Source organism: Labeo rohita, chromosome 19 (assembly GCF_022985175.1).
Source record: "Labeo rohita strain BAU-BD-2019 chromosome 19, IGBB_LRoh.1.0, whole genome shotgun sequence".
Lineage (NCBI taxonomy): Eukaryota > Metazoa > Chordata > Actinopteri > Cypriniformes > Cyprinidae > Labeo > Labeo rohita.
In genome coordinates, this window is record NC_066887.1 from 9,907,759 (window position 1) to 10,051,937 (window position 144,179).

The 144,179-nt window shown below is 36.2% G+C and overlaps 6 protein-coding genes across 8 annotated transcripts; 3 read left to right on the forward strand and 3 right to left on the reverse strand.

Moving 5' to 3' along the window:
- Positions 1–5,706: 5,706 nt before the first annotated feature.
- marcksl1b (MARCKS-like 1b) lies at positions 5,707–8,446 on the forward strand. The gene is made up of 2 exons (XM_051137385.1): positions 5,707–6,003; positions 7,144–8,446. Exons 1-2 carry the CDS (start codon positions 5,917–5,919, stop codon positions 7,678–7,680), a joined length of 624 nt encoding a protein of 207 aa, XP_050993342.1. The 5' UTR covers positions 5,707–5,916; the 3' UTR covers positions 7,681–8,446.
- A 6,526-nt stretch (positions 8,447–14,972) lies between these two features.
- Positions 14,973–21,886, forward strand: hdac1 (histone deacetylase 1). 2 transcript variants are annotated; one of them, XM_051137254.1, is made up of 14 exons: positions 14,973–15,113; positions 15,917–16,029; positions 16,141–16,258; positions 16,423–16,497; positions 16,615–16,753; positions 18,075–18,216; positions 18,324–18,416; positions 18,504–18,612; positions 18,691–18,831; positions 18,917–19,025; positions 19,150–19,277; positions 19,440–19,598; positions 19,771–19,819; positions 21,134–21,886. In XM_051137254.1, the coding sequence occupies exons 1-14, from the start codon at positions 15,062–15,064 to the stop codon at positions 21,159–21,161; spliced, it is 1,455 nt and encodes a 484-aa protein (XP_050993211.1). In that variant the 5' UTR covers positions 14,973–15,061; the 3' UTR covers positions 21,162–21,886. The 2 variants fall into 2 exon arrangements, with proteins under 2 accessions (XP_050993211.1, XP_050993212.1); XM_051137255.1 differs by having other exon boundaries at positions 19,440–19,586.
- A 2,405-nt stretch (positions 21,887–24,291) lies between these two features.
- Positions 24,292–30,081, reverse strand: eif3i (eukaryotic translation initiation factor 3, subunit I). The gene is made up of 11 exons (XM_051137628.1): positions 29,933–30,081; positions 29,548–29,640; positions 29,373–29,460; positions 29,143–29,208; positions 27,413–27,562; positions 27,202–27,329; positions 26,757–26,867; positions 26,583–26,672; positions 26,423–26,496; positions 25,865–25,957; positions 24,292–24,579 (listed from the first exon to the last, which is right to left on the reverse strand). The coding sequence occupies exons 1-11, from the start codon at positions 29,933–29,935 to the stop codon at positions 24,498–24,500; spliced, it is 978 nt and encodes a 325-aa protein (XP_050993585.1). The 5' UTR covers positions 29,936–30,081; the 3' UTR covers positions 24,292–24,497.
- A 2,854-nt stretch (positions 30,082–32,935) lies between these two features.
- Positions 32,936–45,818, reverse strand: txlna (taxilin alpha). Of its 2 annotated transcripts, none has more exons than XM_051137022.1 (11): positions 45,695–45,818; positions 45,071–45,231; positions 44,718–44,987; positions 42,676–42,767; positions 40,402–40,572; positions 39,937–40,131; positions 39,507–39,626; positions 39,263–39,337; positions 36,152–36,244; positions 35,877–35,972; positions 32,936–34,651 (listed from the first exon to the last, which is right to left on the reverse strand). In XM_051137022.1, the coding sequence occupies exons 2-11, from the start codon at positions 45,216–45,218 to the stop codon at positions 34,346–34,348; spliced, it is 1,566 nt and encodes a 521-aa protein (XP_050992979.1). In that variant the 5' UTR covers positions 45,219–45,231; positions 45,695–45,818; the 3' UTR covers positions 32,936–34,345. The 2 variants fall into 2 exon arrangements, with proteins under 2 accessions (XP_050992979.1, XP_050992980.1); XM_051137023.1 differs by having other exon boundaries at positions 45,680–45,780.
- A 110-nt stretch (positions 45,819–45,928) lies between these two features.
- On the forward strand, positions 45,929–48,986 carry si:ch73-130a3.4 (uncharacterized protein LOC664763 homolog). Its single transcript, XM_051137024.1, has 4 exons — positions 45,929–46,371; positions 47,947–48,139; positions 48,212–48,313; positions 48,409–48,986. The coding sequence occupies exons 1-4, from the start codon at positions 46,292–46,294 to the stop codon at positions 48,640–48,642; spliced, it is 609 nt and encodes a 202-aa protein (XP_050992981.1). The 5' UTR covers positions 45,929–46,291; the 3' UTR covers positions 48,643–48,986.
- Positions 48,987–54,098: 5,112 nt separating this feature from the next.
- Positions 54,099–70,672, reverse strand: kpna6 (karyopherin alpha 6 (importin alpha 7)). The gene is given in 15 exon segments (XM_051136774.1): positions 54,099–56,362; positions 58,211–58,389; positions 61,433–61,560; positions 61,763–61,888; positions 61,997–62,075; positions 62,557–62,720; positions 63,350–63,449; positions 63,574–63,662; positions 63,763–63,894; positions 63,984–64,078; positions 64,158–64,257; positions 64,466–64,522; positions 64,524–64,562; positions 65,195–65,328; positions 70,504–70,672. Coding segments are annotated over 15 exon segments (1,614 nt in total). The 5' UTR covers positions 70,508–70,672; the 3' UTR covers positions 54,099–56,174.
- Between the last annotated feature and the right edge of the window lie 73,507 nt (positions 70,673–144,179).

Here is a 144,179-nt window from a genome sequence, read left to right on the forward strand (position 1 = left end):
AAGCTTTGTGTAAGGAGCGTACTAAAGTTTAGGAGAAAATCTCATCATTTTCTAACCCTTATGTTGTTCAAACCTGTATAATTTTGCTCTCTTAAACACAAAAAAACTTTGAAAAATGTTTTCCTATTACAATGACAGTCAACAGGGTCTAAAACCATATTAAACTTCACTGACTTTCACAGTATGAACAAAAAACCCCACAATTTCCAAAATGCCTTTTTTTTGCAACGTCATGAGGGTAAATGATAACTGTCTTGTCCACTTCTGCATAATCAAACTTAGCGCATTGCCATTGATTACAAAACTAAAAAAAGATTTTAATCTGCATCAAAACCTGAAGCATGATGAGCAGCACGTAGGGCAACGCATGCTGCAGCTCTCTACACTTTGTTTCCAGACCGCATAGTTTATTATTGTGCCATGCTAGTCAGGCCTTTTGACCCTCCAGCACACTAAGGCTCAAAGCTAAAGTCCAGATTATTTTCTTGCCTTCATCTTTGCCTGAGTTGAACATCTGTCTCTTAAAAAGCGATGCCATATGCTGCCATTGTCTCCGGAGATTCTTATCTCGTCTTACTGATCGATGACGACGGCCAGATTAAAGTAGCAGCCATGTTTTGGATAATAGCAGAGTGCGTTTAATGAGCTAAAAGTCACCTCTGGTGTGGAAACTCATGAAAACCAGAAAAAACAATACGACTGTAGAATGGCACTGTTCTTTTGCAACACAGAAAATGTCACAGCTGGCAAAAGTGTTTAGTCAAATCTTTCAGTTAATAGGAAGATGAAAAAGGGATGTTTGTGTAAAGTTGCCGATGTGTGAAACTGTATTGAGTGAGTAATTTGCGATACATCGATTTATTAAGCAATACAATGTTACATCTCTTTTCTGGCTCCCTCTCTCTCTCTCCCTTCCCTCCCCTCATCCCAGCTTGTGATGCTCATCAGTTGCCTTCTGAATGGAGAACAATAGGGCCTTTTGAGGATATAAATCTCACTCTGTGTTCAGGCATGAAATCTGGGCAACCAAACAAAAAGGGCCATTGAGTGTTGTGAAGAAAAAAACAAGAAAGAGATAAGATGCCCCACGTTGAGTATAGCAGAAACCAGTCAACTGCCCCTAGGCCGTATCTTAGAGAGAGAGATATGCTATTAAGCATCAGAAATAGAGCGAGTTTTGAGTGGGTCACGCACCTCCCCTTGATGCCCTCCCCCGTGCTCTCACTTCTATCGGGGGCGAAGTTTGCTCAGAGGACACCGGAGCAACAACATGTGCTGACTTCTCTTCCAGACAGCTTAGTTTAAAGTTTAAAAGTGCACTCTGTCTCAGAGCTCTCGCCTCTTACACCCGGAGGAGACCCTGAGCGAGGTGTCTTCTGCTGAGTCATTGAGTCTTGCCGTTGGTCCTACACAAAACCTATATAATTATCGTGGCTCGAATCGATCACACACTAGAGCTCACATGCTCCTGAGAGCTTGCTGTTGTTTAGCCAGTGTTTCTTGCGTGGCACACACAGACATTTTTTCGGTTATCTGCCCATCTGTATGGAATGATTCTCTCCACAAGCCTCTTCAAGATCTAAATGAAGATTTTACAAATCCTGAGTGCACAGATAAACAACACCTTTAGCTTAAAGAGGGTCAGTAGGGCGGAATATTTAACATGTATTTGTGATGATGTTGCTTCTAATATTAAATGTATTGAAACTAAATATTTTACTGCATTTTTTGTTTTTTTAGTTTCCTAAAGGCCCTGTCAGTATTAGATTATAGTTTTAGAGTTCTTCCTTGTCTCCTGACTCCAAAGTGTGGGAGGTTGATAAGATGTTTCGGTAGCATCTCAGAATGAAACTTTAGAAGTAAAAACTGTTCAAGTTTGTTTCAATTCTGTGAATCAGCTCAGATCAGTTCTGTTCTATGAATAGATTGCTGATCTGTAACAAATTTTGTCATCACACAGGAACATCGCTTTTCCATGTAACATTATTCATGTTTTAAAGATTTTTGGAAAAAATAAATAAATTTAAAATAAAATAAAATAAAAATATACTAGCAATGTTTGGGGTCAGTAAAACCTTTATTTATTTATCTTTTCATTAACATTATTATATTAACATTATTCATGTTTTAAAGCTTTTTGGTTAATAAAATAAAATAATAAAAATAAAATAAAATAAAATAAATACTACCAATGTTTGGGGCCAGTAAAACATTTATTTATTTATTTATTTATTTATTTATTTATTTATTTATTTACAGTATTATATTAGCATTATTATAAACATTATGAATATTATAACAACATTATTTTAAAGATTTTTGGAAAAATAAAATAAAATAAAATAAAAGCTACCAAGGTTTGGGGTCAGCAAGACATTTTTTTTAACATTATTATATTCATGTTTTTAATTATTTTGGTTTAAGTGTGAGAGGCCATTCTGATGTTTTAGTAACATCTCAGAATAAAAACTTTAAAAGTACAAACTGAAAAAGTTTGTTTCATTTCTGTGAATCAGTTCAGTTCAGTTGTATTCTATGAACAGATTGCTGATCTGTAACAGATTTTGTCATTACTCAGGAACATCGAATTTCCATGTAACATTATTCATGTTTTAAAGATTTTTGGAAAATAAAATAAAATAAAATAAAATAAAATAAAATAAAATAAAATAAAATAAAATAAAATAAAATACTAAAAGCTACCAAGGTTTGGGGTCAGCATTTTTTAAACATTATTATATTCATGTTTTAAATTATTTGGTTAAATAATAATAATAATAATAATAATATAAAATAAATGGTGTATACATCTGTAATGTAACAAACGCTTACTATTCATTTAAATGCAGTTATTTTCTGTTTATGTTTACACAAAAATATTAAGCAGCACAACCATTTTCAACATTAATAATAATAATAATAATAATAATAATAAATGATTCTTGAGCACCAAATCAGCATAATAAAATGATTCCTGAAGTAACATGCTAAAACAAATCTAATAGAAAACAGTTATATTAAATTGTATTCAAAATTTACAATATTATTGTATTACTGTATTTTAATAAAATAAATAAATTCAGCCTTGGTGAGCATAAAAGACTTCCTTCAAAAACACTGAAAAATCTTTCTGAGCCCACATTTTTAATGTAGCTTAATTGCTATTTAATTGTATGTATTGCTCTGTTTGTGCAAATAAAATAAAAAAAAAAATTAAAAGAAGTACCAGTGTGGTAAACAAGCCATGAACGTGTTTTAGTTCTTACATGAAACATGAAACAAAAGGCTGACAAATATTGAGATATCGCCACTGAGATGGGCAGCACGTCAGCTCAGAAGCCTGCTAAAGGCACCAAGGGGGATCTGGGAAACTCAGAGGAATGTGAACTCTGCTTACTTGACCTAAAGGTCACAGTGGTAACCACTGAGCCTCCCCAAAAAACTCTGCTTTGGTTGGGAACAATTCTATGAGTCTTGAATGTGTCATTTATTCTTTCCCTGGCAACTTTCCCCCAGCGTTCCCTGCACTGGACTCTGTAAAGTCAGCATCTAGTTTCAGTTGAGTCCATAATGCTTTAGGGCAACCAACCCCCACATTCACACCATCACCATCCTCCTCTTCTCGCTCCCTGCTGTGGCCTAAACAATCCCAGAGCTCAACGGTGACTGAGAACCAGTTCTCACCTGCCCTGCCCGGTCTGATGGGCCTATCATTGGCATATCAACACACCCATTGACATTCATATGCGAGATGTTGCTCCTGCAGGAGCTATTTGTTGTCTGGCCGTGCATCTCCACAGGGATTGAAACACCAGGGTCAAAGAAGAGCCTCTGCTGGATGGAAGGTGCAAACTGCAGGCCTCACTGTGGAGGATGCCGGCCGTTTACGCTTCCCTCCAACTTTCCGATGATCTGGCGACAATAAAGGCCTTTCAGCTGTTAGGAAAGGGGAAAGCGAGAGTCTGACGCATGGATGATGAGGTGATGTGTCCTGACCCGTCATCAAGAAAATGAACCACATCACAAAAGCTCCGGGCACAAGAAAACTCCCCCTCCTTCTCTTCACTCCATCACACCCAACCCCCTCAACTCTCTCCCCGGAGAAAAAGAGGAGACTGTTTCAATATATGAGCTTATTCATTACATTCTCTCATCTGACACACACAAAAAACACATTCTGCCCCGATCCCCCTCCCTGAGGTTCTGGACATTCTGAGAAAGTGGCGAGATGCAGATGCGGTGAAACATTCTTCATGAACGTTTGCATGCCTCGCATTCCTCCACAAACAGTTTAGACTTTATGTCATTTACAAGGCCGACGAGAAAAAACACAAGAGGGGCACGTGAAGAGGGGAGAACGAGAATGGAATAAAGATTAATATTTTGTATAATAAATCCTTGGTGGCACTTTGAGAAAATCTGGTTAGCAATATGGACAGCAAACGATAAAACTGTGTTTCTCAACTGATAGATCGCAGCCTCAAAATGGGTCACAGACCTGTTCTCATCCTAAATGCAGATCATAAACTGAAATAACCATAAAATGGTTTAAAGACAAGGTCATAAAATAAATCAGGTTATCAACTTTTAAAAGGGAGGAGACGTCGCTTCTCGTATCTTTTCTTGAAAGCCAAAGGTCACGAGTCCTATCAAACTTTATGGTCGTTTGGTGCAGATTCATGTGTTACTTATTAATGTAACACAAAAACATTATTTGATGCAGGATTTATTCCATGTGTCGCACTTGTAAATCACACTTTTGCTGTTGTTTATTCGCATTTATGCAATTCCTTGTAAATAAAAATAATAACAAAATTTATAATTAACTTTATTCATGAAATTTTGCTTCCTAAAATAAAATAAATGTTTTGGGTCAGTAAGACATTTATTTATGTATGTATTATTAACATTTTTCATTTTTATTTATTTAAATTTATTAAAAAATTCAAATAAAATATTATTATTTATTTTTTAAATTTAACATTATTATATTAACTTTATTCATGTTTTAAAATTGCTACCAGTGGTTTGGGGTCAGTAAGACGTTTATTTATTTATTTATTTATTTAACATTATTAAATTAACATTATTCAGGTTTTTTTTTTTTTTTCATAAAATCAAAATAAATTATTTATTTTGTATTTCAATATTTTTTGACATGCTTTGCTTTTGATTTTATCACAGGTATAAATATTATGTGTACTATAAATAGATTATACACAATTTATAATAGAAATTAGTAGAAAAGAAAAGGATATTCTACAGTGTAATCTAACAGTGATATAGTAAACATGTATTCACTATTGACCCTGAGCAGTATAATAACTCATACAGGTTGTTTATCAGAGAAGTGGGTGAAAGTATGCACCGATATCAATGTCTGTCTTGAAGACAGTCACAGCCCAGTATAATAAACCACAGGCACATTCACCAGCCCTAAATGCTTTCGTTTCAGAGTGTAGCTCAATGGGTTCAATTAAACTGAAACCCCATTGCTCTCAGAAACCAGAGAATTCAACAAGTCACCCTGTCGGTTCCATCTTCTTTCCAGTCTGATGCCATTTTTTATTTCTATGGACCTAATGCGAAATCAAAAGAGGTGGGACATGGACTGCTGAATAGTGGGCGGGGCAGCGTTTTCGATTGGTTCACGTTACCGAGGCACGCCCATGGGCGGGGCCTTGGGTTATCTTGAAGCGCTGTACACTAGAACTGGTAGTAGTAGGTCGCCCTCGACGCTCACGGGTGGAAGACGAGAGTGGATCATCTCAAGTTTTCCTTTTAAAGGAAACAAAAAATCACCAACTTTCCTCGCGCCTTTGGATGCACGCTACGCCCGTTGCTCTGGATTAATTTTTTCCCCACCTACCTGAATTTGAGTTCTTTTTCATTTACTTTAAAACCACATTAAGCATAATGGGATCCCAGGCATCAAAGGGAGGAGTGGCTGTGGAGGGGAAAGCCGCCGATGCTGACCCGGCTGCCGCCAAGTCTAACGGACAGGTAATTCATCTCCCATCTGCGACACACCCACATCTGACCAACAAGTGCTTCAGCGAGAGTTGCAAAACCACCGTCAGCGATTTAACCATCACTCCGGGTGTGATGGAAAAGAGAAAAGGCGGTGATTTGCGATGAAAAAGAAAGAAATACCCGTTTATCATTTAGTAATGGTGTGATTTATCATTTCACGTCTTGTGGCACGCGGGAAAACCGAACGATTTTGTTCGAGAGGCATTACGCAAATTGCGTTAGGCTGATCAGACACGGTTTTCTGTCTCGGAATGTTATTTTTCTGCGTGTTCATGATTTATTTCTATCTTTAAACTCCGTTTCTACGGCTTGGAGACGGTCGGTGTTGTTGCCATGCGATCTCTTTTAATGCCCGTGTAGGAGGATGCTGCACGTATTCACTATGCATGGGTTAACAGCAGGGGGTTGCGATCAGTTTTGAAAATTTGATTCGAATTGGAATTTTAGAACATGTATGTTGTTTTTAAACCATTTTCCCGCGTTTCGTTCTTTTTAATAGCATTTCATGAATTCATCTGGACACATTTTTTATGCTTTGTTTAGTTTATTATTTCTTAACTATGTTTTTTATGTTCTCTTAACATTCTAAATATTGGATTTCGTGAATTAATATCAGATTCTGCTTGATTTGTTTTGTAAAACCAGTCTTGATTTGCAGACGCTCGGGCTTTAAAGTCTAGACACTGAGGCGAGAGTCCACACTTGGTCAAGCTTTTGAGGTTTTTTCTTGCTGAAACGTATTCTTATCAATGAGTGTACTTATATTTTGTCTTGCTTTATGAAATCGACGTTTGTAGCTATTCCATCGTCGATGGATAAATAGTGAATGAAGCTCAATGAAATTGGTTCGATCTCAGTCTTTTGTTCCAAAGCTGCCGTCTCGCTTCGCATTGTGTGAGTTGTGTGCGGCTCTATCGCCCTCACTCGGCATTGTGCGGTACTGCAAGGCGTCACCTCGAAGACATGCATTATTTACGTGACGAGTCACTGATGTGTCCGTCGACGATTCAAGGAATGCCCTGCTACATATATAGTAGCCCCGTAGTAAATATTCACCCGTATTGGTTTGTCTTGCATTTTTAAACTGACAATTTCACTTTCTTTTCTCAGGAGAACGGCCACCTTAAGACCAACGGTGACGTCTCTGCCAAAGCAGAGGGAGACGCCGCCACCACCAACGGTTCTGCGGAGGCAGCCAAGGAATCTGAGGCTGGGGCCGGCGATGCCATCGAACCCGCGCCCGCCGCTGAGGGAGAAGCTGCTAAACCCGAGGGCGAGGCCACCAAGGAGACCCCCAAGAAGAAGAAGAAGAAGTTCTCCCTGAAGAACTCCTTCAAATTCAAGGGCATCTCGCTGAAGAAGAACAAGAAGAGCGCCGAGGTGAAGGAAGAGGCGGCCGCCGACGCCGCTCCGGCAGCCGAAGAGAAGCCTGAGGAGAACGGAGCGGCCGCTGAGGAGAAGAAGGAGGAGGAGGCCAAGGCCGAGGAGACACCCGTCCCAGCCGAGACCCCCAAGGCCGAGGAACCCGCCGCCAAGGCTGAGGAACCTGCTGCCCCCAAGGAAGAGCCTGCTGCACCTGCTGCAGAGCCCACGAAACCAACAGAGGAGACCAGCTCAACACCTGCACCATCCGAACAGAAGGAGTGATTGTACTTCACAAAGGACTTTGTGAACTGTTTTTCCAAGAAAAAAATATATATTTATATATATGTGTATATGTATACATATGTATATATACATGGATATATGTATATGTATATATACACATGTATGTGAAAAAAAGACTCCTCGTGCCACTTTCTTCAAGATTAATAACAAATGACAGACTAGATTCACTAGTTCACTTCCCTGATAATGGCTCAAAGATCTGGAATTCCGAGCGAAGGCCGAAACCTCTTGGAAGCGGGATGTCGACGCAAGAGCGAGTTGAGGATGGGATCGAGGAGGAGCAGCTCCAAGCCCACCACCGAATAGATGCGACTATACCGATGAATTGTGCAAGATCAACATCACCACATATAATGACTGTTAAAAAAAAAAAAGGAAATCGAAAAAGACTTGCCAACTTTCTACATTCCTATATTTTAACCCAAATTTAAGTATTTTGTGGTGTATAGAGAACCATTTTAAATATCCAGAAGGCTTTGTCTCGTTTGTTTGAAATCGCATTTTAATTTTCATCTTGGCTTTAAAAAAAAAAACAAAGAAAATAAAAACACATTTGAGCTTGCTATGTTCACATTTGAAGTTTTAAAAGAAGCAGAGTTGTTATGTGTTAAATGTGAGCCTTGATCTGCTTTTTGGTCTCTGTAAATACATTTGACCAATTTTGTTCTTTATTTTGCTAATGTTTAAAGATGTTACTGGTTTTATTGTAAAGTTGATAATGGTAAATAAATGTTGGTTACCTACAGATGCTCACTTTGCGTTTGTCCTTCTTCACAGTGGCTAAAGCCCCCCCCCAGAACATATTCATGTTTGGTCACAAGTCACTTATAAGCCAGTTTAGACATGTTAAATTAATCCAAACATCCCATTCATACTTTACAACATATAGAGTGCAACAAGCCACATTGAAACCTAATCAGTAATGCGGCAGTGTTTACATACAGTAAGCTAGGAAATTTACCTCACTTCAAATAGAAGTGCTTTAATATAAGACTGGGGTATAAAAAAAGCATAATTCCCCTCAGAAATGACTAAAGCTCGCAGTTTACTATACTAGTAAAATACCTAATTAAATAATCAATCGTCTCTTATTTCATTACATGTTTTAGCTTCACATTTCATTCACGGTTCATTAAAGCTCAGACGATTTTTTGGTTTATTGATAATGTCCAGATCAGCTGAATGATTTAAATCGCAATTTTTCGCTTAATAATTATCTTGTGAACAATTTTAAGAAACGTATGGTATCTGAGGCATTTAATGATAGTTCGATTCATGTACGAAAACAGACGTGTGAATTAATGAGTAATTGCTTACTATGCGTTTTTCTTACCCGTCCCTGGATGAATAACCATTACATTTTCAGTAAAAAATAAATAAATAAAGTATTATCGTATTCGTCTTATTTTTCGTCTGTGTCTGGGATGGTAATGGCAACAGATTTGTCGCGGAGGATTGGGGGATCAAATATAAACATATGGCGCCATCACGTGTTGAATTAAAGTATTACAGTCACAATTTTCTTGCTTCACATGAGCAGCACACAGGTGACCTCTGAGCAAAGTGCAAATGTTGTCTTGGCTTTCTGAAAAAGGGTGTTTTCTGACAAACACTCCTGTCATAGCCTATGTGTGTTGAGGCACCATAACTAATAAATGCTAAATGTCATGCTGTTGATAATACAGTCTTTTTTAAGCACTGAATCAAAACATATAACCCCCTTTCTTTATTTTTTGGCACTGTATTCTCTACTATTTATCTTTCTCTATTTTAATAAGGTGACAATATTATAGGCCTATGCATCATCTGTCTGAACTTTCTCTAAAATAATTGGATTATATAAATGGAAAACATATCTGAGAGTATACTGATTTGTCTATGTTTAAATTACTCAAAAAAAATTGATGCTTTTAATGTGATAAATGTTGTGTGTTGCTGGTTTTATTACATTGCTTTTGTTGTTTTATGCGTTTGTTATACTGATTTTGCTATTTTTATCTCTTTGTGTTTACAATGTATTATCATTATTTAAAATTCAGTTGCTTTTAGCTAGATTATACCAAAACAATAACTTTGATAGATAACCTGTCCTAAGATGTATAAATATATCCGATTTATTGTTTTAGGCTAACTTGTTTTTTCTCTTTAAAGCAGTTTACTTATTTACTTAAATGCAAAAGCAACTTATGTATTCCTACTACAACACATAAACAATAATAATAAATAAATAGAGTGTAAAATGTTGATGGAGATCTGCATTAGGCTGATGATACACAGGGCAACAAATTTTTATCTGGATACTTTAGATTGGATATGGGCCCTGTGTTTCACCTGTTTCACCCAGACCTCCCATAAGCATTAAGGGACACCCCATAACACCCAAAAAATATAATTGGGGGGTCCCCTGGTTTTTCAATAAAAATATAATACTTCGAACATAAAACTAGTGAAAATGAAAACGAAATGAAAAGATTCGATTGCTGTATTAAATTTAGACCTGCTCACGTTAAATCATATTTTATTTTTACGCGTTTTTACAGCGTTGCGCATTATAACCACACAAGACTCTGTTGAGTTTAGAATGCAGTGGCCAATCAGAGGCGTTCAGAACAGTCATTGCTGAAACCTGGAGTTCAGTTTTGTTCAGACTCCCTCATTATAAGCAACGAAGTGCAGAGGTACGAACTATGTAAGTAAGAGATTCATTTATCATACACTGTATGGCCAGCTTCACTGATTATAAGAGGAGTTATGAGTGCTTAAACTCTAGCTAGACTGACTGTGCTCATTTAGAGTGCGTTCTTTCAGTGCAGAATGATTCAGTCTAATAAAATGCATTTTTACAAAATTCACGATATGGGGGCACAATTCTTTTTTTTCGCCAACAAAAATCATTCCAAACACAGCCACTGCACTGTTTTGCGTCTCTAAACAACATAACGGTGTTTCGTTCCTGAATGAGTCAGCCGTTTAAATTACCTTTTCATTTTTTTAAATAATTTGAACGTTGAGTATTCAACGTTTTAGGACTAAAGTATTAAAACAGTTTTTATGCATTTGTAACTGCAGGTTAAATGCATTCATGTCCTGCATTAAACAGTGGGTAAATACATCTAAATGCCAATTCAGGTGCAGTGTTTGTGTTTCCTCTATATTAAAAAGATGAATTTTGTTGATAATGATTTTATTTGTGTGATAACAGCCTAAAATATCTTATTATTATAAGTGACTTTATTGATTAAATATAAGAATTTGATGCAAAAGATAATAAAAGATAATGCACACTTTCAGAAAAAATAATGGCTTTATAAAGGTTAAAAAAATGCCCCCAAAATGTAAAAATCACTTCAAACTTGTTTGAAAATATTAATTTCCCTGGCTAGATATTTAATTCTTCTTTGCGTAGTGACTGTTTGGTACACCTAATTCACAGATCGTCGTAAAATAAGCTTTTATCTTAGAATTTTTTTTTTCTCAATAATAACAAGGACAAGATAAAAATATGGATCATATTTGTATAAGGGTTTTTTTTCTGGTTAGGGGGACCCCTCAAGAACTTTGACACAATTCGAACACTGGTGTAATCCACACATGGATGCCAGACCGGCTGCAGTAGTGTAGTAAAGTTATCTTTAATTTTGTGAATTGGTAGTGTATTCTTTTTTTCTGAATACAAATGCACTTTTGTGATAACTTCTTAGACTGTTTACAGAAATATACCAGGTCTGATCTGTATCCACACATGTTACTAAACTAAAACAATGTCCTCATGATATCTTGTGATTCTTCACTAATCACAAAGTCTTTCAAACCTACAGAAAATAAATAAATAAATGCAATAATTGATCAACACATTTGCATAGTCAGAGCTTTCTAATGTCATGGCCACACTGACATGAAGGTGAACAAATAAAATAATTAATCTTTTTTTAGTGTTCAAGTGTTTTTTTATTGATTGTTTTAATTTTAAGCTTTAAGTTTTTTTTTTTTTTTTTAAAGTATATAATATAACAGTCTCCACACTTGGTCCTGGAGGACCAGTGCCAGTGTTTAATCAAACAAAATGAAACCAGTAATATGTGACCCTGGACCACAAAACCAGTCTTAAGTCGCTGGGGTATACTTGTAGCAATAGCCAACAATACACTGTATGGGTCAAAATTATTGATTTTACTTTTATGCCAAAAAACATTAGAAAAATTAAGTAGAGATCATGTTCGATGAAGATATTTAGTAAAATTCCTACTGTAAATATATCAAAACTTAATTTCTGATACTAATATGCATTGCTAAAAACTTAATTTTTTTTATTGTTCTATCCTAACAAACCAAACATCAATTTAAAGCTTATTTAGTCAGCTTTCAGATGATGTATAAATCTCAATTTTGAAAAATTTACCCTTATGACTGGTTTTGTGGTCCAGGGTGACATATATGTTCTGTCTCTTCATGTTTTTATATCAGCATGGTACAAAATTATCCCATTCAAATTTATGTGATAAATGAGGTCAAAGTGAACTAAAAGTAATCAAAAAGTAGTCAGAATACATTACCTAAAATACTCATCTAACAGATTACATTACTAAATGCAGTTTGAAATTAGGTTTGGACTACAATTTGTAATTTATCTACCCACATTGCTGGGTAGTAACTGATTACATGTAAAATGGATTATGCAATCAGATTCCAGATATTTACTTGTAATTAGATTATATTCCTGTTATCACAATTACTTTATTTTATGGATTACATTATTAAAAATTATTCACACAATAGCAGTAAATTATTCATAATCAGTGTCGGGGGTAACGCATTACAAGTAACATAATAATATTACTTTTTTCAAGAAACTAGTAAAGTAACGCATTACTTTTGAATTTCTATTTCTTCTTCAAATAAGTAGCGGCAGTTACTCTTTCCCCATTTATTGATTGACAAGTCTCCTGTTGGGAAATTGGGAGTAAACATGATGTTACTGTATTCTAGACTAAATGTGAACATGCATTAATTCATCTCACTCACAACAAACAGCTTCAGTATTCCTCAAAATGAATAAAAACAGTGAAATGCAAACTCAGAATACGACGCAACCCTGCAATAATTAAACAAATATCCTTTATGTATTTAATCCCATTTTATTAACCAGTGTCTTTGCTGCTGAGCTTCGATGATGCAATTCAGCCATACTAATAAGCAAAAATTACTTTAGATAAACTAACATTCGTGCTTCATTGTTTTTATAGCTGAAGAGTGATCTCCTGCAAATGAACTTTTTTTTTTTTCAGCCTGAGTTGAATTCATTTCACTTTTGGTGTAAAAGGAATTTTACATTAGAATTGTTTTATATTAAAAAAAAAAGCAAGCCCTGCCCAGATTTAAAAAGTAACGCATTACTTTCCATAAAAAAGTAACTAAGTAACATAATTAGTTACTTTTCCAGGGAGTAACACAAAATTGTAATGCATTACTTTTAAAAGTAACTTTCCCCAACACATAATCTATTGATTCTCCCTAACTCTTCTTTTTTCTCTTTTAAAATTTCCTTCTAAAATATTCTACTATGTGTCATATCATTTAGCTTTAAATATTCACAATATAGAACGTCAATGTAAATGTAAATTATATTAATTTGCAATCCATGCTACTGAATTTCAGTACAAAATCACCTCTCAGTCAATCATATCATGCATGAGACAATCATATCATGCATGAGTTACTAAACACTGCTGATGTATAATTGCATATATTTAATACTTGGAAGCAGTGTTGGGGAAAGTTACTTTTAAAAGTAATGCATTACAATATTGCTCTACTCCCTAAAAAAGTAACTTTTTATGGAAAGTAATGCATTACGTTGCTTTTGCATTACTTTCGTGTTACTTTTTAAATCTGGGCATTGCATTGCATTGCATTGCATAGCAAATGTAAAAGCCCTTGCACACCAAAAAGTTAAATTAATAAGTCTCAGGCTGAAGGAAAAATGTAAATTCACGTATGTACAGTAGAACGCAGGAGGAGAACACTCCAACACTCAACACTCTTCAGCAATTAAAAAAAAAACAAAAAAAAAAAAACAATGAAACACAAATGTTGTTTTATCTAAAGTCATTTTTGCTTATTAGTTTGGTTGAACTGGATCATCAAAGGTCAGCAGCAAAGACACTGGGTAATAAAATGGGATTAAATAAAGGATATTTGTGTTATTTGACATTTAATTATTGTCAGTTTGTATCATATTTTGAGTTTTAATTAATTTTAATGAATACTAAATTTGTTTCTATTGCGAGTAAGATGAATTAATGCATGTTCACATTTAGTCTAGAAAAACAATAACATCATATTTACACAGTGCACACAACGTCTCTGTACTTCCGATTTCTCTCCACATGAGGACAGAAGACTTGTCAGTCAATAGATAGGAAAACAAAGTAACTCGCATTACTTATTTGAAAAAGTAACTCAGATATTTTCTCGTAAATTAAAAAGTAAAGCATTACTTTACTAGTTACTTGAAATAAAGTAATCTGATGATGTAACTCGTGTTACTTGTAATGTGTTACCCCCAACATTGCTTGAAAGACTTTGAGCATGTAATTGTTAATTTAATGTTTACTGATTTTTGTTCATGTGATGCAGGGATTCCCAAATTTGTCAGTCAAACCATTTGACCTGAAATATACTTGAAGCCCCCTGAGATTTAAAATTAATATTTCAATAATTTAACACATTTGCAAATTCATAGTTCTCTGATGTTGGTTGATGGTCACACTGACATGCAGGTAAAAACAACAACAAAATAATAATAATAATAATAATTCAGATGTTTCAAATGCATTTCATGATGTATTTATCTTTTTATAACAATATTCCTTTTCTAATCTATAAACAAATTAGGTCAAAAGTAATATAAAGTAATCCAAAAGTAGTTACCTAAAATGAGTCTAGATCACATTACTGGCTACAATTTTCATTATGTAATTTGTAATTTAATTACAGAGCACTGCTGGTACGTTAGATACATTTTATTAGTTATCACAAAGGCTTTGAGTACTTACATTCTCAATCTGTGTCGTTAATAAGAAGATAAGAAAAATGTATAAATAAACTATCAAAAGTATTGCGTGATTGTTGTATTTTTTGTATATTGGCGGACGTTTAAACAGCTGTGAAGTAAATATAACTACACCTAAATACTTGATTAAGACAGCAAGAGAAATGATTGGCGGAGACGCGCAGGAGTAACACCCTCCGTGATGGAATCTGTACTGTGATTGGCTCAAAGCTACCGGAGACAAGTTGCTATTGAAGTTCCTCAGTGCGCAGAAAGCCCGGCAGGCGCAGGCTGTAATTGGAGGGTAAAATGGCGCTGAGTTCTCAAGGAACAAAGAAGAAAGTTTGCTATTATTATGATGGTAAGAATTGCATTTTTACCGGCGAAATATCGAGCTGTTATTATCAGAGAAATAAAACGCGGCGTCTGCTTTGGATAAATTCTGCATAACGCTTAAGTTCCTGAGTGCAGCCTAATTGTTAGCCGGTTTAGCCGCACGGCGCTAATGCTAGTGTTAGCTTAGCGTGCTAGCTGCTCTTCATCCTGTTGTTCTTCTTATTCACTATTAGCATCAAAACCGCAGCATGGAGTTAACACCAGCACAATTCACACTCTTTTTTGCAAGTGCAGTATATCTGCGTACACTTTACTACACGTATTCTTCAAATCCCACATGTAGCGTCGATAAAATTAGCTTAACATTGTGGACCGCAAGAGTTCAGATGAATTGAGCTCGCTGCTTTTATTCATGTCTTCAGTGTTAGCAACAGTATCACTCCGAGCGTGTCTGGATGATGCTCTACTTTCTAGCGAGAGCTGTTTTGTCTTTGTTTTCCCCTGCTTTTTGATCTCTTCTGCCCTTATAGTCACGCATAAACATCATGTTGATGTTTTTGATATATTAATGATCAGCTTGAATTATACACCTGGCTTTGTGTCTAGTTCAAGGCCTGTTGCAAAAAAAAAAAAAAAAATTGATTGGTCCATTAACTCCATAAACAGATTTTTTTTCAAAAGCATATTTTCATTATATTAATTAGGTTTTTAAGAGTTTCTAGTAATATTCAGTTTTTAATTTTTGTTTATATGTGATTTTTAAAATTATTTTTTACTTATTTATAACATCTACCTGGGTTATCTTTTTTTTCCTTACTTGCTTCCCAGGGGATGTTGGGAATTACTACTACGGCCAGGGCCATCCCATGAAACCCCACAGAATCCGCATGACCCACAACCTCCTGCTCAACTATGGGCTGTATAGGAAAATGGAAATTTATGTAAGTAAAGTTAATCATAACTTTTAAAATTTCATTAGTTAACTTAATTTATTGGCTAAGCTGATTTTTATTTTATTTTTATTTATTTTTTTCATTTGTTTGCATGTTTAGCGGCCTCATAAAGCCAATGCTGAAGAAATGACCAAGTATCACAGTGATGATTACATCAAATTCCTCCGTTCCATTCGCCCAGACAACATGTCTGAGTACAGCAAGCAGATGCAGAGATGTAAGTTGCTGGGTTTTTTTTTTTTTTTTTTCTTCTTGCTCAAAATGTTCATGTGTGAGGTCTTAAATAAGACCCCAGTCAAATTTAACTATGATGCAAGTTGCTTTACTATGAAATTCTTTCCGTGTCTTGGATGTAGAGTGAAAATTTTGTTGTCTCTGCAGTTAATGTAGGGGAGGATTGTCCTGTCTTTGACGGCTTATTTGAGTTCTGTCAGCTCTCAACAGGTGGATCTGTTGGTAAGTGTTTTTTTTTTTAAGTGTTTAAGTTTACAAAATCTTTTGACAGTTGTTTTTTTTTTTTTTTTTTTTTTTTTTTTTTTTTTAACCATATATCATAATTATAATTATTTTCAGCTGGGGCTGTGAAACTCAACAAACAGCAGACAGATATTGCCATTAACTGGGCAGGAGGCCTTCATCACGCAAAGAAATCTGAGGCATCTGGGTTTTGCTATGTCAATGACATCGTACTCGCCATTCTGGAGCTGCTCAAGTATGTATGAAAAAAAAGTACAAATAACAATTAGTGCTGTCGAATCGATTAATTGCATTCAAAAAAGCATTGTGTTTACGCAATGTATGTGTGTGTATACATTAATAATACATAATACATACGTGTGTATAATCAAGAAATCATATATACGCGTACGCCCACACTTCTGTTCAGCTGTTCTTGTAGGGACTCTGAATAGGCATAATTTTTTTTTTTTTTTACTGTAAAAAACATATTTTATATTGCCCTACACCAACCGTACACCTAAATGTACCCATCACAGGAAACATTCTGCATTTTTACTTTCTCCAAAAAAAAAAAAAACTCATTCTGTATGATTTATAAGCTTTTGTACCCATGGGGTCCCCAATTCAGGTCCCCACCATGACACAAGTCCCAATGAGTCTGTGTGTACTCAGGTTTAAGTCCCCACCAGTATATGTAAACCAAACCCACTTTATTCACAGACTACTGTCATTTGTGTGATATAAGTCTCTTATGCTTACCAGTGCTGCATATATTTGATCAAAAAAAAACTGTAAAACAGAAATATGTTAACATGTAATTTATACTGACGAAAAGTTGAATTTTCAGCATCTTTACTCCAGTTTTCAGTGTCACATGATCCTTCAGAAATCATTCTAATATGCTGATTTGCTGCTCATGAAAACTGAGTTTGTGCTGCTTAATATTTTTGTGAAACTTTTTCCAGAGTCTAGACAGTTCACTTCCAGAACAAAAATTCACATATAATGTACTCACCCCCCTTGTCATCCAAGATGTTCATGTCTGTCTGTCTGTCTGTCTTTAGTTGTAAAGAAATTGTTTTTTGAGGGAAAACATTTCATGATTTTTCTCCATATAATAGACTGCTATGGTGCCCCGAGTTTGAACTTCCAAAATGCAGTTTAAATGCAGCTTCAAACAATCCCAAATGCGGTTGTAAACAATCCCAGCTGAGGAAGAAAGGTCTTATCTAGTGAAACGATCGGTTATGTTCATAAAAATAATACAATTTATCTACTTTTAAATGTCAAACGACAAATTAACTTCTCCTTTAAGCCAAATACAGTTTTAGAGTTTTTAGTAAAAAACAAATGGCAAAAATCTGACATCATTTAGCCATAATTTTTTTCTTGCCATGAAAATGGCCACAGAAGCTGGCATAGCGTTTAACAAATAATTCAAACTTTTGACTGGTAATGGCTGTATTTTGTAAAATGTGTCAGTGAGCTTAGACAGAGAAACATATGATTACTTAAAACAACAAAACACACACGCACTTGGACGCTTTAATTGAAGTCCTCGTAAATCTTTCTAGGTACCATCAAAGAGTGCTTTACATCGACATTGACATTCATCATGGGGATGGAGTTGAGGAAGCTTTCTACACGACAGACCGTGTCATGACTGTGTCCTTCCACAAGTATGGAGAGTATTTCCCTGGAACTGGAGACCTCAGAGTAAGTTCTTGCAAGTAAAAATAAAAACTTTTTTTTTTTTTTTTTTTTGTTAAAAAGGAACATGAAGCTAAATGTGCACTTTTATTTTTTGCTGCTGCTTTTCACAGGATATTGGTGCGGGGAAGGGAAAATACTATGCAGTGAATTACCCGCTCAGGGATGGTATAGATGATGAGTCCTATGAAGCCATATTCAAACCTGTAAGTCTGTAAACCACCTCAGGTGTAAAAAAAAAGTGTGCTAATCTTAAATTGTGGTGAAATCTCATGTTTCTAAATGTCCTGCAGATCATGGCCAAAGTGATGGAGATGTACCAGCCCAGTGCTGTGGTGCTCCAGTGCGGTGCTGATTCTCTGTCTGGTGATAGATTGGGATGCTTTAACCTCACCATCAAAGGTATCAAACATCAAACCGCATGTGCATCTCTAAAGTGACTGGTATTTGTGTTTAACCAAACCTTTGTGTGTTCCTCAGGTCATGCTAAGTGTGTGGAGTACATGAAGAGCTTTAACCTGCCCCTGCTCATGCTGGGAGGTGGAGGCTACACCATCAGGAACGTGGCCCGCTGCTGGACCTATGAGACGGCTGTAGCGCTGGACAGCACCATTCCCAACGGTGAGACACTCTTTTTTTGTTAGACTGTCACATGTTTTGTTGTCTCCATGGTAAACACCATTTAACTCATTCTTTTGTCTATCAGAGCTCCCGTACAATGACTACTTTGAGTATTTTGGACCTGATTTCAAGCTTCACATTAGCCCCTCCAACATGACCAATCAGAATACAAATGACTACCTGGAAAAGATCAAGTAAGTGGGATGAACAGCCAGTTTTAGTCTAAAATGCGTGTACGTTGTGGGTGTACATTTGAACTGGTTTGATATTTCTCTCTAAGTGTTTTGTATCTGTCTTCTCTCTCGTTTTTCTATACAGACAGCGTCTGTTTGAGAATCTGCGGATGTTGCCTCACGCCCCAGGGGTTCAGATGCAGGCGATCCCAGAGGATGCTGTTCAGGAAGACAGTGGAGATGAGGAGGACGACCCTGACAAACGCATCTCCAGTGAGTACCACCTTTATTCACTTATTCACTTCAGCTCATCACAAACTTCCAAACATGAAAACTCATTGACTGGTCATTGTGGACTCTTTTAATGCTTGCTGATTCTGATGCATATACGTTTAGTTTGAGATCCAAGTTCACAGTTGTTTTTCTCATCTTTAGTCCGTGCCCATGACAAGCGGATAGCCTGCGACGAGGAGTTCTCAGACTCTGAGGACGAAGGACAGGGCGGCAGGAGAAACGCAGCCAATTACAAGAAGCCTAAGCGAGTGAAGACTGAAGAAGAGAAGGATGGAGAAGAGAAGAAAGGTGAGCCAACAGGTACAGCTGGTTTCTTTTATTTCAGGCTCTTTCTTATTAGTAAGAACAGCAGTTACTTCTGTGAGGTTGCATTGAAGAGAGTTTGGGCTGATTGTGTTCACTTATTGTATCAAAGCACTGTACTATAATTAAGAGAAGTGAGATTAAAACAGTGTCTCCCATTTGATACCAGATGTTAAAGAAGAAGAGAAAGCTTCAGAGGAAAAAATGGACACAAAGGGGTAAGCTATCTCTCTTATCATGGATTCCGTAGTAAGAGTAATATATTTACAATACATAATTTCATATTACTGACATATTGTTTAGAACTTAGTGATACTTATTTGCAGTGCTACTTGTGCGCAATGTACATTTCCTAGTATTGAGCCTAAAATGTTTTAATATTACTCTTAATGAAGATTGTATGATCTCTGTATAATGTCAGTCTTTAAATGAAAGATATTTACAGTGTACCTGAAGTATACTTGCAGTAGTTCCACTTAAACACAATCAAATATACTTCAGTATATCTTTAATTGTGCAAAAGTAGTGCTGAATCGCAACTAAAGTTAAGCACAAAAGCACAAAATTAATGATTCCAATTTGAGTTTAATGAATTTCAGTATAGCAGTTTGTTATTAAACAATTTTTTTGTTAGGTACAGAATTATGTTAATGTAAAACCTCACTCTAAATTGCAGGGGTTTCTTTAATTTTTAAAAATGTACTCAATAGGCTTCATTGTGTGTTTTTATATTCATTTATTTATTTTTAAAGGTTGACAATTGACTAAATGTCCTGTTAACACACATACACACATTTTATTTATTTTTATTTTTTTTGGTTCAATTTGATTATTTTTAAAATATGAAATTTCCTTTTTTCGGTACCATTTCTTTTTTTTTTTTTTTTTTTTTTTTTTTTATTTTTTTTTTTTAATATTTTCAAGCATTAATTAAATTATAAAATGTTTTACTGTCACGTTTGATCAGTTTTACAAAATATTTATTTTTCAAATAAATGCTGTTCTTTTGAACTTTCTATTCAAAGGATTATGAAAAATATGGTTTCCACTAAATTATTCAGCATAATTTTTTCTCCTTTATTATCAATGTTTCTTGAGGAGCAAATCAGCATATTAGAATAATTTCTGAAGGATCATGTGACACTGAAAACTGGAGTAATGATCCTGAAAATTCAGCTTTGGCATAATAGGAATAAATTATTTTAAAATGTACCTAAATAGAGGAGTTTTTAATGTTGTAACTTCCTTTTTTTTTTTTTTTTTTTTTTTTTTTTTTTTTTTTTTTTTTTAAATCAGGGGAATCCTTTGAAAAGCAATTAGGCTAGTTTTGAGTAACAGTTGTGTGGGTTTTGCTGTGACAACCTGGCTACCCTGAGCTTTGTGAGCATGAGACTTTTCAAATCACAAAATCTCACCAACCCCATACTTTAACTCTACTGTATATTGCGGTGTTTGTTTGCTTTTCAACATTTGCACCTATTGATCCTTGATTCATCTTTCATGTTTCTAAAACTCCTGGTTTTTATTTACAGGCCAAAAGAAGAATTAAAAACAGTCTGAGGAAAGGACATGTCCTCATGGATGCATGAACTTGTCATACACCGTCATCCTCTCAAACGTCAAACCCACGTACACATGCTAGATGTTAGCTCTAGTCCTGAGCTAAGGACTGTAAATTATTTTGTAAGACTTGTTTTACTATTTGTAATCTAATGAAGCGGTATAAAAGTTTTTACATTTACAAGTGTGAAATGGCAGATATTTTTTTTTTTTTTTTTTTTTTTTTTTTTTTTTCTCTCTCCATTGTACTTTTGAAACCATGTTTGTTTGCCTCCCCCTATTAATCCTTATGTTACTGTTTACCGACGATTGCACCTCAAACAGGACCAGAGATAGCACATCTCTTTTCTCTCCCATCATGGGAATCTCTCCCCTCAAATCATGGATTGACACTTACTGGCCGCTCTTATTTGGTTTTCTCTGTGGATGCCGTTTTGCGTACGGTGTCCTTTACCTCGTTTTTAAGCGTTAAATGTTTGTTTTTATTAAGGTGTCTGTCTTGATGGCTCTGTATTGAACCTTCCCCTTGTCTGTTGGGGCATGGCAAAGGCTTGCTGTATTGCTGTTAGATTCCAGGTTCTTTTCTGTTGTGGTTACGCTAGCACGTCAGTCTCTTGACTGACAGGATATAGCCGTTTGGAGTTCAAGAGTTCAGTGGTTGTGACGATTTACTATTATACTATTATAACAATGACTTTGCTAAATAAAGAGAAATTTTGACATTTTGTGAATTTCATTAATCTTGCACAAACACTATTTCATGTTAACAGCTTGTCTAAAAGCTACTTTATAAGTATGTGTGATTTATCAGTGGCCAAATTAGGTTGTGGCTCTTATACTAAATTAATGTGGTAAGTATAGTTAATATTGCTTTATTCTTGTGTGTGTGCGAGTGTACACAAAAATAATTACAGTATACACTATATACACATTTTATATATGGGTCATTTACATAATTGGTTCAAAATCAGAGTTGAAAACACTGGGGGGGAGCATATTTTTCCACAAATTTTGTATGCATGCATATCGAATAATATCCAAGGTGCACATTTCTAGTAATTGTGCAGTTAGTTCTCATACTGTATTTTCAAGTTTTGGAATATTTGTCCTCTCCACAAATTTGTCGCTACTGAAACAGTAATAATTTAATAAGAAGGGTTATATTCACCTGTTAAGGTTTTGCTTACATCTTCCTTGTAAATAAATATATTTCAAGTGTGATTTGTGAGATTTGTTGTATTTTGAATCCAATTTTTCTTTGCAAAAAGTTGATTGTACTGATTTCAAACTTAAGGAATCATTGGTTTGAATATACATGATAGTCAAACACTGTCAAATATATACATATATAACTTCACTTTATTTCATTTTATTATTTTACAAAACCAAAAATATATTTTTAAAAACAACAATGAAATAAAATTCAAAAAATATTTCAATATAATTTTCATAAGTTAAAATTTATGGGGTTTGGGACTACAACCTCCAAATTGAAATTACCCAATAAATGATGATTTTATGTATATTAAGCTTACTGATATTTTAAATATTACTGTGGATTTCAATAGATACAATAGATTTGAATACTTAAACACTTTTAAAATGTGTTTTTCGTTGTTGTTGTTTGTTTGTGGGACAGCTGTTTTCATTAAAAGAAAAATAAATCAAACTAAAAGTCTTTTTTTCAGGAGACAAAGTTCCAAATTTTAAAGATAATCCTATAAAGTCCAAATAAGACTTACAAATCTTTATCAGAAAGGGTTTAAACAGTATCTTTAATACTTGTTCTGTAAACAAAGTATTCTTGCACACAAACCTGTGAAACAGACACTCACGATTTGCAGGCAGCAGGCAGTTATAATAACTTCTGTTAAAGATACCTTTCTACTGACTGAAAAACACCAGAAGGATGTCCAGGGTTTCTGATCACCTGTGTGAACATGCTATAGTCCTGCTGTAAGGAGGCATGAGGACAGCAGATGTGGCCTGAGCAAAAAACAGCAGTATCTGTAATATGAGATACCTAAGACAGTGTAAACAAGACAGGAAGGACAGCTGATCCTTGCAGCAGAAAACCACGTTTAACCATGTGTCCTCCCATTCAAGAACGTGTTTTGGTGGAAGAGTGAAGTAACATCTTACAATAAAAACTGGCAAATCTGCCTCAGTCCATGAGAATGAGACACACACAGGATACCTTTGATGTCACTCATTATTCCATTTTTGTCAAATGCCTGTTCAGTTTAAGTCTACATCTCTCTCTCTCTCTTCATATATGACTTTTTCTTTTGAGGATCAAAAGTACTTTGAGAATTAATTTATTTTAGGTTTCTAAAACTCCTCTGTAATACATAGGTGAGTTAATGACAGCATTTTCATTTTTTTAGATAAACTAAAAAATTAATGTGCTTAATGAACAATAACAAATTAACGGAAAATTCTGTCATTAATTACTCCCCCTTAATGTCGTTCTAAACCCGTAAGACCTTCGTTCATCTTCAGAACACAAATTAAAATATTTTTGATGAAATCTTAGAACTTTATGACCCTGCATAGAGAGTAATGCAACTAAAATATTCCCAGACCCAGAAACGTAATAAGGACATCAGTGGTTCAACCGTAATTTTACAAAGCTGCAAGAATACATCTTTATTCAACAATTTCTTCTCTTCCCTGTCAGTCTTTTATGATGAACGAAGGGCTTACGTGTAAAAGACTGACAGGGAAGAGAAGAAATTGTTGAATGAAGATGTATTCTCACAGCTTTGTAAAAGTATAGTTGAACCACTGATGTCACATGGACCATTCTAACAATGTTCTTACTACTTTTCTAGGTCTTGAATATGTCAGTTGCATTGTTGTCTCTGCAGGGTCAGAAGGTTCTCAGATTTCATCAAAAATATCTTAATTTGTGCTCCAAAGCTAAACAAAGGTCTTACGGGTTTGAAACGTCATGAGGGTGAGTAATTAATGACAGAACTATCATCTTTGGGTGCTTCCTAAACTTAAATTAATTCTAGGGAAAAAAAAAAAAAAAAAAAATGGGGGAAAAAAAACGAAACATATCAATTACAGTATTTCTACAGTGATGGCACCAATGTGTAAGAAGACAAGCAGTAACAAAACAGGCTGTTTTGTATCTCAATCCCAGTTTATTCAGAATGTTTAATGTATTAAATACACATTGCATGAAATGCTTCAAATGCAATATTTGTATGCAGGTGACCGTATAAAACACAATGTCCATGTTGAGCCTTTTGCAGTCGATCAGGTGTTACTGCTGTGTTCAAATGGTGATCTCTCTTGGATGTTAGGAACGCCGACGGTCACTGGTTATTACACCTCAAGCTCAAAATCAAAATACGAGGGATCGAAGTAATGAATTCTGACATAACCATCCTCTCCTCCACTGCTGTAACTGTGGGTGCAAAAGAATGAAAGCATTCATTAATAAAACAATAAAATATAAATATTGCTGCAAGCAGCATTTACCGGGGTTCAGGCTGTACCCACCTAAATCAATGGTAATTTAATACAGAAATACGATGATTTTTTTAAAACGTTTATGACTGTTATAGCGGCAGCTTTGGTCCGATCCCCTTAAAACTTTGCATGCTTGTTTAGAATCACCCGTCACATGCTCAGCAGGTTTTGTGAAGTTTTGGGTAAATTCGGAAAGGGGCCCCTTTACTAAACGACCCTGTTATAGCTTCCCAAAGGGTAAATTTCAACCTTTTTTGATAATTATTGGCCTAGAGAGTCCAGAGAATTGTACTGCTGTGTTTTTTCCAGAGTTCACAAAAGTAGGTTTTTAAAAAATTAATCCTTTAACAAACAATTTGATTGAAAGCAGTGGTTCTAAAGGCTAAGTTGTCCGGAATGAGGAGTTCTGTTGTATGATATAAATATCACATGTATGTTTGAAAAAAAAAAAAAACGTGTGACGTACAATCGTTTACGCACTTGAAAAACACAATATTCCCCCCCGCCCCAGTTTGGCCGAATTCTTCAAATGTCTCTCAGACCTTTGGGCCGGTGGCTCAAACAGGCCCACAGAGTTTCATTCCGATCAGCCTCCATTAACATTGTCTAGATGATCAAACTTCGCCAGCCAATGGTGCCCACATTTTTTGAGATACGCAAATGCCCTTGTAGACACTTCATGTTGACAGGATAAATGGTTGCTGAGTTATAGCCACTTTTATGTTTTTTTCCCCCTCTTATAGCACCACCAAGGGGCCAGCACTGCGATTTTTTTCCTGTGACCTCAGATTGAGCTCTTACATAAGTGTTCTGAGTTCAGGCAAAAAACCTAGGACTAGTTCACAAAAGTAGCTTTTTTAAAAAAAAAGTGAAATACCTAAAAATTTTGACAGGCTCACGATCGAATCTGACATGTGTCGGGCGTGAGCCAAGGACACTTGAGCCTGCAACTGACAGTTTAGGAGTTATGAGCGATTCCGTACTTTTGTTCGCTGTACCACCCCGTCAGGCCGATTGGGGCGAGGCTTGGTCACGCTGTAGGCGGTGTGAGTACTACCATCCCTCCAAGATTCAGGTCTCTACCACTTACGGTTTGTTCTACAATATCATTTTTACTGATCTGTGACCATTCTAACAATTACAATAGGGTTGCAAGCGCTATGCACTTGAATCCCTAAATATTGCAAACTAATTTTATCAATGTAAATGCAGGAACTAACCTTTTCCCATCTGGGTGGAAGGCCACACAGTTGATGGGGCCGAAGTGTCCCTTCACACGGCCAAACTCCTCTTCATAAGCCGCATGGAAAAACCTAGAAGAGTGTGGCAATACTGGATAAGCATTTTTATTTTAATCAATGCATTTACATGATGTTAAGATTTGTTTTACGAGCGCTGGAATCCAATATAAAAATTCTGGTAACACTTTACAATAAGGTTCATTAGATAACTAAATCAGTTAACATGAACTAAGAACGAACAATGCTTCTACAACATTTATTAATCTTAGTTAATTTCCGCATTTACTAAAGTTAACAAGTTGTGTTTGTTAACATTAGGTAATGCACTGTGAACTAACGCGAACGAACAATGGACGACTGTATTTTTATTAACTAACATTAACAAAGATTAATAAATAGTGTAACAAATGTATTGTTCGTTGTTCGTTCATGTTAGTTAATACGTTAACTAATGTTAACAAATGACACCTTATTGTAAAGTGTTACCAAAAGTCCTAATTATTTTCCATGCAGAATCACAGGTGTAACAGCACCAACCTGGCCTCGAATTTGCCGATCCTAGTAGAGGTGGTTGTGACTTCCATGGCCTCCTGACCACCTCCCATCACCACCTGAGCAACGCAAAACATTACCGTTTTTGCTTGTAGTTAAATTAACTTAAGCATGGAAGACACTACAGCAGATTACATAGACTTACATGGTCCATGATGGGTGAGATAGCAGCCGAGTTAACAGGTCGCTCTGTCTTGAAGGTTCTGATGTGATCAAGGTTTGTGGAGTCAAACATCTGCACAGTGAAGGACGTAATATGAGAGTCAAAGTCAAACCAGCATAATTTCAGACAGTTTTCAATGTGCTTTTCAACACAAACCTTGGCAGTACAGTCTTTGGAGGCACTGATGACCATTGTGAGATCCACAGACGACTGAATGTCGTTGATCTGTTTGGTGTGTTCCTTTGCCTTCTTCAGAATCTCCCCCGACTACAGAATCACACATTAGACAATTAACATCTCTTAAATCTGTAAGGTTTTAAATTGTAATTTATTTCTGTGATGCTAAGCTGAATTTTCAGCATCATTACTTCAGTCTTCAGTATCACATGATGTTTCAGAAATCATTTTAACATGCTGATTTGGTGCTTAACGATCATTTCTATTAACAATGTTGAACCCAGTTGAACTGTTTAATATTTTTGTGGAAACCATGCCAAAAAACTGTTTGATGAACAGAAAGTTCAAAAGAACAGCATTTATTTGAAGTAAAACTGACTCCAAAATTCTGAACAGTAGTGCAAGAGAAACCAAAGGCACAAACCTTAGCACTAAACTGGTTAATTTCTCCATTTTCGTGGCCAGCAATTACAAACTCTCCCAGCGGACCCCACACAGCACTGGTGATCTTTGACTCATTACAGGGCACAGAGAGATAAGGCTGGTTGTCCTCTATGGAGAGAAGCAAAATATCAGATATCTTTAATAGAAAGCATCATCGGTATTGCTTTAAACACAAGTGGTCAAATACTAACCGATTTGTTGCGGGTCTCGCAGGTCGAAATAGTTGAGGAAGCACTGGTAGCCCATTTGCTTGTCTGTGGAAAACATGATGATGTTCCCACTGAAGTCAAAGCCGCACGTCCTCACCGCCGAGCTCGTCTCCAGCAGAGCCAGCTGCTTTCCTGAGGAAGTCAGCACAGAAACATAATTCAAGAAAACAAAGTGTCTGTTTGACATTTCAGAAAATGCTGCTTGTTGACAAAGCATTTAAACTGATATTAAATCTTAGGTCTGTGAAACTTACAACACTGACAAACACATCAAAGATGGATGTTTAATTTCATACAAACAACAACAAAAAAAACACTTTTTCTTTGATTAACATGTATTTATTTATTTATTTAAGTATATTACATTTTTACATTAAACATTTTATATAAAATTGTAGAGATATAATTTTCTAATTTTCTAATTCAAGATTGTATTAAAATATGTAATTATATTAATATTTTTTTAAAATATCAATATTTTAAAATTAATATGCAAATGGTGTGACTGTTTGGATATCATTAAAAAAAGGGTGAAAGTGAGAAAATTAAGATTTATATTAATATTGTAATTGGAAAATGAAAAAAGGGGCTCAAATTATTGAGAAAATTAAGAATAGTTTACAGTTTGATAATAATAATAATAATAATAGGCCTCTGTAATTTAAATTTCAGATATTGATATTTTGAAAACAATATGCAGGGGGTGTGACTGATTGGAAATTGTAAAAACAAAAATAAACAAAAGGCTGAAATTATTAAAAACATTTGATGATGATGATTATATAATGATAAAATAATAAAATGCAAAATGAAATAAATAAATAAAATCAGTTAATAAAAATAACTAAAAGTCTGAAAATAGAGAAAATTAAGAATAGTGTACAGTTTGATAATAACAATAATAATAATAATAATAGGCCTCTGTAATTTACATTTCCGATATTAATATTTTTAAAGCAACTGAAAATTGTAAAATAAATAAATACATACAAGGCTGAAATGATTGAGAAAGTTTTATAATAACAACAACAACAACATTTAATAATAATAATAATAATAATAATAATAATAATAATATAGACCTCTGTAATTTAAATTTAAGATATTAATATTTTAAAAACAATATGCTGTCGAGATTGCAAAAAAAGCTGAAAAGGCTGAAATTATTGAGAAAATTAATAATACTTTATTACTGTTAATTATTATTATTATTATTATTATTATTTAACAATATGTAGATGGGAGCATATGGAGATTTAAAAGAGATTAAAAGGCTAACATTATTAAGAAAATGAAGAGTTTTATTATAATTATATTATTATTATTATATATTTAAAAAAAAACAATAAGGAAATGATGCGAGTGTGACCATCTGAAGACTGAATATTAAATAGATTGTTTGCTAAGAAGAAGAATGGTATGCTTCTGAAGTTTAATTTTAAAGTATTACTATTTTTAATATAACATTATATATTAAAATACTAATATTAATATTTTTAATATAACTTTTTAATAATAAATAATAATATTAAACATCAAAAGTCTAAAATTCTTGACAACATTTAAAATTATGTTTAAATTTAAGTTAATTTCAACTGTATTTAAAAATATAAAAATACATTTATCCTTTTGTTGTATTTTGTTTTCATGCATCAAGAAAAGAACAAAACAGAGAGGTATGTGTGTATTTGATATTGCACTAAACTGCCAACCTGTCTCACAGTCCCAGAGCCTGCAGCTGTTATCAGCAGATCCCGTCAACACGTTTTTAGTGTCCCCTTTGAAACACGTTAAGAAAAACCTTTCCAAAATCAAATGACTCATAATAAAGAACAGTGCAGGTGAAATATTGATCTATGCCCAAATGATTATATTAAAACAAAATGAATGAGACTGATCTAACATTACTCCAACAGTACAGCAGATGTTTTAGAAAGGATACAGTCAACATCCACACACCAGACAGCACCTGTGTGTCCATTGTAAGTGCCGAGCCTTTCTCCATTGACAGAGTACCACACATTCGCAATCTACAATGACAATATAAAACACAATCCCAAAAATGCACTGACAAAACAAGACTTTAATGTTTTCCACTGTAGTTTATCATCACTTACTGGATCCTTGGCTACTGAGAACAAGAGATCTCCTTCTCTGTTGTATTTGATTTGCGTGATGGACCTCTCATGGCCCTGGAGAAGAATAGGTTTCTATGCGAAAAATAAAGCATGAAGTGTGTTAATGTTCATTTAATACATGACAAGCGATTACATCAGTGACTGCAATCACACAAGACTGCATGGATTACTCTCTAAATGTTCTCGCTCTTCCTCGTATCGTCATAATACAGTTACTAATGTCATTTCACAATCATATGAAGGATCTTTTTGGCCAAATTTTAAACTTAGCATCTGTTAGCTAACAAAAAACCACCAGTCAACAGACTTCCGGTGTGTCTGGGATTCATGTAACAGCTCGAATAATACATAGATCTAGGCTTACCATTATCTCCGGTTTTGTATCGACAGAATATAATCGAAATTATATTTAAACCCGCCGAAGAAAAATAACAGTACGCAGTACGCGTGCTCAACTGCGCCCGGTAACAAACGGAAAAGATGGATTTCACTTCCGGTACAGACAAAAACAGCTCCCCGTTGAACAAGAAGTAATTCTAACGGTCCGGTCTTTAATAATAACAAAGAAACATGATAATTTTGCTATCTTTAGTTTTACAACTGAGAACAGAATGTGAGAATGGCCAGTTAATGACAAATATTTTTGTTTGTTTGTTTGTTTGTTCTATTATAATTTGTCTTGAACACTGAGCGCTGTTGACTCGATAGTACAAACAAATTCACACTTACACATACGGAGAATTACTAATAAAATAACAATAAACACTTTATTAATCCTTCACAGGAAATTATATAATTACGATGCCTGCAACAGGCTGCCGCTTCACCGGCGCCACCGGAAATGAACGCTCCTATATACTAACATTAATACTTAATTCACACAATTTGTTTGTACTTTCATAATAATACGTACACGACCAGTCAAAAGTTTTTGAACAGTAAAGAATGCTCTTCTTTTTTAAAGAATTCTCCTCTGCTCACCAAGCCTTTATTTCTTTAGTATAAAATACAGCAAAAGCATTGTGAAATGTTTTTACTTTTTAAAATAACTGTTCATATTTGAATTTTAAAATGTAATTTATTCCTGTGATCAGAGCTACATTTTCAGCAAATTACCCTAGTCTTCAGTAATCCTTCAGAAATCATTCTGATATGCTGATCTGACGTTTTATCATTATTAGTAGTATTTAAAACAGTTGAGTACTTTTTTTTATTTCTTTGATGGATAAAAACATCTGAAAAAAGCTTTTGTAATATTATACACTATACTATTCAAAAGCTTGGAGTCAGTATACATATATACATATATATATACAGTCATGTGAAAAAGTTAGGACACCCTATTGAATTTCATGGTTTTCTGTATCAAGACATAATAAAAAATTATCTGGTCCTTGGCAGGTGATAAACATCATCACATGACATATCACACTGTGTCATTATTTATTTAAGAAAAATACAGCCAAGAGGGAAAGGCCATGTGTGACAAAGTTAGGACACCCTATGAGTCAGTCGCCTGTAGATCCACTTTTGGCAGCAGTAACTTGAAGCATTCATTTTCTGTGTGACTTTATCAGTCTCTCACATCGTTCTGGAGGAATTTGAACCACTCTTCTTTTCAACGTTGCCCCAGTTTATTGAGGTTTGTGGGCATTTGCTGTTGTAGATTTGCTGGTGTGTCATTGCTTGACCCAATTTTGGCCCAACTTTAGATGTCGGACAGATGCCCGCGCATTTGACTGTAGAATACTTTGATATACAGAGGAGTTCATGGCCAACTCAATGACTGTGAGGTGCCCAGGTCCTGTGGCTACAAAACAAGCCCAAAATAATCAGCCCTCCTCCAGCATGCTTGTCTTTTGGTATGAGGTGTTTGTGCTGATATGCTCTTTAGGTTTTCACCAAACTTGGCGCTGTGCTTTATGGCCAAACATCTCCACTTCGGTCTCGTCTGTTCAAAGGACATTATTTTAGAAGACTTGTGTTTTGTTCAGATGCAACTTTGCAGACCTAAACTGTGCTGCAATGTTTTTTTTTTTTTTTTTTTTTTTAGATGGAAGAGGCTTTCTTCTGCCAAGCCTTCCAAACATGCCATTTTTGTCCCATATTTTTCTAATGGTATTGTCATGAACAAATAAATATCATTTAACATGTTAACTGAGGCCTGTAGAGTCTGAGATGTAGCTCTTGGGTTGTCTGCCATTTCTCTGAGCTTTACACGGTCTGATCTTGGGGTGAATTTTCTGGGACGTCCACTCCTGGAAGGAGAGGTGTCTGTTTTAAATGTCTTCCACTTGTGAAAAAACTTCAGATTGTTTGGAAATGGCCGTATTGCTCTTCTCAGATTGATGGCAGCAACAATTGCTTCTCTAAGATGATTGCTGATGTCTTACCTCCTTGGCATTGTGTTAACACACACCTGAAGGCTCCAGACCAGCAAACTGCCAAAGCTTATGCTTTTATAGAGGCGCTCAGACTTGCTGATGATCAGTTAATCAAATGTATTTGATTAGCAGTGCTTGACTGTTATTTACCCTCTTAATTCCAGTGTTAACAGTAAGGGTGTCCTAACTTTATCACACATGGCTTTTCCATTTTGGCTTTATTTTTGTTCAGTAAGTAATGACACAGTGCAATTTGTCATGTGTTGTTGTTTATCTGAGGTTTTATTTTCGAAATTTTAAGACCAGCCAAGGACCAGTTTTTTTTTGTTTTTTTTAATGATGTCCTGATATGGAAAACCATGGAATTCAATAGGGTGTCCTAACTGTTTAACATGACTGTATATATATATATATATATATATATATATATATATATATATATATATATATATATATATATGATTTCTTTTCTTTTTTTTTAACAAGGATGCTTTAAACTGATCAAAACTTATTTATAATGTTACAAAAGATTTCTATTTCAAATAAATGCTGAACTTTCTATTCAAAGAAATCAAAAAAAAAAAAAAAATCTAGTAATAAGAAAATTAGAATGATTTCTGAAGGATCATGTGACTGGAGCAAGTATGCTAAAAATTCAGCTTTGAAATCACAGAGATAAATTATATATTCAAATAAAATAAAAAAAAGAGTTATTTTAAATGGTAAAAAATATTTCAAAATTGTTGTTTTTGCTGTAATTTGGATCAAATATATGCAGGCTTGGTGAGTGAAAAGCCTTCTTTAAAAAAAAGAAAAAATCTTACTGTTCAAAAACATTTTACTGGTAGTGTAGTGTTTGAAAACACTACATTCTTAAGTTCAGAACCATGTTCTCTCAACTCTCTCAACCATGCAGGCAAAGTTAGTAGTTGACGTTATCTGCGTGATATATCAGTCTATCAGCAATGAAAACAGAAATCATATTTTAATTTTCTTAGTATTTTAATTCTCAAATAAATGTATACAGGGTGTGGGGAAAAAAATAACCAACAAAGATCTTTGGTACCTTCTTATATAAAGGGAATGCCAAATTTGAATGACCAGCAAATAAGATAAAAGTATGATTTTCCTCACACATACCAGCTGACAAACGCTGACTGACTGCAATGAAACATGGAGGGGTTTACATGGTCAACCTATGACTTGATGCACTTTAGGCTCAACACTTTACCAATACTTTTTGCACTCCGCTCAGCAGGGTACTGAAGGGGCAAAAAATGCTAAGCTCTCAAAGTATTGGAGGGAACCAAAAAATTCAAGAGTGCTGAAATTTACTGACATCACAAAACTAAGTCACTTTGTGTGGAACGTACATTCACTTCTCAGCATGTCAGTGCTTTGCTCACATGCTCGACACTGAAATGACATAAACAGAGCTAGAATTGCATAGTGTACTTGAATCTTCCCGTTTAATCTGATGCAACTGGGCTTTTACATTTTGAATTTGTTAAACATTTAGTAAGACAAACACATGGTAATGTGATCAGTATCCGAAACAATTTAACAATCACACACTGAATGAGAACTCCTCAATGGTCACGACATCATTTAAGTGCACATTCCGAATTAGAAGTGAATGGAATGTTAAAGGAATGCTAGATATATTAACTTATATTAAAGAAGCTAGTGGTGTAAACTTGAGTTAAAAGATACATGTGACAAATTCAAGTGTTGTGCAAAAGCATAAGAAAATCTGGGTTCAGATTACATGAACCTTAAACTCAAAAAATAATGTTAGTCTTAACTGTATGTCTACAATTCTAAACTCTGAGTAGTGAAGATGAATAAATCATACATTCGTTGTCTGGTGCAAACTATGATTTGCGGGACTTAAACCGAAGGTGGAAAACGTACAAGCAGATTTTACCTGATACCACAACTTAAGGCGAAAAAAATTAAATAAAAACACCTAAAGAAATAGCATCACCTTACAACTGCTGTTTCACGGCAAAAAAAAATTCACCCATTTCAGCAATCCGCCTGTTAAGATTCTTTGTTTTTTCAGCCTAACTGAAAAGAGACAAGCATTTAGTGGACAAACACTGAGCATTCCGACACAGCAGCAACATAGACGCCCCTCTAAATGCAAATATGGAGTTTTCTCGGGAATAGGGTGGGATAAAGCAAGCCACATAAAAACCGAAGAGTATAAACGCAGCATAGGAATCATGTTGAAGGCACAATCTTCCCTGACACAATGAAACCCCCCGATAGCAGCCAAGTCAGCGGGTCTGTTGCAGAGAACAACAGACGCTGACTGCCGACGGAGGGTCGGGGGTCTGGTAGAGGCGGGAAGGATTGTGTGTGTCCTGGCCGCCCAGAAACAGCAAGACTCAATCCTGGGCTGAGCAAACCTCTCTGTGAGTCTCGGCCTCTAGATCTGGAGTGCAGTGGCACGCCGGGCTACAGGCGGTTTGTGGAGTCTCTGGGCTGTTCTGATGGACTGGGCTGCCTTCCTCCGAGTCTGTGGCTTCTGATGGTGACCCCGCCTCTGTTTCTGGCTTACTCTCAACGCCTGTGGAGACGCCCTGAACCTTCTTACTCAGCTCGTTGCGTTCTATCTGTAATGCGCGACAGAGCTTTTCCAGTCGCTGCACCTTCACCTGAAGGCTTTCGAAATCTTTGTCTCGTAGTGTTTTCTACAGTGGAAAAGATATTTCAGATTTTAAGCTGGTGTCTAATACAATAGAGAACAGAATTTCAGGGTTCGTACAGATACTGCTAAATTAAATTTTCAAGCACTCCTTCTTTGATTTTCAAGGACTTCGATCAGAGATCTTTATATATCTCAGATAAATATATAAATAAAAACATACTAATAAAAAAATGGTACAAATAAAGTGAAACATATGCAAAGTATTACTACTAAAGTATTACAAATTAAACTATGTATCATTTTTTTTTGTTTTGTTTTGATAATCTTACTGCCTTAATGGTTTGATATTTTCTGCTGTTTGAGAAAAATATTTGTGAAATCGCTCTGAAATCCTGATCTGATTCGCAATAGGTACTCAGAAGTCCCGAACTGAATCAAATGATTTGCGAATCGTGGTCCGAAGTTCCGATATCAAAGCAAAAGATTTGTGATTCATGCTCCGAAGTTCCGATCTAAATCAAATGATCTGCGATCCATGCACTGAAGCCGATCTGAATAATGATTCCCCATCTTTTTAGATCAGGACTTGGAGCATGGAAAGCAAATCATTTGACTTAGATCGGAACTTAATCCATTGGTCGCAAAATGATTCACTATTTCGAAGCGCTCCAATTGGAACGCGCATCACGAATCATTTGTTTCAGATCAGAACTTCAAATCGCATATCATTTGCTTTAGACCGTAACTTCACATATTGCAAATCATTTGATTTATATTGGGACTTTGGAACATGTATTGTGAATCATTTGATTTACATTGGGACTTGTATTGTGATTCATTGAATCCTTCAATTCACGAAATGATTCTAAATCAAATGATTTGCGATATGCATTCCAAAGTACCGATATGAATCAAATGATTTGCGATATGCGAAGTTCCAATCCAAAGCAAATGATTCGCGATACGAAGTTCTGATCTGAAACAAATGATTCGCAATAGGTGCTCCAAAGTCCTGAATGAATCAAATGATTTGTGATCCGTGTCTTCAGCCATGTTTACACGACATTGTCAGTACTACTACTGGTTTAGCTCGCTAGACATTAACTGAAATAAGTTGTCTTTTAAGAACTCAAGCACCTATTCAGGAATATTGTTATTCTTCAGTTTTCCAGGCCTTAACTTTCAAAAAGTCAAATTCAAGTACTTCAAGCACTTTAAGCACCTTGCACGAACCCTGGAATTTGCAAAGATCTAAATCTAACAATCACCTCCTCTGCCATTTCCAGCAGGGCTTTGTTACTACTTTCCCATCGTGATCTGTACATGGTTGTTTCCTTCTCCAGCTTCTTAATCTTCTTTGTCATCTGCGGCACAATACAAATTCACATACAGGCTTTAGAGATTTATGTTTCATGTTGTGAAATACGTAACAACGCCCAAGGTGACCTACATTCTGTGCATGAAAACAGACCTTGAAGACTAACAGTTTCTTTGTTGGGACATGAAGTCCACAGCATCTAATAATTATTAGACCATCATTTACCTTTTCCATCTCTTGTTTGAATGTTGTGAACACCTCGTTGCTTTTGGAAAGTGTGTTCTGAAACTCTTCAAACTTTTCTGTGTACAATGAGAGCTGTAAAAGACGAAATACAGATGTTTTAGCCTCAAATTTACTCAAGTTAAACATGTAAAACAGTAACACACATTTCTAAAAGCTGCTTGACTGTGCTAGGGAATTTCAATGTAAATCTATGCAATGTGACGACAATTAGCTGTGGGTGATATACTAATAGACATGATTAACCGGTAGAAATTTGTCAACCAGTAGAGATTTTCTTGGTTACATGTGACGGTGCTGTGCTACGTGGTCATGAAAACGTATTGTTTGTACACGTTTTAAGCATTGTGGTTTAAAAACAAGTGATTTTAAGCCACTGAAACACAATCAGCAGTGAAAGAGAAGTTATTTTGCTATATACACACACTGTCAGAGAGGTGCATTCCATGTGAAGATGGTGCTCATAGCACATGAGTATTGCACAGAGTTAATTTTGCTACTTTATAGGCCTTGAACGGTTAAATACACACATCTGTACGTTTCAAAATGCCTGTCTTTGAAAGTATCCTCGTAAACACAAATTTTGCTCTTAAGCGAAAGCAAACAGCTGAGAAAAAAACGTGTAACAGTATACTGGATCCAGGCAGCTCTTAGAATGACAGCAGTTTAATATTCAACTGCAATTCATGTTAATCAAACAGCAAAAGAGAGAAAAATTCTCATTGCTCTTGACTACATCACTTTTGTAACTTTATTAAGAAGAAATACAGGTGCATCTCAAAACATTTGACTATTCTTAAAACTTTCAAATATTCTAGATTCATTACATGTAAAGTAAAATATTTCAGAAGTTTTTTGTTTTAATTCTGATGATTAGAGCTTACAGCTCATGAAAGTAAAAAATCCAGTATCTCAAAATATTAGAATATTTCCTAAGATCAATCAAAAAAAAAAAAAAAAAAAAAAAAGGATGTGCAAAACGGAAAAGTTCAAGTTCTTTAAGTGTGTTCATTTATGCACTCAATACTTGGTCGGGGCTCCTTTAGCACAAATGACAGCATTAGTGAGATGTGGCATGGAAGCGATCAGCCTGTGGCACTGCTGAGGCACTATTGAGCCTTCAGATCATCTGTATATTGTTGGTTTATTTGGTTTCTCATCTTTCTCTTGAAAATATCCCATAAATTCCATATGGGATTCAGACATGCTGGCTGGCCAATTAAGCACAGTAATATCATGCAAACCACAATATTTTAGCACTGTGGGCAGGTGCTTAAGTCCTGCTGGAAAAGTAAACCAGCATCTCCATAAAGCTCGTCAGCAGATGGAATCATCACTGCCTATTACCCTATTCACTGAAACTTTACACTGGACTTCAAGCAGCTTGGATTCTGTGCCTCTCCAGTCTTCCTCCAGACTCTGGGATCATGATTTCAACATGAAATGCAAAATTTACTTTTATCTGAAAAGAGGATTTTGGACCACTGAGCAACAGTCCAGTTCTTTTTGTCCTTAGCCCAGGTAAGATGCTTCTGACGTTGTTTTTGTTTTTTTCTAAAGATGTTTGAGTGTGGTGACTCTTGATTTGCTGACTCTGGCTTCTGTCCACTCCTTGTGAAGCTCTCCCAAGTTTTTGAATCAGCTATGCTTGATAGTTTTCTCAAACTTGCAGTCATGCCTGTTGCTTGTGCACCTTTTCCAACCCAATTTCTTCCTTCCAATCAACTATGCATTTAATACGCTTTGATACAGCACTCTGTAAACAGCCACCCCATTCAGTAATGACTTTCCGTGACTTATCCTCTTTGTGTAGGGTGTCAATGGTCTTCTGAACCATTGCCAAGTCAGCAGTCTTCCCCATTATTGTGGTTTCAAAGAACAAGAGATTTTCACTGGAATTTATACGGTACGGATGGACAGTAAATGAAACTCAAATGTAAATATTCTAATATTCTGGATTTTTGACGTTCATGAGTTTTCAAAATTAAAACAAAAAAAACGTTTGAAATGTTTTACTTTAAATGTAAATGTGTTTTACTTTAAATGTACTTCTGCAGTGCTGTAAGATGATTTTGAAGTGCTTTTTTTTTAACCGATCGTTTAGCTAGATAAGATCCTTCTTCCTTGGCTGGAATCGTTTAGAGCCCTTTGAAGCTGCATTTAAACTGCATTTTGGAAGTTCAACCTTGGGGACACCGTAGAGGTCCACTATGTGGAGAGAAATCCTGAAATGTTTTCCTCAAAAAACAATTTCTTTACGACAGAAGACAGACAGACATGAACATCTTGGATGACGAGGGGGTGAGTAAATTATCTGTAAATTTTTGTTCTGGAAGTGATCTTCTCCTTTAAGGCTAGTATTAGTTTTTTGTAGTATTGACACTGGTGACAAGAATTATAAAATTTCTATGGTATCAAAAACGTTAATATCATAAAGACCTTATTTATAGGAAAAATGACTATATTGTGATATATATGGTTACCCTGAAATAAAATTACTTGTATCTTGATATAAGACTTTGGCCCTAATGCCAAGTGTGATAAACGCACTACTTTTTCTTTTTTTAAAAGTCTGAGGTTGGTAAGATAACCTAATGTTTTTGAAAGAAGTGTTTTTTGCTCAACAAGGCAAGTAAAACAGTAATATTGTGACAGTAATACTGTTTTCTATTTTAATATTTTTAAATGCAATTTATTCCTGTGATGCAAAGCTGAATTTTCAAGCATCATTATTCCAGTCTTCAGTGTCACATGACCCTTCAGAAATCACTATAATATACTGATTTGGTTTTCAAGAAACCAAAGAAACCATTGAATTTTCAATGTTGAAAACAGTTTTGCTGGAAACTGCAACATTTTTCTTTTTTTTTTTTTTTTTTTTTCCAGGATTCTTTGATGAATAGAAATGTCAAAAAACAGCATTTATTGGAATTTTTTATAACATTATAAATGTCTTAACTATTATATTTGATCAATTAAATACATCCTTGCTGATTAAAAGCATTAATTTAATTGAAAAAAAAACAAACAAACAAAAAAAAAAACTAATAAGTGGAGCTGTCCTATAGGTGTGTGATCTATGCGGTTCCTCACCTGCTGTTTCAGATGGACTTCCTGCTGTTTCATGAGCTCATACATCCTCTGGGACTCCGCTGCCTCTTTCAGGAGCTGTGAAAGAAAAAAAAAATGACAAACCATAACAATCATATTAGTGACTGGCAGCTCTTGCCCAAAGATATAAACAAACCAAATGGATATATAGTGCAAGTCTCTTTGTTTCATTAACTTCAGCTGACTGTATGTTTGCAGTAGGAGCATTAAGAATATAGAAACTCACAAAGTCTTTCTCCTTCTGATGCCGATCCTCCGAGTCCTTAAGCAGCCCCTGTGCCTGATGAAGCTTTGCATCTACCAGCTGCTGTTGCAGATCTTTCTGCTTGAACACCTTGTCAATATGCTGAGACAGAAAACGACTCTCTTAAATACAGCGACTCCAAAACAACACAAGTCATACTTAAAAATGTATGTATGGGACTGCAGTGTCATCTGCAAACAAATTATGCTGCCAAATCGTGCTTCTTTTAGTTTTAGTCTTGAACATAAATAACATTAGAAAAGCACAGTAAATTATCTGTTGTTTTATTTAAAGACTAACAAACAGCAGCACGGATGCTGCTGATTTACAGACAACTTCTGTTAAAAGGCATTATACATTTATTTTCCATTCTAGAAGTTCTCTTCTCATCCTTTATTTCCATATCTCTCACCTCCTCTCTGAGCTCGTACTGTTCAATAAGCTTCTTCAGTTTGTCAGCCAGCTCCATGTTCTCCTGCCTTAGGTTTGCATTACGCTCGTTGTGCTGCTCCATCTGAGCTTGGATGTCGTTCAGAGTCACCTGGAAATGTGAGGTCACTTCCTTCCTTTTCTCCTCCTCCAGTCGGGCACGTTGCACACCATCCTCCTGCCGAGCACAGCAAACATCAATCCATTTATCTCATTAAGGAACATATAATGCAACAAGCCTCTGGTTATGTGAAAGTAAGAGTTGGAGCAGACTGATGAAACAATACTTTGAGCAGCAGGGAGGGGAAACTGCTGAGGCAGGACTCTGATCACCTCTGAAATTTAATTTTGCATGAGGCACATGCCACACACAAGATGGATTATGCTAAACCCTCCGAGCGTAAATAACGGAAATCATGTTATTTGCATTCATATCAAGTTAGTGTACCTTAAGTGTGCGATTGTGTCTCTGCAGCTCTCGACAGAGACTCTCCAGCTTGCTGCGTGCCAGGATGGCTTTACTGTGCTCATTTCTTAAGTGGTCCTTCTCCTGGATCAGCTGCGTCTGCTTCTTTTGCAGAGCCCGCATCTGTTTCTGAGCATTACGGTGCTCCTCTAGCTGAATAAAACAAAGCAGGACAGGAGCATTATCATCATTTATGTAAATTAAGGCTGTCATGACAGCAGAATAAAGGTAGTCAATATCATAAGCACAAGCCACTTACTAGGGATGCATGATGCTAATTTCACTAGAATGCCATCTGCCATCTGCCGATAAGCTTATATAATTGATTATATTCAACTGCTATTTTTTAGATATTAAAAAACAAAAAACAAAAAAACAAAAATCATTCTCACTCGAATAAAAACTAAAATGTTCATATACAGTTCAGTTTCACATTTTTATTGAAACATGTCAGAAATTCATACATGTACATTTAATAGTAAATATACTCTAGTGTTTTTTAGTTGACTAATCAACTGTGAACATCTTAAATGCAATGTTGAAAACAAGCTTTTCTGTGATTGAAACACCAACATGATTAGCCAGAGATAGCCATGATTACATGTGGCATAATACATTTCAGTAAGAAACATACTTTCTGATATTCATTCATGTTTATTTCCTGTTATAACTTGTATTAAAGTGTAAGAGGCTCTATGCTGCTGCTTGAACTGAGCCAGATAAAGTAGAGCGATCTGTCAAACCACACTAAAGAGCATTAAAAGCCCCTTTCACACATACGGTCTTTACTGGTAAATTACCAGGAAATTACCGTTAATTGATCATGTGTGAATGGGACCTTTTCAAAAATACCGGCAAATTTACTCTGTGTGAACAGAACGAGTTCAGAACATGACGTCTACTCTGGGCCAATTAGGGCTGGGCCAAAAAAAAAAAAAAAAATTACTTTTTGGGCACATCAGTTGATATCGATAATTATTTAGATAAATGTCAAACTTTTATTTCTTTCAAATTTAAAGGCCAATTTTTACTACAATGTGAACGTTGTAAAAACTAGATGGTTAATTGTGGCTTTAAACTATTCTTTATGGTCAGAACATGAAAAACACTTCATGTTTTTTTAATCATTTACACTTTTTCCAGTAATTTTTCCTTAACAAAATACATATCTTAATAGGAAAAAAATACTTCTTAGTTCTGCAGTTTTAATGAGTAATATTGATTTAAATCAAGAAACAGGTTTGTGTTGCCTGATAATATTAATTTTAGAAATTTGATAGTAGCTTGAGTTAGGATGAAGATGTAGATTTATGTTCATTATCAAAATCACTAATTTTTTTAATTAACCATTGCTCTGCCATAGTATCATTCATAGATCATGATAATAACAGTTCAGTAGATTAAAAATCGTTTTTTGGTTTTCAAAGTTATTTATCGCATGATAATTATCATTATCAACTTATCGGCCAGCCCTAGGGCCAATCATAATATCTGACACAGATGACGCATTTACATTGTTTTGTCATCTATTACGATGTCTCTGGGTCAAAAGTGTTGCATGAATGCAAAAGTTTGACAAAAATGAAATCAACAACAAAAAGACTCACCAATATACCCCTCCATGTTTACAAACACAACACCGGGAGTTGCAGCTGTTTAGAGGTTATTGCCAGGAAATGATGGCACAGAATTTATCGGTATTTTGAAGCTGATGTGTGCTTTACCGGTTAATAGACAAACTGTGTGAACAGTGTATTTGTGCATTTACTGGTAAAATCCTTTTTTTTCCAGCAATTTATTGGTATTACTGTGTGATTGGGGCAAAAATAGCACTTATTGTTTAAATTTAACAGTAGTAATAGCACCGAGATATGATTCTTTATAAATATATCAATTAATGAAACGCATGAAACCCCCATGCATTTTCTGCTATTGTATTCATGTAGACGAGCTGAAGCTGAAATGGCAACCCACTGTCCTGCAAAGGCTGTAGGCAGCAATGATGCCATTAACCCTTAATCAGCTCATCTAATCTGAGTCAGGACACACCGGCAACTTCTCTAGCCCTACATAAAACCAGTTCTCCCTGCAATTAATTTAAAATTAGTCATTTTTTATCCCTGATGTTTTTTTTTTGCATCCACAAAGGCAGATCTTTTCCCACCCTCTCTCTCTCTTTATCCGAGTGATATTTTTTTCTATAAAAAAACACATGATCTGAGATGTTGACATCTTATGATCATCGTCATGTCTTACCAGCTCAGCATACTTCTTACAGAGACCACCCAGCTTCTCCTCTGGAGTGCTCAATGTGTTGAGGGTCTGCATTAGAAGGGTGATTTCCTTGCCTAAAACGCACAAGCAGAATACAGATTTTAGTTAAAGAATAGGGTTGTTGACATGTCACATGTGCTTCAGATCATGATCAGAATTATTTCAGGAACATGTCAGAAAAAAATTTAAATTAAGCAAACTACAAAGGAAACCCTCTCAACTTGGTACACTACTAAAATATTAAAGGTTAAAATTGACAGTGGAGCACAATGGAGATGTCTGGAGAACTCAGACATCTTTAGGTTTCAGCCCCACAGAGAAACATTAGAAGACCTAAAGCTCTCATCGGTTTGATGGTATTTAGGCCACAGGTATCACGAGAGGATAGGCAACGGAATTTGAAATTTATTTTATTACTCAGTGTTCATTTTCTGGTTGTCAAACTCTCATTAAGTTACAATGTTCATCTGCCCAAGCAAAACACAAAAACATCTTGTGCTTCAGCAAAGTATCTCTGGCTAAAACTAGCTAACATTAAAGTTAGTGAGTCTATGGCAGCATACAAACCTAAATAACTAATCTTTTTAATCTTTTATATATCCCTCCGTGACGTTTTTAACTCCCACTTGAATGCTCCTCAAAAAGAGGTTGTCCTCCTGTGTCCAAAATTGATCAAAAATGTCTTGGGACAAGGTTTTCACACTGATATCTGCCATTGAAAGACAGTTAGGAACTCTGTTTGTCTGTCCAAGTAACCAACAGTAACTAAGTGGGCTGGGGCTTACTGATAGGTCAATTCACATTTGAAATTCATTGTTGAAATATAAACAGTCGCTGTCATAAAACCTTTTGAGAGGCAAGCTAAGAATAATGTTTGGTTAATCTTTATTCACGTATCAACTGAAAACAGACTACAAAAATTATCTAGATATTGTTTAAAATGAATATTGAAATGAGGTAATCAATATTTTTAGCCCAGCTCTAATAGTATAAAGTGTAAAAATGGATTAACAACACTAAAGCACAAACTCTTGTTTTAAATACACATTATTGGATGATTTGACATTTTTGGCATGTTATATTTCACAATACTCCATTGTGAATGGAGGTAGAACAACACATTCTGAACATTTACATCAAGTGTGTGGGTTCACTTTGAATTGTACAGAGCCACAGAAAAAGGGCCTTGATATGAACTATCCTTTCCCGATGCCACATTACTACCATAAATTTTAAGATACTGCAGCACCACATGGATTCCTATTCACCATATTTTTCCCGTAAGAGCGGGTGCGTCTTTTTGCAAATTTGATGTGTGTGGTTTCTGGTCGCTATTTTTAGCTGTACAAAAACTGTTTGCTGCTTGGTATTGCAAACTGGTGTGTCTTACCATTATTTTAATGTATTATCTTAATTATGAATACAGTGGTTTGTAGTGCCAACAGGTTAACCGTTTACTGATCTACTTATTTTCCTACAGTGGCTTATGAACTGGAAGTTTTACACATTACCAGAAAACAGCTTACTCTGCACTGAAAAATAAAGTGGATAGGAATGACTGGATTTCATGCACAAAATTTTGCAAAACAACAATGTGACCAAATTGATTTGATCTAAAAATACAGTAAAATCTTCAAAGTTATAAAATATTACAATTTGAAATAACTGTTGTCTATTTTAACATATTGTAAAATGTAATTTATTCCTTTGATGCAAAGCTGAAATTTCAGCAGCCATTACTCCAGTCTTCAGTGTTACATGATCCTTCAGAAATGACTCTAATATGAAGATTTGCTGCACAAGAGACCTCTTATTGTTAATGTTGAAAACTGTTATTTTGCTTAACATTTTTTGGAAACAATTATATATTTTTTCAGGATTCTTTGCTGGAAAGAAAGTTTAAAGAACAGCAATTATGTGAAACAGAAATCCTTTGTATCATTATCAGTGTCCTGTCACTGTTTAACCGTGCCATATAATGAAAAGAGCATGTGTTGCAAGTTCAGGCAAACACACAGACTCACCCAGTCCCTTTATTTTCTTCTTCTCCTGCAGCTTTTTCTGGTCCTTCTCCGTGCATCCATTGCCATTAAGTTTGGGCTCCTCCTGCTTGCTATCCTCCTTCTCAGACAGCCCATTCACTTCCACACCGTCAGGCTGGCCGTTGGTCACCGCCGCATCCTCGCTGCCAACACCACCATCCTCATGACAATAGGTGCTGAGGATGTCCTCCAGCTGTCTGCTCAGCTCCTCAGCCATGTCACAGGAAGCAGAAGGCGCTCCAGCCTCTGCCACTAAACACAAGAAGCATAGAAGATTGGAAGATGAGTAAGAAGAAATGCAATGAACAAGTAGTGTTTTAGGCATTTACAGCCACCTTCTGCCTGAGAATTGCTGGTTGGTGTGCCGTCCGGCTGCGTTACAGTTTCTTTAGGGCTGGTGGTCATTTCAGATGCGGCAGTGCTCTCCTCTGTATCATCTGCACTGCTATCAGCTACTGGATCCTCCATCTCACTCCTCTGCATTGCTGCTCAAATACTAAAAGACACAACAGCACACAGATAAATGATTGCAAGACATCATATTGCATCGAATGGCTTGAAAAGTTTCGGTTTCATTTCACTTGCACATTTACAACGAATCTGCTGTGTAAGAGACTGCCAAAACAAACGAAGATGACTGGTTAACTTGCTATACACGCTAATTACTAAACAGATCAGATCAGAACATTCAGTCGATTATCAATCATAAATGTCAATAACAGCTGACAGACGTCCAAAACAAACAACACGTGTTACTCTTAACTGGCTGTTTATAACTGTAGATAAACACAGAAGTTTAAACGAGAGCTATAGCTGTGTAACATCTCGCTCGACTAGTTTAGCAGTCATGGCTAACCAAACGCTCAGTTAAACATCTGCTAACTGACTCGACGCGCTCTACCGTTTTACAATTTCTTAAAACAAAAACATTTGTCAGGTAATACCGTTTAAATCAATACCAGTAATTTAGTTTGGTCCAAGAAACCACTTCTGATGTGTGTCACCAGTCTTTACCCTTCCCACCGCTGCTTCCAACTGACACAGGAAATGCCAGGGAAACACTCGAATATGATTGGTCGAACCTTTGGAACTTCCGGTGTATTATTATTGTCACGGTTATTTATTTATTTATTTCGTTGTTTTTATGTTAGCTTTGAATTAATGTTTCTCAAAAATATTTCTTAACAACGCCGAATTTGGCGCTAGTGCTGGGAAAGCGGAAGCTTTTTGAAGCTTTGAATCAACTGAACCAATTCCTCCGCAAAATGATTCACGAAGCGTTTGAAAAACAGCAAACTAGTTGAACCTGCTAGTCAAAATGTTTAAAAAAAGCGTAACGGGAATAACGTCTAAACACGAGATTGTAAGTTTTAAAATGTTAAGAAAACAAAGGCTTATTTTGGAAAATCACAAGTTCCGAGCCACTGATTCAGAACAAAAGATTCGAACAAAATGTTTCGAAGCTTCATGTTTCGAAAGCGCATATCATCGTGGGTCTGCGTCGCCGCCATATTGGACCGGGCAGCTCTTTGTCAGAAGATTGGTCTGGTGAAAATATGCCTGATTCTTGTGCTGCTTGGGGCTGTAAAAACCGCCGCACCATCCAAAGCAAATACCGCGGAGTTACTTTTCACAAGTAAGACTGAGCAGTTCATTCTGGTTGGTCATTTTAACATTATGTTAGCAGAGCCAGACTTTAATCACTAACGATATCAATCGCTAACTATGAAAGCTGAGACTGTATAAGAAATCTTGAAGGTAAAGTTCATATAATGTCGCAGGCTGTTTATATATGGATTAATTATAGTGGTCCAGTCAGCTCGACGCATCTTGACTTTAACAGCGCATCTCACTGTTTTGAGCAGCGCCACCAAGCCACCTAGCTGTGTAACATTACCTGAATCTTTCACTAAATTGTAAAAAGTTAAACTTTGTGTATGTCTGATATGACAAAATAAAACATATTCTGAATTTAGAAAATTTACTGGATTGCAGTCATCTCTATCAACAGATTGCTCTGATATTTTCATTTTCATTAGTGCATTTGAGTTTTTAACTCCGTGTACATTAGAATAATCTACATACCGGTCAAAAGGTTTTTTTTAATGCTTTTAAAGAAGTTTCTTCTGCTCACCAAGCCTGCATTTATTTAATCCAAAGTACAGCAAAAAACAGTAAACATTTAAAATATGCTTTCTATTTGATTATATTTAAAAATGTAATTTATTCCTGTGGGGGGGGGGAAAAAAATATAATAAAAAAAAAAGTTAAATGCTGATCTTTGGATCTTTCTATTCATCAAAGAATCCTGAAAAAAATGTACTCAACTGTTTTAAATATTGATAATAATAATAACAAATGTTTCTTGACCAGAAAATCTGCATATTAGAATGCTTTCTGAAGGATCGTGTGGCACTGAAGACTGGAGTAATGATGCTGAAAATTCAGCTTTGAAATCACACGAATAAATTACATTTTAAAATATATTGAAATAGAAAACAGTTATTTTAAATAGTAAAAATATTTTAGAATTTTACTATTTTTGTGATATATTGGATCAAATAAATGCAGGCTTGGTGAGCAGAAAGGACTTCTTAAAAAAAAAAAAAAAAAAAAAACATTAAAAATCTGTTCAAAAACTTTTGACTGGTAGTGTAGTTGTGTACCTAAATCTTTCACTAAATTGTGCAAAGTGAAACTTTGCATTTGCTGATAAAAGTGTATTGGATTGCTTTAATCTATCTTGAAAATAACAGATATCTGATATTTTCATATGCATTAGTGCATTAAAGTCATTAACTATATATATTAGAGTATTGGAGTATATTGGAGAAAAATTAGTAGGAAAATAGAACAAAATACTACAAATACAAAACACTATTCATAGTTTTCATGTAACATCACATTCTTTTAAAAAGGATAAAAGGCTTTTGTTTCATCAAGGTGACTGAAAACTTTCAAATGTCTAATACTTTTTCTTAAAAAAAATGTTTTCATAGCTGTAGTGTAATACTGACACTATGCAAATCATTACTGTCTGGACATTTGTTAGGAATAACTACAGAATCAGCCTCCTAGAACCTGAAGTATCACTGGTTTAAATTTTAAACCAAATTGTCCATAATTAATTTCTTTAAACTGATTTTTATGACAAGCAACTTGTTCCAGGTGAGTGACTGACAGTTTGTGAAACTTTTTTCACACTTTGAAGGTTTCCTAGGGAGAAAGCATTAAGGAGGCAGTGGGAACTAGCTACAAGAAGGAAAGGTTTTTCCGCCAGTGACTGCTCTGTGCTATGCAGTGAACACTTCAAACCACAGGACGTTGATAGGACAGGTCAAATAGTCAGAATTCGAGATGGAGCTAAACCATCTGTCTTCAATTTCCCAACTCATCTAAAAAAAGTAGGTTTGCCATTATATGTATGTTTTTGATAGTCATTAGGCTCAGTTATAAATTTTATTCTTCAACTTCAGCCAGTGGCACCCAGGAAAACAAGAACATCAAGGAAAGCTGAAGAGAGCCTGCCAGTGGACTGTTCTCGGCAGCTGGACGAGACTAAACCTCTGTCTAATCTAGTGAGTATTTGTATGGATTATGTACTAAACAGCTATGGCTGTGAGTGATGTAATATAAACATTATAATATAAACATTTTCAACCTTTTTCTCTAGGACCACTCCTATGCATTGCCTGCAGATCCCACTGATCTAAAGACCAGACTCAGTGAAGCCTTGGCTAGAGTGGAGAGTCTGGAGCGAGACATGAGAAACGTGAAGAAGCGAGAACAGAGGGCAAAGAACATGGTGCTTGCTCTTCTAGAAGACTTGGATGGAAAAAACCTCATAAATGAAGAGTTGAAACACAAGCTCAATTTCTACTCGGGGAAAATGAAAATAAAAAGTTGAACTTTATGGCAGATGAGTTCCAAGCCTGGCCTTAAAATGATGTTAGATATGTTGATATGTATATATGATTTGTCTATAGTTCCAGTGCAGTGGTTTGGTGGGAAAAGACTTTAGCCTTCAGTGTCGTGCGAATTAATTTATTTTGTTACATTATTTGTCTGCCATTGTCATGCATTTTTTTTGTGTATGTGTATTTGTAATTACTGTATGTACAGGAATGGATAAATACGAAAAAAAAAAAATATATTGTAAATAAATATTGCAATAATATTTTTAATAAGAAATATTTAAGATGTGCAGTAAATTTAACCTCCCCCCCTCAAACATACTGTTTTTCTAAATGCATTACTATAATACAGGTGACATTAAACTAAAATTCAGAAACATTTGTTAAAAATAGTTACATGGGTCTTCGGTGCATTTGATGGCTTTTTGAGTTTAGATATGGTGGGTATCATTTTGTTGTTTTGAGAAATGTTTCAGAAATGTGTTTTTGCAATCTCAAAAAACTGCAGTACTTTATATGCCATAACAAAGCAATGGAAAACGTGTTAATAACATACATTTACAACTATTAGAAACTATTTTATATTCAGTGCCCTCCACTAATATTGGCACCCTTCATTAATATGAGAAAGGGCAGCTTTTAAAATAAATCTGGAAGCAGGAAAAATTGGCAAGTGAGAAGATCCAAGTGATTTGATAAGGGCCAAATAGTGGTGGCTTGACAACTGGTTCAAAAGATCTCCAAAACACTAAGTTGTGTATTGTGGTGTTTATGTGGGGAAGAGGTGGCAGCAGATGCACTATGGGAAGACTGCAGTCCAATAGAGACAGTGTCATGCTCTGGCCAATGTTCTGCTGGATAACCTTCAGTTCTGGCATCCATGTGGATGTAACTTTGACACATACCACCTACCTAAAAACTGTTGCAGATCAACAGATCCGATCCAAGCAGCCCCCACCTTGGAATTTGTAGGAATCACAGCATGGGTGTCAAATTCTGCTCCTGGAGGGCCAACGTACTGCAGAGTTCAGCTTCACCTAGCTTCAGTGTTACCAAGTCCACAGTTTTCCCGCGGAATCGGGCTACTTTAACACCGTTGCCATTTTTTTTATGTCCGCAAGTTGAACCGACCCCTATAACGTGATATTTAGCCCCTGGAATGCAAATTTTACCAGGTGAACCCCACCAAAAAACATGTATTTTACCCCCCAGAATGCAATTTTTAACAGGGGACCTCCCCTCGAAACACAATTAGACTTTTGAGCAGCAATTGGGCAGGTTTTGTTGTGAAAATCTGGCAATGCTGACCAGCTTCAAAACACTTGCCTGGAAGTTTCTGTCTCTGAAGACCTTGATTAGATGATTTAGGTGTTTAATTAGGGTTGGAGCTAAACACTCGCTGGACAACAATGATCTAGAAAGGATCTGCTGCTTGAGTCTTGGTGCCAGAGACTGCATGCCCATTCATGGACATTTTAAAGAATCAAACTTTGATTGTCAGCATTCTGTTTTTTAGCAGTTTAAGCTACAGTAGCTCTTCTGTGTTATTAGACCAGGCCTTTGCTCCCCATGTGCAGTAGTGAGCCTTGGGCACCCATGACCCTGATTCCGGTTCAGCGGTTGTCCTTCCTTGCACCACTTTATGTAACTAAACACTGCATGCCAGGAACCCCCACAAGACTTACCATTTTGGACACGTTCTTCTGAAGACATAATCACATTCCATATTCAACATGGAAACATTGTTAATAAATGAATAGAACATGAATCTTATTCAACTCAGATTTTCAGTAAGCATTTTAGAAGTTTATCACAGCTCATGCCCTTGCATTGTATTTCATAAGAAACTAGTAATTTTTTATTTATTTATTTTTTGTAATATCATTAGACCAATAAAGCCAGTTAAAAGTAGCTTAAAATGTAGTAATAAACCTTTTCAAAGTAGCATTCCATCAATCACCAGCAATGTATTTTGAACTAAATGACATCTCGTTGTCTTGAAAGGGATAGTTCACCCAAAAATGAAAATTTGAAGGGATGGTGGTACTCACAACATCTATAAAGTCACCTAGGCTCACCCAATCAGCCTGAGGGTGGCACTACTGCAAACTAAAGTATGAAATCACTCATAACTCATAAACCATCAGTCATAGGCTCAAGTGGCTTCTATTGTTGGCTTGGCTCACAACGGACAAAACATATGCCTCGGATTCAACCGTCACCTTGGGAACATTTTCAAATATTTTTTGAAAAACCTACTTTTGTGAACTAGTCCTAGGTTCTTCCACCTGATAAAAACCAAACCAGTGCAGAAAGATTCGCTGGAGAAGGATTAATATTTATCATTAGTGTTGCGATGAGACGCCAAAAAAGTTCATAAGGGGCAGAGCAGCTTTTACTAAAACACCAAGAACTCTTCAATGGAAAGAGATATTTTTGCCAAACTCAGAACAAGTATGTAAGAGAAAAACCTGCTATAACTATATTTGTGTCCACACCAGTGAAGGATAACTGTTTGTTTTTTTGTTGCATGTACATGACTTCAACCAGTAGAGGAATTCAATGTTTCGAGCGTAAACTATATGATCTCAAAGGTAGTCAATGTTGTCCAAACCAGCATTAAATTCCTGAGGTATTTTTATGCTTTATGTTAGTCTGTTTGTTGTGCAATGTCACCTGCCATTTCAAATGCGCAAGCCCTTTAAATCTGAATAAAGTTTGATTAACAGTCAGTGTTCTATCATTCAAATAAAAAAACTAATTCTGAAAGTGATCCCAACGATATCATTTACCTGTATCGTTATCGTTATAGTTAAGGTGTAAACTTTGCTATTCTCTTACATTTGAAACTATTTTTAAAATGTTATCATATTATCGTTCTTGGCGTGAACAGGCCTTAACGGAAGCTGATCAGAACGAAACTTTGTGGGTATGTTCAATTCATTGCCCTAAAAGGTCTGCAGGAACTTTTAAAGAAATCAGCCACTTAGTGGCACTAACAAGTTTTATGGCTCCAAAATCACATGGAGTTTCACACATCCACACAACACTCATATAATTTGATAGACCTTCTCATAATGAGCAACTTTGCCTCAAGAACAACAGCTGTCAATCAAATTGTTTATTATTATGTAAAATAATATCAGATTATGTAAAAAACCTACTTTTGCAAACTAGTCCTAGGTTTTTCGCTTGACCTCAGTATAAGCACCGCAGCACGATTCTCTGGACTCTCTAGATCAGGGGTGCCCAACCCTGTTCCTGGAGATCTACCTTCTTGCAGAGTTTAGTTCCAACCCTGATCAAACACACCTGTCTCAAGTGCTCCTTCAGGTTCAGGTGTGTTTGATCAGGGTTGGAGCTGAACTCTGCAGGAAGGTAGATCTCCAGGAACAGGAGCACCCCTGCTCTAGATGAATAATTATCTAAAAAAAAAAAAATAAAATAAAATAAAATGTTAAACTTAACCCTTTGGGTAGCTATAACAGGATCGTTTTGAAAGGGGTGTGTCCATCCCCAAAAGCCTATAAATTCTAAACAAAAACTCAAAACCTCACGAAACTAGGCAAACACGTGTGACAGATGATCCTAAACAAGCATGCAAAGTTTTATGGAGATCGGACCATAGGACAGAATTGCCAAAAATACTCTTTTTAATAATTGATTTAGCTGGTTACGTGCTTAAATGTCATAAATCTCACTTAAATCTCAAAGCCGCAGTTACCACTTTTTTTGTAGTGCCCGTGTTATTAAAAGGGTCACTGGATGTCCATTTTCCACATGTTGATACGATTCTTTAGGGTCTTAATGAAAAGTCTGTAATATACTTTAGCGGCCTCTGGCGGTGTGACACCACACCAACAGGCATTGGAGAATGGCTCAATTTGAAAAAGGGGATATTATTTTTACAGATTCATTAAAAACCACTGCATAGACTTTTATCATTATAGGGTAGATTTGTACATATACTGCCAACACACATTAATGTTCAAACAACATGTAAAAGTGAACTTTGCATCCGATGACCCCTTTAAACATGCTTCCTTCATTCTTGCACAGCTGTATTCATCATCCTTATATTGACTTCACAGAAATCCATTTACAAACAAGGAGGTGTTTTTATCATTTTATTTGTATCTGGACAAAAAAAGAAAGACAAAAAAAAAAAAAAAAAAAAAAAACTCAAACATTTGTTCAGAATTGTTCATGTATATGTTTGTGTGACATGTTCAGTTTGTGTGTCCGTCACTCATTCATATCGTCGGTAAAGTCAAGTCAGTCACAGTACGGGCAATTGTAGGCAGAGGAGGAGGAAAGAGAAAAAAAAAAAGATTTAAATATAAATACATTTAAAAGGAAAGAAATTACCAAACCAGGATACAACATCCACCTGGGCAAGTCTTAATATTGTGTATGAAAAGTACTTAAACATGTAGCATTGTAAACACAGGTGAATCAGCATTACTAGACACAGCCATATGCATCGGCTCCAGGTTTGGAAGAGACAAAAAGTCTCCAAATGTCAACATCTACAAGATCTAGGACGGAAGACCATAAAGACCCAATTTCACTTATTTGTGGCCTTTTGTAAATCTCTCACTGTTTTCCGCACTTCTCAGAAGTTATTTTAACGAGTAAAGAGCAGTGCAAGGACTGCAACTTTAAATTGTGCCAATATAACAATATAACCGTTAAATTTCTGGTTTAACATGGATCATATGACACCCAGTTTTGTTTTGTTTAAAAAAAAAAAAAAAAAAAAAAGTCTTTTGGCTTCTTAAAGCGAATGTCCTTAAATGAGAACAAAACATTTGCGAAAGAGGCCTGGATTGATTTGGATTTTCTATAATTGTGCTACGGTTAGTTACACAGGGAAATTAGACTTGAAACAACAGAGTTGGGTCTACATGGTCAACTAGTGCGCTCATAAACAGGACACAAACACACACACACACACAAAAAAAAAAAAAAAAAAAAAAAAAATATACTCAACGAGGGCAAGAAAAGAATTTACAGAGTTTCTCCTTCAATCGTTTGCATCTTTCTCACTATGCCAACAGAACTACGTTCAAAAGAAACACAAGCTAAGCAAACAGTACACACTGAGACAGTATTTCAACATTGCATTGGCCTTGGTTAAAAGTATTCATTAATCCAGCACAATAAATTATGCAGTTTTATTTTTATACCTTTGAGTTTACCAATTTGGTGTACAAATAGCAGACCATCACATCTCTAATGAAACTGTGGCAGACAATGTAACCTCTAATTTGTAAGATAAGAAAATAGAGCAGCAATATTTGCACAACGCATGTGCACATTCAAGTAAATAAAAAAGGAAAAACAAAATCAAAGACAGATTGATACGCATCAGCCTCGTCTTTGTTGGTCTGATTGGCACTTTAGTGAATAGGAGTGCATTTCCATTAAGAGATAATTTCTTTGCCTCTTCTTCTTTTTTTTTTTTTTTTTTTTTTTTTTTTTTTTTTTTTTTTTTTTAAATCAACATATGAACCCACCCAGTGGTCTTGTAGACCTTTAGATATATTTTAACAAGCATAGTTTACTTCCCGCCCATGATCTCAGTCTTACTTTTCCTATTTCTCTAATGTGGATCTGGATGATCACAGCATCCTCATTCTAAATCAGCTTCCTGCAAATGTCATCAGAACTAGGATTTGAACCGATTTAAAAGAAAACCCTGTTGTTAAAGTACATCAGATTGCGGAGAGGTATTTTTAAAGAGTTCAACTCAAGTCTCACTTTCAAATTAGTATGGAAACCTCCTTACGGTTATCAGTTCTGATCGGGAATCGCATCAGATTGACATTTATAGAAGGAAAAGGCTTCTATGAAACAAGATGCTGCTCTATTAAGAACAGATGCTGATTACTTCCTTTCACATCAGAATCCGTCAGTCATCATCCGCTATGTTTTGAGAGACACATGCCCGTTCTAAATCAAAAGACCCCTAGCATTCACTCAGAGAAGCACCCTTCGGTCAGTGTATTATGGAGGTAGAGGAAAAATGCTTCCATAATGATGTGAAAAGTTTACTCACAGTTTTAAAGCAAACCACAGTAAGCTTCATACGGGAGGTTAATTAATTTCATTCCCTCCGTTTGAAATCCACAGCAGTCCAACATCAAACTCAGGTGTGTTTAACTTAGTGCATCAACTCAAAAAGTGCCAAAAGGCGGAGCAATATGAACGTACTTGCTTACGCAGAAAAAAAGATGTTTGGAGATTATGGAAGTCATTTCCCCTCAGTTTTATGCTGTGTATATGTTTATGAAGTGTATGCTGGTCTTGTATGCATGTGTGCAAGGTGTGTGCAAATAGAACATAATATCTATATATATTTATATATATATATTTTTTGCCCATACATATCATTGTTTAAATAAGTATTCCTTGCCATACCGACAGCACCGGCAAAAGTACAGAAACCGGAACTACTTCATCTAATGAGCGCGAGCTAATTGTTGAATGAGGATCTGGCAAGGGATACAAAATGATACCAACAGAACACCATGCAAAACCCCAACATGCACATACTGAGGGCTGCGCTGAACAAACCACCCAGATTTCCTATGCTCTAAGTAATGACGAGAAAAACCGAGCAGAATTAAGACTCCATCACGTGCATCACTCCGGCCCTCAGATAAGTGCGGATTTCCCACAGATCGCATTTCAAAGTTAAAGCCTTTTGATCAAAAGTTATTCATAACACTGCACACCACGAACATCCTACAGCTAGATATTTCACCGCTGACTTGTTAAGAAAAAACAAAACAAAAAAAGGAAACTGGGCATTATCTTTACTAAACGGGCTTTTTGGGGCCCCAGTCATTTTCTGTTAACAGTAATGACTTTTGTTAGGATACTCTTTTACTAAAATACCTGGATTATTTCAACACCACCCACCACCATCACGTCAAATAGACTCTACGTGAACTCCACACCCAGCATGGTCTGAAATGATGAATACTAATACTAAGAAAAACAAAACGGCTTCGGAAAAAGCCTTTGAAGAGTGCTTAAATCTTTATGAAACGCATCTGCTGATATCAAACACAACCAGGCTTGTTTAATATCCAGGATATGAATAATGAACAAAAAAATGCAAAATGATGAAAAACAAACCAGGATCAAAATGATGAGGATTATTTCTGATTTCAGTGAAAGGGGAAAACATACCTGTAGCATACCTCCCCTTAAAAAGAAAGAAAGAAAAGACACGGCGCCACGATTTCTACCTGAGGGGGATGATTATTTAGCTGCATCACTGAGGGGGAGAATGAAAGAAACTAAAATCCATCTCTCTCGGGGCAGTGGATATGTTCCCCTCTGTGAAACACACCTCAGTGTCTAAATTAATCAGTCTGGGTCGTGGATTGAAATTTGGTTTACTCAGATATCAGTGGTTGCGCTCTGAGTGTTTCCGACGTATGTTTTAGTACCGGTATGGGGTGCAGGGATGGGTGTAAAGGTAAGGGGCGGCCAGGAAGAGTCTGAAGGCTGGTTATAGCTGGAAGCCCTCCATGGGGGCCTCCTGCTGCGGGAAAAGAAACTGCTGCTGGTTCTCATCCACCTGGGGTGCCAGATTGGCATCCTCTTCCTCTACTCCAAAGTAGTGCTCGATGAGGTCAAAGGCTTTCTGGTAGATCTCCTGATTTTCATGACTCTGTAGGAACTCGATTTTGTCCAACCCTGGCAGAGAGAGAGAGAGAAAGAGAGAGAGAGAGAGAGTGTTTACAAAGATTTCTTTGAAAGATTTTTTTTTTTTAATTCAGCAAGGACACATTAAATTGATTAAAAGTCCCAGTAAAGACTAATATTGATAAATGAAAAGCTCAAACGAACATTTCCCCCTTCAAACTCTTAATTACTTATTTATTAGTAATAGTAGCATATATATAATAATAGCATATATACATATATTAAGGTCAAGCAATTATTATTTTTTTTTTACACTGATTATGTAATCAATATTCTATTTAGTTAGTGTTTTTAAGCATTTTACATTTATTCCAACATAACTCAAGGCAGTAACAATTTAAAACAATATATTTTATTTGTGAACTTATGTTCAGCTATTATTTTTAATAGCTAACTTTTAACTATTTTCTAATTTTTCTGGGTCATCAATCATCAAAGCTCAGTAAATACTGGTCACAGACATGGACATTTACTTAAAATTTCACCAAGCTACTCACTAAAATTCATAACAGATCATGTTTTCAGGCAATTTTAAGTTATTTTGACAAAGTGGTTATATTTAAGTTTGCGAGTTGTTTACTTTTTTAAATTAGTCTTCTGACTGATTCAGAATTTGAATGATTCGTACTAGATCTTGCAACAATCCTATTCAATTTGCGGCGTTTATAAGTTTATAAGTAAACTTTACAAGTTTATTTGCTTTGCGGTCTGAGCTGATAAACTGCCCACTCTGTACAGTTCAAACATAGCGCTGTTTTGTTTGCCATTTGATGTTTCACATATGCAGCAGAAATGGCAGCGCTTATGAGTTGAACAATGCGGTGGTCGAACCAGTGCGACCGATTACAAAATTTAATCACACCGACCGAAAATATGGTTGCAAAATTCAACCTTTTGGTTGCAGTCTGGAGCCCTCAATTACCTCCTCTCACATGACTTTCCCCTATTCATTCATTACCCCCCACCAAACTCATGGCACGCTTTAGGGGGTCTGTTAAAACTCATTGGGCTCAAGGGAGGCGTGAGAGATGCAGACTCCCGCTGTAACTTTACTTGCTGGTGTCACTGCTGGACAATGTTTCTTTAGAAAAATGAGTCAGTTTTATACATTTTAATTATATATTTTGTAATACTTGCATTGTTTTATTTTTGTTCGACAAATCTTTTCATCGTCCAATTTTTTGAGGAGGCACTGCCTCCTCAAAGAAAACTTTTATAGTGTAGATTTAAAGGATCCAGACTACAGAATAAGGCATTAATATGTGACCCTGGACCACAAAACCAGTCTTTTAATTACCATAAATTTTTTTTTTTATGGCAAAAATCATTAGGATATTAAGTAAAGATCATGTTCCATTAAGATATTTTGTAAATTTCCTACCGCGAATATATCAAAACCTAATTTTTTATTAGTAATATGCATTGCTAAGAACTTCATTTAGACAACTTAAGGCGATGTTCTCATTATTTTGATTTGCAGATTGCAGATTTTCAAATAGTTGCATCTCTGCCAAATATTGTCCTATCTTAACAAACCATATATTAATGGAAAGCTTATTTATTCAGCTTTGATATGCATAAATTTCAATAAAAAAAAACACATCACATGTGTGCTTTATAAGTACTTATAAACAGTCAATATGCTGGTAATTGCATGCAAATTAACAAGTATTTAATAGCAAATAGTGCTCTCTAATTTTTTTTTTTTTTTAAATCATCTGGAAAAGCAAATAATTTGGCGTTTTGTATCGTATTTTTGGTATGATGTCTCCCAAACAACACACATGCAATTGTAGCGTAATACGGATGTAAATGGTGGTGTGGTGGAAATAATGTTACCGTAGGCTTCTTCTATGAGACTGCAGTAAGGGTTGAGGCCGCTGCCGTTCTGTTTGGCCTCCTGTTCGCCCAGTCTGAGAATGTTCTCCAGACCATTCAAAGCCACCAGTACGATCTTGGAGTCCATCACAGTCAGCAGATCACAGAGGGGTTTAATGCAGCCCAAATTCACCAGATACCTACAGAAAAGAAACAGATAACACAATAATAAGCAACAGCATGTGTGCCATCCTATTCTGTTTTAATTCAATAGGAAATACAATCCAAATGACACTGCGCTTGGAATAAAGCCCTTGAAATAAAGTCCAATAACAGATTTATTTTTGGCACAGAATACCATGTATTCCCCCTTCTGCTGCTTTGTGTAATTTGTGGAATGAATCAATTTGTAAAACTAGACATGCGCCAGTACGGCTGGGACAATATTTGTCCTTCAGTACTTAATTTCTCAGAAAATAAACATCATAATTTAATTTCCCACAATACAAATAAGTGAAGATAAGGGATTTTATATTTGGCAAGCCATGCCCGTCAAATCACTGTGCGAAACAGAATCTGCATTTCAGATTTAGTCACACAATGATGCCATGTGCACGAGCCAAACATCCCAAGGTCAGCAAGTGAACATCAACAACATCAGGCTAGCAACTGGCCCCAGTTTCCTTTTTTGTTCTAGAAAACATTTAAGCAATGTGGAACCTGGAAGGACATTAAAGCAAAATCAATTTTTATTATAGCCAAAACTATCTTTCAGACTAAGATTTTAAATAAAAGATAAAGTAAAATTCCTTGAACACAATCCAAAAGTAAAACATCAATAATAACAACATCAAATCATAACACCATCATGTAACACTCCCGCTAAAAACATGTCTCGTACATTCTAAATGTGATTATACATGACCTTAGATGGTAAGTTGTTGCTACACTTATGCCAAAGGAAGCACTCTGTAAGTACACATTATAGGCTGATACATTTAATGAAGCACTGTTTTGGCTGTGGCAAAATTCCATAAGTGCATGTCTGATAAATACTGATGCCATTTGCTGTAAGTAATAAACACTTTAAGCACACTGCTGCTTCCAGACTGTGTGATCTCACTAGACGGCATGAAAACCACACTGCAATTCAATCTGGATAAACACATCACAAGTGCTCCCTGGTGATCAAGGCAACCTCTCCAATATTAGCGCTTGTGCTATGCCATGCTAATAGCCTTCTGAGAAGGCCCAACTTGGCCAGATGAAGATTGTGGGAACACTTTAAATGACTCTCATTCTAAACTTCTAAACAACTATCTTGAGAGTTAATTTGCAAGGTCTGCTCTAACTTGATTATATCTTGATGACTGTGGAGCATTATTTTCCATTAACCCGTCTCGGTCTCAAAAAGCCAGACATATTGATTATCAGCAGATTATGTGAGCATTGTTGCTTACTGACCATGAATCGCCCACACAGACAGAGAGGCTGTCTGACATACATGTAAAGACGGTAAATATTAGAGACGCACCAGTCAACCGGCCAACCAACGTCGGAACCAGATTTTTTTTTTTTTTTTTTTTTTTGCCCCCAAACACGCACCTGATTTTTATTTTATTTCGTCTCTGTTTTGGACTTGCACATAAACAGCACTGCAATCATTTCCCAGAGTTTGTAATAGAAATATTGCAAAGTCTGTAAACAGGATGTTAAACAGGCCAGAGACAAGATGCACTGAAAATGAACTCAAAGATGAGAGCACGGACACGCCAGCACAGAAAATCCTGTACCAGTCAGAAAATTCTAAAGGTAACATATGAAAATCAGCACCGAAAAAATGGCAATGGTGTACCAGTTCTAACATCATGGTCAAAGTTTAAGCAAAACATGCTAACTGTTTTCTCGTTGGCTGCAGAGAAGACTATTTAGAGTCCGAGTCTCAGAGGAGACAAGAGAGCAGTGGATTTATTTATTTTTTTACTCTAAATTACGCTGTTGCCACACAGATCTTTAGCACTCGCACGCTGTGTAACAACCGCTTTCTGTGCACGTTCTTTAGATGTGTGCGCTCAAAAAACTGTATATCAGAAGTTTAAACTAATATGGTTTAAAACAGAGTGTGATAGACATGATAATCATAACCAAACAGATGTTTTGTGGAAGAATATCAGAGTTACGAGCTGTAAAGGCACAGCCCTATTCTGGAAAAGCAGCAGTTCATTTGCATTTAAAGAGACATACACGTTTTTCTGCTTCCACTCAAAATAGGCATTTTTAAAATGATAAAATAAATGATCTGTGGGGTATTTTGAGCTTAAACGTCACAGACACACTCTGGGGACACCTGAGACTTATATTACATCTTGTAAAAAGGGGCATAATAGGTCTCTTTAAATACTGAATTGTGGTGGAAGTTTATATGAATGCATGTCTGAAGGGAAATGAATGTCCAGAAAATTTTTAAATGGCATTTTCTTGTATTGTTTCTATTCCATAAACAGCATCTACTGTCAGAGAGTGAATTTACATGTTTATTCAGCCCTTCGGCTGTTTATTTATTTATTTGTGCTGTTCTTTTCTGTAGCATAATTTCACAAAGCAAAAATCATACTATACAGTAGGGTTGTGTCGTGTATTGACGATAGTCAGAAATATCACTTGTTGCTGATGCCTTTGACAATAACAAGACAAGTGGCCGCGATCTGCTACGGTGGCCATGTCAGAGCCATAATGCGCCACAGACGAATGTGGTGTGGTAAGAGATTTATTCATCATACAGTGCAGATAGCTTCACATGTAACAAAAAACAAAAGTGATATTTATTTAGTTTTATTTTTGGGGGTGGGGGGGTGGTTTGTCTTTGCTGTATGTCGGCACGCTGCCCACAAGGCTATCAGCGTCAACGCGAGTGTTTTTTTAAATGCATTCAAACTCGCACTTCTTTGATAATGTTAAATGTTCTTTTCTCGTTTTCTGTTTCATTGCTATCAGCCAACTTAAGATAACCAAAGTTATGGCTATGCTCAAGCTATGAACAAAACCTTGGCACACAGTCATAAGGGTCTGCAGTGATGATACGAGTTCCTATCTTGTTATTAGATCTGCATGTTTTGGTGTGTAGCTTGCCAAAAATGAACTCCATAATAATGACCTGATTCAAGCATTGACAAATGGTATGCCAGGTTTGGCAGCAAGTTTTTAGTGTGAATGCTCAAGATTCAGCGCACATTCAAAGCTCACCTGATCTGCTCGGGTGTGCCACCTGACGTGGCATTAGTGATCGCCCACGCCGCCTCCTTCCTAGTGCGGAATTCTGCTTTCTGTAGGATATCTATCAAGACTGGGAAGATGTTTGCATCTATTACGGCCTGTAGAAGATGATGATGATGGGTGAGAAAAAGAACAGAGGATTAAAGTCATCCTTAAGTCCAAAAATAAATCCCAAGTAGAAACTACAAACACAATCAGTCCTATGAAGATTTAAGGGTGCAGCCGTAACCCTGCCGCACATGATAAACAAGCTGAGCCCTGCCTCTGTGCAGCAGATGTGGAGTATGGGTCAGGGTGTACCTGAATCTGCGCTCTGTTTCCCGCTGTGATGTTGGAGATGGTCCAGCACGCCTCCTTCCTGATGGATTCCTTGGCGCTACTAAGCAGGTGCAGGAGGCAGGGGAGAGCCGAGCAGTTCAACACCACCTAGGGCAGAGAGAATAGGAGCATAAGGAGACCATCCATCTCCTGTTGGAAACCAGAGATAATCATACATGAAGACGAATAAACACATCTGCTTGCACACAAACACACCTGTGTCTGAATGTCATCTCCTGTAACAATGTTTCCAACGGCCCTCAGCGCAGGAGAGGCCACCTTGTAATCAGTGTGCCTGCAAGAGGAGGAAACAGGTCATTTATCAAGACCAGTACTTTTCAACCTTTATGACTCCTTGTTGTCCAACACAATATTTGAAAAACTCCATAAAAGAGTTGTTAAAATTGTGATTTTATACAGTGCATGCCACTGTAAATACTGCAAGTCTAACCCTTACATGCTCATTTTCATTCAATTTAAATGAATGAAATGTAACCCAAGATATTTTCTGTACTGCTGCCATTTTAAGACTTATTAACAAACTGAGAGGAATGACATATACAATTAATTAACTCACATTGGGATTTTAGCAGTTTCAGTACATTTTAAAAACATCTACGTATGAGTTTACCAGAAGTAGTCTTGTCATAGCCCACATCCTTTGTTATGTCCTGTTGAAAATTCAGTTTCACTGAAGTATGTCATTATGAAACTTTAAAGTGTAGCAGTTTCAGTATGACCTAGAAATGACAATGTTGTCATAACAGTTGACTCACATGAGCAGCTCCACCAGCCTCCTGCAGACCCCGGAATCAATAACTGCCTGGATCTTCTCATTGGGCCCATCGGAGAGATAGGACAAAGCCCAACAGGCATCGGCTAGCAGGTCTGAATCACTGCTAAACAACAGACGGGACAGCACAGGCAGGCATGGAGACACCTGCAAAAGCAAAAGACAGCTTTCAATATGTATTATGCATTTATACATAATATTTGAGATATTACATAAATGCACACTACTGTTTAAAAGGCTTGGAGTTGGAGCAAATCTCGAAAGTGAAAGTAAAAAATTATTGTGTATTCAGAAGCAGTTTTAATGCCCCGCATAAAAGGGATAGTTCACTAAAAAATGAAAATTTGATGTTTATCTGTCTACCCCCAGGGCATCCATGATGTAGGTGACTTTGTTTCCTCAGTAGAACACAAACAAAGATTTTTAACTCAAACTGTTGCAGTCTGTTACTCATATAATGATAGTCAATGGGATGCACAGCTTTGAGAGTCAAAAAAAAAACCAAACATACAAAGACAAAACCAAATGAAACCCTAATTTTTTGTCTGTGTATGTTTTTTTGACTCCCAAAGCCGTGGATCCCATTGACTGTCGTTATATGCAACTGTTTGAGTTAAAAATCTTTGTTTCTGTTCTACTGAAGAAACAAAGTCACCTACATCTTGGATGCCCTGGGGGTAAGCAGATAAATATCAATTTTTTATTTGTGGGTGAACTATCCCTTTAAACATAATGAAAATAAGACTGTTGCCAAGGGACAGCTAAGCAGTACAGACCTTCTCAAAGTCTGGGGGTGGACTTTTGCCTCTGCAGAGGTTGGACAAGGCCCACACAGCATTCCTGGTCATTGTGAGACGAGTTGATTTGGTCAGCAGCCTGGGGAAAAAAGTATCATTAAGGAAACAATCAATCCTTTTCTTAAGCAAAAAATGTTTGTTTCTTCCGCAGACGATGCTAAATTCATTGCCATGTCAGATAAGTAGAAAAAACGAGCACTCACATTAGTAGAGGAGGAAGGATATTACAGTTTAGCACATAATCTCTGCAAACAGCGCTGTCTCCCGCAATGTTCCCCAAAGCCCAAACAGCCTGTGACACGAAGATTCATTAACATACCCACATGGGATTTATACTCGTTCAGCACAAACAAAACAAGGTGACTTATCCCTTGCAGCTTTATAACTTGTACCTGCTCCTGCACGTCTTCAAACTCAGAGTTGAGAAGCTCGATGAAGACAGGTACGGCACCGGCCTCGATCACAAACTTTGTCTGCTGAGATGTTCCAGACGCAATGTTGGTCAATGCCCAAGCGGCTTCAAACTGAAAAAGGAAAAAAGCACATGCTCAAGGAACTGACTTTAGAACTTTAAATGGAGAAACTAGATTAGTTTTATTTCACTGAATCTCACCTGTAATGTGCAATTTGTACTTTTCTGAAGGAACTCAACGAATCTAGTCACAACTCCCTGTGTGCTTATCACCTCATCAATAGGTGGGTTTGGTTCTGCACAACACAGTTTAAATTATTATTAAAACTTAGACATGGTTTTATGTAACTCCAGACATGTGTTTGTGTCAGATACCTTTGGAAAGTAGTTTTCTGAACCTCTGTGTTGTGACCAGTTGTAGTTCAGGATCTTCTGAGAAGAGCATTTCAACCATGTCTCTTGTAATTACTCCATCCTAAAAAAAAACACATAGGACAAACTCGGTCTAGATCAATGACCGTAATTTGTTTTCGGCCCAGGTTTACACCTCTGAGAAGTTCAAATCAATAGTGCTTATTGAATTAAGGGGTCATAATGCACTACTAACAACAGTCCCAGAGTTACCTCACCCTGTAAGTGACATAATGGGAGAAAGCAAACTGTGCATTTGAGTTTGAACTCACTGGTGCTGTGGTGGAGGAGACGTAGGAATCCATAAGTGGACTGTCAAACATCCCCCCCTTCTTCACCCAGCAGCTCCACATTTCTCCTCTTAAACAGCTGCCAAGAGAAAAGGAGAGAATCAATGGTGCAAATTGCATCAATTGATGTGACAAGTTAACATGAAACGGCATTCACAGACCATTTAACTTCTGTAACAGGATAGTCAATGTGAAAAAGATGTATAGGATAATGTTACAAAATATTCTTAATCCAAATAAATGCTGTTCTTTTGAACTTCCTATTCATCAAACAATTCTGACCAAAAAAAAAAAATAATATCACAGTTTTCATAAAATATTAAGCAACAAGAACTGTTTCAAGCATTAACAAGAAATGTTTTTTAAGCAGCAAAATCAGCATATCAGGATGATTTCTGAAGAATCATGTGACACTCAAGACTAGAGTAATGATGCAACATCACATAAACAAGTTACGGTTTAAAATGCATTCAAATAGAAAATTTACTATAAATTGCAATAATATTTTACAATATTACAAACCCCAAAGTTCTGAATGGTAGTGTACGTCATTAAGAGTGGATGATTATGATATTTTTTTTTTTGCACAATAAACTCAAAAACACAAATGAAATGGGGTTCCTTATATTTTTTAGGTTTCCTTTAAAGGAGAGACCATGTAGGGAACATGAAAAGAATGAAACAAAGAAAGAAAAGCAAGTGAAGAGTCACCTGTTGCTCTCGTTTCTGTTTCCTCAGCTGAATGCCTTCCTCCTCCCTTCTCCGACGCATCTCCTCCAGGTTGAGGGCTTTGTTCTTGTAGCGGTTCATCCTAAAATTATCCTTTGCAGGACTTCCTGAAGGCTCTGCAGAATGGAACAGTTAACAGGTTATAGATATCTCCAAAAACACAAATAACAGTTAATGGTGTGCTTTGATCCAAGATAAACCATAAAAAAATGAACCTCGCAAACACCCTCTAGCTGCATACCATCTATCCTAAATAATATAGTTAGATTACCATTAGCATTTCAAATCTCGGGTCTCACTGATAAAACACAAGCAGTACAATCCAATGGTACAACATTATACACACTACCAGTCAAAAGTTTTTGAACATTAAGATTTGTAATGTTTTTTTTAAAGAATTCTCTTCTGTTCACCAAGCCTGCATTTATTTGATCAAAAATACAGCAAAAACAATAAAATTTAGAAATATTTTATTGTAAAAAACATACTCTACTTGAATATATTTTAAATTATAAAAATATATTATAGAAATTCTAGGATTCTAGAAATTAAATGAGAACTCCACTTTCAGAATAACAATTTACAAATAATTTACTCACCCCCTTGACATTCAGGATGTTCATGTCTTTCTTTCTTCAGTCGTAAAGAAATTGAGGTAAGCATTTCAGGAAGAAGGCTCTTTCGCTAGATAAGAGATAATTTCTTCACGACTGAAGACAGAAAGACATGAACATCATGGATGAAAAGGGGGTGAGTAAATTATTTGTAAATCGTTGTTCTGGAAGTTAAGTTCTCCTTTAAGACTTTTATTTAGCAAGGATGCTTTATATTGATCAAATGATGATAAAGACATTTATAATGTTACAAAAGATTTCTATGCTGTTCTTCTGAGCAGCAAATCAGAATATTAGAATCATGTGACTGGAGTAATGATGCCAAAAATTCAGCTTTGAAATCATATGAATAAATTACATTTTAATATATATTCAAATAGAGAACAGTTATTTTAAATAAAAAAAATATTTCTAAACTGTACTGTTTTTACTGTACTTTGGACTGATCTTCTAACTTTTGACTGATCTTGTAAGAAAAAAGATCTTGATTTGAAGTCTGTCAATTTGGATGCAGAGTTTCTTTTCAAACAGTCAATAAAAATGGCAAAGTACATTTTTCTGTCAATGAGTTGCTAGTGAGGAAACTAAGAGCACAAGACCTGCGCAAACTGTCCGTGGTGGACACACATACTTGTGTATTTGAGCATCTTGACAGGAAAAACAAAACAGCTGTGACATTTTCAATTGGTGTACCATCTGCAAGAGCGCACATGTCGTCAGTAACGAGACGAAAATGAATGTGGAAGTGCACAGCTTATTAAACCCAACCCTTCAAAACATAACAATGAACGTTGGAGAAATTGTTCAGCAATCTCAGCAGCTATCTCCACCTTCATTACTCACTTTGGTCTGTTTGTGCTGAGCACAACACACTTGAACAGAGCCACCCGGCGTCAGTGAGCAAAACCACTTTTAGTGAGGGTGTCTAAACGCTGTTTGCATGAGCAAGCAGCTAAAGCAGCCTGTCTCAGCATTTGTGCGGCACTGAGAGCAGAGGAGGCTACGAATGATGACTGGCTAATGCTACCGAAAGCACATCAGGGCACTAACAAACAAAGCGCCTGAGGGTACAGTTTCTGATCTTGGATCGGCTCCCATCCTTTCTGTATGATCTTATTGTACAGTGTCTCAAAGGAGAAAAATAACCCCTAATCAGCACTGGCACCATGTGAAGGCCTCCATAACCTTCAGCCAGTAAAGATCTGCAGTTCTGGAGCAGAGAACTTCTACAAGTTTCAGCTTGGCTCCTGCTGTTAGAAATCAGGCTTCCTGACGGGTGAGGTTTTGGGTGAGGCCTTCTTCCCAACATATGGAAGGTTACATTCTAATTTAGCTGCTCATGAGCAATATAGGCCATGGCCTAAAGGAATAGTTCACCCAAAAATGACATTTGACATAATTTACTATTGTTCCAAACCCATATGAGAAGGACTTCTGAATAATCCACACTGACAATTACAAGTTTGAGGCTGGTAATTGGTGAGGCTGGTTATTAATATTTTCAAAATAAGTCTTATATGCTCACCAATGCTGCATTTATGTGACCAAAAATACAGGAAAATCAGTAATATTGTGAAATATTATTACAGTTTAAAATAACTGTTTTTCTATTTGAATACATTTTAAAATGTATTTCATTCCTGTGACGGAAAGCTGAATTTTCAGTATCATTACTACAGTCTTCAGTGTCACATCCTTCAGAAATCATTCTAACATTAGGGCCCTATGAAACCCATTTATTTTTTCCCTAATTCTGTTTGTTTCATTTTAATTTTTATCAGCTCCTTTTTAGCGGTTAAATTAAAATGTATTAATCAAAGACCATGCCGAATTAATTAAAATCATGAAACTTATACACTTTCACATCAATTTAATAAAGGTTTAACAAAAATTATGTTTAGGGACCTATGAAATGTTTTATTTCTCTCACCATATGTTTTATTATTATCAAATTCTGTGTTTTAGCATTTCTAATTATTTGAATGCATAATTAATTTATTCAATTTATTTATTTATTTGGCAAAAAAGGGGAATTTACTATTAAAATTAAAACATGGAAGAAATGTTGTGTGATTATATCCTAAAAAATAATGTTTGTTTCATTTTAGTAGTAGTAGTAGTAGTAGTAATAGTAATAGTTAGGGCTGTCAACGATTAATCACGATTAATCGCATACAAAATAAAAGTTTACGTTTGCCTAATATATGTGTGTGTACTGTGTGTAATTCTTATGTATATATAAATACAAACACATTCATGTATATATTTAAGAAATATTTTCAAGCATATATATTTATTATAATTTTTATAATTTGATATTATATATAAATAAAATAATTTTGTATATTAATAACGTATTTCTCATATATATACACATTAATTTGTGTGTATTTATATATACATAATAATTGCACACAGTACACACACATATATTAGGCAAACTTAAACTTTTATTTTGTAAGCGATTAATCGCGATTAATCGCTGACAGCCCTAGTAATAGTAGTAATACATTTCTGGCACAATGTCTTCAAGTTAAACTGGACTTTTATTTTGACAGGTTGCCGTGTCTACCTTTACATTTCTGTGTATATATGACATGATGCTAGTTTTCCTAAAATGGAACGGTCAAATGCTGAAATCACTGCGAGCGTCATATCATATTTTTAAATCATGAGCTAAACTTGAGAATTTGTAAATACTGAAACATTCAGACCAAATCATTAAAAAAGATAAACCATTCATAAATCAGAAACAGAAATGTTAAGTAAAACAATGACAGATGTCAAGATTTTCAATGAACAACTTATTCATCCGTTTCTCACAAGAACCAAATGCATGCTTTTTGGGGGGGTTAATCTGAAGTTTGACAGCCCTAGTTCACTTTCATTACATTAGGTTAAGTTCTCCATCCAAGAAAGGATCTGGAGCAACAAGAAGATATTGCGTAAAATGTTTGTTTTTGGATGAACTATTCCTTTAAGACGAGAAACAACATCGTAATGACTCTGTTCTACAAATTTAGATGGGATGACAAGCTAGCTGTGGCTCAACCCGACTCAAGCGCTCCATTACATAGTTGCCCATCACATGGGCCTCACAAATAGCAGCGTGGGCTGGGCCCCTGTCGCAGAACTATTTTAAAGAACTGTGTTTGCTATGGCTTAAAGACGGAGCACTGGGGACAAACAGCAGACGGGATCAGGGCGTAGACTATCCAAAGTTCAACCTGCAAATCACTCACTGCTGTTCACTAAACAACTTTGTAGCTTTAAGGATCTGTCTACATTTATCTTAGACAATACAATGCAGTGTTTTTACATTTAATTTGATTACATTTCTGTAGTATTTTTCACCTGAATACTACTATAATATGTACCATTGTGTGCATCTGTTTGTAATTTGCTTATTTGCTCTTATTTCATTGCTGAGTGTTTACTTGTCTTATATAATGTTGAACTTTTTATTAGCTAAGCTAGTAGTTTTGCTGTGGTTGTGAAATTTACATTCAAGAAATTCACTATAAACTACAATTTTTGTTGTTGTAACAACCTTATTTATTAAGTGTTACATAGGTCAAAAACAACAATTATCACTTTTTTTGTGATTTTCTTGGAGAAGCAAATAAAAATCCCAAGAAAATTCCTTAGCACTAAGCCTAGAGCACAAGAAAATGATCATTTCCGTTTCAAATTTGCACCATGGACAGCAAAGAGAAGCCTAACTTGTGACCTAAAATGACCTGCTGGTTTTAGTGTACTCAAATTGCAAAATGAAACACCACAGTGTGTGAAAACCTCTAAATTGTCATGGAAAAGCTGTCAGATATCACATTATTATCCACTGTGATGATTCATTGAAATAGTAACTTATAAGACCGGAAAAACCAAGTCAGCAGCAGTCAGATTCTGACACCCTATCTGACCGTCCTGTCTGTATCGTTCCTGTCCCAACCTCTTCCTTCCTCCAAACAACCCATTCACTAGTACACTCTAAAGCTGAGGATCCAAGTAATATTTAACAGACATATATCATGAGTGAGGTTTTATTGCTCCTAACATGACTAAGGGGTTTCAAAAGGAAACAGCCCAACTCTATTTGGTGTAGTAAATTTTGAGCTGATAAATGGATTTAAAACAGAAACTATCAGCTATCAGGGTTGGTCACATGTTACAGCTGACCGGTGAACTCACTGACATTGGAAGCAAGTAATTGTTAAATCCAGTAAGGTGCCTAACTAAACAGCATTTATAGCCATCGTTTATGTGAACTATGACAGTTTACCGAGCTCTTTAACGTGTAATGTCAGAGCATTTCCTCTTCATAAACTGTGTAGACTCAAACATGAGACGATTTCACAATCTCTGACTGAACATGCCGAACATGACCAAGCGTTTACACCGGCAAAGACTCAAAACCTCCTTCCACCTCAGTCAAATCCTAAGAAATCTCACAAGCGCCTGTTATAAACGCGTTTTAGCCTCAAATACCTGTTTTCAGACTCACTGGTAAACACATATGTCGAGTACAGCAATGTGCTAAGCTAACTGGCCCTTTACACTCATGCTGTAACTGACATGATGTAGCTTCTCTCGGGTTTTTTAGCTGAAGAAATGGTCCCCAAAGACCGCACATAACAGAACTAACGCGTCAAAAAGCAGTATAGGTTGGATACTTACCCATCGTGCTTTCTTTACTGATATACGCTTTGATTACTAGTTATATCAACGCTGTAATCTTAACACTCTCCTTGTCTTCCAGAATTTGCTCCCCACAAACAATATGTCGGTGATCTACGGAGAGCCGAAGGAGACAAACTTAATGACAGCGTTTCCAATTTGTGTTCTGCGAAACGCTGAGCAATCGAGCAAAATGAGAGCGTATCGTCATCAGGATGTGTCAGACGTTAAACGGACACAATATTATATCACTGTTGTATCGTATATAATATTATTATTCTCTAACGTCTGATTCAGTATAATTACAAATTACATAACCTACACGATAAATATAGGCTACTAGGATAACATTTCTCCCTAAATTCTAAATAGGCTTGTCAGGATACACAATATACTGTCAACAAAATTTGTCTGAAGCAAATATTGTTTTTATTATTTTGTGCGTCTGTTAATCGAAGCAACAGGAGAAATGTTCAATTACTAAATAATCAGAACATAAACATAAAAAGGTGCATAAGGAAGTAGCCTATAAGGAAAACGCCTCAGTAATTTCTCAGTATGATATTTAATAGCCTAGGTTAATATTGGTTTAAAGTCATATTAAACATTGTATGTAGGCTATATTTCCCCAGTAATGTTACTTTATATAATTATTATAGCTATTGATAATTAGGCCTATGTCACAAAAACAGCATATGCTGGTAGGTATGTTTTGATGCTGGGATGCTGGTTAGGTAGGTTTTGATGCTGGTTTAAGATGGTCCTTTTTGCTGGTCATGTTGCTGGTCAAGGACCAGCATAAACCAGCTAAGGACCAGCATAAACCAGCAAAGGACCAGCTTAAACCAGCATCAAAACATACATACCAGCATATGCTGTTTTTTTCACCAGGGCAAAACTGCAGGTTAATATCTATAATAAATCTATGTAATCTATAGCCCATGTGTCAGAAGTTAAACGGACGCAATATTATATCACTGCTTTGTCATTATAATATGTTTATTCTGTAAGGTATTTCTGAGTGATTTACTACATAATTACAAATTAGGAAAATAAAATCTGTTAAAAAACATTTCTCCCTAAAACAGTCCATGGTCTATTTTGCTAAATACACTTGTCAGTACACATACTGTCAATGAAAACCGAAATATATTGTTTTTATTATTTTGTGCATATTAACACAAACAATACCAAGAGAAATGTCCAATTAGGCTACTAAATACTAAGAAAACGTAAGCAAAAAAAGAGAATAAGGAAGTAGTCTATAATAAGTAACAATTAAAAAAAAAAAAAAAAAACACATTTTGTTGAGTCAGCTTAAAATAATTTGTTACCCTGCTGCCTTAAAAGTTTAAGTTCAGTCAACTAAAATAAGTTTATTCAACTTGAAATGTTAAGTTGTACTAAGTAACAACTTAGTACACAATATTTGTGTTTGCTAAACTTAACAGATGGGTAAGTAACCCAGCTGCCTTAACATTTTAAGTTGATTCAACTCAAATATCCAAGTTGTCACTTAGTATAATTTAACATTTCAAGTTGAATAAACTGTTTTTGAGTTGACTGAACTTAAAATTTTAAGGCAGCCAGGTTACAAATTATTTTAAGTTGACTCAACAAATTGTTTTTTACAGTGTATCTCGGTGTGATATTTAATAGCCTAATATATTTGTTTAAAGTCATATTAAACGTCTAATTTTATGTAGGCTACTTGGAATTATCCTAGAAAATATAAAAAATTACTTTACTATTATTATGGTCATTGAAACATAATTATATCATGTCTTCCCATATGCAAAAGAGCAGAACCTTGCAATGTATTAATGATGAAAAATTCATCATTTAGCTGTTCTTCAAGTTTTACAACTCCAAATTATGAAAAGTGTTTCTTTTAATTAAATTAAGTTTGGACAATAAATTATGCACCATGCTTTCTGTTACAAAATGATATTGATAAAATATTGCATACAAAATAGGCCTGATTCAACAGGCCTAATTACTTTATAATTAGATTTGACACAAAATTAGCGGATAATACAATATTTTTGAGAAGGATATGGCCTATATTAGAATTTATATAACTATTTCTTTCTATATTTCTTCCTGACCCTGTAAATTTACTCTGCCCTGAATGTGGCAATATGGAGCTCACAGTGGATTGTCTTTGCAGCCTTGCGACTCCATTAATGCGCTTGGCTCGGCACAAATTGAATGTGACCCAATAACAGAGTGTGCGGCACCTGCACTCAATTCTCTGCGAGCAGGTAGCGATAAATTATCGTACAGCTCCAGCGTTTGGGCCCCTGATGGCATTGCTTTAAATGAACACTTGGGGGCAACGTTGGATTAACTCAGCGAGGGCCCCAAAGGAGACGCGCCACACAGAGAGATTTTCATCACGTTTCTGAGACACTGTGTGGTGTGTTTACATTTACATGCATAGAAAAATAGCTGGGTTTAGTGTGATGTGAAATAATGAAATGCATGAGGTCTTCACATCTGCAACCCTAGCACTGCTGATGTCAGTTTTCCTGCATGTGGTGGTTTACAGTTTTCCAGCAATTCCTAATTTAAGGACCATCAAACCTGATCTTGTGTAGCTAGGCAGTTTAAAAGAATGGGAAAATAATACAGGACCATTTATCAGTGCCAAGTTTCAAAAGGTAAGCCGTGACCCCAAGAATTTCCTATATTTGGCATAAGCAATATGTTTCAGTAACAATGCGGCCACACAGCTCTTATTGTTTACATAAAAATGAGTTTTTCTGTACTTATCGGACCCTGTAGTTGCCGTTTCTACGAATAGAAAGTAATTTACATTTTGAAAGATTTAAATCTGATAAAAATTTGCATTCCTGTCCTAGCAGTGAATTCTCAGAGCCATAAAGTCAGACAAAGGAAGGAAGGCTTGCTATAGGAATATTTATAGAAATATGAATTGTTCTCCTGCATATTTATTTAGGCCTGCCAACGCTCTCGTACATCTAATCAATAACCAGTCCTACATAATTGTGGCTATACACTTGACAGTACTACAGTGGCTTGGAGCATTAGAGAGGCAACTAGTAATTAAGATTAAATACAGATTAAGCTCCCTTTAGACTTCATTTAATTATACCATGCCGGCTGTTCTCATTTTCTATTGTATACGCATGTTTGTTGATGAAAAGCAACCTCGTAGACCACGTAGTTTGCTTGTTAATTTTGGCTAATCAAGCCTTCAATGTATCATTTGCGAAATAACAAGATAACCATCGAAAGCACTTTGGAAGGCACGTCAGTGAATGCGGTTTCTAATTTGCTGATTCAATTATACAGCATATGCTAATGACCAGCCGCTAACGTACTCCAGAATGAGAGCTGACTGCTTGTCACACAGACGTCTATCTTTGGATCCCCTGCAAGCAGGGCTTTGTGTCTTCCTAATAAAGAGAGATCCAGATAGCAGAAGAGGGAGGTGCAGCTACTCAACAGAGGTGTGTGGGCACAGAGAAAGTGATACGTCTTTATTAATAAACCATAAAATTAAATTCACACCGTTCCTCGCTCCCCACCTCCCTCTTTATCTGTCTCTCTTCATGTGGAGCCAGCAAGGTGGCACAAGAGATAGCACACTGTAAGCGTAGAGTTGAGAAATATGACAGAGAGAGAGACCGTCCAGCTGTGCCGGATATCACAGAAGCAGGCTGCTAGTTTTGCTAGTTATGAGAGGCACTCACAACCACCGGGCACCCAGATATGACAACGTGAGCCGTCATTTTGAGTGACAGACTTTGATACTATAATTGGGTGTTTTTAGATGAACTTCCAGGGCTTGGATTTAAAGGGATAGTTCACCCAAACAAACTGGATGTTTTTTTCATGCTGTTCTAAAACTGTGTGTTGTTGTTTTGTTTCTGTGAAACTTCACACAAAAGGTGGAATGTTGAAGAATCTTAAACACTTTTACATGTAAGGACAGTTCACACAGAGACCATGTCTTTCAAGACGTTTGGTTTTGAAAAATAAGTACACTTTGGCATACTTTTAAAAAGATTTCCTTACTACAGAAATGATATATTTTAGAAGAATATACAAATGCAAACTGAATGGAATGTTTTTGGATTAACTGCACATTAATTGCAAATAAATGAGAATGTATTAGGTTAAATTTATATTAAATGCAATTATCTGAACTTTTGAGCTTTTTTGACTTTTTTTTTTTTACTTTTATTTTGACTTCATTAATATATTTTATATATACATTATCTTTGAAATATGGTTAAATGGCACTGCTAAAAATTGTCCATGAATTTAATGGTAAAGGACCGTAAAAAATCCTACAATCAAAATCTGTTAAACGATTAACAGTAAGTTCCTCTACTATATACGGTGAAAAACTGTATTGGACATTGCATGTAATTTTACGGTAGTCTATCGTTTTTGGAAGTGAAAAAGAATGCAACATTTACAGTGACTAACCGTAAATTGACATTCCCAAAATTCCCTGCATTAATTTTTTTATATTTGTTTTTTTTTTTTTTTTTTTTTTTTTTTTTTTTAAATAACTGTTTCTTCTTATTTTTCTCATCAGATTTGTACATTAAGGGTTGTATGTTCTTGTTTTTAAATTGATGTTTATTGCATTATTTCAGTTTCATGTGTGGTATTACAAAGGCACAAAACAGATTTCAGAACTTCAGTAGGTTGGTACATTAACATAATATCAGTTAATGAAATTACGGTATTTAAATGTAAATTTAAGTTAAAACCATAAAACCTAAAGAATTGCTACCATATTTTTAACAGTAAAATTCTGGGAACCACAACTGCTGTTTTTTTTTTTTTACCGTAAACTTTACAGATTTGTTTTAGTTTAGATCCTTATTTGTTTAGTTAATGCATTGCGAACTAACATGAGCTAACGGTGAACTATACTATATTTTTATTAACTAACATTAACAAAGATTAATAAATGTATTGTTCATTCATGTTAGTTAATACAATGTTAACAAATAACACCTTAATGTAAAGTGTTACCCTTTTCTACACATTTCTACACTAAAAACATGGCATAGAAACAATTTTCACTCAGAAATAATTGCTAGTAGATTTTACAACGCAACTTATTAATTACAAAGAAACAGCAAGTACCACACTGAATTAACTTTGCCATTTTGAAGTAGAAAAACTAAAATAGCATTTTCTTGTCAAACCTACTATATAATGCTCCTTATTTGATTTACCACTTATTTATGGTGTATTGAAACTTGTCATGTATTTAAATTTATTTGTCATTACACATTTTAATCAAATACTTTATCAAGTACTTTAGTATGTTGACCAAAATAATTCACTTCTTTAAAACACAACATAAGATTATGAAAACATAGGCCCGGTTTCACAGACAGGGCTTAGACTAAACCAGATTTAGCCCATAGTTCAATTAGGACATTTATAAGTAATTTTTATAAACATGCTTAGTAAAATTACTGGTGTGCATCTTGAGACAAAACAAAGACACTGATGTATATTTTAGATCAGTCAGTGCAAGTTTCTTTCAGTTGAAACAGTTCAGACTTTTTTTAGTCTAGGACTAGGCTTAAGCCTTGTCTGTGAAACTGGGGAATAATGATTTAAAATGTACTATAAAGTAAATCTTTTAATTTGACATTATTACAAAGTGCACTTTTTAAAAGTGTACTTAAGTGTGTTAAGAAACATAGTCATGAAAGTGTGTTTTTATTTCATACATATTATATATTACCTGCAAGTACAATTTTTCAAAAACACACTTTGAAGATTTAAAGTACTACAAATGCAATTTCAGTACAATTAAGTGTGATTATTTTTCACAAGGGCTATACAATATAAAACACTACAGACGGGGCTTGGCTTAAGACAGCTAAATTAAGATATTTAAGCAGCTTTTATAAAAATGCCTTAGTAGAAAATGTTAGATGTGCATCTTGAGACAGAACAATGGACCTGATGTATCTTAAGATATGTCAGAGCGATTTTTTTTTTAGTTCAGACAGCTCAAACATGCATTTTAGTCTGGGACTAGCCTTCAGCCTTGTCTGTGAAACCGGGGGTACAAATAATACAACTTGTGTGTTACATCTCACAAGTTGCATGAGAACTTTATATGAGGAACAGACTGAAATGTAAGTTATTATTAACTGATAATCTTCCCAAGTTCTGATCGTCATTTCAGGTTTTGAGTGATAAACAACTCAAGTCATGCATATCAAATGTGACCCTGAACTACAAAACCAGTCATAAGGGTCAGTTTTTCAAAACTGAGCTTTATACATCATCTGAAAGCTGAATATACAAGCTTTCCATGGATAGGACAATATTTGGCAGAGATACAACTTTTGAATATCTGGAATCTGAGGGTGCAAAAAAATCAAAATATTGAGAAAATCACCTTTAAAGTTGTTCAAATGAAGCTCTTACTGATGCATATTACTAATCAAAAATTAAGTTTTGATATATTTACAGTAGGAATTTTATAAAATATCTTTATGAAACATGATCTTAATTTAATTTCCCAATGATTTTTGGCATAAAAGAAAAATCAATAATTTTGACCCATACAATGAATTTTTGGCTATTGCTACAAATATACCCCAGCGACTTAAGCGACTTTTTGGTCCAGGGTCACAAATCATAGGATTTAAAATATAGTGCATACTATAATTTAAAGAGCTTTTCTGCCCTTTCTACAATTTTTTTTTTTTTTTTTTTTGTTCAAAGAGTCCAGGGACTTGAAAAATGCAGAGATGTAAATATGTTGCTGAAGTGTTGTGTATCTTTAAGAAGCTGTTAAAAACTGAACGTTTACAAAAAATCATCAGCTGTATATAAATATGTAAGGCATATTTTCTTTTGCCAAGAAAAGAAGCATTGATTTTCACTTTCACAGATTTTATTGCCATGATTAAAATGCACAGTGAAAGAAAACTTTCTCCTCAGGCTATACTGTCTAAGCTCACAGCTGTAAATAGCACTTTATGCAGCAGGATGCAACAAAGTGAGGGGTTTACATTGGAAAACACTTAGCTATGTTAACTGTCTCGGATCAATGCAGCCCAATTATTGTACACAAATGAAAATTGATAAAGATACTTAAGAAAGTGTCACCACTTTGCAGGCGTCTACAACGTTATTATACAAGGACCAGGCAAATTCAATAAATCACAATTTATCAAATTACAGTTTATATTTCCTCTCATAAAAACTGAGAATATGTATTAATTTGAAAGAAACTCAGCCAATATGACATTACTTATTGATAAAATGAGGAATAAACACTGAGATGCATAAACTTGGAGAGCATTGACTGAAAGAATAAAGCGAGTGCGTATCAGAGGACTGGCTTTAGGCTAGAAACATGCTAATTTGTCAAGAGTTTGAGAATCTATTTGGAGGACCGCTCAAGCCAAACACATAGAAAGAGAGATGTGTGTAAAGAGAAGAGTGCTAGCTGCGGCCCCTGAAGGTGATCTCATTATTACACTGAGCTGCACTAGTCAGGCGGCTGTGCACATAAATCCTCATAGTTATCCTGGATCAGTGGACATGAGAGACCAGGAGGCCTGGGGCCAACATCTCCTTCTCCCTCACTAAATCAGTCTTGCCCTGGACCAAACCCTGGTCCTGCCTGATCACTAGATCCTTAGAGACTGGCCAGTTCTCATAAATCCATGCTGAGAATCCTTTCTCACAAGTTGCAGGGCTTTTTCAACATTGTGAATCTTCTAATATGAGACTCTGTGAGCCTGAGGATCAATGGGACTATAAATACTAATACTGTCAAAGTAAAAGGTCTTCTGATACCATAAACAAATACCCGGGGAGCCCTAGTGTGGAGGTTATTTATAGTTAAAGGGATCATGCGGACAAAAATGAAGATTGTGTCATTATTTATTCTCTGTCTATGAAAAAGAAAAGGAGACGTTTTGAAGAATGTGCTGGTTGCTTTATTATATGCATTTACAGTGAATGGGAGCTTTCAAGCTTTAAAGAGGACCCAGAAGCACCCTAAAAGTAGTTCATAGGACTCATGCGCTATATTTCAAGTCCATTTTCTAGTCAAGTTGATTTAGTCCATAAAACCAGTCATTAATCAGAATGATTCATATTATAACTGATCAACTCTACTTCCAGAACAACCTAATAATTTACTCACCCTCTTGTCATCCAAGATGTTCATGTCTTTCTGTCTTCAGTGTAAAGAAATTATGGTTTTTGAGGAAAACATTTCAGGATTTTTCTTCATATAATGGACTTGATTGGTGCCCCGATTTTGAACTTCCAAAATGTAGTTTAAATGCAGCTTCAAAGGGCTCTAAACGATACCATCCGAGGAAGAAGGGTCTTATCTAGTGAAACGATTGGTCATTTTTTTGGAAAATATTTTTTTTGTACTTTTTAAGCACAAAAGCTCGTGTAGCACAGGCTCTGGGATGCGCGTTCATGACACGTACTATTGAATCACGTCGAAAGGAACGTAGTCGGAACTACATACCCAGTGTTTACAAAGTGAACGCACAAAGACTAAGAAAGTGCAAGTAAGTTTGTAAACACAAACAAAAACGTACAACAATGTCCTCCTTTTAAGTTGTAGGAGAAAATAAGATGGAGTTTTTCACCATGCTCAGTACACAGACGATGAACTTACTCGTGATTCGTAGTGGTGATGGAAAGTTCGGATCATTTTACAGACTCTGACCTTTGAGTCTCGTTCAGAAAAATTAACAAATCTTTTTTTGAGTCATTTCGTTCATTTTAGCAAAATATAATTAAAATGTTACGTGTTAATTCCCTAATACATCTACTGCTTACACAAACGTTAATCACACTACAAACAAGACAAACCTATAATGCTATAAGAAACAGAAAAGATTAAGAGAAAAACGTATTGCGCCATGGTACAACAGTAATACCCATTCTCTCAAGAAAGAAACTCGCAATCTTGAGCGCAAATGGAGAAAAACTAACTTGGAAGTTTTTAGAATTGCATGGAAAAAAACGGTATGTCCAGATATAGACAGGCTTTAAAAGCTGCTAGGGCCGAGCATATCCGCAAACTCATAGAAAATAACCAAAACAATCCAAGGTTTTTATTTAGCACAGTGGCTAGATTAACAAATAACCAGACGCCACCTGATCTAAATATTCCTTTACAGTTTAATAGTAATGACTTTATGAATTTCTTCACTGATAAAATAGATAACATCAGAAATACAATAACCAATGTAGATTATACTGCGTCTAATATGTCAACTTCTTTCGTCACACCCAAAGAAAAACTGCAGTACTTTACCGCTATAGGACAGGAAGAGTTAAACTCATCACTGTGTCTAAACCAACAACATGCCTATTAGATCCCGTACCCACTAAATTACTAAAAGAATTGTTACCTGTGGCAGAAGAACTGCTACTCAATATTATCAACTCATCGTTATCGTTAGGTCACGTCCCTAAACCATTCAAGCTGGCGGTTATAAAGCCTCTTATTAAGAAACCACAACTAGACCCTAGTGAACTGGCAAACTACAGACCCATTTCTAATCTTCCATTTATGTCTAAAATTTTAGAGAAAGTTGTATCTGCTCAACTGTGCTCATTCTTGCAAAAAAATGATATCTATGAAGAATTTCAGTCAGGTTTCAGGCCCCATCACAGCACAGAAACTGCACTTGTTAAAATCACTAATGACTTGCTTCTTGCGTCAGATCAAGGCTGCATCTCATTGCTGCATCTCATTGCTAGTTTTACTTGATCTTAGTGCTGCGTTCGACACTATAGATCATGACATACTAATAGATCGACTACAAAATTATGCAGGTATCCAAGGGCAGGCTTTAAGATGGTTTAGATTCTACCTGTCCGATCGCTACCACTTTGTTTATTTAAATGGGGAGTCATCTCAGTTATCACCAGTAAAGTATGGAGTGCCACAAGGATCTGTTCTAGGTCCTCTACTATTTTCAATATACATGCTGCCCCTTGGTAATATTATTAGAAAACACGGGATTAGTTTCCATTGTTATGCTGATGATACTCAACTATATATCTCAACAAGACCAGATGAAACTTCTGAATTATCGAAGTTAACAGAGTGTGTTAAAAATGTAAAAGATTGGATGACCAATAATTTTCTGCTATTAAATTCAGATAAGACAGAGATATTACTTATTGGACCTAAAAACAATACACAGAATCTTTTGACTTACAATTTACAACTAGACGGATGTACTGTTACTTCCACTACAGTCAAAAGCCTGGGTGTTATATTAGACAGCAGCTTGTCTTTTGAAAATCATATTTCTCATGTTACAAAAACAGCATTCTTCCATCTTAGAAACATTGCCAAGCTGCGAAACGTTACCTGTTTCTGATGCAGAAAAGCTAGTTCACGCATTCATGACCTCTAGACTGGACTATTGTAATGCACTACTAGGTGGTTGTCCTGCATCTTCAATAAACAAGCTACAGATAGTCCAAAATGCAGCTGCTAGAGTCCTTACCAGGTCAAGAAAATATGATCATATTACCCCAATTTTAAAGTCTCTGCACTGGCTACCTATTAGGTTCCGCATCAGCTACAAAATAGCACTTCTTACCTATAAGGCACTTAACGGTTTAGCTCCTGCGTACCTAACTAGTATTCTACCACGCTACAATCCATCACGCTCCCTAAGGTCGCAAAACTCTGGACTGTTGGTAGTACCTAGGATAGCAAAGTCCACTAAAGGAGGTAGAGCTTTTTCACATTTGGCACCCAAACTCTGGAACAGCCTTCCTGATAACGTTCGGGGTTCAGACACACTGTCTCTGTTTAAATCTAGATTAAAGACACATCTTTTTAGCCAAGCATTCAAATAATGCATCTCATAAACTTTTCCTGCAGCTATATCTGATCAAATGTTCATTATTAATCTTTTAACTCTGGTTTAACAAACCTTCCTTTTCTTAGTTTGAACAGCAGCTACGCTAATTATGTTCCTATTTGTTCTCTGTTTTTGCCATGGGATTGACATCCCATGGTAACTAGGAATTCACAAGCTCCAGTGTGGATCCAGAACACTTAAGAAGAAATGATGCCAACCGCACAGAGTCCTCACAGAGGACTTCAGATGATGCCAACCCTGAAAACATACAGCACTACCGAATTCTGCTACTAATTTATAGTGTTCTTTGTCTGTTTGATTACGTCATTAATTGATCTTTACCACACATCTCTGCCATATGTACAACATATGGCGACTGAACAAATCACTCCCTGAGATGACTCGTTGTTCTCGAGTCAGTTTGAAGATTCGTCCAAAATGAAAGAATCGTTCAAGAACGACCCATTACTAATTTGTAGCATCGTGGATGCGCATCCCAGAGCCTGTGCTACACAAGCTTTTGTGCTTAAAAAATATACAAATTTTTATTTTTCGAAAAAAATGACCTATCGTTTCGCTAGATAAGACCCTTCTTCCTCGGCTGGGATCGTTTAGAGCCCTTTGAAGCTGCATTTAAACTACATTTTGGAAGTTCAAAATCGAGGCACCAATGAAGTCCATTATATGAAGAAAAATCCTGAAATGCTTTCCTCAAAAACCATAATTTCTTTACGACTGAAGACAGAAAGACATGAACATCTTGGATGAAAAGAGGGTGAGTAAATTATTCTCCTTTAAATTTAAGTCTGTTTCTCACCCAAACCTGAATACATTTTGAGGGAGAAACAGACTGATGACTGCGGAAGTATGACTGTGGAAGATTTGTAATATAGTGAACAAGTTTCATATGGACCACTTTTCGAATGATTTTGTAATGATTTAGTGTCCCTTCAGACGCCTGAAAGCATCAGTCTCCATTTATTGTATTTTGATGGAAGAGTGTGATGAGGACATTCTTAAAAATCAGTTTTTGTTCCAGGGGGGAAAAAAGTGATTATTCAGGCGAAAATGAAAAAGTGTATTATTATTTATTCTCCATCCTGCAGAAGACCATTTCCACCACTGAATAAAAAAGAAAAAAAAGGTAATTGCAACTTTTTATCTCGCATTTATCACTTTTTTTCTCAGAATTCCGTGATAAAAATTCGCAATTGCTAGTTATAAAGCCAGGATTGCAAGATATAAAGTCAAAATTTGGGGATGTAAACTCGCAATTTAGACTTTTTTTCTCAGAACTGCGTGATATAAACTCACAATAGCAAACTAAAACTCAGAATGGTGAGATTTAAGCTTGCAATTCTAATATAACAAAAGAATTTAAAAGAAAGAAAAAAAGAAAGCAGTTTTTTCTCCAAACTGCCTGATTTAAACACAATAGTAAAACTCAGAATTGCGAAATAAAAACTCAGTTCTGAGAAATAAAGTTGCAATCCTGAGAAATAAAGTCAGAACTGCAAGGTATAAACTCACAACTATGACTTTTTTCCTAAGAACAACACAATATAAACTCACAATAGCAAAGTAAAACTCAGAATTGCAACTTGTCATTTTGTCTTTACATTGTAAAGAAAAAATCAGAATTGTGAGGTGTAAACTTGCGATTGTCAGAAAAAAGTTGATAAAAAAAATCGCAATTCCCTTTTTTTTCTTTTTTTTTTTTTTTTTTTTTTTTTTTTTCACTGGCAGAAACTGGCTTCCATACCATTCTGTTGTTCTAAACTGTACGATTTTTCAGATGACTCACACATATTTCAAAATCATATAATTGGTTTGTGTGATGAACAGACCTAATTTTAAGTTTTGTAATCATGGAATAAGTCATCTAAAAGTGATTCAATTCCTTAAACCAGTCTTATGTAATAATGATTCGTATACAAATCAAACTAATCCAGTGAGTTTAATTCTCTCATTAAATGATCTGGTTGCAGTGGTTTGTTGAATAATGGCTAAATTTCAGTGTGTTTTTTCAACTTATTATATGAGCTCAGAAAAAGAACTATATGTGTAATAAAGTAAAAAAAAAAAAAAAAAGTCATATATGGACCACTTTTATAATAGTTTTATAATGCTTTTATGTCCTGAAAGCTTCAGTCCTCATTTATTGTACTTGGAAGGAAAAGAGCAATGAGGATATTCTTCACAATCTCTTTTTTTCTTGCTCCACAGAGCACAGAAAATCAGGTTTGGAACAAAAAGGTGAGTCAGTTATTACAAACTGTTTGTTTTTGGGTGAACTGTCCCTTTAAATGTCATTCTTGTTCATGTGGTTTGTAGTATTGTGATATCCCAGGTTCCTTTTATGTTACGTTAAAATGTTAGAAGGCTTTTCTTCATTTCCCTCCAGTTTCCTTCAAACAACCTTGGTTGTGCTTCACTCAACCAATTTATTATGTTTAATTGACAAACTAGATCAAATTGCTTTGGAAAAAAAAACCTAGTGTAAATTCCTCTTCTAATGAATCTCACTAAACAAATATTTCAATACCTGTGAGGTTTTCCGCACTGTTCTGTTCAGTATTTATCTTCATCTGACTTTTAATTGTTTTTCATCTTCTCGACTCCCTGCAGATTCTCTCACCGTGTGCAATCTGTGCCGAGGTTTTTAATCATTAAAAGGTCTCTTTTTTTACATGTTCCTGTCATAATGGTTTTGAAACAGTCATAATGTTCTTGAGAGACAGTTTTGTTGTGACAAAGACAACAGGTTTGTTTTGACAAAGAAAACAGACTGTTGATATTTACATAAGTTCAAATAACTCGCGTTCTGAAGTCACTGAACATCAACTCATTTGCATTAATTATTGTAGAACATAATACAAAATAAATTAGTGTTTGATTAGCATTTTAAGCATCCTGATGTGTCAGAATAGTTATTATATGCAAAACTGATGGATGTCATCACAGCCAGAAAATATTTCTCAAAAACAGTTTATACTTTCCACCCAAGTTTATATTCAGTTTGCGCACAAGTCTGCACATACGAGAAGAGAAAACTGCTTAAAAGTAAAGATAATCACTTCTTGGAAATATTATAAAAGTTAAAAAAGAAGAAATAAACCCTAGATTACTTGAAAAGCCCACAGTCAGGTATATTCACTGTAATTACTGTGGAGTTTGAATATCTTTTCAGCTTACTGCTTTCTATTGCTGCTGACTCCGCATTGTAAGTGAGTGGGTGTATTTGTGTGTGCATTTCTTCGTGTGTGTGTGTGCGTGTGCGTGTGTGCATACCCAGGTATTAGAGGACTAAAACACAGTCCTCTCGTCCTCTTAAACACAGCGCAGTGATGGATTATGGGATGTGTGAATGATGAGTTTCTTGTGCTGGGCTGTTTGTCTCTTTCCGCTGTGGGGTGAGTGAATGCAGCTTCCCTACCAGCACCCGGCCCTGCATGAGTCCCAGACACTGTCTCAGCCCAATGTCTGCCAGACACCTCCAAAAACAGTCACACCTCAGGTTAGGCTCAGCAAGACACACGGAGAAAGCAAGGATATCACACTGAGCTGAAAAATAACACCCTTCAATATTTCCTATCTCTGACTGTATAGTTCACAGATAAACAAAAACAAAAAGATACATATGAATGTACATTTAGACATCACATGTGCTGTGAATCCACACTGACAGCATGTTATTTTATGAATCAATCTGAAAAACAAGAATCGTACTAACTGTACAGATATCGCAAAAACAATATAAATACTTAATTTGTTTTCTGAAACATCTCATTACTTAACATTTGAAGGAATATTAGCTGTAAGTATATCTCTACTAACATGTCTGACAAAATAACCAGAGAATTTAAACTAAAAAAACATTGTGTTTTTGGGTAACTCTTTAGAATATACATCCGTCATCATTGAATAACTACACAGGAACAAATGACTAATACACTAATTACATTCTAGTAACTACTACTGACTAACAAGAAATTCTGATTAACGAATCAGTATTAGTAATAGTGCTCAGTTGAAAGTAGTAATTCACTATTAGCTAAACAGTAACTACTACTTTTAGTACTATTTCCCAAAGAACTACTAAGAACTGCTATCCACAGGTTCATAATTAATGTAAATGATGCCAAATGTATAATTAATTCTGAAGTAAAGAGCATGGTAACCCACTAGTGTGACTCACTATGACTCAGGTAATACTAAATACTTTAATTTTTTGGATCCGTTTTCTAAAGTGAAGATCATGATAACACTCTAATAATGACTGAAATCATTGTAAGCTATTGAGGTATAGACCAATTTTGAGTAGACGTCACAGTGACGTCACTTGCAGCTGCGCGCGCATAGTGGTTGCAGAAAAACACTCAGCAAGGTAAACGTGTAAACTCCATGGAATAAGAGAAAAAAATATATTTTTGTGCCAAAATCGGAATGCAAATAATTTTTATACAATACTGTAGTCAAAGACGCCATTTAAAGCTAAACGCAGACGTTTAAACGGACATACTATGGATGAAAACTGCTATGATTACTCTACTTTTAAAGCATAAATTTGATTTAAATAATAGGTCTAAATAATATTCACATATGCTGTTCATAGGGGATTTACTGTATTAGGTTAATTACTATTAACCTTTTACCGAACATTTTTTTTTTATTTTATCTCACAGTTCTGACTTTCTTATATATTTTTTAGGTTTATATCTACTAATTCGGACTTTATAACTCGATTTAACAGAACTAATGAGTTGTTGAGAGAATGATGAGTTGTTTTTCCTCTAGATTTGTGGGATATAATCTTGGAATTGCAAAAATAAAGTCAGGATTTTGAAATATAAAATCAAATTTACCTTTTTTATTCTTTTATTCCATGGCTCCATAGACTGCCAATTGAACCGCCCATAAAAACGTCATCCCGGTTTCGGATCTGTAAGACTATCCCACTATCTAACGCCAATTTCGTTGAATAACATTGCTTATTGCTGGGTGACAAGCTCTTGTAATATGCGAATAACATTTTGAAAATGACATCTAATCAATATAATCTATACTCTTTTTAAATCTAAGTACTTTGTGCCGTATCCTTGTAATTCTCTAGCCGTAAAGGCTATCTCTCCCGGGTTTTCTGCAACCATGCTGTGCGCGCATCCCGAATGTTTACAAACAGATAATTGGTCTATATGTGAGGTTTTGGATAGTAATGACTCAAGTGTTACTACATACTTCAGAAGGAATTACTAATCATTTGGATCCATATTCTAAAATGAAGATCTTGGTAACCCACTAGTAACAACTCAAGTGTTATCAAAGCCATCAGAAGTATAAGGAGAACCTTACAAAAACCTCAATAGTTTTAATGTCGTTATTCATTGCTAAGGAGTTATCCTGATCTTCACTTTAGAATTAATTATACATTTTGCATTATTTACATTAATTATTTTATATCTAAACAATTAGATATGAAAAAAATAGTAGTTACTGATTAGCTAATAGAGAACTACCATGTTCAACTGAGCACTATTACTTACTGATTCGAGTTTCTTATTAGTTAATAGTAGTTACTAGATAGTGCATTAGTCATTTGTTCCTGTGTAGTTATTAGTCATTTGTTCCTGTGTAGTTATTTACTAATGACGGATCTGTATTTTAAAGTGTTACCTGTTTTTGTTTCAGTGTTACAGCTGTCAGAAATTAGTAGGAAGCGTAGAGACCCTTGCTTTGACTTCAGCGCATCTGTGGCTGCAGGACATCACTAGTTTCTCACACTGCACTGGTGTGATCTTGTGCCATTCTTCTTCCATGATCTTCCATAGTTTGGTATGAATGAATGAATGATCGCATTTATATAGCGCTTTCATTGTGTATTGCTATACACCCAAAGCGCTTTACAATCATATGGGGGGATCTCTCCTCAACCACCACCAGTGTGCAGCATCCACTTGGATGATGCGACGGCAGCCACAGGACAACGGCGCCAGTGCGCTCACCACACACCAGCTACAGGTGTGGAGGAGAGAGAGTGATAGAGCCAATTCAGTGAAAGGGGATTATTAGGAGGCCATGATTGACAAAGGCCAGAGGAGGGAATTTGGCCAGGACACCGGGGATACTCCCCTACTCTTTACGAGAAGTGCCATGGGATTTTTAATGACCACAAAGAGTCAGGACCTCGGTTTAACGTCTCATCCGAATGACGGTGCTTTTTTTTTTTTTTTTACAGTATAGTGTCCCCATCACTACACTGGGGCATTAAGACCCACATAGACCACAGGGTGAGCACCCCCTGCTGACCTCACCAACACCTCTTCCAACAGCAACCTAGTTTTCCCAGGTGGTCTCCCATCCAGGTACTGACCAGGCTCAGCCCTGCTTAGCTTCAGTGGGTAGCCAGTCTTGGGCTACAGGGTGAAATGGCTGTGGCATGTGGTAGCTCTAGTGGGTTTCTTAGCCATAAATTTGTAGCCAAGGATTTTCCAGAGTTGGGTTTAAATCAGGCCTCTGGGCCGGCCATTTCGTTATTTCAGTGTTCTTAGGTTCAAGTTTTGCAGTGTGATGAGGGAATTGTCCTGCATGAAATTGCAGGCTGATTGGGAGATGCTTGCAAGGAAAAGGAACTGCATGTTGCTGAAGCAGGTTAACAGACTGTTGAGTAAGAAACAGCCTGATAAACATTTGCATTCACCCTGCCATGTAGCTGTATAAGAGACTCAACTCCTGCTGCAGAAATCATCCCTCAAACCATGACACTTCCTCCTCTTGGGCTTCAGTCTTTCCTCAGTTTGATGCCGAACATAATGTTTCCCATCGGACCCAAATAAATTAAACTTGCTCTCATCACTAAAGTGAATTTTGGGCAAGTTTTTCTCTCTACACACAACATGCTTCTCAGCAAAGATGAGCTAAGACTTTTGATTCTTTCTGCTGATGAGAGGCTTGGTCACTGCAGAGTGCACTTTCAGTCCGACTTCTCTAAAACATGCCAAGCCAGATCTGTTTTAGAGAAAGGACCGCAGGCATAGTTCTCGCTCTGGAACATGGGTCAGAACGTAGGACAGCAGGCAGGAATCAGTTTTAACAGTTTACTGAGTTTCTTCTGCAGCACAGACATACATTAGACAGCATAGTAACTGCAGTATGGTGGGTCTACGTGCTATAGCGTAGGTGTATGTGGCTGCAAACAGACAAAATACCAAATGTCACATAGCTGACACCATTATTTAAATGGTTTTGTCAGTTGAACATAATATCTAACACAACACAATATCCTAACGGGCAAATTATAAGTTATAAATCACTATTCTTTACCTATGAATTTGTACAGAACACATAATGAATTATCTGTTTCAAAGATACATGAACAAGCACTCAAATCACCTACAAACATCATGTATTGTCATTCCGTATGACGATCATTGTTTGCTAACGACAAGCCATGACTCATCATTTCTTTTGAGTGCATTTACAAACCAGTCACTCGACTATGTCTAAATCTACACATATACACGCAATCTCAAACAAGTAAGGCATGTTTTAAACTCACTTTTTTCTAATGGACACACACAGTTCGTAATAATCACCACCAACTCTGCGTCACCACTTCTGGCACCATCTTCTGATGAAGTGCAACTGTTTGTCATGAACATTTCACGTGCGCAGTTATTACCATCAGGTACACCAATGGCCACTAGGAGGCGCCATTGCACTACCTTTGTAACAAGATCCTTACCCTAAACTGGCTAGCAATTCCAGCTGCTGTGTTGAACCGATTCCCTAATGAGAGTCTCTGCATTGTCCTGTCTTCAGTCACCTTACAGTGGCCCGCCATCTTGCAATCTCAGTGAAAACTGGAAGAATGCTACTAGTTAAATAGGGTTTGTCATATAATTAAGGAAAATAGCACCAGGTGCCAGATTAAAACCAATAACATGGAGGCATCTGTAAGTGTTGTCTAATTTTGATCAGAGTTCTTTTTCAAATGCCTAATTTAAATTTTTATAGTGTGCTTCAGAACACAATTTATGAAATATGCTTAAAAACGGCCCTTCTATTCCTGTTAAGATAACTTCAAATAGGACTAAGCAGTGACCTTAAATTGTAAGAAATTATAGGTTGTTGATTTCCACTGTAACAGGCCACCACACTATATGATTTTTTATCTTTTTTTATTGTGATGTTGTCAACTCTGCAATACATACATATACACAACCCCAATTCCAGAAAAGTTGGGACGTTTCGTGAAATGCCATAAAATCAAGAATATGTAATATGTTCATTCTCTTTAACCTTTATTTAATTGACTAAAGCACAAAGAAAAAATTCCCAATGTTTTCACTGGCCAACTTAAAATTTTATTTTGTAAATATAAACAAATCTAGATTTTGATGGCAACAATGCACTCCAAAAAAGTTGGGACAGAGGCAAAATAAAAGTGAAAAGAACTGTTCACAGTAAGCAGGTGAAATTATAATATCATGTTTTGGTATAAAAGGAGCATTTCAGTCATCCCAAGCAAAATTCATCACTTTGTGCCAAATTTCATGAACAAATCAAAAATCACATTTCTCAATAGAAAATCAAAAAGAATTTATGTCTTTCACCAACTACCTCACATAATATTGTGAAAAGATTTAGGGAATCCAGAGAAATGTCAGTCTGTGTAGGGCAAGGCAGGACACCTCAGGTGAATGTGCATGACCTTTGAGCCCTCAGATGGCATTGCGTAAGAAGCCGTCATGCTGTGGTGTTATATATAGCCACATGGGCTCATGAGCTCATCTCAGACAGTCAAAAAAGACAATGGAAATGTGTGCTGTGGTCACAAGTTTATTATCAAGCCAGATTGGACAACAATTTTGCTTGCAAAACTTGATGTATTAGTATCCTCAATTACCAAACAATTAAACATTGTAATTAAAAGGAAAGTTGATGTGGCACAGTGTTAAGCATGCATCTGTCTCAACTTTTTTGGAGTGTGTTGCAGCCATGAAAACCAAAATTTGTTTATATTTACAAAATAAAATTAAAAGTTGGCCAGTGAAAACATTGGAAATTTTTCTTCATATTTTAGTCAATTAAATAAAGGTTAAAGAGAATGAACAGATAACATATTCTTGATTTTATAGCATTTCACAAAACCCAGTTTTTGTGGAATTGGGGTTGTACATACATACATACCAGTGCTGGACAAGTTATTTGCAGCAATCATGGAAAAGTCTTTTCAGGGTTGATCGATTGATCAACTTTCCTCAAATGTAATTTCAGTGGTTATTTTTGAGAAGGATGTGGAAGAATTGTCTGGAAAACAGCATTAGGAAGTGCCACTGATAAAATAAAAGCCAAGTAAAACAAACAAACACAAAACCAGAGCTAATAACCTCAGATTGTATCTCTTCAAAGTACATTTTTAAAAATAGCTAGCTCGGTCTGTGTCCACAGTAATGGACTGTGCATGCAGGCCATCCAGTTAAAACCCTAAAGGCTTTTCTGAGAGGTCTGATATGCCACATCAGAGATTTTATTATGGTCATGTGTGTGTGACTGCACATGCTGAGTTTCCCCCCGCCATCCCATACACGCTCTGAGGGCAATGGCAAATTAAATATTATGCTCTTCAGAGGCAACATGAGTGAGTTCTATAGAATGGAGAAAAACCGCCTCCCGCAGCAAGATCCGCCTGAGTGAAAGAGTGGTTCACTCTTTGATGGCTTACATTTTTGAACTGTTTATGTGCGTTTGAGTGCGGATTATCTGCAGCATCTGTCAGTAGTTTTTCTTTCTGCTTTCTTTGCTTTAGCAGGCTTCGCTCTGAAGCATGGGGCAGGGGTGTGGACATGCACTTCAAGCTACTTTACTCAAAAATAAACTGCTTATATGACTAAGTTTTTCTAAGAAGAGCTTTGAACAGCTCACTTATATACACAACCAAAGTTGTCTTTGCACGTTAGCGACTGTAAGACTGTAAGAAATGTAAGAGCTCTGTGGCGACATTTTCGAAGTGGAATGTCCAGGGAATGGCAATAAAAGTGTGTTCAGTTTTACCTGAAACAGATGAATGTGAATCTAGCAACGTTTTATTATGTTAGCTGTTGTATGTATCGCGGCAGTTCAGAAATCAAATACCTGGTAATGCTTATGAAGGGGAAGTTTATTCAAGTGTGCTATTAGTATACTTCTTTTAAACTAAAAATAGCAAAGTATACATTCAGTCTACTTTTCAAGTACTTCTCAGAAATGTGCTTTATGTACTTGACATTTAAGTATACTTGACTTATACTTAGAAAAAGGCTAAATATATTTAAGCTACACTATACTAAGCTCTGAGAATCCATGTTTTCATTGTTATATGGTACACGTCTTCTGTACAGAATTTCCAAAACACAAGCGAAGAAGAAACTGAAACAACAGATGCTTCGCATGTAAACTAACACGATCATCAGGCATAAAAAAAACATCAAAACTGTGTAACGTTATGGAATAAAATGTCGACCCATGAAGAGGTAATAATGACTGTCAAGCTTTGGGGTGTTGATTGATTCCATCTATATTTTTATTATCATTCTGAATCCAGTTCAAACTTTTTTTAGCGTTTTGTTCAGAATATTGTTTATTTCTTTATTTATGAAACTTACCCACATTCAAGTGTTTAAAAAGAATGTATGAAGCTAGAATAAAATGTTTTTGTTAACAAGCAGATACCCTGTTCTTTCTTGATGTTTTGTATGTTCCGATATTCATATAGCAAAAATATAGACAAAAATAATACCTAAATAGGAACATAAGAGTATACCTGCAGCATGAAACTACTAAACTAGTGGTTTACTGAGACTATACTTCAAAGTGTACTAAAAATGCTACAAGTGCTTAATTAGTGAACTATCAGTAAGTTCAATAAGTTCACTTTTAGTATGCATGCAGTACAAACCAAAACTCAAAATTTACTACTGATATATTTGAAGTATACTTAAAAGCATACTTTTATATACTAGAAAGTGGGCCAATTTAGTCCCAAGGAATACTGAAATAGTACACTTACAGGTATACTACTAGTACACTGATATTTGTATACTTACTACATAAAATATACTTGAACTTTACTTAAGTATACTTAACAAAATAAACTTGAAATATACTACATTTTGGTAAGTAACGCTAGAAAGATAATGCTCTATTATGTTTGAAAGTAACATACCACCTACACTAAACTGCAAACAAAACCAAATCTGAGATAAAAACGTATTTTCTGAAAATCAGATAAAAAGTTACCAGGTGCGCTACAGAGCAAGTTTACTACCTTAGAAAGACTATACATATGGAGCTGGTTATGTGATACAAATGTCAAACCATGGTAAAAGTGTTTTGAAGTCAAAACATAGTGTTGTGCAAAAAAAAGTGTGAATTTTTTTTTTGAATGAATGAATGAATGAAATTGTTTTACTGTCATTTCATCTGCACTGCAGTGAATTGTATATATTGTACTTTTTTGACATTTTGCACACTTTTCCAAAAAGCCTGTGTTGATATTAATCTAGGAAAGAAGAAAATATTTAACATCAGAAAAAAAAAGTTGTGTCGTGAAGTAATGATCTCCTGGCAAATGATTCTGGGTCATTGCAAAGATGAATTGTTTCCTATCTGACTTTCACAATGTATTCCATTCAGCTGGAACATTCATTCATTTGGACCATCACTCTGAGAGACAGCGTAAGTGTACAAAAAAGGAGGTCAAAAGGAGAACCGAGGACGAAAGAGAAAGACTGAGTGACACTGAGAGATGGAGGGAGAAAGAGAACATCATCCTGCAGGGCATTTCCATTCTTTTCTTTAAGAGGAACACTGTGCTTTTTCTCGAACAAAGCTTCTGGCAAAAAGAAACAGTCAGGACATGCACACCCAGACCTTGTGACATGTGTCTGTTCTCCTTGAGTCTCAATCTTCGACTGAAGGGTGGAAAAATGGGAGGTTAGAGTGCTTTCGGCACACTGTTCCCCTCTTGTGTGTGTGTCTCTGGCAGTCTGAGCTCTGGTCTGGAGGGGTGGGAGCAGATGCGGGGCTGTGTGGAGGGCAGGTGCACTCTGCTCTGCACCAGTGGCCACCAGAGAAACCCAGCGGCTATTGCTACTGCTGCTGCAGTAAAAAAAGGCAGCCCCAGGAGGAGAGCTTTTTATAGCAGATATCTAGCCTGAGATCAGAGATAACACAGAGGACACTGATGTAGTTATGGGCATCACAAAGAACGTAATGATTCTGTCTCTGATTACAATTCGATGCAACGTTTCCTGGTCTTCTGCGATTCCATTAATGAATCGATTCTAATTTTTGAGAGAGAAATATCTGCATGTAGTTAACGCGCTTGTTGCCAAATTAGATAATTTTAGGTTTCAACAGTTCTACATGAAACAAATCAGAATTGACAATTATTCTTGCAAAAAAAAAAAAAAAAGGTTACTACATTTACTGTATCACATTTTTTTTTTTTTTAAAAAAAAAAAATCACAATTCTGAATTTTTTTCTTGCAATTGCAAGTTTACATCTTATAATTTAGACTTTTTTTCTCAGAACTGCATAACACAGACTCACAATTCTGACATTTTTTTCTTCAGAATTGTGAAAAATAAACTCACAACTGCAAGTTATAAAGTAAGAATTGTGAGATATAAAATCACACTTCTGAGAAATGAAGTCAGAATTGTATATAATTGTATATAATTGACATAAACTTGCAATTGCGAGTTATAAAATCAGAATTGCAAGACATAAACTCACAACTCTTTTTTCTTCAGATTTACAACTTTATATCTCACAATTGTGATGCAATTGCGAGTTATTAAGTCAGAATTCTGAAATATAAGCTCGCAATTCTGAGAACAAATTAACCTTTTTCCCCCTCAGAATTGGACTTTATAACTTGCAATTGCTCACAATCTTGAGTTTATATCTTGCAATTCTGACTTTATAACTTGCAATTGCATGTTTATATCAAACAATTCTGGGGGAGGGGGTGGGGGAGAAGAGTCAGAATTGTGATATAAAAAAATTGCAATTTTAATTTTTATTCACTGGCGAAAACGGGTTTCCATAAATAATGTGTGATGGTAGTGCCTAAAAAAAATTAAAAATAAATAAAAGCAGCACAACTTTTTAGTACTTTTTGCTGTCAGTTAACTTGTGCGATTTAAATCTATGAAAATAAATAATTAAATAAATAAGTCTTTTATTCTCACCAAATGATTTCATGTGAAAATGTAATTTATTCCTGCGATGCAAAGCTGTATTTTCAGCATCATTACTCCAGTCTTCAGTGTCACATGTTCCTTCAGAAACCATTCTAATATGCTGATTTGATGCTCAAGAAACATTACACTTTTAAAAATGTTGAGTGAAATGACTGAGCCACAAGATCAAAATTAAAGTTTCTTTAAAAATTAGCATTTCTAAACTAGGGGGGAAAAAGTAGAAAGAAAAAAAAAAATAAATAAATATGCAAATCAAACTGGTGTCAAAACCTTGACCAGTATTTAATCCTTGACTCAGAAAATCAAAATGAAAAAAGAATTTTGATTGTAACCTTTATGGTTGTGGAGCAAAACGTAAAAGTATTTATTGTAGCAGCACCTATGGTCTGACTGAAGTGCGTGTGTGTGTACCTGAGTAGTCGGGGAGATTTGGGACCATCCTGCCAAATTTGGTGTTTCTAGGACTTACAGCTTTGGCTGGCCAGCCACTTTTAGGTAAAAAAATAATAATTATAAGAAGAAAATCTGTACAAATACAATTGAGTTCTGGCACCTTCAGTGCTTGGACCCCTAATAATAATGAGGAGAGAGAGAAAAAAATACAATAAAGATGTCACAGTCTATCCATTAGGCACTTAAAATCCCATAAATACTGCAGTTCTTATTCCTCTATTTTTCTCTACATTTCCAGGGTGCTGAGGGAGAGTGGCTTCCATTTTTTAGTAGCTAATAGGCTTTAATTTCATCATTACAATCAAAAACCATGATTTGCTAGACATATTCAGGTGGTATTAACATTGTCCTTCTAGAGGGCATTCAACTGGACAATAATCTACTTAGTGCAACATGAGTCATCAGTAGTGCTGTTCAGTAGATTTCGTTATGTGAGAATGTTAGAAGACAGTATCATTCATGCTACACTTTAAAGGATTAGTTCACTTCCAGAATAAAAATTTCCTTATAATTTAGTTTATACTGATCTTTTGCTAAGGACCAGCATAAACCAGCAAAGGACCAGCTTAAACCAGCATCAAAACATACCTAGCCAGCATCCCAGCATCAAAACATACCTACCAGGATATGCTGTTTTTTTCACCAGGGATATTGGACTTCAATGGTACCCAATGGTTTGAACTTCCAAACTGCAGTTTCAATGCAGCTTTAAAGGGCTCTACACATTCCCAGCTGAGGAATAAGAGTCTTATGTAGTGAAACGATCAGTCATTTTCTAAGAAAAGTACAAATTTATACTTTTTAATCACAAATGCTCATCTTGCACAAGCTTTGCGATGCGCATGCGCGTCTTTATGAAAATTGCGTAATCACTTTGTAAGTCATGCATGGTTAGTTCTTTGCCTGTGTACTTCAGTTAAAAAGGCAGCGTATCTCATTTTCTACTCTAACTTCAAAATCATCCAACATCGTTGTTTTACCAAATGTTGTTTGACTTTCTTTGCACATTCGCTTTGTAAAAAGTGGTTAAAAAGTATATCAATTTGTAGAGTCCTTTGACAACACGTTCTCACTCCCAACTCCCAACACTCCCACATATTGACGCTTGATCAGGACCCTTGGGCGTCACTTCTTGACGTTTATGGTACCCCTTTAGTGTCGTTTTTTGACGTGCAGGGTCTTCCAGTGCTTTAAATAAGAAATCCTTGGCGTCAATGTCCTGACATGAAAGACACTGGGAATTTTATCGCCATGATTAAATGATATATTGGGTAATAATATTGCTATTATTGCATATATGTTGGGGTGTGATTTTTTCAATGCAATTAGTCACAACAGTTTTATTTATATTACATTATTTACACATTTAACCCAACCTCTGCCCCTAAACCTAACCATTTGTCAATAAAACACAAGATATAACAGGCAGATACAACTATATTCATAATTTATTCAAAAAGTATTACTATTCCAAGTGTTCCAAGGCAAAACGGTTGATTTGTGAGAAGAATAGATGCAATCCCCATCTCTGTCCTGACCAAGTGTCAATATGTGACGAGTTGGGAGTGAGAATGTGTTGCCTGTGAAGCTTCGCTGAAACTGCAGTTTGGAAGTTCAAGCCGTTGGGAATCATGTAAGTGCATTATACAGAGAAAAATCCTGGACTGTTTTCCTCAAAAAACTTAATTTCTTTGCGCCCGAAGAAAGAAAGACATAAACATCTTGGATGACATGGGGGTGAGTAAAATATCAGGAAATTTGTATTCTGGAAGTGAACCCTTTAAGATCATCCTCAACAGTGCCAGAAGTCTATATTTATATCAGGTTCTATACCAATCGCAGAATGAAAAACAAGGTAAACATTGGTTCAGCTACGGTTCATGGTCGAATAATTTGTGTCTCAGTGGTACTCTCTCTGAACTGCACAGGTTTATACTGTGTGTTCAGGAATTACTGTATCTCTTTTTCCCACAGGCGAGGAAAAACAACTACAGCAGTGGGAGTGTATCGAGACACATATCCACACATGTACATTCCCTTCACTTCCTGTGCCCAGAGTGGAACGACACTGCAGCTAATTAAGTGTGGCACTGTCTAGAAGCAGTGGGCATCCAGGTCATCACTTCTCATTGCCTACTGGAAGTCCTCAGAAAAGACTCCTGCTGGGAGAACCAAAGTCTAAGACTAGATTTGCTGACCCAGTAAAAAAAGTGAGAAATATGTAAATAAAGTTATCCCTGTCTTGCAGCCTCACACTGCATGTGTTAATTCACTATATATGGATTCGTCTATAATGAACAGGTCAGTGCAACCTTGCACTCACTGGATGCTTAAATGGTCCCGTTATTGCCAGCGATTTGGGATTCACTGAAGTTCACTGGCCCTGAAGTGTCGTCTGCTGAAAGAGCTTGGTTTGACATCTAGACTATCGTGTGAAATAGTGTTCTTGCGATAATGGCGTCTCACTTAAAGGCTTAGCTTTTTCGAGACCGCCGGCAACATTTGCTTGAAGTGGCCTTGAGATTGAGCGTCTAAAGTGCTTGTGGGAAAATTAATTTGCATATTTAGAATTCTAAAACATCAGGAATGTTCGTGCTTGCGTGGTTATGAATAAACATGACTATAGCGCTTATCTGTCTGTTCTGGCAAAAGTACTCAGTGGAGATGTGAGAAGCCAATCTTAATCAAAGGGTTGCAGATGCAATGGTGGGATGGCAGTCAATGGTTGAAGCTTCACAATAAGAAAAGACTGACATTTTAGAATCCTCTCGGCTATGGAGGTAGTGACCGGAGAAGTTTTTTATAGACACACACTCACACATGTGTAATTCCTGGTTGTAAACTAGCCTGAAGCCATGCACAATCTGTCTAAAATAATTTGACCTATTTATACCCTGAAGTCCAGTGGCCCAAAGGCAGTTTTGAGTTCTTGTTTGACATAAATAATCTGGAACCTGATTCTGGAAGAGGCTTTAACCCTCTAAAGCTCAAATCATAGCAGATATGGAATCATATATATATATACATACATACATACATACATATATATATATATATCACATGATTAGATCCTTTGACTTTGATGGATAAATTCACTGGGAAAGAAATGTAGAGGGCAAAAAACTCTGTGCTTAAAATATCATACTTCTTGGAGGGACACTAATTGGGTCTTTGGGGGAAAAATGTGAGACACAGTGGATGCATTTTGCTACAGCAATATCTTGTTGATACTTGCCATCTCAAGTATACAAGCTCAGTGTCCAATAAAAATCTGAGGCAAACGTTAAGGCAGTCATAAGGGATACATTGCTGTAGCAATTTTTTATACTGCACTATAATAATGTTACTTTTGTGACATTCTCAACATTCTCATAATAAATATTATTGTATTATAATAAATATTACATTATATACCATTCAAATGTTTGAGGTTGGTATGATTTTTAAGCCTCTTGCTCACTAAATTTGTATTTTTTAATAAAAAAAATACAGTAAAAGCAGCAAAATATTATTGCAATTAAAAATACTATTTCCTATTTGAATATATTTTAAAGTGTATATTTTACAGTGACATGATTATAAGAAAAATATCCAACATCCATTTAAAACCGTAATATCTAGCTTCTGTTAACTGTCGTATGCATATTCACGAGAGAGTGGCGTTCCAGCGGATGACTTGGGCGTAGCATAAGCTCCAATGAAAATATGCTAGTCTGCCAGTCTTGCAAGAACCAAGTTTTGTTTACAGGAGCAAAAGAAGCCAATTTTTTTCTTTCTTTCTTTCTTTCTTTGTTTTATTTTTTTGCTCTCTCTTCGGTTACGCTAAGCCTATGTCCTAGGCCATCCGCTGGAACGCAACTCAATCAGCGGAAGCTAAAGCTTACAGTTTATGAAGTTCTAAATTTAGATATTTTACTTAAACACATCAGTTCACTTCAGAATGCCTTTACTAACCCCCTGGAGCCATGTGGAGTACTTTTTATGATGGATGGATGCATTTTAGTGGACTTTAACATCTCAACAGCCATTCACTGCCATTATAAAGCAGCCAAGACAATTTTTTAATATAATTCTGATTGTATTCATCTGAAATAAGAAATTCATATACCTAGGATGGCTTGAGAGTGAGTGATCATAGGTTGATATTAATTTTTGGGTAAACTAACCCTTTAATGCATCCTCACTGAATATATATATATATATATATATATATATATATATAAGAGAAGTAAAAAATTATGTCTACAATACTGTTCAAAAAAAAAAAAAAAAAAAAAATTATATATATATATATATATATATATATTTTTTTTTTTTTTTTTTAACAGTATTGTAGACATAATTTTTTACTTCTCTTTCTAACCTTGCTTATAAAAAAGGTACTGTAGTACTACCATGGTACATTTATGGTATCTAATGTAATGCCAAGTTACTTCGATATATCATATTGAAATTTATATTGGTATTTACAGTGTATGGTATTTCAAGAGTACACCTTGGATGTGGATGTTTTGGATGTTGGTTTTGGAACAACATGAGGGTGATTAATGACTTATTTTTCATTGTACCCCAAAAATGCTTTAGGTAAAGTAATCATCCAAAAAATATGAATGCTGAATATTGAATGCACCATCAGAGTGACATTTTAGTGATGCAGGATAAGAGTTGGTGCACTCTCAGAAAAAAAGATACCAAATTTACCCCTAAAAGGTACATATTAGTACCTTAAAAGTACATATTACACTGACCAAAATTATAAACGCAACACTTTAGTTTTTGCCCCCAATTTTCATGACCTGAGCTCAAAGATCTAAGACTTTTTCTGTGTACACAAAAGGCCTATTTCTCTCAAATATTGCTCACAAATCTGAATAAATCTGTGTTAGTGAGCACTTCTCCTTTGCCGAGATAATCCATCCACCTCACAGGTGTGGCATATTAAGATGCTGATTAGACAGCATGATTATTGCACAGGTGTGCCTTAGGCTGGCCACAATAAAAGGCCACTCTAAAATGTGCAGTTTTATCACACAGCACAATGCCACAGATGTCGCAAATTTTGAGGGAGCGTGCAATGGGCATTCTGACTGCAGGAATGTCCACCAGAGCTGTTGCCCGTGAATTGAATGTTCATTTCTCTACCATAAGCCATCTCCAAAGGGGTTTCAGAGGCATTTCACGAGCCCAGGACCTCCACATCCGGCATCTTTACCTCCAAGATCTTCTGAGACCAGCCACCCGGACAGCTGCTGCAACAATCGGTTTGCATAACCAAAGAATTTCAGCACAAACTGTCAGAAACCACCTCAAGTCATCTACATGCTCGTCGTCCTTTTCGGGGTCTCGACCTGACCTGACCTGTGGGAAAATGCTCACATTCGGTGGCGTCTGGCACTTTGGAGAGGTGTTCTTTTCACGGATGAATCCTGGTTTTCGATGTACAGGACAGATGGCAGACATTGTGTATGGCGTTGTGTGGGTGAGCGGTTTGCTGATGTCAACGTTGTGGATCGAGTGGCCCATGGTGGCGGTGGGGTTATGGCATGGGCAGGCATATGTTATGGACAACGAACACAGGTGCATTTTATTGATGGCGTTTTGAATGCACAGAGATACCGTGACGAGATCCTGAGGCCCATTGTTGTGCCATTCATCCACGACCATCACCTCATGTTGCAGCATGATAATGCACGGCCCCATGTTGCAAGGATCTGTACACAATTCCTGGAAGCTGAAAACATCCCAGTTCTTGCATGGCCAGCATACTCACCGGATATGTCATCCATTGAGCATGTTTGGGACACTCTGGATTGGCATATACAACAGTGTGTTCCAGTTCCTGCCAGTATCCAGCAACTTCGCACAGCCATTGAAAAAGAGTGAACCAACATTCCAAAGGCCACAATCAACAACCAGATCAACTCTATGCGAAGGAGATGTGTTGCACTCCATGAGGCAAATGGTCGTCACACCAGATACTGTCTGGTTTTCGAACCCCCCCGGACCATACAGTAAAACTGCACATTTTAGAGTGGCCTTTTATTGCGGCCAGCCTAAGGCACACCTGTGCAATAATTATGCTGTCTAATCAGCATCTTGATATGCCACACCTGTGAGGTGGATGGATTATCTCGGCAAAGGAGTAGTGCTCATTAACAAAGATTTAGACAGTGAACAATGTTCAAGAGAAATAGGCCTTTTGTGTACATAGAAAAAGTCTTAGATCTTTGAGTTCAGCTCATGAAAAATGGGGGCAAAAACAAAAGTGTTGTGTTTATAATTTTGGTCAGTGTAGTTCTTTAAAAGTACATATTAGTACCTTTTGAAAGGATACCGCCCCAGTGACAGTTTACACCCTTTTTTTTCCTGAGAGTGTAGTGTGATGTGTCCTTATGAGAGTCTGTCTCCTTGGCTTCACATGTCAAGATGCATGTCCTTCTGTGGCTTGATTCTGCAGTTTCTCTCCAGTACTTCCCTCCCTCACGCATCACTGACAGAGCTGATAAATGGCAGGTGCAGCTGGATTATCTGTGAATGTGCTGAAAAACCGTCAGGGAGACAAGAGGGCTTCATTTCTGAGCATAGCCTGTGGGCCGCCTGGTGACTCCTCACAATGACAACACCTTTCAGAACCGATGGACAGCAGCCTGTGTCCCCAAAGAATCTGATGTAGCCCAGAAAATTAAGTTTATTGGCCCTAATTACATTTAGATATGCTTTTTAAAAGTTAATAGAAACTTACAAAGTAGTATGCCTACACTATACATGCAGGACAATGTGAACCTTGCCAAAACTGCCCATAAAAAATCTTCATCTATAGCCTGCTTGCTAAATACAGTTTAATGCTAAAGTCTGGGAACCCCTTGCAGAATCAGTGAAAATGTGAATGATTTTAACAAAAGAAGAGAGATCATACAAAATACATATTATTTTTTATTTAGTAGTGTCCTGAGTGAGATATTTTACATAAAAGTTGTTACATATTGTTGTTACATATATTCCACAAGACCCAAAAACAGCCAAAATAACCCTTTTCAAAAGTTTGGGAACCCTTGGTTCTCCAAACTGTGTGTGGTAAGCTGGATGATCTATGGCTGTTTTTTTGTTTTGTGATAGTTGTTTGAGTCAATTGTTTGTCACGAACAGTTAAACTGCCGCTCTTCAGCAAAATCCTCCAGGTCCTGCAGATTCTTCAGTTTTTCTGCATCTTTTGCATATTTGAACCCTTTCCAGCAGTGCCTGTATGATTTTGAGATCCAGCTTTTCACACTGAGCCCCCCGACTCTTAATGCATTGTGTTTACTTCTGGAGCATCAGTGAATGTTTGAACTTTTTTTAATAGTTGTGTAACTTGTTCTGAGTGTGAAAAGATGGATCTCAAAGTCATACAATCACTGCTGGAAAGGGTTCAAATATGCAAAAGATGCTAGAAAACTGAAGAATCTGCAGGACCTCGAGGATTTTTTCAGAAGAACAGTGTTCAGTTTAACTGAACAAACAAGGGACACAGATCATCCAGGTAATCACACACAGTATGATTACCAACCAAGCTTTTGAAAGGGGTTATTTTAATAATTTCAGCTATTTTTTGGTCTTGTGGATGTTGTAAACATATTTTATGTAAAATATCTTATTCAGGACACAAATAACATGCATTTTGTATGATCTCTCTTATTTTGTTAAAATTATTCACATTTTCACAGATTCTGCAAGGGATTCCCAAACTTTTGCATGTAACTCTAAACCACCAGTCCACACTCTTAAAGGGGTCATCGGATGCCCATTTTCCACAAGTTGATATGATTCTTCAGGGTCTTAATGAAAAGTCTATAATATACTTTGGTTAAAAATTCTCAATGGTTGTGTAAAACAGCACCCTTTTTACCTTGCCAAAATCAGCTCTGCAAAAATCATCTCATTCTGGTCGAGGCTGCTTTAAATGCAGATGAGCTCTGCTTGCCCCACCCCTCTCTTCTCTCTGTGGAGAGACGAGTCTGTTTACTTTAGCCGTGTTTAGCTGCTAAACTTGCTAACTAGCACTTTATTAGGAAAGGCGATCGCAAAGATTCATAAAAAAACCTTTATACTCACTTCTGCTGTAAGTGAAGCTGGATCACGAACGATTTGCGCAAACATAGATGGATATATGTTGATCGTGAGGCGCATTCCCTTCTCAAACAAATGTAATCCACTGCATCTTCAGTGGCTCAGATGTCGGGAGTAAATGACGACCACTACGTTCATTATTACATCCAGCAAAAACAACACCTCAATCGCTCAATCTGAGATATTCTTGTCTAATTTACATCCCTGCTCCGGCATCGAAACAAAGAGGGTGGACTCTGACAGCTGATCTGAGGTAAAGCACTCATGTCAATCAACTATCGTGGGAGCGGCCTCTGTCAGTGTGACGCCACAACGAGCCACAAAGGGAAGATTATTTTTACAGATTAACCACTGCATGGAATTTTATCATTGTAGGGTAGATGTGTACATACACTGCCAACACACATTAATGTTCAAACAACATGTAAAAGTGAACCACTGTCACATGGACTATTTTAATGCTGTCCTTACTACCTTTCTGGATCTTAAACTTGTCAGTTGCATTGCTGTCTATGCAGGGTCAGAAAGCTCTCGGATTTCATCAAAAATATCTTAATTTGTGTTCTGAAGATGAACGAAGATCATACAGGTTTGGAATGAAATAAGGGTGAGCAGTTAATGACAGAATGACAGTATATAGTATACACAGTACATTGTTTTTTATAACATGGTTATTTTAACATGGTATCATGATAGTGGTATATTCCTGAAAGTAGCGTACCTTTATTTTGCAATGAATTTCAGTGGTGAATTGATCACATTGTGCTGGAGAATTGTGCTGCCTCAGTTCTTTTTTGTAACTGTAATAATGGATCTCTCCTAGGAATGTTAAAATCTGGGGTGGGTAAAAAGGAGAAAAGGAGACTTAGAGGTTGTTGTCAAATGAAAAATTGTATTTTATATATAACAGTTCTGCAGTCTCTAATGCACTGTAGAGCGTGAAAAGCTGGATCTTCCAAGAAGAAGCCTTTGAAAAGTTAATGCTAATGCTGAAGTATTTTAGCTGGATGACTGCATGTTTATTTTTGACTGTGACTGAACAGCACTAGCAGACAGTGCTCTGGGATACCTGGGAAAACCCATGAGTTTCTCTGATGATTCTTTTCAGACCACACCCTTACTCTTGCATGGCGTTTAAAAATGCAAGCGACCAAAACATTAAAGTGACTCAGTGGCTCCTCTCCCTCGAGTACAGAATGTTTTACTGGTTTTAGCTGTCAGAGTAAAAGGCTTGTATTTTTTGGCAGCTGTGCTCTCAATATTCATATAGACCTGCAAAGGTAATAACATTTAGTACATTAGATTCATTTTTTTTACTGCCAGTATACACTCTGATAAATAAAGTTTCATAGATGAGAAAAACAGATTTTACAGCCTCATATCAGAGAAGCTTCCACAAAGAGCTTCTTATTATTTAGTTTGCTAGAAAAGCATCTGTGTACTAGTACTTCAAAACTAAACTGATTTGAAGAACCAACATTAATAACTTTTTAAACTCCAAAGAATCATGAAGCAAATCCAGAACCCTATAGTGAAAATGCGTCCTGATAATACTACAAAAGACAACTGAAGAAGCTTTATTTTTTAAAAGTGAAATATGGGCTTACTAAAATGAGTTTATCAATTCACTATATGAATTTATCATTTAAACAGCATCTTACAGAATTACATAAATTTTTGTGTAAATAAATAAAGATTAAATATCAAAGGACACGGGAAGCTGAGCAACTGAATGCATAAAAAGAAAAACATCTGCTTATCTCAAGAAATTTAAGCTTATTGATGTCTCCAACCCAAATATGGGTTATATTTAATTTATTTTAGCCCTTTGTAGTGTTTTGATGTCTTTTGAAGTTCATTAAAATGCGAGATGTTAATTGTTTTGTTCAAATAAGATTATTTCATATTCAACTTGAAAGATGAGAAAAATAAAAGAGAAATTATAATTTGAGAATAGTGGTCAAAAAAGTTAATTAATTTATGACCATTATTCATCTTTGAAAACTAAACTACTAAGATGTGAAGAACAAAATAAAATACTTTTGAACATGTATTGTAACACAAAATATATGCACTGCTACAGGGCTTCAGTCTTAAAGTGATAGCTCATCCAAAAATGAAAATATTTAAAATATATCATAATTTATTCACTCTCATGTCAAAACAGAAGATACTACGGCTACAATGGAAATCAATACTAAGCAAAAGTTTTGGCTACTGGTCTTCTTTAAAATATAATATTTTGTGTTCCACAGAAAAAAGAAACTCATGCAAGTTTGAAACGACACGAGGGTGAATAAAAGATGACAGAATTTCATTTTTAGGTGAAATATCCCTTTAAGGTACAGGCCTCACAGCTACTGAGATTGAATTATAGGTTCTCGACTCTGCAAACAAAATGTGCTGTATTAGATTTTAGGAGTTGCAAATAAAGTATAAAATGAAGAAGATAAAGTCAAGAGTGTATGAAGTAAACAAGTTCTAACAAGGAAATTACAGTCTGCAGATGACTTCACAAACAACCTAATCACAGAAAACAAACACATGCATGTGCACATCCGCAACAACACATTTGTTCACATAACAGGCACATGCATTTATCTTGGTCCGCCTCCTATGTGTACACACACACATATGGAGGTGTGTTCTGGGTGGCAGTTGGCTGCAGTGAAGGGTGCACACACAGATAATGGGAGCGCACAAGGCCATAAATAATGCAACAGCGACAGCATTCAGTGAAAACTCTGCCCTCTCAGCACACCTCCCATACCTCCACAGGGACGGTAAAAAAACTGTTTTAATCTCCTTCCCTCTGCACCTTCATCCCTCACTCACAACACAAAAAAGGGAGGGAGAGGGAAGAGGAGAAATCATCTTCAGAGGGAATAAATAAGTCACACTTTCACCACAGCTCCCACAAAGGACACATCCGACTGAATTAGTGTTCGAGTTTTCCTCTCGGTACATTTGTGCAGATTCCGTAGCCGTGTGAAGGTGTGTCTGGCCCATAATTCATTTCTGAAACAAAGGCGGAATAAAAAAATCATTTATGGATGTGAAATCGTAAGATGGGGAGGTGCAATATTCTTGCAGAAAAGTCAAGAAAAGATAAGCAGTTTTACAGTGAATGGCAATCTTTTAAAGTTGAAAGTATGAAATTGAAATGTATTTACTCTTTTAAATGTTCTTGGTTCGTGGTCTGTTTATTTGTGCATGTTATTTTAAACAAACAAAAATATCACGCAAAAACAGTTCAGCCTATCAAAAAGCTTGGCTAAACACAACTTTTAGCTAGCTGCTAGTGTTCTTACCAGGTCAACAAATATGCATTTTACAATCTCTGGCTAACACTGGCTACCAATTAAAATCTGTACATATTACAAAGTGTTCCTGCGTATTTACAAGGCCTAGATGGTTTGGTTCCCATGTATTTAACATATCTTTTATCATACTACAACCCACCAATCTCTTTAGAGTCACAAAAGATATTTGAGAGTACCTAGGCATTGATGGGTAATAACTGAATATAGGCAATCCAAAATAAATAAATAAATAAATAAAGTATTCGTAATCAGACTGCATTACATTTTAAAATGCTCATATTAAATTACAGTTACTTTTATGGATTACCTGATTACATATCATTTACACAATGGCAGTGCATTATTCATAATTTACTGATTCTCCCTAATTTTTGTATTTTTCTTTCTTAAAATGAAAACGAAAATTATGTTTTTCAGAATTTTTTTGCCACAGTAATAGACTCCAACCCTTTGACAGCTTTATTTGTGGTTCTTCCAGAAAATTTTAAACTGACAGCTTTAGTGATGGAAAATAGTGCACTGTGCACATTGTTTGCTAGACGACTTGCTAGACACTAATTAATTGGAAACTTCCATCTCCTTCAGCCTATCATCAGTGGGGTTTTGCCCTACTTTTTGCGCTCAGACTTGAAAAGATTAAATTCTGAGTCAGAATGAAACTTGATCTTTTTTTAAAATCTTGGAGCCCCTTTTTAGATTACTTTACAGAGGCTCTGGGTTTTTTTTTCCTTGTTTATTTTGATGTTTATATTTGTATGCATATTGCTGTGGTTATATGTTTGCACAGTACTCACAAAAAGTTAGGGATATTTGACTTTCGGGTGAAATTTATGGAAAATGTAAAAAGCTCATGCTACAGCGATAATATATCATGAAAGTATGGCATTTAAGTAGAAGCATGTAATGGTGATTTCTTCATCTCAAACAATTTATTAAAACAAAAGCTAACAACAGTAGTGGGTATACCACAACAAAAATGTCAATGTCTCAGTAACTTGTCATGTGTCCTTAGCATCAATTACAGCTTGACAACAACGTCTCATGCTATTCACAAGTCGACATATTGACTGCTGAGGCATGGCATCCTACTCTTCTTGAAGGGCTGTCCTCAGGTTCTAGGGTGCAGGGTTATGACCCTTTACTAGACTCAACTGCCCAGACTGTCACACCACCACCTCCAAAAACTCATCTACTGACAGTAGTGGCTGATGCATAGCTTCTCCTTGACATCTCCAACAGCATTGGTGGCCATCATTTCTGCTCAGAGAACAGCACTGGTTCCTCGTCCAGCGCAAATACAGTACACACTGGCCCATGCAGGTCTCCCTGGCCATTACATTCTGGGCAGGTGTGTCTATTCAATACAAAACTGCCCTACACCTTGTGAATGGCACTGTGACAAGCTAATACTACCTAAATAACATCAATAATCCAGTCATTGTACCTCTGCATGTGCAACACAGCCCTGATTTCATCTTCATGGACAGCAATGCCCTAGTCCCATGAGGTTGCATCTTCAGGGAACGGCTGCTGGAGACTGGGGTACCTCAGATGGAGTGGCCTGCACTTTCTCTGGACATCAGTCCTATAGAAAACCTATGGGATCAGCTGAGTTGTCATGTAGAGGGTCATAACCCAGCACCCCAGAACATTGATGCCATGCCTCAGCAGACAATAAGTTGACTTGTGAACAGCATGAGACATTGTTTACAAGCTGTAATTGATGCTCAAGAACGCACAACAAGTTATTAAGACATTGGCATACTTTGTTGTGGTATACCCAACCACTGTTGTTAGCTTTTGTTTCAATAAATTGTTTGAGATGAAGAAATTGCCATTACATGCTTCTACTTAATGATATAATATTGCTGTAGCATGAACTTTTTACATTCTCCACAAATTTCACCCGAAAGTTGAATATCCCTAACTTTTTATGAGTAGTGTATATATGCATGCATTTATTATTCATGAATCATGTCATGACATTCCATAAAATGGGTTGTGAATTCTAATTTAGTTAGGAAAGAAGATCTGTAAACTTTATCCTCAAACTCATGAATATTAATTAGGTAAGGTAAGTAGGCACTACTCATTACACATCTGTTCCAAAAAGGTCTCAAAAGCAATTCGTGTAGTCCACTGTTGATGCTAGATGAGTTTTCTAGCTGTGTTTTATAAGGCCATCTACACATTTTTATAATTATTATAAGATTCATGGGGTGAAAACTAAAGCCTTTGAATTTATTGATTAATTTATGTCATCGTGTCCTAACCAGATGCGACGCAACAAGATTCCAGCGACAAGCAATTTGTCTGTCCACATCAGCTGCGACAACAACACAACATGACAGACTCACTCACGTATCACAGCCATTCGGCACAGAAGCACACTGCACTCCAAACGAAACGGACAAGTTTATAATCTAATTCACGAGTTCGCCCTACAGACAATAATGAGGAATAAAAGTATGCGTATTTGTTATTTATTTATTTATTTTTTTTTTAACCATTGTTAAAAGTACATACTAAGAGACTGATACCATCTTCGTCATGGAAAAACTTCTTGGTTTGTGTTAAAACATGTAATAACATGTATATAGTTGAGGTTAAAAGTTTACATACACCTTGCAGAATCTGCAAAATGTTAATTTTACCAAAATAAGATGGATCATACAAAATACATGTTATTTTTTATTTAGTACTGCCCTGAATAATATATTTCACATAAAAGACGTATAGGCCACAAGAGAAAATAATATTATAAAAAAATGACCCTTGACACTGTATGCACTTGATTCTGAATACTGTTGTTACCTGAATGATTCACAGCTGTTTTTTTTTTTGTTTTTTTTTTTGTTGTTGTTGTTGTTGTTGTAGTTGCTCGTGAGTCCCTTGTTTGTCCTGAACAGTAAAACTGCCCGCTGTTCTTCATAAAAAATCCTTCAAGTCCCACAAATTCTTTGGTTTTTCAGCAGATTTGTGTATTTGAACCATTTCCAACACTGACAGAATGATTTTGAGATCCATCTTTTGACACTGAGGGACTCATTTGCACTTATTACAGAAGTTTCAAACACTTACTGATGCTTCAGAAGGAGAAACAATGTATTAAGAACCAGGGGTGTAAACTTTTGAACAAAATGAAGATGTGTACATTTTTCTTATTTTGCCTAAATATCTTTTTTTTTTTTTTTTTTTTTTTCATTTAGTACTGGCCTTCAGATGACACTTGTTTCCCCGAAAACAAAATAAATTAAATGTACCCTGATCTTCAAATTCCAAAAGTTTTCACCCCCTGGCTCTTAATGCATCGTTTCCTTCTGGAGCATTAGTAAGCATATGAACCTTCTGTAATAGTTGCATATGAATCCCTCAGTTGTCCTCAGCGTCAAAAAATGGCTCTAAAAACCATACGGTCATTGTTGGAAAGGATTCAAATACACAAAAATGCTGAAAAACCAAAGAATTTGTGGGACCTGAAGGATTTTTCTGCAGAACAGCAGGCAGTTTAACTGTTAAGGACAAACAAGGGAGTCATGAACAACTATCACTAAACAAAACAAACAAACAAACAAAAACGCTGTGGATCTTCCATTTAACGACACAGTTTTAGGAATCAAGTGTATATAAACTTTCAAACTGGTATTTTTTTTTTTATAAATTAAACTGTTATTTTCTCTTGTGGTCTATATGTAAACATCTTTTATGTGAAATACCTTATTCAGGTCAGCACTAAATAAAAATGAACAAGCATTTTGTACGATCTGTCTTATTTTAGCAAAATAATTAAAGATTTTGCAGATTCTGCGAGGTGTATTTAAACTTTTGACCTCAACTGCATGTTTAATTTATTTTCAGGATCTGAGGAAAACTATCTGTTGTTGTAACACAGTATGAAATCTGAACTCACATTAGACACTTTTAATAAGGAATAAAGCACATAATCAGTACTTGAGACAATCATTGTCATAATTTGTATGTTGTTCTTCCAGCCGCAACGTTGCAGAGTGGGTTAGGACAAAAATTCTGATAACATGGAAAAGGTACCTTTTATCGCGTGTTGTGTCACATGTAGATAGGACACGATGAAAGTGTGAAGTGAATTTAGGGAGACAGCTGTAATGGTAACAGCATGCCTGCAGATCGTATCCCTATAAAACCAAGCAAAAAGAGCAGAGTAAAGCAGTGCTAAACCACCAAATGATTTCTCTGCTTAACATAAAACCAATTCACTGTGCAAACACCAGGAAACCCCAGAAGAAGAAGAAGGAGAAAAAAAAAAAAAACTTTTATAGTTTCCCTGCAGCACCAAATAACATTAGACTACAAAAATATGTATGCGTGTAAACTTCTAACATTCGCCTCGCAATGAATGCCTGAGAGCAATGGGTACTTTTGCGTTATGCTTACGAAGCAATAACGCGAGTAGCAATTTCATTCAGCGCAAGGTAAAGGTGAGGGTCACCAATCCCTGCTCTTTTTCTCTTTCAGTCAGACCTGTCACTGTAGAGACAGAAATATACCGGCCACAGTCGCCTGTTTCTCTTGATAAGCCACTCACTCAAACACCTTTCACACAGCCAAGTGTGCAGAAAGCAGAGGAAGGAAAGAACCCCGGTGCCAGATTAATCTGCAGAGATATATTTAGAGATGCAAACCTTTGACAGCTGAGCTTCACTTTCACGTGTGTTCAATAGATTTCTGTAGAATGGCTGCACATTCAGCATTGTGGAAAGAGGCCAAAAAGACAAGATTTTCTTGGGGGAGTTTTCAGAGGCCTGGGCTCAGTGCTGCCTCATTTATCTTTCTCATCTAACTTTGATCAAACCACACTGTGATTTTTCATCGCGTCTGCACTTATTCTGCCACTTTCTCCAAGGAGTGAATTGGATACCATTCATAATTATGTTGTTGAAAAATGTCACGATGGTGAATTGCACTATAGTCCTTCCCGAACTTACATATGCTTGTTACATTGACAACAAAGGAACGGTAAAGCCATTAAAACTACAGACAAAAAATGCTCTGACAGGGTCACGTATTTGTGATTCAGCTTACTTTTGTTAACTAAAAGCAAAATGTCCATTCATTCACCTGACAGATGAAGTGGACTGATGGATGCATTTACATTTCCTGCCTTACAGGAAGGCTATTATTACAAAAACTGCTGGTGTCTGCATATAAAGATCTGCAAGTACAAAGTTGTGTAATATAGTTTCTCTTACTTTATATTATTATTAGGGGCCCTATTGGATTTGCTCAGTTTCTTCTTCTTCTTCTCCTCTAAAATGAATCACATTTTTGAGGACCTAAACATGCTCAAAAATTTGTACACATTCCAAAAGTGATGAAAATTTACATCTGATATGGGTTTCAGACATGTCTGTTAAAATGACTTGATAGCGCCACCTATAAAATGTCAACAAAGTGCCCCTCAAGCTACATTTCATGTACATGTATGAAATTCGGTAGACACATGTAAAACACCAATACTTACAAAAAAGTCCCTCGGTACGAAGTCCGAAACCCAACAGGAAGTCTGCTATTTTTAATTTTCTCAGTGTTGTAGCGTTTTTGCCATTTTCAGGCGTTGTATTTAAACAAACTCCTCCTAGAGATTTAAACAGATCAACACCAAATTTGGTCAATGTAATCTAAAGCCCTTTGTGACGTTAAATTGTGAAGATCTTGAGTTTTCGTTAAAGGGTGTGTCTGTGGCGCCCTGACAAAGTTCGATGTTTCACCATGTGAAAGGAAGTTGATATAACTCAGCCATACAATATCCGATCTGGTTTTGAAGACATATACATGTGAATATTCAGTTATAGTTATAGTGCCACCAGAAGTTTGGCACATATGAATGACACTGACATATTCCTCCTATATTTACTGCATTTAAATGCATGTTGCTCACCGTTCACTGTTTTCGTCAAGTCACCCTAGGTGTATATGACTTTCTTCTTTCAGACAAATGCAGTCAGAGTTACATTAAACAATGCCCTGGCGCTTCCAAGTTTTATAATGGCAGTGGGTAGCCAGATTTTTGAAGCAAAATAAAAAACATCCATTCATCATAACAAGTACTCCAAACGTTATTAATTCATTCCAAAACCATATGCTATGCAACATCGCACAAGCAAGAGTGCTGTGGTTTCGACCAACTGCATGGTTGCTAGTTTAATAAAATATTAATACTGTGTAATTTCCATTTTAGACACAATATTTTAAGTTAACAATGGAGATTTTTGAAAATAAATAAAGAATCTTGCAGCTCTGAATCTTGTAGACGATAAGTTTTGCTACAGATTTTTACACAGATGAAAACGAGGCCTTGAGGGATAGACTACAGTTTTTTCCAAGGTTATATAGTCTGTGAAGGTATTAGATCACGTTATTTTCGAAACTCACAGCTTTCATGGAGCTTTTTTTTTTCAGCTGTACAATTGGCCGTTTGTTCAACAGTACAATCCACTGAACACATTGTACTTCTATCCCTCACAGTCTCGTTTTCATTCCTGTTAAACAATACCTGCGGCAAAAAAATTATCATAAGAGCTCAGAAGACTTAAAATATGACATATTTAAAAGTTACACAGGCTACAGCTCAACAGATGTGGATTTTATACTTCTTTATTCTCCTCCTTTTAGGTTTCATGCGGTAAAATAACAGAATACGAGATTGGCACAACATGAAGCTGAGTAAATACAGCAAGAATTTTCATTTATGCTTGAACTATCCCTTTAAATTGACAGTTTATGACTGTGTCAGAAGCCTGGGAAACTGATTGTTAAAGAAGGTTGGAGAAAAAAGTTTGTTTACCAACTTCATTCCATTTCCAGCAGCAAAATGCTGGAAAATAATGTCTAATAGGGCCATTCGCATGACGGAGGCATAGCCTTGGGGGGAGAGAGCACTTACATTAGCATTTTCCTTAAGAATACACAAAAACAGTGCCAAAAATGATTGACTGCATTGTTCATTCTCATGTATGAAAATCACAGGGGAATGCGGTTTCACAAAACAGCAAAAAACAGCCTTTCTTCAACATTCAGTCACATGGAGTTCTAATAAAGAGGAACAACCACAGACAAATATATGTTAAATCGCAGATTCGAAATGAGAAACAGCAAATGTTTTATTTGACAATGACCTTCAGTATTTGTTAGTTTTGTGACTTGCAGTCATAATAGAGGGGGAGGTGATGTGTTTTTGGAGATGTTTTGATGAAGTATGGACATCAGTGATGTTTCCCTGTGTAATTAAATGTCGCTGCCACTTTTACTGTCTCTCATCATTCACAAGAGCTGAAACGAGCAGACGGGTTCACAGCGCAATTCATCATGGTTAATCATTCAGGCCAGGCTGCAAAGAAATCACTGCTGCATAGAGCCTATTCAACAGATTAATTAAAACTGTACAAAGTCTGGTCAAGTGGGGACTACTTCAGTTGTTTAGAAATATAATTTGATTTCAGCATAGTCATTAACTAATTACAATCAGCATAAAATATTCAAATTTGCGATCCATTGTGATGATTCAAAGCGAGAGTCTCTCAACCTTATACTCTGGCCTGGCGGCTCAAATTATACAGAAAATACTTTCGACAGCACTTGAAAAAAAAGCAGCGATGGTTATTGCAGTTATTGTGATATGTTAGTGCTGGAGCATTGAGCTAGACTGCACAATGACCCAACAAACAAGCCTCAAGAGGCCTTTGGCAAATTTTCAAAATAAAATAATGAGCAGACAAACACTCTATCAGAGGTCAGACGTGTTTACATCTGCAAACACATCCATTCAGCAGACTAAATCAATCAAACACTCTTTGCACTCTTCACCATCAGAGAAAAATGAAGCAATAAGCTCGAGGCCATGTATTACAGAGATTTTACCATGGGTAAGTGCTACTACAATATATACTTGTGCTACAAAACACCCCTTCTTCTAGTGAGTTAAAGAACAGAGTGCACACATATTGTGTAATATATCATTTTGTGAGTATGCTTTGCGAAGACATGCGAACAAATGCCTTTTTTATGTCTCTCAAAAGTAGTTAAGTGTTTAGTTGAATATACTCTTTGTTTGTTACGTCAGCTTATCTATAATGAGTAAACACAGCTATAACCTCTATTAATTATTCAGCTTATTGAACTTATGGCTTCTCCCCAGGCATATGCATGGACACATTTTTCTTTTCTTACTTACTTTAATTGACATGCAAAAGTCCAAAACACACTCTATTATTTACTGTATAACAAAATCAATCAATTATTTAGTGAAATTACAAACTTAATGACAGTTACTGAGCAAAATCTAATAACACAAAACATACTTATGGCTAAGTTTTATTATATTATTATGTATTTTTTGTGAAGTTCTTAAACTTCCCTTAAAGTTCCTATGTAGTATTTAAAGAAATAGTTCACCCAAAAATGAAAATTCTGTTATTAATTACTCACCCTGATGTCGCTCCAAACCCGTAAGTCCTTCGTTCATCTTCGGAACACAAATTTTGATATTTTTGATGAAATCCTTACTATCTTTATGGGCCTTGAACGTGGTAGTTGTATTGCTGTCTATTAAAGGTCAGAAAGCTACTGAATTTCATCAAAAGTATCTTTGTTTGTGCTCAGAAGATGAACAAAAGTCTTACGGGTTTGGAACAACATGAGGATGAGTAATTCATGACAGAATTTAAATTTTTGAGTGAACTATCACTTTAAATACTTCATTTTCACCACAGGGTATCTTTAACAGCGGTATCGCTGTAAAGGGCCATTCACACAGAACGAGTCTTTGCATCTAAAAACGTGAGACACAACGCTCAGGAATGGTTTTAAAAAAGCGCAGTGTACAACACGAGGGTCTCAAGACGCGCTTTTGAGACGTGATGCAATAACGACAATATTCAGTGACAGAGATATTTCTGGGATATTTTTATAAGGAACAAGTTGTGATAATCGCTTGAAGAAAGGTTACATAATTCAGGGTATCCGAACACAGCCAGTCAAACACTATGAGCACCTCCTCCGCCACGTTGCCGTCAAATAAAACAGTTGTCATGCCAACTTACTACTGTAAACATAAGCTTGCAACACTTGCCCTGCCTCTGAGTTCTTCTGATTGATCCACTGCTTTGGAACTGACATTATTCGTTTGTTAAAGGAGAAGTCCAGAACAACAATTTACAGATAATCTACTCACCTCCTTGTCATCCAAGATGTTCATATCTTTCTTTCTTCAGTCATAAAGAAATTATGTTTTTGAAGAAAGCATTTCAGGATTTTTCTCCATATAATGGACTGCTATGGTGCCCCGAGTTTGAACTTCCAAAATGCAGTTTAAATGTGGCTTCAAACGATCCCAAATGCGGTTGTAAATGATCCCAGCTGAGGAAGAAGGGTCTTATCTAGTGAAACCATCAGTTATTTTCATAAAGATAATATAATTTATATACTTTTTAATGGCAAACGCGCGTCTTGTCTTGCTCTCCCTGAACTCTGTGTATTCTGGCTCAAGACAGTTAGGGTATGTTGAAAAACTCCAATCGTATTTTCTCCCTCAACTTCAAAATTGTCCTATAACGCTGTTTTATCGCTGCAAAGACTGGGTCGTAACTTCTGCAACGATGTAGGATGATTTTGAAATGATTTTTGTAGTTGAGGGAGAAAATATAATTGGAGTTTTTCGACATACCCTAACTGTCTTGAGCCAGAATACACAGAGTACAGGGAGAGCAAGACAAGATGATCGTTTGAGGTTAAAAAGTATTTAAATTGTATTTTTTTATGAAAATAACGGATTGTTTCGCTAGATAAGACCCTTATTCCTCGGCTGAGATCTTTGACAAGCGCATTTGGGATCGGCTGAAGACACATTTAAACTGCATTTTGGAAATTCAAACTCGGGGCACCATATCAGTCCATTATATGGAGAAAAATCCTGAAAGGTTTCCTCAAAAAACATAATTTATTTACGACTGAAGAAAGAAAGATATGAACATCTTGGACGACAAGGGGGTGAGTACATCTGTAAATTGTTGTTCTGGAAGTGGACTTCTCCTTTAAGTCTGACGCCAAGCGTCACTTCTTCCATGACTTCCGGATCCAAACATTCTATCAGATTTTACCGTTACGGTGCGTTTCCACTACCACGCTGGCCACGCTACAATGCCACTGCTTTGGGGAGTGTGAAATTTAGAGCAGAGGATGCCTTTGAAGACAATGTTTACACCCTTTTTGCGTTTCATCTCCTCTTTTTAACGGCGGTTCGCAAAATAAACACTTTATTATTTCATCTGGGGTGCCATAGCATATAATGAAAGCATGCAAAGTGCATTTGCTTTTGCATGACTTTTTTAATTATGTGATTTCTGCTCAGTAATCAACCAGTTCCGCAAACAGTAAGAAACATACGTCAGAATCCTTGCCTACTTTTCACAGCAATTGGTTGTCACCCAGGATTTTTCGCTAGTGATTTGCAAAAAGTTGAGGAATGCCCAACCTTTTTGATGCTCAACGCTTTCTCCGCTCCGCTTTCAATTCCATAATGCACCACGCGAGTGTTTAAGTTCAACTTCCCTAGGAATGAATGGAAAACGCTCACTTTGCCCTGCTCGCTATGGTTGTTGATTTTATATGTTATAATATATGTGGCAAAAGACACCAATGTGCAAAGCAATTATTTTAACAAATAATACAGTTAATCAGTTGGTAGGCTGTTTACAGTCTCCAAGTAACATAGCAATTGTTTGCATCAATATAGAATGACTCTAAAGAACCTGTTTGAAGACAGTATTTTTACAGTTTTTTTGATGACTGAAGCAGGTGTAGAAATGACTGTTTCCTCATTTTTTCGTTCTTTTTTTTTTGTCCACTCCTTCATAAAGCAGACACCAGTAAATAAACCTTTATACACAATAAAAAAAAGGCAATCTAAGCTGCTGTTCAGAGCAACTTTTTTTAGCCTCCAGGGACACCGTATACACAATATATATAAATATAGCACCCCTTGAGCACAGCATACTTATATTACCACCTTGCTATCACCTTTATTAATGTGAGGAGAGCAGGTCTGATGCTTGGCACCATAAAGATTAGAGAGTTTCCAGACCTTTATGCATCCCAGAGTAACCAGGCTACATTAATAATGAAAGACAAAACAGACCAATGTTATTAGCTTTTTTAAACACTGAAGGGATTCAAAAGAACATCCAGAAACAAAGGACAGAAGAAATTTCCCTAGTGCCAAACAAAAGGCACCAAAAGCTCAATAGTCAAGTATTGCAATCGCATTCAGCAATTTAAGATATTGATTTGCTTTATTAAGACAGCCTGCGAAAATAAATTCAATTCCCATGTAATTATCATGAAAAATGTAGCCTAGAAACACAACAACATTTAATCCCATTTCGAATTCCACCCTGTTTTATTGCAGTGGTTCATTTGCAACACGACATTGTCATGAAGTTGATAAGCACTCCCTTGTGCAGCCACCACAAGAAAAAAGATCATCAGGCAAATATACTTTGAAATACAATTTTTTATACAACAGCCGTAATATATCCCAGTTGCATCTGCAATGTATTTTCCTGATGGCCTGGCAGATTGCAATTAGAGCCGGTCCACTTTTCTGTGTTTTGTGCAGAAAGGTGGATTAGTTCTATAGGTGATCGTTTCACCGGTCTGCCCGACAAAGTGGTGACAGTGCGCTGATTGCTTTCTGAGTTCATCTGTTTCAAACGTTCCCTCCACCGCCCGACATGCACCATCCGATTGGAAAGGTGGGAGCGATCAATCTGAAAGCCTGTGAGATGTGCTGGACAGCTTCCTTCTTAAATCTGTTTGTGCTAGCCAAGAGCACATGGGGGAATGCTGTTTCATAAGGTCCTTTTCATGATCATGTAAAAGCAGGCTGGGCGTTCAAAGCAGTGATGAATTGCTTTCAAATGCATTATCAGTTTGATGTTGTTCTTTCTTTCAACTTGCTTACTAAACAAGTCTTAAAGGAATAGTTAACCAAAAAGAAAAAAAAAAAAGAAGAAGAAGAAGAAGAAGAAGAAAAGTAACTTGATGCATTACTTTTTAATTTACAGTAAAATATCAGTTACTTTTTAAAAAAAGTAATGTCAGTTACTTTGTTTTCCCATTGACTGACAGCTCTCCTGTCCCCATGTTGAGAGAAAGGAGTAGGTGCAGAGGCGTTGTATGCGCTGTGTAAACATGATGTTACTGTACCTCTAGATTAAATGTCAACACGCATTTACTCACCTCACTTGCACAAAAACAGATTTAGGATTCCTCAAAATCAACAAAACCGGTGAAATGTAAACTCAGAAAATTATACAAACCTGCAAAGTTAATAATTGAATTCACATTTCTTTCAGCCTACATTTCTTTTCACTTTTGGTGTGAAAGAGCTTTTACATATGCCCAAAATATAGAAAAATACAAGAAAGACCAGCACAGATGAGAAAAAGTATATGCAAAAGTAGAGAAACACATTACGTTCCATAAAAAGTAACTAAGCAATTTGGGATTTGAACTTGGGACGCCTGTAATGCAGTGACGATGTCGGCACTATGCCCACAAGACTATCAAATAAATAATGCTTTTTTTTTAACACAAAAACTTGGAATTTAGAATGTTTTTTCAAGGGTTAAGACCCTTGACCAAACATTTTAACTGCATGGAAAACAGTGAATGGCACATTTCTTTAAAATCCTCCTTCAGTGTTCAAAGAAAGAAAGGTCAAATCAAGTTTTGAGCAACATAACTGATTCTCCTTTTCATTTCATGTTTTGTGTAAGCAGTTTGACCTGCCTTTGAAAGTAGCTTTTTCCCTTTTTTCCTAAGCAGCGTGCATGAACGGTTTGCTTAGTACAAGACAATCTTACCATATGCTCATTTTATTCTGTCCAAATGTGCTCGATAAGCTGGGTAGAGACAGGTGACAGAAGCCCATTAATTAAGGATTTATAAAAATATCCATTCGCCCATGATCTGCACCGTAGCAGATTACATAGATGAAAGTACATGTGGTGAGAAAACACGAGACCTTCACGCTTAGGCTTACAGGGAACATTAAACATGATGACAGCAGCAGAGCATCTCTGAAGAGGCGGTCTGCTTTTATTAATAGCATTTCACATCCGGAATAAAGCAATCTGAGGAGATACATCGACAAATGTCAAACACGGATAAATGGATTAATAATATCCTTAAATATCCCCTCTTAATGCCTCTTTTCTTCTTTTTTCAGCTCCTCCACTCCCTCTCTTTCTTACATTCTCTCCTCGTAACGTTAGAGCAGAGCTGGGTGATAAGAACCAATCTGCCAGACAAAAAACTCTCCATAGAATTTAATCTCTTTCTGCTTTTTCTGTCTTCTCAGACAGCCTGCTGCCGCCGCAGCGGCTGAGGCCTTCATTACTGCAGTCTCAGAACACAATCAGCACAAAATTATGGACTATATTGGTTTTCTGTATCCTCAGACTGCCATACAGTGAGATGGCTTAAGTGCTAACGATTCTCTGGCTGTCTTTCTTTGTTGCTGACAGGTTGTTGCATTATCTCTACACAAACCTTTTTCATTAAAATGTTACAGTTTTTGATTTGGATTATTTTCTCTTAAATCTGGAAATAAACAGAAACATTAAATTAGATTCCCCCTCCAGAAAGTTTTAGGATTTAATATTTTTAAAAAATGAAAAATTTACCCACCAGTCACTGCTTATCATTGTGAGTGTGAATAAAAGAAATGCAGGAAAAAGAAGCTGAGCCTTCAGTTTAATTAATACCAGGTGTGGTTTGTACACAGTTGTTTGTGAGTACAAAATATGCATGAAGCCACAGTCTAATTATCATAATTATAGGTTAAATATGCTAAAAAAAAAACACATTTAATATATCCAAAAAATATGTATATATATTTTTTCAGACATTTAGGGGCGTTTTCTCCGAGGAGGCAAGGGCAGTGTCTCCTCAAAATATTGGATGAGAAAAAAATTAGTAATACAAAAATAAAACAATGCCAGTATTACAAAATATAACATTAAAAAGTGTATAAACCACTAGTTTTTCTAAAGAAACATTGTCCAACAGTGACACCAGCAGGTAAAGTTACAGCAGGAGTCCCTGTCTCTCTCACCTTACCTGAGACCATTGAATTTGAAGGGGTCATCGGATGCTAAGTTCACTTTTACATGCTGTTTGAACATTAATGTGTGTTGGCAGTGTATGTACAAATCTACCCTATAATGATAAAAATCCATGCAGTGGTTTTTAATTAATTTGTAAAAATAATATTCCCTTTTTCAAATCGAGCCATTCTCAGATGCCTGTGGGTGTGACGTCACACCAACAGAGGCTGCTCCCACGATAGTTGATTGACATAAGTGTCTTACCTCAGACCTGCCTAAATCAGCTGTCACAGTCCGACCTCCATTGTTTCGATACCGGAGCAGGGATGTAAGTTAGACAAGAATATCTCCGATTGAGGTGTTGTGTTGCTGGATGTAACAATGAACATAGTGGTCATCATTTACACCCCAAATATGAGCCGCTGAAGATGCAGTAGATTACGTTTGTTTGTGAATGGAACGTGCCTCCCGATCTACATATATCCGTCTATGTTTGTGTGAATCATTCATGATCCAGCTTCACTTACAGCAGAAGTGACTATAAGGTTTTTTTATGAATCTTTGCGATCGCCTTTCCTAATACCGTGCTAGTTAGCAAGTTTAGCGGCTAAATGCGGCTAAAGTAAACAGGCTCGTCACTTCACAAAGAGAAGAGGGGGTGGGGCGAGCAGAGCTCATTAACATTTAAAGCAAGACCAGACCAGGATGATTTTTGCATGGTGTATGCCAGGGGTCTGCAACCTTCAACGTCAAAAAAGCTATTTTGGCCCCTTTCCCTCCATGGAGCCACAAAATATTTGATCATTGAATATTTGAGATATTTGTTCATTGTCTTCACGTTTCATCAGTTAATGTTTATGCTTGTTATTCAGCTTAGCTACAGTGATAGTGGGATGCCTTTGTCCGTATTAAGGTTTCCTGGCACGTCAAAAGTTATTACTTCTATCATATGAGTCCGTTTTGGATATTCTGCGCAAGAGCGCCCTCGGGTGTCGAGTATGAATGAAACATACACTGCATGAGACTGTTCAGCGCTCCGTGATGTTCACATCATTTTGGATAAGAATAAAACGTATCCCAAACGACGGGACTATCTTGTTTCTTTCGATTTAAATCTAGATTTATTCACATTGGCCCTTGAAAATCTCTTTGTGAACATACTTGCCCAAGAAAATTTGCAGGGGAAGAGTTTAGGCTTTATTAAAAGTCGGGGTCCACCCAGGCTACAGGGAGCCACCGCAGAGGGATGAAAGAGCCGCATGCAGCTTGGGAGCCGCAGGTTGCCGACCTCTGGTTTTTGTGTGCGTTCCACGTTTGTGAAGCAGTCTGAATGATAAATATAATGGCTTTAATGGGGAGACTAATTTAAAAAAGTAAGTAAACAACTCACACTGTTAGATATAAACACTAAAATAAGACTTAAAATGGCATGAAAACATGATCTGGGGGAGTTTTTAGTGAGTAATCAGCTTGGTGAAATTTAAATTAAATCTCCATATCTGTGATCAATATTTACAGAGCTTTGATGAAATAAAATATATTGTTTAAATTGTTACTCCTTAGAGTTATTATTTTGGAATAAATGTAAAATGTTTAAAAACGATAACTTGATGAGATTCATACTTGGCTTTAATAAATAGAATTTTGATTACAGGTAAAAACATAAATATAAAAAATATATAAATAAATGTAATCTATTGTAATACAACTCATGTGTTGTCTGTGTTTGATGATGGAAAAAAGTTGTTTGATGATGTGAAAAAATTAATTAAAGTGATGTGAACTGAACTGAGTTCAAATGATTTATATTCAGTGCTTAATGTCAGTGAATATGAAGCAGTGAACACTACACAAGAACCTGGGAAGATTACAAAATTAACTGAAATTAATATTTCATGTCAACATATTTTTAGTCGGTGATTAGCCTTGTAATAAGCGAGACAATGAGTTGGTCATTATTCCTTGCATGCTATATTTTGTAATGAAGATGCGTCTAATTAGATTAATTAGAAAAATGCTAAATACAGACTTTTGGAACCCACTGTACATCAACCACAATTCCCTAACCAGAATTCACAAACAAGCTTCAACAAGCTGTCTAGCAATGACAAATTTTTGCAATATTAATCAAATAAGTGGTAAAATCTGCATATTGTGCCTGTAGCATTCAAGAAAAAGATTCCTTCCCCCATGTGTGCTCAGAAAAAGATTTAATTGTGCCCGCTGGTGGATCTAATTAAATTAATACTACCATATACAGTGTGACAGCTCACTCATTGCCAAGAGGGTCTTACCCAAAGGGGGGAAATGTAGAGAGGAAAAAGCATGGGGATTGTACAATGTCATGTCTTTATTAGCCAGAACTACTTACTCATGTTAACCATTGTAAAGTTTAAAAACTCTGAGGGAAACGCATGTGTGCGATTTATAAAGTCTTAACTGCATTTAGGACATTCAGGTATACAAAAATGTGTTTGGTCAAACATGCCAAAAATGTACTAGGAATTTTTCAGTGAATATTTCCCTACCCACTTATTATTACCAAGCACACAGAGGCATTTACTTCAAAGGTCACAGTTTCCTCTTCATTTCCAGGGGAAAACTTTGTCTCTTAAGATTTTATAATTGCAGAAATAGGTCTGAGTGTACAGTACACACAACATATATCAAATCTATGAATAATACAAGCTTTGGAAAGCTGAACCAATATTATCTATGATGTTTATTTTCTATTCCCTCTCTCTAAAAATGTATGTGATTTAAGTGTGCTATTGTAAGCTGTGCAGAAATTCTATGTGAAAAGTGGTAGAAATGGTCCATTTATGTCTTTGATATTACCTCAAAGTGTGTGGCTGCTGTGCAAAACCTTAAAATATTTCATAGTGTTGGTTTGTGTTTTGTTGTGCATTGAGAAACTCTACTTTTAATAGATTTTATAAAGCACTAGTGAATGACAGGCTGCATTCCTATAACACCACTGCAGAACTGACAAAGACAGACTTTAACAGCGCTTGACTCTGGTTTGTTTTATTATGTTTGAGGCCTCAAATATACCTGAGGGGGCATGTGGTTCACCGTTATTGTTTGCCTTCTCTTGTTAGCCATGGCTAATGAAGAAAGATGGTTGTGCTCCTCTAGTAATGGTGGTTGTTACCCGGCCGTTATTGTTGTCTGAATTAGACTCCTGTAATGAGAATAGATGGCTGCTGAGCACACCAGGTGTAGTTACACTTTATGACGGAGTGACAAGAAACTCACCTGTAAGTAGGGCAACTTTTTAAAGTTTCAAACCAGGACATGAAGCAGTGAAGTGTATCCCATTCAGTTTCATCAGAAGTGCCATCCACGCTTGACTAAAATAATTATGTAAATAATGCCAAAAGAAGCTGTTTTCTGACAAAACAATGACGATCTCTTACAGTGTAGTTGGTGCATATCATATTTTTATGATATTTTTGGTTTAACCCTTTATTGTCTTCAGTTCATCTATGATATTAAATAAAGAATGTCAAAATACACTACAAATAGCACATAGATTTTGGTATTAAAACTGGAATTTGTGACAAATGCATAAATATAAATTGTTCAAAATTTTTATCAATTGTTGATATAGCATTTTACTACAAATCCAAAATGTCTGACACCCAAAAAGGCAGACATAGGAAATTTTCAATTTGGAATGCCATTCCGAATCTAACGAGGTCAGTCTTACGATTTTTGGCCAAACTGGTCAAAATGCAAAAATGTCATTTTTTAAAAATATTTTTGACCAGTGGGTGCTGCTGTCTCAAAACTACTCACGTACCCTTAGGTCTTGCTTGTCATAACGCATACCAAGTTTGGTCAGAAACATGGCTAAGGTACAGGGCCGTTGCACTAGGAATCCCGACTCGAGAACCTTTCCTGATCCCACCCCTTATATTTTCCCCACTTTGATTCCTGTTCATTCTGAAGTGTCCTATCATAATAAAGGCTAAAAAAAAAGAATTCATGGCAGAGATATTGCCTCATGACCACAAGCTTTGTCATATTCGTTAACATGCTTTAGGAAAATGGTTTGGTATTTCAAAAAGCTTTTGATTACCTTTTTGCTATAATGCTCTGAAGGTGAAAATTGGGTAAACGGTCTATGACATGATTTTTCTGAAAAAACAAAGTCCTGAATCAAAATCTTGACCTATATAAATTTAAATTATTGCAATTTGATATGCATTCGATGTATGAACTAAGGAATCAAGAGGAAAACAAATTATACTCCAGATTAAAAGTTAAGAGGTTAAAAGTTATTAGCAGAAACATGAGTGCAGATTTTGCCTGTTGGTGTTGCTAAAGATTTTGAGTTAGAGAGTCCAAATTAGCTGCGGTTAATGATGAAACTTTCCTCTATCTGTGTGCCAAATTGTGTAACTTTGTTGCAAGTCGTTCTATAAGAGTTTTGGTCAAACTGTTCAGAAATTATAAATAAAAATGTAATTTTTTATATATATTTTGACCAGTAGGTGGCACTGAGCCGAAACTGCTCATGTGCCCTTAGGTCATGCTTGGTATAACACATACCAAGTTCGCTCAGAATCCACTAAAGCATTGCAAAGTTATAGCCTTATGTCCACTTTTTTGCTCCAATTTTGTCAAATTTATTAACACACTTTAGGAGAACAGTTTGGTTTATCAGGAATCTCTATCGAAAAAAGTAAATTTTTCGCAAAGCTGCAGAATATCTTGACCCATACAAATTAAAATTTTGGTATGCATTCGACCTAGCATGAGCAAAATTTTGTTTCTAGACCTTATGGTTCAAAACTTATTAGCAGAAATATGAGTGCAAATTTGGCCTGTTGGTGGCGCTAAAGAGTTTGAGATTAGAGATTCCAATTTGCTATGGTTAATACTGAGGCTGTCCTCTATCTCTGTGCCAAATTTCATAACTTTCCCACAAGTGGTTTTATAAGACTCATAAAATTCATAATACGCTAAAGTGTTTGTACAGCATTTTACTACAAAATTCTAAAGAGTTGATGTTCAAACTGGCTGACATAGAAAAATTGGATAATGTTTAGTTCGATATGCCGCTCTGAATCTAACAAGCTCAAGATTAAGCTCAATTTTATCTTTTGACCAGTAGGTGGCTCTATGCCGAAACTACTCATGTGCCTTCAGGCCATGCTTGGTATAACAGGTACCAGGTTTGGTCAGAATCCACTAAACATTGCAAAGATATAGCCTCATGTCATTGCTTCTAGACCTTACAGTTCAAAAGTTTTTAGCAGAAATATGAGTGCAAATTTGGCCTATTGGTGGCGGTAGAGAGTTTGAGATAGAGACCCCAAATTTTCTATGGTTAATATTGAGGCTGTCCTCTATCTGTGTGCCAAATTTTATAACTTTGTTGCAAGCAGTTCTGTAAGACTTATGCTAAAATAAATAAAATATGCAAAAATGTTATACAGCATTTAACTACAAAATTTGACATGGTCCATGCTCAAAATGGCTGGCATAAGAAAATTGGGTATTGCTAGCAAGATGAATCTTATGATTTCGGTCAAACTGTTCAGAAATTCTAAATAAAAATGTCATTTTTATATATATTTTGACCAGCAGGTGGCACTGAGCTGAAACTATTCATGTGCCCTCAGGTCATGCTTGTTATAACACAGACCACAAACATTGCAAAGATATAGCCTCATGTCCATTTTTTTTTTTTTTTGCACCAATTTCGTCAAATGTGTTAACACGCTTTATGAGAACAGTTTGGTCTTTCAGAAATCTTTTGATAATTTTTTGACAGCATTATCTTAAAATGATCTAAGCCAGTTTTGGTGAAAATCACACAAAAACTATCTAGAGCGAATTCAAAAAAGTAAATTTTTCGCAAAATTGCGAAATGTCTTGACCCAAAGAAATTAAAGTTTTGGTATGCATTCGACTCAGCATGAGCAAAATTTTGCTTCCTAGACCTTATGGTTCAAAAGTTATTAGCAGAAATATGAGTGCAAATTTGGCCTGTTGGTGGCGCTCCAAATTTGCTATGCTTAATATTGAGGCTGTCCTATGTGTGCCAAATTTCATGACTTTCCCACAAGTGGTTCTATAAGACTCATAAAATTCATAATACGCTAAAGTGTTTGTACAGCATTTTACTACTAAATTCAAACTAGTTGATGCTCAAAATGGCTCACATAGAAAATTTGGATAATGTTTGATTCGATATGCCACTCTGAATCTAACAAGATCAATCAAGATCAATGACCAGTAGGTGGCACTGTGCCAAAACTACTCATGTGGCTTCAGGCCATGCTTGGTATAACATGTACAAAGTTTGGTCAGAATCCACTAAAGCGCTGTGAAGATATAGCCTCATATTATTGCTTCTAGAACTTCTAACGGTTCAAAAGTTATTAGCAGAAATATGAGTGCAAATTTGGCCTGTTGGTGGCGCTAGAAAGTTTGAGATAGAGACTCCAAATTTGCTATGGTTAATATTGAGACTGTTCTCTATCTTTTCTGCAAGTGGTTCTATGGGCTGCCACAGACTCCCAGAGTGGAAGAAGAAGAAAGAATATATAATGGATACAATAGGTGCCTAAGCACTTTTTATGCTTGACCCCTAATAATTTTTTTTTTTTTCTTTTTAACAAACCATGTTTTCATAAAAGCTTAATTTATGGTATTTGTAGGTCTAATATTAGAACTACAATTTGTGACAAGAATATATATATCTCCAGCACAAGCATGTTATAATTTATAAACCATGTTAATCGATTATTCTTTAAATTTGAGCCTTATTTGAACACCCACTTGTGGCCTTTCAGCATGTTATTTAAAAAAAGTGAAAACTGCCCTGCAAAGCATGCCTCTCAGAAAACCATTGAAGCAGCATTACATCTCTGACTTCACTTTATATCACTCTATCAGTATGTAGCTATCAGCTGAGTTTGCTAAATGTGATATGCAATGTCCGTTTTAGTTCTGTAGCTTATGGAAAATACATTTACAGTGACAGCAAAACACCTCCTTTACATTTTCACATGAAGTGCCAAAAAAAAAGGAATCATCTTTTTCAGCTTGTGGTTGAAATGACATTTTTGTTAGCTGGCTAACCTCATAAGCTGCTTGCACAGCCAGAACAAAAAGCAGACAAAAGCAAACGCATGAAGCTGTAATGCCAGTTACATTACAGGCCACCGAACCGTACCTTGTGTAAACGTCTGGTCAGATTAGATATAAACTACATACTGTACTTCTTCTGATCCCCTCATGCACTGGTTAATCATAGACAGCATGGCAGGTGATAGAAATACAAAAACATGTGGTGCGGTTTAACCTTGACGCCGAAATTATCTCAAACAAAGGCAAAAAATACCCAAGAGCACCCATAAGCATCTGCTTACAGCAACTCTCCACAGAATTCTAGGAAGTTACCAAGAGTAAAACCTGCGTCTAAGTGGGATCAAGTAGGAGGAGGGCACACGAGTGTAAAGAGTTCATAAACCACCGAAGATATTTAAATGAGTGCTAAACGCTATAAATGGCTTGAATTACAGCCACGGGAAATAATGAGGAGTAGTCTCAAGGTCATATAAAGCGTGCAAAGTGGGCTACAGTTTTTCTGAAAGTCCTGTTATGACTCTTGGTGTGAGAATTATGTAAATGCTACCCTGTTTAAACCCTCCCTTTCCAAAGGTCAGCGCGTTCCCCTCTGGGTGAGCTGATTTTTGTAGATCGTTCTTGGAACAGGCAACACACAGCGCACTTGCCGGAGTTCAGATTTTGCCTGCCAAGGTCACCATGGTAACCGGAGGGGGAAAAGTGACAATTAAAAGAGTGAGAAAAAACATAAAAGGTTAACAGTGTCTATATGCCAAGTGGTCATTAACTGCGACAAACTGCCTGACCCATTCCGGCCGGACCCTAGACTAATGACTTAGAGGCACCTGAGGACAGATAAGACAATATACAACCTTCCAACTAGAGGTTTAGACCAGCATTCGTTCTTATGCTGTCATATTTTGAGCATTAAAAATGCGCCAAGAGTGCCAAGCCAAGCTGGGAATGTCAATTTAATGCAGATACACGCGGTGAAATGGTATCGGTCACAATTACATAAAGCTATTTGGTTTGTATGCGGCCCATGCGAGAGGAGCATCAATATTCTATCACCGCTCTCACCCTTCTCTGCAGGCTCAGATGTACAAGATGGAGTTTGTCAGCGGCTTGCAGCTGCAGATATGCCTCCTAGAAAGTTAGAGGTTTGAAATTCTGAGCCATGCATTCTTTGGAGTATATATTTGCAGTTCTCTGCACAAAAGAAAGAGCGTGAAGAAGATGTTTAAAGACAAAAAAAAAAAAAAAAATCAGTCATTATGTGCTCACCCTCATGCTATTTTGAACCTGAGTTTCTTCTGTAGAACACATGAGGAGCTTTAAAAAAATACACAAAAGTAATTCTTTGAAAATATGTATTTGTAATCTATTCCACTTTATCTAACATAATCTTACAGAAACTTGAGAAATGGAACAATGGAAACATTGCTGTGTTGCCATATAACAACTCAATGCAATTATGCTAATGCATTTTGTCATTAGGAACTTCTATAGATAGTGGCATCAATTATATTATTACATTTATTTGGTATAATTTTTCAGAACAAAAAAAGCACAAAACAGCTTGTCACTGATGCAGTAGACTCAAAAGACATTTTTTCCCCCTAAAAGGTTCATAGTATTACCTTAAAGGTACAAATTACTACTCTAAGGTAATAATATGAACCTTTTAGGGGTAAGGTACAAAGTGGTCCTTTTAAGAGTTCCTTCCCATGTACTGGCAATTTTTTGTACCTTATTTTTTTGCAGATGTTTTGGCACATTTTTGCATGACAGTGAAATATATTGAAAAAACCCATGATAACCATTCACTCAATCAAGTTTGTAATAGTTCCTAGGGTTGATACATCGATCAATTAAACAACATGAATGAATGAATTATAATATTTCAGAAAAAAATAGCTATTACGTGACAACTCTCTGAGAGTTTGGCAATGTAATTTACATGGCAATGTTAATGTGTTTGGTCTTGGTGAAATAGATCTACTATGCTGCTGCTGCTGCGGCAGAGCAAGTACCGAGACTTGCACAATGCATCCATAGACTGCTGCTGCACACAAAACATATATGAAATAACCCCAATACATAACATACATAAAAATCACCCTGTAGCAGATCTATACAGGTGGAGCTGGGGAAGTGGAGGGTTTCAGAAGCGTGCTGCAATTGCTACAGCAAGCACTAGCCAAGTGTTTGAATGTTGAGCAGCAAGTTCATTGGCTGCTGATGTGAAAAGAAACCAATAAGCTGCACCATGATGTGAATATGTCAGATTGAGAACTCTGAGATCGGCCTGTGCCATATAGGTACGCCATATTTCTCTCATGATAACATTCATGATAAGTTTAGCATGGTAATATACATGCCAATTTTAATGTGTTTGGTTTTGGCAGAATAGATCTGGTATGTTGCTACTGCAAGAGCAAGTATTAAGGCTTGCTACTGCTAATAGATCCACAGACAGGCTGCTGTGAGCATATAAGAAATACTGCTGCTGCAGATATACAGTTGCATGTGAAAGTTTGGGAACCCCTTGCATAATCTGAGAAAATGTAACTAATTTTAACAAAATAAGAGCGATCACACAAAATGTCCTGAGTCTGATATTTTACATAAAAGATGTTTACATATAGTCTACAAGACCAAAAAATAGCTGAAATTATTAAAACAACCCCCTTCAAAATTTTGGGAACCCTTGGTACCTGGATGATCTATGACTGCTTTTTTGTTTTGTGATGGTTGTTCATGAGATTTTCTTGGTCGATATGGCTAGGAACTATCCTCTCATTTAATAATCAAGGAACTTTGCTGCCGTACCATGGGTGCAGGAGGCGCAATGATATTACGCTGCCGCCAACTGTGCCAGCTGCAACTCTGCATCTACACAAACTTAGGACCGGTCACTTTCAGGCGCTGTGTAATATCATTGCGCCTGCTGCACCCATGGTACGGCAGCAAAGCTCCTTGATTATTACACTGGAATGGGAGTATAGTTCCTAGCCATATCAGCCTAGAAAATCGCAACTTTTCCTTTTCTGTCAGTCTTTGTACACAATGTAACTACAGAAGAGTCAAGTTTTAAATAGGAAAAATATCGTCATTATATATGGTCATTTTTGAGCGAGATGCTAAAGGTCTAATCAGATTCAATGGTCTATGCTAAGCTATGCTAAAAGTGCTACCGCCAGACCCGGAGATCGGCTGAATGGATTTGAAAACGGTAAAACTAAATTGTTTAACTCTGGGGAGTTGGACAGTGAGCCTATTTTCAAAAAAAGTGGAGTGTTCCTTTAAGAGCCAGGGGGTGAAAACTTTTGAACAGGATGAAGATGTCCATATTTTTCTTATTTTTTCTTATTTTATCAATATACCTTGATCTTAAAATTCAAAAAGTTTTCACCCCCTGGCTCTTAATGCATCGTGTTTCCCTTCTGAAACTGATCGTAGACCATCCAGGTAACCACACACAGTATTAAGAACCAAGGGTTCCCAAACTTTTGAAGGGGGTTATTTTAACAATTTTAGCTATTTTTTGGTCTTGTGGATTATATGTAAACATCTTTTACGTAAAATATCTTACTCAGGACAGTACTAAATAAAAAATAACATGCATTTTGTATGATCTCTCTTATTTCATTAAAATTTATATTTTCAGAGATTCTGCAAGGGGTTCCCAAAATTTTGCGTGCAACTGTATATGTGCAGCAGCAGTATTTCCTACATGCTCACAGCAGCCTGTCTGCGGATGTATTGGCAGTAGTAAGTCTCAGTACTTGCTCTGCTGCAGTAGCAGCATAGCAGATCTATTCTGCCAAAACCAAACACATCGACATTGCCATGTATATTACCATGCCAAACTCTGAGAGAATTACAAAATTCTGTGATGAAACTGTAGATGGCACAGGTCGTTCTCATTCTGATATAATCACATCATTATTCACATAGCGCAGTTGATTGTTTTTTTTTTCACATCAGCAGCCAATGAGCTTGTTGCTCAACATTTAAATACATTACTGGGTGTATGTATGAAATAACCCCCATATCATACATGAAATCACCCTGTAGCAGATCTATACAGGTGGAGCTGGAGAACTGCTACAGCAAGCACTAGCCAAGTATTTGAAAGTTAAGCAGCAAGTTCATTGGCTGCTGATGTGAAAAGAAACCAATCAGCTGTGCAATGAAAATAATGATGTGATTATATCACATTGAGATAGAACCTATCAGCATGTGCATCTAGAGTTTATTGACAGAATGCTGTATTCTTTGCATCTTTCTTTTTTTGGTTTGTTTTTTTGAGCTATTTAATATTTAAAAAATGCAGCATAAAATGACACACATCACCTTTAAAATATGCTGAAAACATTGTCACATTAGTAATTTATGTGAAAATATATCTGGTTGTGATAAAACATTGCAGAAACTTTTGTGCAACAAGCTAAAATCAAGTTTTTCTCCTGTCAAATACACAGTATGACATTGACTGGTGCAGGAGTTTTATTTCATTCAGAGTTGTCATAGTCGTTTCAGCATCAGACACCAGCTTCAGCAGAAGCGTGAACCCCTGCTGCAGATGTTGTATACAGAAAACTTATTGACATAGAGTGTATTGGCTGTTGACGATGTTTATTTCTCCACTTGTTAATGTTCACCTTGATCATGCAGGCTGAAAGTCAAAGGCCACGATTCGGCAAATGCAACTATAAGGGCTGAATGACAGTAATTGAGGAACTGTGGTGACAGTCAGAACTGGGAGTGTTCTTTTTTTTTCAGCAGCTCCCGTGATTCATGGGAGGTAATTTCACATCTCATAGCCACACCAGCACCAACACAGCAGGTGAAACAAACGTGATAAGAGCATTAATTAAATTTCATCATGTTTGCCTTTCCTCCTCCGCTCTCCACCCCTCCTCCATGCCTCACAAGTAATAAATCAGATAGTTCATTTCTCTTTGCTCGGAGTGCATCAAAGTTGGAGCGCACAGCAATTCCCCCCAGAGTTCAATGACAAGCACAAAACAAAAGACCTAAATGAAATCTACCACCTTTTCTTTGCAGCAGATACCTCCATGATGAAAAGAAATGACTCCGGTAGCTCGTTCTCCACTTTTTTCCCCCCCATCAACATGCCCTTTTATTATTTCTGCCTGAGTCTCTCTCCAGTGTTACAATGCTTTATTGGTAATAACCTCCATCCATTAAATTGGTTTTTGGCACATGATTATTATTATTTTTTTTCCCACCTAGATATTTCTTTCTAATCCAAGGTGGTGAGAATTATATTGCTGCATTTTTCCTTCATCAAAAAAGCCCTTACAATCGCCATCCTTCCATCTGGTAAAGCTGGATTTAGTGGACAGATGCTTTGCCGACAAAAAAGAGCTTTTTTTTGTGTTTCTTTTTTTGTTTCTTTTGTAGTGAGCATTGCGTATTCCACACACAGAGGCTCTGTACCACCTAGATGAGATGAGATGAGAATAGGCTTTTTATTCAGGTTACACTTAACAATTCTGGTTCTTTAACAAATGAGTTACTACTTTTGATGACTATCTTTTAAACTAAAAAAACATTAAAAAATATGTTTTTTTTCTTATTATTTATTATTATTATTTTTTTTTTACATTTTTAAATATGGTTAAATATGGTTTAAAAACGGAACTCTGTTGTGAATATTTAAAAAACTAATGAAAATAATGAACAACATTTTTAAACATATAAGTAAATACTGAATATATAAAAGCTAATTCAAAATAGCAATAAAACAAATATATCATGTAAATAATAGTAAAATTCCAAGCGATTCAGAGAGTGATTCTACTGATGGCAAGCAGGAAGTAGAAACCATGTGCAGTTTTATGAAAAAATGGTAAATCAGATACAAAAACATGACATAATGAATGCTTGAACTTGACTATAATATATATATATATAATTAAGAAAAGGTAATTGCAAGTTTTTATCTCACAATTCTGACCTTTATTTGCAAAGTTGAGAGTTTACATCTCGCAATTCTGACTTTTTTCTCAGAATTGCATGATATAAACTTGTATTGCGAGAAACAAAGTTTGAATTGTTAGATAAAAACTCATAATTTAGACTTTTTCTTAATATAAACTCGCAATTCAGAAAAAGTCACAATTGCAAGATATATACTTGCAATTCTGGGAAAAAAGTCACAGCTGCAAGATATAAACTTGCAGTTATAAGAAATAAAAAATTCTGAATTGTGAGTTTATATCTCATAATTGCAACTTTATATCTTGCAGTTGCAGGTTTATATCACAATTATAAATCACAAATGCGAGTTTAAATCTCACAATTCTGAAAAAAAGAAAAACGGCTTCATATATATATATATATATATATATATATATATATATATATATAGGGGTCATATGATGTTGCTAAAAAGAGCAGTATTTTGTGTATTTGGTGTAACGCAATGCGTACGCAGTTTAAGGTTGAAAAAACACATTATTTTCCACATACTGTACATTATTGTTCCTTATTATTGAAACGTGTCGATTTTTACAAAGCTCATCGTTCTGAAAAGTGCGGTGTGCTCTGATTGGCCAGCTATCCAGTGCATTGTGATTGGCCGAATACCTCAAGCGTGTGACGGAAATGTTACACCCCCAATTATACAACCCACTTAATGTGTGTGTTTATCCGTCTCTGCTCCCAACTTAATAAAACTGGCCGTCTCTTCGTTGAACCCTGTATAGTCACATTTATTAAACACATTTATTGCCTATGAAACTATTTAAACTTCAAATGATGAAAATGGGGCAGAGGGAGTCACATGACACAAGGCAGGAACCATGACTATGACAATTACAAAATAAAAGACTTGAAAACATGAACATAAACAAAACGATTAAACTGCATTTTTGAAGTTCAAACTCGGGGCACCATATCAGTCCATTATATGGAAAAATCCTGAAATGTTTTCCAACCAGGGGAAGTGGACTTCTCCTTTAAGAACTGAATCAAACTTCATGAAAAGGATTTACTTTCCACCATTTCTTACAGAATCAGTTTTTGATTCTCAGTCTAAGTACTGGCTTGTACAAACTTAACAAACTCAAACAATGCCTCAAAAAATTCCCTTATAATCCTGTCTGACACAGCCAATCTATTTGCAATCGCACCAGTTTTATGGGGAGAAAGGCATCAGCTGGAAGCCAACTTTAAAACAATGTTCATTACCATAATCCTAATTACAGCGACAGGAAAAAGAGCAATCGTATGTGGCGAGATTTAAAATTTAATGCAGAGTGAAGCCGTTTAGCAGACAGCGACACTTGTCTCCCGCCCGATCGGGCAGGGCATAAACGATCCATTTCCCAAATCAGGCAATAATTTTGATGAATAATGAAAGAGGAGAGGCTATTTAAAGCATGCACATCTCACAATCACCCCGAGGCCTCAGCAGAGACGGAGATAGAGCCAGTGATTATTAAAGAGCGGATCATATAGGGCTGGAACCAAAAGCCCCGTCCCTCCTTCAAAAGCCGCCGTAGTTGTTCTCGGCACACAGCTCGTCCTTGCAGTATGGCATGTGATGTCATCCACAAAGGAACCTTTTCATTATAATTGGGCTACGTTTTCCCAAACAACTTTTACCATTTGCACTCTAGTAGCTTCTGTGAAACTCTTCCGTTCTGTCTTTTGTTATGGAGCCCAAATCCCAATTATTCTTTCAGAAGATGTTTTTAATGACAACCCAAAGAGGAGCCCACATCTCCGTCTGCACTTCCCCCCTCTCCTGCGCTACGCTCACCCAAATCTCCCCTCACCCTCCGAGATAAAATGATAGTGAAAGTATTATCTCACCCGCTCCGCTGACTGTGATTGGTTTTGGCAGTTCACAGGGAATTAATATGGGCTTCTCTTTTGGAAGGCAGAGGAAGCTCTGGAAACTAATGAGGGAAGAGGAGTTTAGGGATTCAATAGGTGAAGAGATGTGGGCAATCAAGGCTGACAACACCCCTTCAGCAGAATGAAGACGAGATCCGGGAGGTGCTGGAACGCTTCAACGAGGCGGCGCTGGATTTTGAGGTGCTTCATGTGGACGAATGCTTTATTATTCAGGGCACGTGTGTGCTGGCTCAGATCTTACGCTGTGTACTTTTGGTTTTGGGTGTGGAATAGGACTGAGCTGAGGATACAAGCTATCAGATTACTCAATCGAGCATCAACATTTCCTAATATGAATCAGGATACAAGCCTGTGAATTTAGTGTGATTAATTATTTACAAACAATAATACAATAGAATACTCAATGCAATTAATCATGCTTATAAAGTACAAGACAATGACACAGCAGACAAAGATGTCTGTTTGCATAGACTAACAATTAACAAATATTGTCGATGGAATACTAAAAGTCCTCCTGAGTGAACGGCCTATACTTCACTAACTCAACTGCTAATTGGATTGCAGTGGGCTGTGGGCCAATATCAGGCTTTTGTTCAAGGAGCTGGAAATAAAACCACCACTATATTGGATTCTAAAGCCACTTTTTGTGATTTCTATTCAGCATATTTTATGTCATTATCTTCATATCTTCATTTGAGTTTGGCATGGGTCATGTCATGGTTCATGAATGCAACAGAAGCTATATTTGTGCGAAACTCCTGAAATGTACCTACTGTATACATATAATTCACTGCAGTTTTCAACTGAAATGACCACTAGTGGCAGTCAAATGATCATTTGTAAACTAAACACAATTAGTAAACTAATACATTTTAATGTAATACATAACCAGCTCCATGTGTATAGATTTTCTGATGTAGTAAACTTGCTCTGCAGCTCACCTGATACAGCATTGCTCCATAGCGTCCTATGAAATATAATTCGTGTTAAAACAGATCATAGACTTGTAGAAGTAAGCTGAAATGGCATGACTGCTTCAGCTGTGTTTTTATCTCAGACTGGGTAGGGTTTAGTGTAGGTGGTATGTTATTTTGAAACGTAACGTTTCAAGCCTTTTAGCGGCACTCAACGGCATTTCATTTTCGAGTTGCAATGATATATACAGCAACTAATGTAATAAAAAACCTGAATGCACTTTGAGTGCCACTCACTGGACTTTTCACATTAAATGTGTCATCAAACATGCAAGAAGCAATGTAATGTCATTCGCAGAAATGTCACCACAGGCACGTTTTTCCAGTGAGCCTGGTTTGCATTAACTTCTCTTTGTTTTCCTGTTAAATGTCACAAAATACAATCTAATGAACAGCACATGTGTGATTGCTGATGTCAAATCAGACATCAGTGTGAGCATGTTCTATATTCTCCTAAAATGTTAATTATAAGTCCAAATTACATGTAAATGAGGGCAGTCATGTTGATGTGATCATCTATGCAAGATCACGTTGTAAAAATGATGTTTTTTGCCGGTTTGTTTTAATTAATGCTGTTTTTTGGAACTTAATGGAAGTTTTTATTTGAAAAGCTCATTTATCTAAAACGATTTTCTTTAAAATGGTCTTCAGAAATGACTATTTATATCTATATATTATTATTAAAATACTTAAAAGAGGCATTTTATATTTTATATTTCATCTAGTGCATTGCTAGTATAATTTATAATAGCAGTGCTGGCGCACAAAGGTTGAGTTTAATCATTCGGCCACTATTATATGTCTCATAAACAGAGTAATCTGAATGTTATTGCTATGTGTTGTGAATATGAAGTGCATGGAAGCGTCATCTCCAGTGGATCTCGCTGAGAGAGAGAGGAAGGCACAGTGGGGAGGCTTGATTCTTCACCTATTCTGTAATTGCAGTCCTCTCTAACTTTCATCAAGGAGAACGAGACCCTTTATTTTTAGCTTTGGCCAGCAGTTGGGGGTGGAAAGATGGAGGGCCAGGGGTTTAGTGGCCTTCTGGGTAATCTCCAGGGTGAGCTAATTAGCACCATCTACACGTGGAGGAAACCAAGTGCCTTTTCAACTGGTGATGAAAAGACAGCTAGAGTTTCATTTTCTTGCTGCCTCACTGGCAAATTGCCTGCTAAATGAAAGCAGGGAGCGCGATGCCGCTGCCTATCCAAGCCTTCCTTGAACCCTGATACTCCTCTAAAGCGCACAGCAAGGAGACACAAAAAGTCTCTAACAAAGCTCTTTTTGAAAAGTTTTTTACTCTTCTGTAGTGTTCACCTCATTCTAGGGCACATTTCATAACAAAAAGAGAAGGGCTTTGAAAAGAAAGGCTTTGAAAAGTCAGGGCAAGGTGATTTGTACTTTAAAAAGTGCAATAAGACTGACCATATGAGAAAATAAATAAATAAATAAACAAGATCAAGTGGGAAAAAAAAGAAAAGCAGCACATTAGTCTTGCACATGGCCAGACTTCTGACCTGCAGCATAAAGTCCACAGCATACTGACCAAGTACCACTGATTTAGACAAAAAGAAACTGTCTGACTGACATGTAAAGTGACCAACTACAGCTCTTTTTCTGTTTAGGTGGCACTTAGGATTGGGTAAGTATGATGGCGTTTTAGTGCCACATTATATATAAAAAAAAGAAGTAAGATTACAAAATTAAAGTCAAAATATTTTGAGAATAAGGTCAAAATTATGAGAATTCATAGCAATTACGAGACTCAAGTTATTATATATATATATATATATATATATATATATATATATATATATAGATAGATAGATAGATAGATAGATAGATAGATAGATAATAGTATATTCTAGCCTATTGCACATGCAAATGGCCCAGAATGGGAGCACCAGGAGATATTCCAAAGTCTCAGCTTTTAAATTCTGTCAGTTTTATAGCAAAATGCAAACAACATTTCTTACAATAATGTATTTTTCACGCTCTTTAATGTGGCATGACAGATCACTGTATTCTCTTCAGTTTAAGTGGCATGCGAGTCAACCATCTTTCAGATTACAATAATGCGACATTTTCTTCATTAAATTAGGCTTTACTGTTTTTATGGCTTCTGATGTTACTTCACATTTATGTCTTGCTATAAACTTGAAATAAAAACAAAAACACATTTATAATTTGTATTTCCTGATAAAACTGACAGAATTTGAAAGCTGAGCTGTGTTAAGTTAAAAGGAACAAAGCACATAATTATTGCGATTACTAGGTGTCTGGCATGCTACAAATAATGAATGGAAGATGTTAAAATGTCCAATCATTTACTGTATTATACCATGAATAAAACAGCTTGTGAATAGTCACTTATATTCCTCAGAAAAGACAACAATATAACTTATGTTAACGAGTTGGAGTCCACTTCAGCCTTTAGAACATTTTATTGTTGTGTTTAATTAAATACATGTGAGGAATGAAAGGTTGGACACCGCAGACATTTTTTGCTGAGTAGGTGGTGGAATTGTCACAAAGAAAACAGTATAATTTAATGAACTGATTCAGATGAATACAGCAGTCTGTCTCGCCACATTAAATAGCTTGAAAAACAAATTATTGTAAGACACATAGTTTGTATTTAAAGGAAAAGTCCACTTCCAGAACAAAAATGTACAGATAATGTACTCAAACCCTTGTCATCCAAGATGTTCATGTCTTTCTTTCTTCAGCCGTAAAGAAATTATGTTTTTTTGAGGAAAACATTTCAGGATTTTTCTCCATGTAATGGACTGTTATGGTGTCCTGAACTTTACAAATGCGCTTGTAAATGATCCCAATCAAGGAAGAATGGTCTAGCGAAACGATAAGTGATTTTCATTAAAAAAATACAATTTAAATACTTTTTAATCTCAAATGCTCGTCTTGTCTTGCTCTCCCTGAAGTCTGTGTATTCTGGCTTAGGACACTTAGGGTATGTCGAAAAACTCCAATCGTGTTTTCGCCCTCAACTTCAAAAGTCATTTAATAATCATCCTACATCACTGCAGAAGTACCGACCCAGTCTTTGATAAGTGAACATGCAAAGAAGATCAAACACCCTTAACAAAAAAGGTTAAACAGATAGATAAGACCCTTCTTCCTCAGCTGGGATCGTTTATAACCGCATTTGGGATCATTTGTAGCCGCATTTAAACTACATTTTGGAAGTTCAACCTCGGGGCACAATATAAGTCCACTACATGCACAATATAGGCTATATATACTCTCAAAAAATTATAACTTTAATTTCTATGATTTAAATTCTCGAAACATTTCAATTTTGTTCTCAAAACATTTTGACTTTATTCTCTAAATATTTTGACTTCATTCCTGAAATATTTAGACTTTATTTTCGATATATTTAAACTTTATTCTCATAGTATTTTTACTTTATTCTCATAATATTTAGACCTTATGAATTTGTACGACCTCATTTGTATATTTGTACGTTTTGTCTAGACACCAGTGACGGGTAGGTTTAGGGGCAGGGTTAGGGCTAGGTCATTCATACGAATTCATACGAATTGGGGAACTTTTAAAATATGTACGAATTGCCATGAGATTGAATTTGACCTTTTTATACAGACAGAAAACACAATACATACTTTTGTTAATCATTGTTTATTTTGTTATCTACTCTGTGCCTGAACCAAGACAAAACAAAACAAAAAAGCAAAGCAAAACAAAACAAATAAGACAAAAATCAAAACAAACCAAACAAGACACAAAGCACGAAAATAAAGCAAAACAAAACAAAAAACAAACGAGGACAAACAAAAAAAGATAAAACAAAACCGTTCAGAGCTTGTCATAGTGATTTTTCAATACATTTTTCAGTTGATGAACTCCAAATGGTGAAGTGTTGTTGACAAGGTTTTCTCACATGGCATTTCAATGTGACTGCTACACAAATAAACTGTTAACCCTGATAGCTGATCTCCGTTGTCTTTAATTGCTTCTGGTATACTGTAATTTTCATCTGCTGTGAATGATGTCATTGATTGTAGTTGAGGGTAGTGCCGATGTCACACCAGGGAGAATTTAGATGAGTTACTGAACAATATCACAGACTTGGGGCTTTTATAATGATACTCATTTCTGTGAACCAATTCATGGTCAATCTTTATGGTTTAATAAGCCACCATGAGCTATTTTATGATCCTACTGTAAGCGACAGCAGCGCCTGCAGCCGCCATAAGTGATGACTTATTGATTATATTATATTATATTATATATTAAGTTGATTCTCAAATGTGAGAAATGTGTTTATGTGATGGGATTTAAAACATAACACCTTGGCTTCCATTATAATCAACTGAACTGCGTACACTGGTGCTGGCTACCCCGTTTCTAGTTTGGATTCACAGCGTATATTCTCAAATATATGCACTGACGAGTACTGAATCAAATCACACCTTTATATTTCAAGCAACTAATGTGGAAAAACCAACAACAATGACTTATGTGTTTGAGAGAACAGAGTGAAAAGCTGCCGTGTGTAATTGAACAGAAGATGTTACGGTGTCTCCCGCTGCAGAGGCAAATTTCATTTCTCTCCCTAAATGTGATTACAGAGTGTCAGTGAGCAGAAGAAAAGCCTCTGCCCTTGTCTCTCACCCACACAAGATGTCTCCTATTATTCCAGTTACAGATGAGCAGCAGACAGCATTCACGCAGAGGCTAAAAGCTAACCGTATCTTTTTGGCCAACGGCACTTGCACAAAAAACAATAACAACAGGCAACATAATGAGGAAAAAGAATGGCGAAAAAAGACAATCCCTTTCTCTCGAGCAGTGTTTTTTGGAATTGTTCAGCTACTAACTTGTGCCCTGTGAGACAAACAAACTCAGAGCACATTAGCAGATAAGCTTAAGTAATCTGTGCTCAACACATGTTTTATTTATGTGCTGTCATCTTATTCTAGACAAGTAGAGGTGTAAAATGAGAGAATCTCGTATGTAATGGCCAGGTATTTGTAAGTGTGAAGGTGCGTTTTACTGCTGTTTTAGCTTAACAGGACAACAACAGGCCATCAAACGTAATAGTTGCATTGCTGTCTATGCAGGGTCAGAGAGCTTTCGGACCTTGCTGAAAGTGGTCTAGCTGGCGGACCAGCATATTCATACTGTTCTCAAAAAAAAAAATAAATAAAATAAATGGTTCTGGTGATGCTGGTTCACCAGCATGGTCTTGCAGAGTTTAGTATCAGTAGGCCAGCTGTCTGTATGCAAGCAATGTTTTGGGGACAAACATAGTTTTTTATTGCATATTTCTCTATTTACACATTAATGATGCAATGTAAAAACTATATAAGGTTAAGACATATGATTTACTGAACTATATCATAACTTTGTAATTTATTTTGCTTCTTCCACTGAAAGTAGAACTGAAAATTTTGATTGCTTTGGTTATGATTATATTATTAATCAATATCACTTGTAAACTGTTCAAATGTTTCAAAGCATTAAAGGAATTGTCTCCTGATTCATAAGATCTGTACACAAATTAGTTAAAAGGAGCTTGTGTACAATGCATAACAAAAACATTTGGAAATATGAAATTTATTAAACAATTACTGAAACAAGGTTAATTCAACCAGCATCCCATGCTGGGATCCAGCAGCCAGCATCCCATGCTCTGATTTAGCAAACCAGCAACCAGTATCCCATGCTGGGATCCAGAAAACCAGCAACCACCGTCCCATGCTGGGATCCAGAAAACCAGCATCCTATGCTGGAGACAAGCAAACCAGCAACCAGCATCCAAAGCTGGAGACCAGCAACCAGCATCCCATGCTGGGATCCAGTAAACCAGCATCCTATGCTGGAGACAAGCAAACCAGCAACCAGCATCCAAAGCTGGGGACCAGCAACCAGCAACCTGCATCCCATGCTCGGATCCAGCAAACCAGCAACCAGCATTCCATGCTGGGATCCAGCAAACCAGCACCGCATGCTGGGATCCAGCAAATTAGCAACCAGCACCCCATGCTTAAGACAAGCAAACCAGCATCCCATGCTGGGGATAAGCAAACCAGCAACCAGCATCCAAAGCTGAGGACCAGCAACCACCATCCCATGCTGGGATCCAGCAAACCAGCATCTCCCATGCTCTGATCCAGCAAACCAAATCTCAGCAACAACCAAACCAGTATCCAATGCTGGGGACCAGCAACCAGCATCCTATGCTGGGATCCAGCAAACCAACAACCAGCATCCATTGCTGGGGACCAGCATCCTATGCTGGGATCCAGCAAGCCAGCAAAAAGCATGCTATGCTGGGATCCAGCAAACCAACAACCAGCATCCATTGCTGGGGACCAGCATCCTATGCTGGGATCCAGCAAGTAGGCAACAAGCATCCCATGCTCGGACCCAGCAAGCCAGCGACCAGCATCCCATGCTGGTCCCAGCATGCAAAATATACTTTTTGCTGGTGACCAGCAATGCTGGATTTTTCAGCAGGGGATTTAATCAAAATTATCTTAATTTGTGTTTTGAAGATGAACGAAGGTCTTACGGGTTTGGAACGACATAAGGGTGAGAAATTAATGACAGAATTTTCAGTCTTACAGTCTTTAACACTAACAAAACTATAGGAATAATCTTATATTTGGCACCAATAAGTTGCACTCATACAAGGCAAAAAAAAAAAAAACCTGTGCAGAAAACCACCTCAAACTCAAAAATGCATGGGGAAAATATGTTTTGAATAACTAAATGGATAGGCAACATTTGAACTGGAGTCAATCCACATTTCCACAGATTTTCAGTATGGAAGAAAAACTGTGTGCAATCTTGTGCAAAAATACACAGCACAGATTATATAGGTTAGTAATTCATTAATTAAATACGACTCGCACCCTAAAATAGCAAAAAAAGCACATAGAGGCCATACATTATTGTTGTGTTGAACACAATTCGGCTAGTGATAGGCTTATTTAATCATTTAATAGTTATATTCAATATTTAACATAAATCAAACAATATATATGTGACAGGCCAACTGTATATTTTAGCCATTCTGTATTTGGAGTTTGGAGATTTTTATTTTCAAAGTATTTTTTTCTTTCAAAGAACAGTGCACACTGCATGGGTCATTTGTGATGTTTCTATTCTGTTCTGTTCTGTTTTGTTTCTGTTCAGCCAAAGGCTCTGTCCAACAGAAAAATGCTCTGTTCAGCAGAACTGAGAATAAATATTGTTTGCTGCAACAGAGCCTCTTTCATCAGTAACTTGTAAATGAAAAGAATATTCTGACAACAATGTGTGTGACAAATTATTAAGTAAATGTGGCAGCATTAACTAATGTCACAATATTCGACATGTATCTCCTGAGAATGAGGCAAGAGAGATGATGTTTCTATAATTACCTTAATGACCCTGAACTTTATTGAAAAGACTGTAATTATGATCTTAGAATCAGAGTGTTTTCCTTCTCGCTAATGAAAACCAAAACGAGATGACAAGAAAACAGCCAGATAAGCCTGATTAATGTTACGGTGCAAAGCTCCGGAAAGCGTTTAC

Bases quoted from the DNA above. Each gene is read 5' to 3' on its own strand.
- marcksl1b (XM_051137385.1), top strand. From the start codon at position 5,917: ATGGGATCCCAGGCATCAAAGGGAGGAGTGGCTGTGGAGGGGAAAGCC. The intron at 6,004-7,143 runs GTAATTCATCTC...TTCTTTTCTCAG, and splicing joins CCGCCAAGTCTAACGGACAG to GAGAACGGCCACCTTAAGAC.
- hdac1 (XM_051137254.1), top strand. From the start codon at position 15,062: ATGGCGCTGAGTTCTCAAGGAACAAAGAAGAAAGTTTGCTATTATTAT. The intron at 16,498-16,614 runs GTAAGTGTTTTT...AATTATTTTCAG, and splicing joins CTCAACAGGTGGATCTGTTG to CTGGGGCTGTGAAACTCAAC. The intron at 19,026-19,149 runs GTAAGTGGGATG...TTTTCTATACAG, and splicing joins GACTACCTGGAAAAGATCAA to ACAGCGTCTGTTTGAGAATC.
- eif3i (XM_051137628.1), bottom strand. The intron at 27,563-29,142 runs GTTGGCAGTTTA...TGACTTCCTCAG, and splicing joins GCTCTGGGACTGTGAGACAG to GAAAGCAGCTGGCTCTGCTG. The intron at 27,330-27,412 runs GTTAGTATTTGA...TTCTCTCCATAG, and splicing joins GCGAGACCCGCAACAAATCG to AGGACAACCAGCCTTATCTC.
- txlna (XM_051137022.1), bottom strand. From the start codon at position 45,218: ATGCAGAGGAGTGAGATGGAGGATCCAGTAGCTGATAGCAGTGCAGAT. The intron at 40,573-42,675 runs GTAAGACATGAC...TGTTTTATTCAG, and splicing joins GTAAGAAGTATGCTGAGCTG to CTAGAGGAGCACCGTAATGC. The intron at 35,973-36,151 runs GTAAATGATGGT...ATTGTGCCGCAG, and splicing joins TCAAACAAGAGATGGAAAAG to ATGACAAAGAAGATTAAGAA.
- si:ch73-130a3.4 (XM_051137024.1), top strand. From the start codon at position 46,292: ATGCCTGATTCTTGTGCTGCTTGGGGCTGTAAAAACCGCCGCACCATC. The intron at 46,372-47,946 runs GTAAGACTGAGC...CACACTTTGAAG, and splicing joins CGCGGAGTTACTTTTCACAA to GTTTCCTAGGGAGAAAGCAT. The intron at 48,140-48,211 runs GTAGGTTTGCCA...CTTCAACTTCAG, and splicing joins TCCCAACTCATCTAAAAAAA to CCAGTGGCACCCAGGAAAAC.